Genomic DNA, 121896 nt, shown 5'->3' with positions numbered 1-121896 from the left:
TCCCCTCAGAGGGTGGTTGGAATCTGAGCGTGCTGCCTAAGGTGGTGGAGGAAGAGACTCTTACTACATTTAAGTTTGGGCACAGGTGTATGTTGACAGGAAGGAGTTTTAAAGGGGATCTGGGGGTAAAGTTTTTTTTAACACAGAGAGTGGCTGATGTCTGAAACTCTCTGCCAGAGGACGTGGTGGAATCACTATCTTTCAGAGACATTTAGATAGACACTTCCTTCTACCCTTGCCTCAGTGGTAGGATGAGAAGCAGGGACATTTGCTGATGACTGCACAATGTACAGCGCGCATCCAAATACAGCAAAACCTGGGCTGCATGTTTGGGAGGAGAAGCAGAGTTAACGCGGGTCAGAATAATGTCGCACACTTATTGGTCCTGGCTTCCTGTCAATCTTCTGAGCCGGCGGGCTTGCATCTGCCAGTCACCAAGCAGTCTCCATTCTGATTGGCTAGTATCCAGCGTCAACCCCGACCCTTGCCAAATAGGAGGCGGGGAAAGGGCGCAGCTGGCGTCATGACGCAAACACAGGGCGCAAGATTCGTAGGTTGACGCAGGCGCGGTAGTATTGCGATGTTGCCGGTGGGAAGGTATCAATGGTGAGGCGGCGGCGGGGCGGGGAGAAGATGGAAGCAACGCTGCGGGGCAGCCGGGCGGCGCTGGAGGTGAGAGGAGGGCAGGGGGAGGGGGTGCTTGCTGCAGCCAGTGGCACTCAGTGCCCTAACAGTGGAGTGCGAGCCCCCAGACGCTGTGCCCGCTGAGGGTGATGAGGCTTGACCAGCGACCCTTCCCAAGCCCAGCTGTCCTTGCCCTAACCCCCACCCACCCCGCCCCACGGAACGTGTTGCAGACATTCAGCAGGTCAAGACCTTCAACGGAGAAAGAAACTGAGTTAACGTTTCTCTTCATGAGAACTGAGACACACAGGGAACCCTCACAACAGCCCCCCTTTTTAATTTTATGACCCAAAGTGGCACCTGGTTAAACGGTGCTTTGATTTAAAAAATCTTTTATTGTTGGATTGCTGTGCGTCCTTGCCTTCACGTTCTCGGTAGCTCCTCCAAGCTCCTACATCTCTTCCTATCTCTGTAGCCTTCATCAGCCCCCATGTTCCGCCCCCAGTCTGTAGGGACCCCTCCCCACCCCTTGTGATTAACTGTAATGTCTTGCCCTTTCTCCTTGTCTCTTTAGCACTATTCCTCTCTAGTATCTTTGGAGATGTGGTCTCCTGACCACCACACCCTTCGCGACTCCTCGCTCCTCGAATTTTCTTACTCATCACCAATTTGCATTACAACTTTGTTCCTTCTGTATTTTTGACTGTTAGGATACTGACCTTTGGAGTTTGCTCCCTAATCTCTTCAATTTATGCTTCTCCCTTTTAGAATATATTTAAAAGGTTTGGCAACGTTTTTGTTCTACGTTTTTGTTATCTTGTTCACTGTCAAACGTTAACTGTTCAATATACCAGCAAAAAGCGTCTGGGATTTTGCAATATTTATTGCACCATTTAAGTGTAGTTCGTGGTTGTAATGACCACAGATAGTATCTCAGAAATTATTGTACTAAGTGGTTTAATATGGCTGTACTGAAGTGTAAGGTCCAGTTAACTTGCGGTTCACGTTGTAACTCGTGAGTGAAGCGTGTGGAATGAGACTATTGATTTTGCTGGTTCCCTTGTAAATGCGTGTGCTTTCTGATCTGTTTTCTCACTTCCTAACTTGTGAGGAAGGTTTTCTAATTGTACTGAACTATCATTTTCTCTGATATATGTCCCCGTGAAACACTTTGGGGAAATTTTACAGCATTAAAGGGGATTAATAAATGCATGGTGCTGTTAGTACAAGCACTGTTGAAACATTTAGAACATAGAACAGTACAGCACAGCGCACGATGTCTGTGCTGAACATGATGCCTAATTAAACTAATCCCTTCTACCTGCACATGATCCATATCCTTCCATTCCCTGCATTTCCTTATGTGCCTATCTAAAATCCTCTGAATTACTGCTATTGTATCTGCCTCCACCACCACCCCTGGCAGTACATTCCAGGCAGCTACCACACTGTGTGTATAATTAAAAAGAACTTGCTCCATACATCTCCTTTAAACTCCCCCCTCCCCCCTTCACATTAAACCTATGCCTTCTAGTATTTGACACTTCTACCCTGGGAATAAGATTCTGACCATCTACCCTATCTATGCCTCTCATAATTTTATGAACTTCTATTACATCTCCCCTCACTCTCCGATGCTCCAAAGAAAACAACCCAATTTGTTCAACCTCTCCTGTAGCTCATACCCTCTAATCTAGACAACATCTTTGAACCTCTTCTGCACTCTCTCCAAAGCCTCCACCTCCTCCTTGTAATTAAGCAACCAGAATTGCACACAATATGCCAAATGTGGCCTCACAGAAGTTTTATACAGCTACATCATGACTTCCTAACTCATATGCTCAATGCCCTGACTGATAAAGGCAAATTTGCTATATGCCACCTTAAATACTTGTGCTGGCACTTTCAGGGAGCTATGGATTGTACCCCAAGATCCCTCTGTACATCAATGTTGTTAAGGCACTTGCCATTAACTGTATACTTCCCCCTTACATTTGACCTCCTAAAGTGTAACACTTCACACTTGCCCAGATTAAACACCATCTGCCATTTCTTCGCCCATTGTCTGCAACTGATCCATATCCCACTGTATCCTTTGACAACTTTTGCTGGCCACAACTCCAATTTTTGTGACATCTGCAAACTTACTAATGAACCAATCTACATTTTTGTCCAAGTCATTTGTATATATTACAAACAACAGAGGTCCCAGTGCAGATCCCTGCAGAACACCACTGGTCACAGACCCCCAGCCAGAATAACACCTTTCCACCACTACCCTCTGTGTTCTATGGGCAAGCCAGTTCTGAATTAAAAGTACCAAGTCACGTGGATCCCATGAACCATAATTTTCTGGATCAGCCTATCATGAGAGACCTTGTCAAATGCCTTAATAAAATGCATGTAGACAACATCCACTGCCCTATCCTCATCAATCATCTTTGTCACCTCCTCAAAAAAACTCAGGTTTGTAAGATGACCTGCCCTGCACAAAGACATGCTGACTGTCCCTAATTAGCCCATGCTTTTCCAAATGCATGTAAATCCTATCCTTAAGAATCTTCTCCAATAGCTTCCCTACCATACCATTAATGTGGGGCTCACTGACCTATAATTCACTGGCTATCTCTATTTCCCTTCTTAAAGGAACCTGCCTAGTGGGCTGAATGGCAGTACTGAGGACATTCTACATTGTTGGACAGGCTGCCACAGTGTGGTGGCACTCCCCCTGCCAACAGCCCATTGCCCCACTCTCAGTAACTTGTAAGGAGCACTGCATTAAACTGATTGGGCATCAACCTAGAGATCAGGCTTTTTCACTGGGCATTACTGCCCCAAACTGATCCTATCAGTGGCTGCTCAGCAATGAGGCCAGGTTCCAGGGTTGCGTGAAGACAGGAACTTTGCTCATTGACACCTCTTGTGCTTATGACACAGTGTGATGCACAGGAGGTGGCCAAAACCTCCATAATCACCTGTTATGTAAAAACCCTAGGGTTAATTAATATTGTAGTCAGCTGACCATTCTGTCTGTGCCTTGAACTAAAATAATTACCGAGAGAAGGTGTTGTCTTTGGATGTGATGAGAATCAAGAGAATACAGGGGGAGTGTAAATGAGATTTAGCAGTGATGTAGGTACTTCTCTGTAACCTTGCATCTAAGTGAGAAAAGTTGATTGAAATCATGACCAGTTTATTTTTGTTCAGGTATCAAGTGTGGATCTCTTGAAGGAGCATCAGACCAACAAATGATGAAACTGTTTGGGTGTTGGAGGGAAGTAACCCAGGGGTGGCGCATTGCCAACTGTCCCTTAATCCAAACCTTTCATGTTTTGCACTCAACTATTCTGCCAAGCTTAGTGAGTCTCAGATTAAACGGACAGACTCCAACATCAATTAAAATGGATTGACCAAAATAACACGCATTAGCCAATTGCTTAATGGTGTTTTTGACACTGAGCCGCTATAAAATTGCTGAAGTCCTCCTCTGGTGCAGGTGTTGCATGCATTCAAATGCCTAATACTTATCTATTTGTGGAACATGATGAGGCCTTTTTATAGTTCAAACCAGTCATGTCTGACCAGTATCTCAGCTCCTATCACCTGCCTTGGTTCCACATCTATCAGCCTTTGAAGTGACCTGGAGGCTGTCTGACCCTTGCATCACATTGTGTTATCAAAGCACCCCCATCTCCCAGCTCCCCACTGACAAAGGTCACTTCTGAGCCTCTGTCACCAACTCCACCCTCCCCTGACCACCTACCAGTAAACCCCAGCTCACATGGATCCACCTATTGCTTGCCAGCTCTTGCCCCACCCCTCCCCCTCACCTCTTTATACTGGCCATCTCCCCTCTACTCTTTGTCCAAATGAAGGTTCTTGACCCGAAACCTCGACTATCCATTTCCCTCCACAGATACTGCTTGACCCACTGAGTTTCTCCCGCAGTTCATTTTTTTTCTCCACATCCCAGCATCTGTCATTTCTTGTGTCTCTGTATATTTCAGTGATGTTGTTTGAGGAATAATTATTGTCCCAGGATATTGGGAATAGTGGTAAGGGATCTTTAACATTCACCAATAGCATAGGAGCCTCAGTTTAATGGTACAGAAACAGGCTATTTGACCTAACATGTCCATGCTGACCAAGGTGCCTACCTGAGCTAGTCTTTGTCTGCGTTTGACCCATATCTCTCTAAACCTTTCCTATCCATGTACTTGTCTAGATGTCTTTCAAATGTTGTAATCTCAACCGGTTCCTCTGGCAGCTCGTTCCATATACTCACCACCCAGTGTGGAAAAACTTGCATCTGAGGTCTCCTCTCACCTTAAACCTGTGTCCTCTAGTTTTAGACTACCCTGAGGGAAAAAGACTGACCGTTCAACTTGTCTACGCCCCTCATGATTTTATAAACCTCTATAAAAATCACCCCTCAGCCTCCACAGGTAATAGCCCCAGCATGTTCACCTCTCATTATAACTTGGACTGTCCAGTCCCGGTAACATCCTTCTGAACCTTTTCTGCACCTTTCCAGCTTAATGACATCCTTCCTATATCTGCACACACTCCTAGTGTGGTTTCGCTAACATTTTGTACAGCTGTAACGTGATGTCCCAACTCTTGTACTCAGTGCCCTGACTGATGAAGATAAGTGTACCAGATGCCTTCTTCACCATTCTGTCTACCTGTGTTGCCACTTTCAAGGAATTATGTATTTGTATTCTGTTGTACAACACTCTCCAGGGCCCTGCCATATCTCATTCTCGTAGTATCTCATTCAAAAGGTGGTGGTTCTGACTGTTCAGTGCTCCTTTGGCACTGTTATGGGAATGTTAACCCATATTGTGGCTTCAGATTACTACAGTGGGCCCTGAACCACGATACTCTGATCCCCTGAGCCGTGACTAACAGCCAGTAATGCGTACACTGGAGATCTTGGTAGGATCCCTGATGTCCTCCCCCGCTGTTCATCGAGGACATTGACCAGTGTTTAAGTGTGGAGTGGTACCTTAACTGTGATCAAGCGAATGGCATCTGGAGCCTTGCTATTTTATATGTCTCAGAGAACAAGGTGTTTGAAGCAGCCCCGATGACATTTGTGGCAGCTTTTTGATGGTGTTCGTCTCTTCCGTCAGCTGCGTGGGAGTGGTGCCCCAGGAGTGCATGTTGTCATGGGAAACGAAGCTTGTGACCTGGACTCCATGGTCTCTGCCATTGCATTTGCCTACTTCCTAACCAAGGTCAGTACATGTGATATAGCCACAGGCACCATACTCACTTGGCAATCATTAAATGAACATGTTTCCTTTTTAATGATTTATAAACTTGTTGCTGATGTCATTCAAAACTGTTGCTCCCTAACCTGATCCACCCCAAGCCACATTCATCCATCACCCCTCTGCTTGTTAACCTTCTTAGACCCAGTGCCAGTAGTTCTAAAATTGTCATCTTCAGATCTTCCATGGTCCCACTCCCTACCTTGGAAAACCTCAGGAGAGAGCCTGCCTAACTTGGTATTGATTTATTATTGTCACTTGTACAGAGGTTCCTCTTCCACACCATGGCACAGTGTGTGCACCATCTACAAAATGCACTACGGTTACTTGCTTAGGATCCTGTGACAGCACCTCCCAAACCGTCAGCCTCCTGAAAAACAACAAGAGCAGCAGGTGCTGGGTAATGTGACGACCTGCAGGTTCCCCTCAAGATCATGCACCATCATGACTTGAAAATATAGCTTTAGTCGTTTGCTGTTGGTTCTAAATCTTGTAACTCCTTCTGCACCAGTACTGTGAAAGTACCTTCACCAGAAGGACTGAAGCAGTTCAAGAAGCCAACCCTCACTGCCATCTGAAGGCCATTTGGAACCAGGCAACAAATGCTCGCCTTGTCTGTGACACCCACGTACCATAACTGAATTAAAAGAACCTTGTCTGCACAGCATTCCGTGTCATCCCTTTTGACACAAAGCTTTTATTTGTTTGTAATTAAAACTGAATTCATATTTTCAAACTGCCAGGCCGGGTTGGGGGAGGCAAGAAGGAAGAATTTCAAATTGCATTGGAAACATAGACATTCCTCAGATTATTAGCCTCATACACATAAACCTGAAGTTAAAACAAATAATGCCGGGGAAAAACTCAACGGATCAGGCAGCATCTGTGGAAAGAGAAACAGTTAACATTTCCAACCCATTCACTGTTTCACTTTTCACACACGCTGCTTAACCTCTTCTATTTTTGTTTCAGAATTCCAGCATCTGCAGTTATTTTGTGATTTTCATACACATAAATCTCCCTGGTCATCATGTCTATAATCATAGAAAGGACATTGACTGAAATGTGAACTGCTCTCTCCACACATGCTGCTTGACCTGCTGTATATGTACAACAGTATTTTGTTTCAGATTTCTAATATCTGCAGTATTTTGTTTGGAGTTTATAACCGTCTGCTTGCTTTTGTACTGTTTATAAAGCACTTCTCTTATTTATAAGACTTTTTAGTTCATTCACGTGGCTTGGGGCATTATTGGCAAGCCCAGTATTTATTGCTTATCCCAAACTACCTTGAATTGAGTTGCTGGCTGGGCCATTTCAGAGGGCAGTTCTGAGTTATCCATGTTTCTGTGGCCTGGTGTCAGTCACAATCCCAGACCGAGTCATCACACGATCACCATTGTTGAGACGATGTTAAAGCTGGATTGCTTTAATGCATAAAATTTAAGTTCTCCCACTGTTGTGCTGGTATTTGAACTTGTGATTTTCAACAAAAAACTGAGGTGTCCAGATTACTTGTCTAGTAGCATAATCACATGCAAAAATCAAAATGCTGGAGAAACTCAGCCAGTCAGGCAGTATCTGTGGAGGGAAATGGACAGTCGACGTTTTGGGTTGAGACCCTTCGTCTGGTCCAGAAACGTCACTGTCTATTTCCCTCCACAGATGCTGCCTGACCCGTTGAGTTTCTCCAGCAGTTCGTTTTTTGCTCCAGATTCCAGCATCTGCAGTGTCTTGTATCAACGTAATCGTCATACTCCCGAGCCCATTCTTCTTTCCTCTTGCATGTTGGTGCCTGGCAGAATAGGACAGGGTAATTCCCAGAAGTAAAAAAGTATTCTTAATAACTCATTCCATAAATTCATCTTCCCTTTTGTATTTATTTATATGTAGACGTCATTGGAGCAAAAGACTGTCTTCGTGCCCATCTTAAATATCCCACGATCAGAGTTTCCTTTGCGTGGCGAGTGCACCTTCCTCCTCCGGGAAAATCAGTTTTCCGAAGACCTGCTGACATTTCGGGATGAGATCGATCTGCACAGCCTGCACAGGGAGGGTCGGCTGACATTGACACTGGTTGACCACAATGTCCTACCCAGGTACAGGAAGCAGGAAATAAGATGATTGACAAAAGAACTAGGTGAGGAGAGCAAATCTGTGTAGTGAGTTGTGATTTGAAACATACCGTATGAAATGTTGGTGGAATAAGAATTAAAGACTTGTGGCTCCTGGAACTCCACTGGGGGATCTCTCCTTCCATAAAGTAAGGATCTTTTATAGTCACCCAAATGAGAGACCATGACCTTGGATCAGCATCTCAAATAGAAGACAACTACCCCCTCAGTACAGCCTTGGGAATATCAGACTGAAAATTTCTGTTCCATCATCACCCGCTGACACAGGTGATCCCTGCGTTAAGGCTGTGTGGGTAATGGATATTTGCCCTTACAGAATTCACAAATCATTACCTAAAAAAAATGGAGATACAGAATAAAATTCACTCTCACCAAAGAAACACTCAAAGTTTGTTTCTTTTCAACTTGTGTTTCTTGATGTATGCACAGATGTCATGGCTTCATGTTACAGAAAATTAATCGTGATATGGACAGTTTTCTAGGAACGCAACCCCACCTCTGTAATGTGAGGGTCACCTGTATGTGACTCCAAGCAACTGTAGAAGTTGATTTAGTACTAACTTAAAACAAAACAAGAAGTTGAAAAGGGCTCTTGAGGATAGAGCAGAGGGAGTGGGACTGTTTGGAGGGCTCAGATATGCTGATAGATTGTCCACTGTGTAGTATGATTTTCTTTCTGAAAAAGAAATTTCTCTTTACTGAAGAGTGGGTGGATGCTGTAAATCAGCGATAGAAACAGAAAATGCAGGAAATACTCTGCAGATCAGGCAGGTCATTAACCTGAAAAATTAAATCTCTTCAGAACTGGGAATAGCTAGAGTATGGAAGCAGAGAACGGTAAGGTAGGAAAGGAAGGGACAAAGAGTTCTGCTGGAGTTAGTTATTGCAGACGCTTGAAAGCTTGGTGTTTTGAGCCATATTTAATCTGGGTACTGTCACAGTGTGGAAGAGTACACACTATGTCTCTGCTTCTGTTCCAACTCTCAGAGGTGATGCAGCCCTGGAGAATGTGGTGACACAAGTGATCGATCACCGCCCCCTGGAGCGACCTTTTACCCCTGGCTGTTTAGTAACCTCTGAGCCCGTGGGCTCCTGTGCAACCCTGGTGACCGAGTGGATCGTCCAAAGAGCGCCTGACATTCTGGATAAGCAGCTTGCTTTCTTACTGCGCAGTAAGAATTCCACTGGGATCTCTGATGTATTTGGGTGTGGTTTTATTTTCAAGGCAGGTGGATGAAGAGAGGTGGAGAGATGTTAGTAATGGAGGAATCTAACAATGGGTTCAATGTGTTTTTGTCTGTTGTAGAAGTTTTCATATGAAAGTTACTAACAGTTTTCTATTGGTTACCTAATTTCCTGACATACCATTACCTACTCTTCCCCTCAAACCTCTAGGTGGCTTTATTTAAGTTTTACTTGTTTTCCATGGAATGGTCCCTTTCAAGCTGAATACAAATTTCTATCATAATGTTATCACTTCCCCAGAAGACGCCTAGTTCTGTGATGACCAATTGTGCCATGCTCATGCTGAGGGGGGTGGGAAGGAATAAAGCAGGTAGGGAGATTGGTTCAAACGTAGAGGATAAATCAAGCAGTCCAGTGAGCAGACAGATGGTACAGGGAGCATTGGAGTGCTGGCAGGCTCAGCTACATTTACATGAAGTGTCAGTGGGGGATCACTTTGGAAATGGTGACTGTAATTCTGCAAGTTTGTAATTACTACTTCTGTAGTTAAGGAAGGGGGTAGGTTGGTCTTCAAATTAACAACCTAAATTGGGGGAAGGTTGATATCAATAGTATAAGAGAGGACCTGGCAAAAATAGATTGTGTATAGATGCTTGTGGGTAAAGCAACAAGTAAAGGAAGTTAGTGAGCATGTTCTGGTCAGTGTGAAAGACAAAGATAGCAGGGTTAGGGTTAGATGAAGGATGTTGAAGGTATAAACAGGAAACAAAATGGAAGCATATGACAGGTACAGGCAACTGGAATTGAGTGAGTCCCTTAAGAGAGAACTTCAGAAAGAAATTAGAGGAGGGCAAATGGGAACCATGAGATACCCTTAGTAGATAAGATTAAGGAGAATCCTAAGATTCTATTAGGGCAGGAGGGTAGCCAGAGAAAGAGTGGGTTTCCATAAAGGGGTAATCCCGTGTGTAGAGCCAGGCAATGTGTGCAAGGTCCTAAATTGATACTTCTCATCCATGTTCACCAAGGAGAAGGATGTGGAAGATGGTGAGTTCGGGGACAGGAATTTTGACAGTCTGGAGCACCTCAGTATTAAGAAGGTAGTGGTGTTAGATGCATAAGGATGAGTAAATCCTCAGGGCTGGATGAGATCAATCCCAGGATACTATGGACGAGAGGAGGTAGCTGGGGCCTTGTGGAGATCTCCATTAGCCACAGCTGAGATACTTGAAAGGGGAATTGCTAATGTTGTTCCTTTAGGAAGGGCAGCAGGGATAAGCCAGTAGCTATAGGCTGGTAAACCTTACATTTGTGGTATGGAATTATTGGAGAAAATTCTAAGGGATAGGATTTATGTACATTTGGAAAGGCAAGGGCTGATCTGGGTGGGAGTAGTGAGAGGAATTTCTTCATGCAGAGAGCAGAGTTCTCTGGAAGAGCTTGAGGTGAACAGCAGAGAGGTTTAAGGAGAAGTTAGATAAACATGAGGGAGAGAGCAATAGAGGAGACAGGTGGATGGAGGAAAAACAAGGAGGCTGATGTAGAGCTGAAACACTAACATGGAGTGGATAGGCTGAATGGCCTATTCCAGTGCAATATATTGTTTATTATGGCATTGCAGGGAAAGGCTGATTTCTTCATTGCTTGTATACTGCAGGTACCATTGTGTTGGACTGCATCAACATGGCTCCCGCAGCAGGGAAAGTCACACCAAAGGACTCTGAGTATGTTGCTCTTTTGGAATCCAGATTTCACGATCTCCCACCCAGAGCCACTGTCTTTGATGCACTGCAGGAAGCCAAGTTTGACATCAGTGGTAATTATCATTGCATTGGTGATTTCACAGAACAGTCCTGGGCATAGAGGTGGAGAGTAGAGAGGGGAAGAGGTCAGGAAATCTTCAAGGATCCCCCATCTAAGAAAAGTTTATCTTCTACTTCCAGTCAGGGCTCAGCAGGCAGCTGTCTGAGCCTTGTGCTTGCACTCTGGGCTGATGCTCCCAGTGTGGTACTGAGGGTGCAATGCTGTACTATAGGAAATGCAGCAGTCGATTTATGCACAGCAGAGTCCACAAGTATCAAGATGATAATGACCAGGTGTTCATTTTTAGATTGGTTGAGATATTGGTCAGTTTTATGGTATTCAAAAAAAGTGCCTCTGATCTTTTTGATATACAGAGGGGGATGACAAGGCATGGGTTTAAAGTCTCACCCAAAAGATGGCACCTCTGACCATGCGGCATTCCCTCTGCACCATCCCTCCCTGCTTCCTGCATTCTGTTCTCCCATTAGCTGCTCCACCCAACAGTGACTGCACCATGTTTTTTTTGTCATCTGCTCTTCCCCCAGAACTTTGTTTCCAAGTTGATTGTGAACCCAGGCAGGTGTGTAACTGTGTATTTTATTTTAACAGCTTCCACTATGGCTCTGATTGTAGTAAATGCAGGGTGCTCGTGACCTAAACTGATGTGGCTTGGATCCCACTGGTAATGGTCATGTGGATCTTTACATGTGACTCTCCACTGTCACTGAAAACCCACTGACTGGCTGACCAAACGTTACTATATCACTCTGTCACTACAATCCCACTGACAGTGGTTACATGGACGTTCATGCTTTTGTGGTTTGTTCGGACGCCTTTTGTCACAGAAGGACATTTACGTTTTGTATATAAAGTCAGTCGGCACAGAAATGGGCCCTCCATGTCCAAGCTAACCTTTCTGCCCATCCACACTAATCTCATGTGCCTGCATTAGGACTCAATCCTTTTATGCATTCCCTGTTTGTGTCTGTCTAAATGCCTCTTAAGTGAAGCATGGGAGACCATTCAGCTGGCACTGACTGTTGGGGAAAGCCCTCCAATCAATCCTGCTCTTCCTTACTCTTTCTCTATAGTTCTACAGCTTCACATTCATGTTCCCTTTTTAAAGTTGCTGCTGAATCTGTTTTGTGTTCCTGTCACAACAATTCAGTATATTTAAAAATAAATCCTGTCGTGCCTCTGGTTTTTGACGGTTATCTTGCCCCGTGTCTTTGAGTCAATTGTTTGGAATGAGACCTGGCCTAGAGCCTGTTGGCACGGAGGCAGGGACATTCCCTATTGATCCACAGTGGACACCTGGGTGAGAATAGATTGAAATAGTTATGAGTGTGATGGAGTAATACCGTCAGCTCCTCGGTTCTTTTGTTCCGCCAGGGTTGACCACTGAGCAGATGCTGAGGAAAGACTTGAAAGTTGTGTTTGGCGGAGACCTTCGACTGGCCATCAGTGCCATCTACTTGACGCTTGAGGTAAGAAAATTTTGCAGGACAGCAGAGCCATTTTCATCAAGCACAAGAACAGGTTGCCATTGAGGCCTGGAGAGTGTGGCAATGTGCACGAACCTCAGGACAGATTCCTAGGTGGTGCAGATTTTTACCAGGGCTTAAATTAGAGGATTAAACATAGAGAGCAATTTCAACATTAACACAGGGATGTCTAGAGGGTTATGAAGAGCAGACTGCAGTCTCCATATGTAGAAAATGAAGAAAGCTCTAATGAAGGTCACAGAGAGTCATATAGCACGGAAACAGGCCCTTCAGCCCAACTGGTCCATACCGACCATGATGTGCCATCCAAGCTAGTCCCAGGGACATTCCCTGGTGCCAGGGTCCGGGATATCTCAGATCGGGTTCAGGTTATTCTCAGGAGGGAGGGCGTGAACCCAGATGTTGTGATCCATGTAAGGACTAATGACGTGGGCAGGAAAAGAGAGGAGGTCCTGCATAAGGAGTTCAGGGAGTTAGGTGCTAAGTTGAGGGGCAGGACATCCAGGGTAACAATCTCAGGATTGCTACCTGTGCCACATGCGAGTGAGGAGAGGAATAGGAAGATTAGGCAGATTAATACGTGGCTGAGGGGATGGTGCGAGAGGGAGGGCTTCAGGTTTATGGATAATTGGGATTTGTTCCAGGGAAGATGGGATCTGTTCCAACAGGACGGTTTACACCTGAACTGGAGGGGTACTGACATTCTTGCAGGAAGGTTTGCTAATGCTGCTCGGGGGGGGGTTTAAACTAAATTTACAGGGGAAGGGGATCCAGAATGAGAGAGAGGATAGCGAGATGGAGGGTAGAGGACAGATAGGAACTACACAATTTCAGAACATTAATACGAATGGAGAGAGGAGAAATGGGTTAAAAATCCTATATCTGAATGCACGGAGTGTCAGGAATAAGGTAGGTGAGCTTGAAGCTCAGATACGAATGGGTAGGTATGATGTTGTCGGGGTAACGGAGACATGGCTGCAGGGAGATCAGACCTGGGAAATGAATTTTCAAGGGTATACATGCTATCGTAAGGACAGGAAGGTGGGCAGAGGGGGTGGGGTGGCCCTGTTGGTGAGGAATGAGATTCAGTCCCTTGCAAGGGGGGACATTGAATCAGGAGAAGTAGAGTCAGTGTGGATAGAACTGAGGAACTGTAAGGGCAAAAAGACCCTAATGGGTGTTATCCACAGGCCTCCGAACGGTGGCATGGATATTGGGTGCAAGCTGAATAGTGAGTTAATGTTGGCATGTGGCAAGGGTAATGTCACAGTAGTTATGGGGGATTTCAATATGCAAGTGGACTGGGAAAATCAGGCTGGTACTGGACCCCAGGAAAGGGAGTTTATAGAGTGCCTCCGGGATGCATTCTTGGAGCAGCTGGTACGAGAGCCGACCAGGGAGAGGGCTATTCTGGATTTAGTGCTGTGTAATGAGCAGGATTTGATAAGAGAACTCGAAGTAAAGGAGCCATTGGGAGGTAGTGACCATAACATGATAAGTTTTTATCTGCAATTGGAGAGGGAAAAGGGCAAATCAGAAGGGTCAATTTTGCAGTTGAACAAAGGAGACTGTGGAGCCATGAGGGAGGAGCTGGCTAAAGCTGACTGGGTGGGCATCTTAGCAGAATTGTCAGTGGAACAGCAATGGCAGGTATTCTTGGGAATAATGCACAAGGTGCAGGATCAGTTGATTCCCCAGAGAAGGAAAGACTCAAAGAGGGGAAAGGGGCCACCGTGGCTGACAAAGGAAGTCAGAGATAGCATTGTGTTAAAAAGGAAGAAGTATGGCAGAGCCAAGCTGAGTGGGAAGATAGAAGATTGGGAAATTTTTAAGGTGCAGCAGAATTTAACTAAAAAGGTAATTCGGGAAGAAAAAATGAGGTACGAAGGCAAGCTAGCCAGGAATATTAAGGAGGATAGCAAAAGCTTTTTTAGGTATGTGAAGGGAAAGAAGTTAGGAACAATGTTGGGCCCCCGAAGACCGAATCGGGTGAAATTATTATGGGAAACAGGGAGATGGCAGTCGAATTTAATAAGTACTTTGGATCTGTCTTCACGGGGGAAGACGTAAGAAATCTCCCAGAGGTAAGGATGGACAAAAGGCAGAGGGCGACAGAGGAACTGAAGTGGATTGACATTAGGAAAGAAATGGTGATGGGTAGACTAATGGGGCTGAAGACTGACAAATCCCCAGGTCCAGATGGTCTGCATCCCAGGGTACTAAAGGAGGTGGCTCTAGAAATTGTGGATGCATTGGTGATCATTTTCCGATGTTCCTTAGATTCGGGGTCAGTTCCTGAGGATTGGAGAATGGCTAAAGTTACCCCACTTTTTAAGAAAGGAGGGAGGGAGCAAATGGGGAACTATCATCCAGTTAGCCTAACATCTGTGGTGGGGAAGGTGCTAGAGTCCATTATTAAGGATGAAATAGCGGCATATTTGGATAGCAATGATAGGATTGGGTCGAGTCAGTGTGGATTTACCAAGGGCAAATCATGCTTGACTAATCTGCTGGAGTTTTTTGAGGATGTAACCAGGAAAATAGACGAGGGAGATTCAGTGGATGTTGTATACCTCGACTTTCAGAAGGCATTTGATAAAGTGCCGCACAGGAGATTGATGGGTAAAATTAGGGCTCATGGAATTGGGGGGCGGGTATTAACTTGGATAGAAAACTGGTTGGCGGATAGGAAACAAAGGGTAGGGGTGAATGGATGTTTCTCAGAATGGCAGGCCGTGACTAGTGGGGTGCCGCAGGGCTCGGTGCTGGGACCGCAGCTGTTTACGATCTATGTTGATGATTTAGATGAAGGCATTGTGAATAACATTAGCAAGTTTGCTGATGATGCAAAGTTGGGTAGCAGTGCGACATATGTAGAGGAAGTTAGGAGAATTCAAGGTGATTTGGATAGGTTGGGTAAGTGGGCAGATACTTGGCAGATGGAGTTTAATGTGGATAAGTGTGAGGTTATCCACTTTGGGAGCAGGAACAGGAAGGCGAATTATTATCTGAATGGTGTGGAGTTAGGTAAGGGGGAAATACAAAGGGATCTAGGAGTCCTTGTTCATCAGTCACTGAAAGTGAATGAGCAAGTGCAGCAGGCAGTGATGAAGGCTAATGGAATGTTGGCCTGTATTACAAGGGGAAATGAGAACAAAAGCAAAGAGATTCTTTTGCATTTGTACAGGGCCCTGGTGAGACCACTCACAGTGGTACAGTTTTGGTCTCCAGGGTTAAGGAAGGATATCCTGGCTATAGAGGGCGTGCAGCGTAGGTTTACGAGGTTAATTCCGGGGATGTCGGGACTGTCTTATGCTAAGAGGTTGGAGAGACTGGGATTGTACACGCTGGAATTGAGAAGATTGAGAGGGGATCTGATTGAAACATACAGGATTATTAAGGGATTGGACAAGATAGAGACAGGAAATATGTTCCAGATGTTGGGGAAGTCCAGGACCAGGGGGCATGATTTAAGAATAAGGGCTAAGCCATTTAGGACAGAGGTGAGGAAAAACTTCTCCCAGAGGATTGTGAATTTGTGAAATGCACTGCCTCAGAGGGCAGTGGAGGCCAATTCTCTGGGCACTTTCAAGAAGGATCTTGATAGGTTTCTTACAGATAGGGGAATCAAGGGATATGGGGACAAGGCAGGAACAGGATATTGATTGTTGAGGATCAGCCATGATCTCAAAATGGCAGTGCAGACTTGAAGGGCCGAATGGTCTACTTCTGCTCCTATTGTCTAGTGTCTATTTGCCAGTGTTTGGCCCATAACCTTCTAAAATTCCAATCCATGTACCTGTCCAACTGTCTTTTAAAAGTTGTTATTGTACCTGCCTCATCCACTTTCTCTGGCAGCTCATTCCACACGGATACCACCCTTTGTGTAAAAAAAAAGTTGCCCCTCATTTTCCTCTTAAATCTTTCCCCTCTCACCTTAAATCAATGCCCTCTAGTTCCTGATACCCCAACTCTGGGAGGAAAAGACTGAGTGCATTCGCCCTATCTATACCTCTCATGATTTTATACACCTCTATGAGATCACCTCTGTCTCCTACGCTCCAAGGAACAAAGTACTAGCCTATCCAACCTCTCCCTGTAACTCAGTCCCTCAAGTCCTGGCAACATCCTTGTAAGTCTTTTCTGCACTCTTTCCAGTTTAGTAACATCTTTCCTATAGCAGGGCGACCAAAACTGAACACAATATTCCAAGTGCAGCCACACCAGCATCCTATACAACCACACCATGACCTCCCAGCTTTTATATTCAATACCCTGACTTATGAAGGCCAGTGTGCCAAAAGCCTTCTTCACCATCCTGTCTACCTATAACTTCACTTTCAATGAACATTGTACTTGTACTCCAAGGTCCCTCTGTTCTACAACAAGGTCCTGATAGAAAGAAGGTTTTCCTCAGTTTGGGTGAGAGGAGGGGGAAGAGGAGTAGGTCAGAACATGAGTCATACTCATAGTCATATAACACAGAAACAGGCCATTTGCCTCACCACATCCACACCAACCAGTGGACACCTAACTGTATTAATCCTATCTGCCAGCACTTAGCCCATTGCCTTCTATGCCTAGGTGATTCAACACCCTTAAATGCTGTCATCGACTCTGCTTCCACCACTCTCTCAGTCAGTGTATTCCAGGTATCATCCTGGTACCTAAGGAAAACAAGGTAATGTGCCTTAATGACTACCAACTGGTGGCTCTGACATCCAGCATTATGAAGTGCTTTGAGAGGCTGGTCATGGCATGCATTAACTCCAGCCTTCCGGAAAACCTCGACCCACTGCAATTTGCCTACCGCCAAACAGGTCTACAGTGGACACCATCTCCCTGGCCCTACACTCATCTCTAGAGATGTGGACAGTAAAGACACCTACGTTAGACTATTGCTTATTCACTACAACTCTGTCTTCAATACTATAATTCCAAGCAAACTCATTACTAAACTCCAGGACCTGGACAACACCTCCCTCTGTAACTGGATCCTTGACTTTCTAACAACAGCAATCAGTGAGGATAGGCAGCAACACCTCCAGCACAATTATTCTCAACACTGGTGCCCCACAAGGCTGAGCCCTCAGCCCCCTACTCTACTCCCTACATACTCATGACTGCGTGGCCAGATTCTGCTCTAACCCCATCTACAAGTTTGCAGATGATACCGCCGTAGTGGGCTGTATCTCAGATAATGGAGTCGGAGTACAGGAAGGAGATAGAGAGCTTAGTGACATGGTGTCATGACGACAACTTTTCCTTCAATGTCAGCAAAACAAAAGAGCTGGTCATTGACTTCAAAAAGGGGGTGGTGTACATGCACCTGTCTACATCAATGGTGCTGGAGTCGAGAGGGTTGAGAGCTTCAAGTTCCTAGGAGTGAACATCACCAATAGCCTGTCCTGGTCCAACCACGTAGATGCTGCGGCCAAGAAAGCTGACCAGTGCCTCTGCTTCCTCAGGAGGCTAAAGAAATTTCGCATGTCCCCTTTGACACTCACCAACTTTTATTGATGCACCATAGAAAGCATCCTATCTGGATGCATCACAGCTTGGTATAGCAACTGCTCTTCCCGGGACCGGAAGAGACTGCAGAGAGTTGTGGACACAGCGCAGTACATCACAAAAACCAGCCTCCCCTCCGTCGACACTATTACAGCACCAGCGAATGGGGTTCAATTCCCATCGCTGTCTGTAAGGAATTTGTGCGTTCTCCCCATGTCTGCGTGGGTTTCTTCCGGGTGCTCTAGTTTCCTCCCACATTCCAAATACGTACAGGTAGGTTAACATGGGTTCAAATGGGCAGCACGGACTTGTTGAGCCAGAAGGGTCTGTTACCATGCTGTAAATTTCTTTAAAAAAGCTTCAAGTTTAAAAAGGAGCTGCTGCAGAGGGAAAGTCTTCAGGCTATTGGATCATAGGGCTCTCTTCCAGGGCATCACCGAGACTTGGTTGAGAGAAGGGCAGGACTGACAGCTCAACATTCCAGGATTCAAATGCGATAGAGATGGATGTAAAAGAGGTGGGTGAGTTGCATACTGATTAGGGAGACAGTCATAGCAGCGTGTAGACAGGACTCATCCAGTGAGGCAACATGGGTACAGCTCAGGAATAAGAAAGGTGCAGTCACTATGATGGGTTATACTATAGGCCTCCCAATAGCCAGCAGGAGATGGAAGAACAGATATACATAGAATAGTTGAGCACAGGATCAGGCCCTTCAGCCACAGTGTCTGTGACAAGCATGATGCCAAATTAAACTAGTCTGTTCTGCCTGAACATGATCCATATCCCTCCATTCCCTGCCTATTCATGAGCCCATCTAAAAGCCTTGTGAACACCACATCGCATCTGCTTCCACTACCACTGCAGGCACCCACCACTTTTTTTTTTAAAAAAAGCACTTGCCCCGCACATCCCCGTTAAACTTTCTCCCTCTCACCTTAAAGTTATGCCCTCTAATATTTGACTTTTCTACCCTGGGAAAAGATTCTGACAGTCTACCCTATCTATGCCTCTCATAATTTTATAAACCTCTATCAGGTCTCCCCTCAACCTCAATGCTCCAGAGAAAATAGTCCAAGTTTGTCCAACCTCTCCTTATAGCTCATGCCCTCTAATCCAGGCAGCCTTCTGATAAACTTCTTTTGCACCCTCGCTAAAGCCTCCATATCCTTCCTGTAATGGGGCAACCAGAACTGCAAACAATACTCCACAACTGCGGCCTAGCCAATGTTTTATACAACTGATGCACCTCTAAAATTCTGCCCCATTTGGGCCTTTTATGTCAAGGCAATCCCAGTTAATATTTGGGAAATTAAAATCCCCCAGCATAGTAATGCTGTCTCTATTACATCTTTCTGCTATTTGCCTGCTTATCTGCTGCTCTATCTCCTGTTGACAGTTAGGAAGTCTGTAATATGCTCCTAACAAAGTGAGAACACACTTTTTGTTCCTAATCTGCACTCATATGACCTCATTTGAGGAGCCTTCCAGAATTTCTTCCTCAATACTGAGGTAATGCATTCCTTGACTTACAGTACAATGCCACCTCTTCTTTTGCATCCCCTTTTGTCTCACCTGAAAATTCTATACCTTGGGATACTGACTTGCCAGTCCAGCCTGTTCTTGGTAAAACTTCATTGGTAGCGATGTCCTGGAAGAACTGCAGGTCTTTTCTCCACTCCCCACACCCCTCACCTCCCTGCCTTCCTCCGCCCCGACTCCCCATCTCCAAAATCTCTTGGGGCTAGAGATCAATTGGAATTGTCATTGCTGAGAGTGACAGTTTTGTATGGGGAGGGGAGATAGAATTAAGATACAGATCATACCATTGAACTGAAGAACAGGACATGCCCTATGGGATGACTGGCCGACTGGCCAACTGTCCCAAGAATGAATTGTTAAGATTGTGAATGAATGTTCAGGGAAGGTGGGATCTGCGTACCTTGGTTACACTGTCATGTTAGTCTATGGCAGTACAAGGGCTTCACTGTTTCCCTGCTCCATAACCCCCTTCTCCTGACACCCCCCCCTCCCCCCCCCCCCCCCCCCCCCCCCAACCCTTCCAATGCTCTGAAGTGTACAGGTTGGCTTGACCTGCTAAATGAAATTGACTGCACTTTGATTCTTCACCTTTTCCTGCAGGACTTTTTGGCCCGTCCCTGTGTGAAGAACGAATTGGAAGAATTCTGTCAGACGAGAGGCTATGACGTTCTGGTTACCATGACCATCTCCTTCAATGAGAAGAAGGAGCCTTCCCGCCAACTGGCTGTCTACAGCCCTTGCAGCCATTTGAGGGAATTGGTATGTGTTGAGCATTGTTAAGGTTCAGTGGCCTAAGGTCAGATTGTAGACACACAGAGACTGAGCTGACAGATAGAACCAGTGCAAAGTCTGCTTGGCAACACAGAATTGGCTTCAGCATCTTTGAGAGGGAGGAGGTGGAAGAAGCTGATCCTAAGCCGTTTTATGACTCCTGTTAGGTACTACGGGTGTGTGTAAATGAAGAGGTCAATACCCTTTCTCAGTGGGCTTCGGGGGGGATGCGTGGCCACAGGTAAAGGAAGGACAGTTGGTACTGACAGGATTAAGCCTTTTCTTTCAAGGTCTTGGCAGAGTTGTGGATCAGATTTAGTGGAATAGCAAAGGCTGGAGTTCTTCTGGGGGCACAGAGACTGGGAGATGAGGATAGTCAGCATAGCTTAGTTATGGTGAGATCCTGTCTGACTAATATGAGTGAATTTTTCAAAGAGGTGACTAAGTGTGTTAATAGGGGTGGTCTGACTTCAGTAAGGCTTTTTGACAATGTGCAACATGGAAGGCTCATCCATCCAACGGGTAAGAGTGTGTGGTATCCAAGGCCATTAGATAAGTTGGATTCTAAATTGGCTTGGTGATAGGAGGGTGGTGGTCAGGGATTGTATTTGGAAGACTGTAAACAGTGATGTGGTGCAGATACCTTTTATTTGTTATGTACATTAACAACCTGAATGTAAGAAGTATGATTAATAAGTTGGTGACAATAAGGAGAGTAGTCCAGATACAGTATGATGGTGATAAGTTAGTAAGATGGGCAGGGCAAAAAGTATGAGGTGATGCACTCTGAGAGGAGTATTAAGTCTAGGGTATACACAAGGAATGGTAAGTTTGCTGGGAAATGCTGAGGATCGAAGGTCCTTGATGTATATATGCAAGGACCCCTGAAGGCAGCACAGGTAGATAAGGTGGTAATGTACAACCATATAAAACATTGGTTAAGTCACAGCTGAAGTATTGTATGCAGTTTGGTTGCCACAGAAGAAGGATCCTGACACGAAATGTTGACCGCCTGATTTTCTCCAGGGATGCTGCCTGGCCTGCTGAGTTCCTCCAGCATCATCGTGTTTTTCATCTAGATTCCAGCATCTGCAGTCATTTGTTTCTCTCAAAATATCTGATACCAGAGGACATGCATTTAAGGTGAGAGGAGGAAAGTTAAAAGGATGTGTACAGGGCAGGTTTTTTAGACAGAGTGCTGGGTGCCTGGAATGCACTGCCAGGGGTGGTGGGGGCAGATACGACAGAGGTGTTTAGGAGTCCCTTAGATAGGCACATGAATATACAGAGAATTGAGGGACATGGACAACGTGCAGGGAGAAGGGAATAGGTGTCATTAGCTTAATTAATGCGGCACAACATTGTGGCCTGTTCCTGTGCTGTTCTGTTCTATGTGTCAGATGGTGAGAAACTGTTCCCCACAGCAGAGGGGAATATAACAAGAAGCATAGGTTAGATGAAATGGGATCTGAGAAAGAACTTTTTCACCCAGAGGGTGGTTGACATCTGGAATGTACTGCCTGAGGCAGTAGTGGCAGAGATTCTCAATGTTTAAGTATTTAGATGAGTATTTGAAATGTGGTATAGAAGGCTACAGGCCAAGTGGTGGAAAATGGTATAAATATAGAAGGTATCTGGTGACTGGCACAAATATGGTGGGCCTAAGGCTTGTTCCTGTGTTCTGTGACTCCAAGAGCTAATAGATTCAGAATTAATGGTAAAGTAGAAAGGGAGAAACTCTTCCTATTGGGAGAAGTATCAATAACAGAGGGTGCAGATAACAAGGTCATTGACAACTGTAGGGTGATGAATAGATTTATTTGCACAGTGATTTGTTTTATGGAACGCACTGTTCTGAAAGAGCAGAGCAAAATTTCATGGGAATCTTCAAGAGGAGAATTGATAAAGAGAAGGTTCCAGTAATGGGTGAAGTCTTAAATGGTCATCAATAAATGCAGTGGGGAATTTGGGAGAAATCCATTGAGGAACAGAGATTGAAGGGAAGCAGGATAAACTCATAGGCTGAATAGCCAGTGTTGTGTGGCAAATGCTCTCCCATCGGTCCTCTCCTGAGTGCCACTGGTAGACATTCTCCACTTATCTAAAAGGGTTGTTCTTCATGTGAGGAGGAACAGTGAGTGTTAGCAGAGGGTTTGACTAAATTAGGTATCACCATCGTTGGGTCAGATCCTCCTTGAAGGTCTCTGGGCAAATCCATAAATGTCTCAATGAATCGGATAAAATCCTGTAAAGGAATAACGTGCAAGGTTGTGGGGGGAAAAGCAGGAAAGGTGGACTAGCTAGAGAGATCTATCAAAGACCCGACACAGGCACAGAGAGCCAAATAGTCTCCTCCTATGTTGCAATATGATTAGAATGTAGACAATTAGGGTCATCAGTGCGCTGGTCCCACCAGCAATTCCCACATTGCTAAATGTGGAAAATGGAAGGATGTATGGATTGTGGAAAGTCTGAAGGGAAGCAGGAAATTAGTCTGGATTGCCACCAAACAGCCTTTCACTTGCTTGTAACCTTCAGATTCTGTGATTGCAGGTGAGCTGCGCATTGGAGAAGTCTGAGGCCCCGTCACTGCATCTGTTGCCAATGTATAGCCCCTCCTCTGAGATCAGTGCCTACTCCCAGGGCAACAGGTTGGCTTCTCGCAAGAAGGTCCTTCCCATCATTGAGGGTTTGCTAAAGGCCCGGGAGAAGGAGGGAGCAGCAGCCATGCACAGATGCCAAGGATGGAATGACTGCAGTGACTCAGCCCAGCTGTTGCCAGCCAGCTGCACAGACATCTGCCAGGACGAAGACTTGCAGCTGCCTCCAACACCCATGAACAGCCTGGTAGAGGGTTGCCCACTGGATGGTGGCTTGCCCAAGCTGACACCAGAGGCCATTCTGGAGAAGTTCAATCAAATACCCGCAGAGGGGCTGGCAGATACAGACTGCTCTGTCTGCCATTAGCCGGGGATTGGCCTGATTTGGCTGAGTTTCCCTTTGATTTTATTTTGAGACAGTAGGTAGGAGAAGCCATTTGAACCACTTGTTGTGACTGACCCTTACCGGGGCCTCAAGGCAGAAAGTCGTGGTGAGGAGGACAATGGGAATGTGGGCTTAGCCCAGCCACAAGCTGTGTCAGGGAGGTTCTTCCCATCCCAGCTGTTGACAATTGGACTTGCTGACATTGGGGCTAGGATCAATCTTTGCTCTTCCACATAATCCTACAGTTACCACATCTTAACAACATAGGAACAGAAGTAGCCCATTTAACTCTATGACTTGCTATTCAGTACAATTGGGGTGATCTGTGCCACAAACTCCATATTACCTCCCCCCTTTCACCAGTAAAAGTCTATCAATCTTAGATTTAAAATTAAAAACTATAAATTTCCATTAACAAGCAAATTCCAAATTTCTAGCATCCGTTGTGTGCAGAAACGTTGCTGAGTGTCACTTAAGTAGTTAGCAGTAATTTTTACAATATGCTCCCTATCCCGGACTCTCCAGCCAGCGAAGATGGTGTTTTCTACCCTGTCAGTTCCTCTTTTATATAATCTACAGTAATAAAATTACAACCTTTTGAATCACGCAATTATATCTTGAGTAACTTTTCCCTGCAGTCCAGGTATCATTCCGATAAACTGAGGCCTTGCACCTTCCAATACCAACATGTCTTTTGTGGGTAGGGTATTTCCCATGCATTGGTGGTTTGCAGGGATTCAGTTAAGACTCCTGTGTATCCTTCAGGAGAGGATGGTGAGGAAAGATGTATCCTTCATCTTTTGTCGATGTAAATCTTTTGGAGTTTGGGAAATTTGGGTGCATCCTTGAAAGGAGAGAATGGCCCTTCATTGGTTGCCATATATTATCAGGTTTGCAGTTAAACAAATATAGAACAGTACAGCACTGGACAGACCATAGCCCAAGATGTTGTGCTGATCTTGATGCCAATTTATACTAAATGTCCAGGTTAGCAAGTTCCTGGCTTTGCCTGGCTCTCTGGACAGTTATCCAGTGTCTTGCCTCTTTCCCCAGAGTCCCAGTAAAATAAATCTCCTTTTCCTCACTGGACTGTGAGACAAGGCAAGGGGTAATTTTGAATTATCTCCCAATGCAGCAACCACACCAAGTTGCACGATAGTTCTGAGGGAGACATAGACCATTACTCAATTAGAGAGTGAGCACTCACTGATCACAAGGGAGCATCTCCTGGTATATTCTGCATATCAGCAGATGCTGAGGTCCTGGGAATTCCATTCTGCATAAATCGCAGAAGCTGCATTTTATGAGTGGGGATATGTGCAGGACAAGTATCCGAACCCATAGGTATGATAGAAATCATAGTAACGTTAAAAACAGGAGGAGGCCCTTCTTTTCCATGCTGTAACAAATTTGCACAGGGAGCAGATGAAAATCTCAAGTCTTCCATTTCACTTCAGAATATCAAAGGTGCCTTTTTAAAGTGTGTGTCTTTTTAAAAAAAAATACATGGATCGAGGCAGGGAAAATTACAAGCATTCGCTGATCTGGAGAGACTCCCCCTCAACTCTGTCTCTTTCCTGCATTGTGAAGCTTGGGGGAATTCCCGTTTCAACCTCCCATCAACACCTGCACAGTATGGTTAAAAAGAAGCAGGCCAGGTTAAACCAGACATGAACCAGTGAACAGTGCTTGGAGGTTGCCTGGTAATAAATAGCATAACCTTTTGTTTCAAAATGAAGGATTTTTTTTTCTTGTTTTGTGCATGTCTTAATTAATAAGTGTACTATGGGTTTTTAATTCAGATTTAAATTTTAAGCTGACTAGCTGTGTGGTACGTGTGTTTTTGTGTCAGTGCTTGAGAGGGAAATTCAGGGTGAAGGGGGATTGAGTTTGTCCAAAAAAATTACAGGTGTAAGATTTGGGCATTTGTCTCAACATATTAAAATAGTGCCTACAGTTCTAAAGTACACTGTAGAGCATTTTGGGACATCCTAAAGGTGCAGTAGGATTCACCATTGGATTTGTTAGTCCCCGTCTTTTATGTAAGATCCTTAGTTCGACAGATAGGTGGTTACTGGGGTAACTGTGATCAGCAGTTTTTTAATGGAGAAATCTGAGAGCCCTACTGAACTGTTCAATGAGTGTTGACAAACTTAAAAGACAGCTTTTGTGAGGCTTGGAAACCTATTACAGACTGCTGCAAATGCTTGGCAGCATTTAAGGGCTCACATTTATAGAACACCTTCCACAGCCATGGAATGGCTGGTAAATTCAACTTTCTTTCTCTGTTATTTTATTGGAGGTACTTGGATCTTTAAATAAAAATTACACAGAAATAAAAACTACACAGAAATAACAAGCCAAAGAATCTTGTCATCTGATACTTGGTGTCTATGGTGGGAGATGCCCACAATGGGCTGGATCCTGCACATTGGTCAACAGAAAATTATATTCAATGGGGCATTCAGTGCCAATCACAAGGGTGGTGCCCTTTTAGCTGAGCTCCTTCCATCACAGACTGTTTAAAAAGTTGTCACTCATGCAAATGGCTGGGTGTCACCTGCATTTGCGGTACAGTGCTCAGTCCAGAGGTCGAAGCACTGTTGACCCTCAACTATTAACTCAGTGGTTAGTTCTTTCTCAGGACAGCACAAAGGACGGGCTGGTTGATCTGTTGAGCCAAGGCCCTGTCTACCCTGTTTTGTAGAGTGACAGAATCCCGTGTGCTTTTTTTTTAGCACAGCCAAACAACTCTGGAAGCTGCAGATGCTGGAGTGTGAAACAAAAGCAAAAATGCTGGAAGAATTCAGCCAGTCAAGCAATGCCTATGGAAAGAGAAATTCTTTAATGTTTCAGATCAGGGACCCTTCCTCAGAACAGAGTTCTGATCCAAATCTGAGGAAGGGCTCCTTACCCAAAACATTGACTGGCTTCTCTTTCCACAGATACTGCTTGACTGGCTGATTTCTTGCAGTATTTTCTATTTTTGTTAGCCAGACAACTCTGCTCATCCCACCCTGTGGTCAATACTTATCCCTTGCTAATCTGAAATAAATCTGGTCATTACCGTTTGAGGCACCAGTGCACAAGTTGCCTGCTGGTTCCCTACATTGTTGTACCTTTTGTAGGGAGCTGTGGGATGTGCTGAGGTTGTAAAATGCATTCCAGAAGTGGTGGTCCATGTTATGCCTGCCCTCCCCCCACTTTACCTTAGAATGCCCAATGATTGCCTAATGGATTAATCAGATGAAAAGCTGATGATTTATTCAATAAAGGAAAGTTTGAGAGATTCTCTTGTTAATTATTAATCACAACCAAGTTCCTGCAAAACATTTCCCTGTACTGAAAAATAATTCCCTGTTTACTATTTACAAGCAAATTCTGTGTGATTTATTATACAAATGGAACTATGCATGATAAAGGTTTTGAAGCACAAGATTTGATCTTGCTCCCTATTGGTTGTGTGTGTTTTTTCTCAAGTATAAATGTTATGAAGGCAGTGAACATATCTCAGTGAATTATTTTTCCTAATGCAGCAACCGATTGTATTTGAGGATAGGGAGTGGATGGCATCACCTCTTGCTGAGGTGGGCTTGCTTGTCCTGCTTGGAGCCAATGGATATGGGATGGTGAAGTGGGTGAGGAAGTTGGGGAGAGTCATTGTGTCCAAGTCTGGGTTGTACATCCTCTGGTAGCTGGTACAGACCTTATGGTGCAAGTAGACAGATGGGATTGGGGGAGAAGATGAACAAAAGAAAATGCAGTTATATTTAAATGGGAAGATAATGGGGCTGTTTAACAATTTCACATAACCAGTATTCCCATAATTCTGGGCAGCAGCTGCTAGGAGTTCTGCTCTTGCCACATAGGTCTCTGAACCATTTTTTTGTGTCTTGCCCTGTTACCATCTTTTTTGGGTTGCATTATCATCCCTCCTAGTTAAACACTGCTGTCACCTGTACTGCCACAAATCTTCCCCTGTCCCTGTACTTAAATTTTGTCCACATTAACAATATTCTTTAGTTCTGATCAAGGGACACAGGCCTGAAACATTAGTGCACTTTTCTTCTACAGATGCTCTCAGACCTCAGTATTTGCAGCTTTTATGAAACTCGAGCCCTTGACCAGCCGCTGAACCAAAGACTGCCCTTTTATGATATGGGACTATGGGAATGGCAGTTGAACATAATCCCTGGGACCTGTTTTGGACAGTTAATGGGACAGCAGTGTGACACAGCTATGTTCTAAGTTAAAGAATGATTTGCTGCACGAAGCTGTCAGATTATCGTGAAAAACACACTACTCTCGTAGTAGGGGAGGAAACCTGCAAACTTTATCCACTCTGGGCCAACGTGACTCTAGTCCTACAGTGGCATTGTTGTCTCTAATGGTGGCCATTTGATTCCAGCTTTTTGATCACCTCCCAGTTTCCATCATTCCTATGTTAGTGGCTAGGCCTTCAGCTGCCCTTGTCCAAGTCAGCAATACCCTCTCAAAACCTCTCATCCCCTTTAAGCTGTTTTTTTAAAACCTTCCTCGCTGACTGAACTTCTGTCCACCTGTCAATATTTCCTTATGTGTGCCAGGGTCAAGTTGTGTTTGGTAATGCTACTGTGAAGCACCTGGGGGAGTAATACAACATTGAATACAATTTTTGTTGAGTTGATCTTGCATGCCAGCCGAAACAAAGCTTCCACAACCACCCCACTCAGGCAAAAAATCCAAGGGACCACTGGGCTTTGTCCTGGCCCAGTTGACCTTGTGTAGATCACCTCATGTTGCCACCTAACACCTCCAATACACAGACTGCAGTGCCTCAAGGCACCTCACTTTCTTGAAGCTGACTAAGGGTGCTGGCCATGACCATTTATACTTTCTTGGAATGAATTTATAAACCTCACGAGGCGCTGGAGGAATTTAGCAGAGTTCCTCCAGCAACTCCTGTGTTGCTCCAGATTCCAGCATCTGCGGTCTCTTATGTCTCCAAATTTTTAAATCTAGTTGTCTCTTCATTAACAAACTTGGGCCTGACTACCAGAAGCAGCCAGCAGAGGGTAGAATGTTCCACACCACTGGTAAAACTAGGTTGGAATGTCTTCCTGAGTTGAGAGAGGTGGAGTTTGGCTGCAGACCAGCACAAAAAATGCAAAACAGGAAGAGCAGGACAGCAATGTGCCGAATTCAGGAAATTGCTGTTTGTGTGTCGCAAAACAAAACAGCGTGTGAAGAAACTGGCTTGGAGAAAAACTTCCTCTTCTACCACTGGGCCAAAGGTGGGGAAACCAAACACAGCTGGGGTTTTATTAGAGAGATCTACTGGCTGCAGCCCAAATGGCCATTCACTGTATTAAAAAATACAAGATAGGATGTTCAATTATTTGGACATCAAAACCTGCCTATGCTTTTCATCTGTGTCGGTGGCTGTCCTGAAGTGACAACATATTAAAGATTTAAGAAAGTCTCCCATTTCCCATTTCTATAGTACCTGCTACATCCTGATATCCCCAAGCACTTCACTGCCAAAGTAGCGCCTTTGATGAAGTATTTCAATCATGCTTCTGCACGTTAGAGATAGATTTTGGGTGAGATAATAAAAAGTGATCCTGTCTGCCATCTCAAATGAATGCAAACGATCACACCAGTAATATGAAGAAAAATACCAGCTGCTTTGGGTCGATAGTTAGCCTTCAACTAACATCACAAGAGAGAGATAATCTGGTCATTATCACTCTATGTTTGAGGAATATTGCTGTACATAAATAACTTGTTATGCTTCTTTCACTAAAACAGCAACTCATAATACTTCATGAGTTATATCTGAGGATAAGAAAATTACTTCACTGGCTGTTATATTGCTAGGGTGGTGGGGATGGAGTCTTCCTAAGGTAGTGAGTGGTGTGATATAAACACATAGAGACATACAGTGTGGAAACAGGCCATTCAGCCCATGATGATCAGTGGACACCTATCTGTATTAATCCCAGTTTCCCGCACTTGGCCTGTAGCCTTCTATGCCCAGGCAATTTAAGTGCTTGTCTAGACACTTCTTAACTGCTGCCAGTGACTCTGCTTCCACCACTCTCTCAGACAGTGCATTCCAGGTACTCACCACTTGCTAAGTGAAAAATGTCCCCCTCAGATCCCCGCCAAATCTCTTATCCCTTACCCTAAATCTAAGTCCTCTAGGTTTAGTCACCTCTAGAAAGGGGAAAGGTTTACTGCAGTCTACCCTATCTATACCCCTCATAATTTTATATACTTCAGTCACGTCCCCTCTTAACCTCCTCTACAGCAAGGAGAACAAACCTAGCCTCTCCCATCTCTCCTCATAACTGAAACACTCCGACCCAAGTGTACAAGTTTGCAGATGATACCACCGTTGTAGGCCGTATCTCAAACAATGATGAGTTGGAGTACAGGAAGGAGATTAGAGAGCTTAGTGACATGGTGTCATGACAACAACCTTTCCCTCAATGTCAAAACAAAAGAGCTGGTCATTGACTTCAGGAAAGGGGGCGGTGTACATGCACCTGTCTACATCAATGGTGCTGAGGTCGAAAGGATTGAGAGCTACAAGTTCCTGGGAGTGTCCAATAGCCTGTCCTGGTCAAATCACGTAGAGGCCACAGCCAGGAAAGCTCACCAGCGCCTCTACTTCCTCACGAGGCTGAAGAAATTAGGTATGTCCCCTTTGACACTCACCAACTTTTATCGATGCACCATAGAAAGCATCCTATCTGGATGCATCACGGCTTGGTATGGCAACTGCTCTGCCCAGGACCACAAGAAACTGCAGAAAGTTGTGGATACTGCCCAGTGCATCATGGAAACAAGCCTCCCCTCCTTGGACTCTGTCTTTACCTCTCGCTGCCTTGGTGAAGCAGCCAGCATAATCAAAGACCCACTCACCCAGGTCATTCTCTCTTCTCTCCTCTTCCATCAGGTAGAAGATATAGAAGCCTGAGGGCACGTACCACCAGGCTTAAGGACAGCTTCTATCCCACTGTGATAAGACTATTGACCTGTTCCCTTATATGAAGAGATGGACTCTGACCTCACGATCTACCTTGTTGTGACCTTGCACCTTATTGCACTGCACTTTCTCTATAGCTGTGACACTTTACTCCGTACTGTTATTGTTTTTACCTGTACTACATCAATGGACTCTGTACTAACTCAATGTAACTGCACTGTGTAATGCATTGACCTGTACGATCGGTATGCAAGACAAGTTTTTCATTGTAGTTCGGTACAAGTGACAATAATAAACCAATACCAATACCCAGGCAACATCCTGGTTCACTCTCGTCCTCTCTTATTTTTGAGATCAATTTGTTAATCATTGGTTAATACTTTATCAGCTCATCTTATTCAGCCCCATTTTAGAGAATCATAGACTGATAGACAAAAACCCTTGTGTTTTGCTGGTTTCTGGCAGGGCTATTGAATTAGTCCCATTCTTTGCATTTTTTTTCTTTAGTTTCATTCTGAAAGTCTCAGGCTGCATGTTCCCAATTACAATACAGTGTGTATGGTCCTTTGGATTGCCTTAAATTTTTGTCCTCTGGTTCCTGACTCTTCTGTCATTGGAAACAGTTTCTCCTTATCACTGTCGCGACTGCTAACAATCCAATTGCTTCTATACCCATGCACACCATGTGCACCTGTCCCATGGATTCAAACTCAACTATAGAAACTGGGAAATTTATTACAGTTAATTAAATAAAACAAATGTAATAGCAATAGTGACTATGAAAATAACAAATTGTCATAAACTTCCAAGGAAATCTGCTTTTATTAGCCAGTTTAGGCTTCTTGTAACTCCAAAACATACAGTAATGTGGTTGAACTGGTTGAGCAAGATGTTCAGGTGTAATTAGGGATGGACAATAAATGTTCACCTTTGTAGTGACACCCAAATGCCCATTTGGGCAAGACCGTGGATTAAAGAATTATAGACATTTGTGACACAGAATGGGGCCTTCTTGTCCACTGTGTCTTTGATGGCCAGATGTGAGTCATTTCACTTAATCCCACTTCCCAACTCTCACCCTATAGCCATGGAGGTTACAGGTCTTCAAGTGGTCACTCAGGCAGTTATTAAGAGAAGGTCCCTCGCACCCTTTCAGGGAGTGAGTTCCAAATCCTCTTTGGGTGAAAACATTTTCCTTAATTCTCCTTTGTTTCCATCTTAAATCTGGTCATGGTGGCATCCCTTTAGATCTCATCTGCACTACTACTAATATCAGATCCTTTTCCTAGTGTGCTGTGTAGAACTGTGCACACAACTGGAATCTAATTAGTGTTTCATGTAATGACAGCATTCACCTTTCTATTATTGTATTCTGTTCCATGCCTAATATGGTAAGTATGCTGTGTTCTTTTTCTTTTTCTACCTTCATGATCTTCGGACATAATTCCAAGATGCCTCTGTTACTTTACATTTTTTAAAATCTGTCATACATCCTTCATTTCCTTCCCTTCTTTGCCTTCTCCAAATGCATTAACTCATACATCTTCTTACTGAATTCCATTTGCTACTTGTGTCTGTTGTCATCTCCCTGAAGTTTACAAACACCTTCTTCATTGTGGACCTGAACTCTGGGGGCAGAGATCGGTGCACCTGACCAAGTGACGACAGTACTGGAAATTAAGGATGGAGACTTCCAGTCACAGGGTGCAGAAAGGGAGCAGGGAGAGGAGTCAAATGCATAAAAGAAAAGCAGAAAAAGATTGCGTAGATTTCTTTGCAATCACATCACCCCACACACCCTATACCACAGTTGAAAACAAGAACATTAACACAACAGTGTCAGTCGCAATGAGTGTCTGGTTACTAGGATAGCACTAATGAGGGACTTCAATCACATGCAGACTGGAGAAATTGGGATTTTTCTCTTTAACATTAAATTGAAGACAAAGGAGGCGTTAAAATTATTGACTGTGTGTACAAGGGGAACTGTTTCCACTGGCACAGGATCAGTGACTGGAGGATATGGATCTAAGATATTTGACAAAAGATCTTACTTTTTTAAAAAACAGTGACTAGTTTTGACATGGATTGCAATGTTTGTGTTGGAGGTGGAACCAGATTCAATGGAAACTTTTGGACATTTTACTTTAAAATTAAAACTTGCAGCACAGAGTGGAAAGAGGGGTGAGGGAGTAATTAGATTGCTCCTGCAAGGTCGACACAGGCACAACGGGTTGAATGGCTTCCTGTGCTACCAATTCTACAATTATATTATTGTTAACACAAAGGACAGCTTGTTTCCTCTAAATTTACTTGGCCGCTGGTAGGGATGTGCCGCCAGTCCAAATGAACCTGAATTGCAGCCTGTGGTTTTAACTTACTAGCTTATTGAAGGGAGAACCAGTCAGCGTTCCAGCTCCTCTTCATTACAAACTCAAAAGCCGTGTGATATGTGTGAATGTCACTTGAGGAAATAGGCAAACACAGTCGCGACGCCTACTGTAGTCAAACAGCTGGTCCACACATGAAAATTGGTCATTGCAATGAAAGCAGCAAACATGCAGCAATTTTGAGAGAAGGGAACTGATCTACAACATTGAACTGGTTCCATATTCCAGAAACTGCATTGTATCTCTATTGAACTTTGATGCCTGGTTTTAAACAACCTTCGAATGCATTGGCAAACTCAACATTGTTACAATCTCGCACGACTTTTTATACGAATCACCAAGCTCAATAATCTCGTGCTAATAATGGAATTCTTTTTTTCAAATGACACCAATGCAAATTTAGATAGGGATGTCCGGCAACATACAAATATTACGGCGACATCACTGAACGGGTTCCCCTTGTCCGGATCAAACTCGACGGCGTTAGGACCCAGTAACGCTGCTTTGATAAACGCGTTGCTCAACGAGGTGACGGAGTAAAAAGGGTGTCTGCTGACAATCTGGTTTCTCATTCTGATCCCTCGTCACTGGGGGAGGGCAAGAGGAAGAGGTGGAGTGGGGGGGGGCAGTGAGAAATAGGGCTGGCAAAAATAAAGGGAATCAGATTAACCAGGCTGGCCCGAAGCACGAACAATCCAAAGTTTGTCTCAAATAAGTTTTGTAACAAATGTCATGAATTCGCCACTAGTGGGAAATAATTCTGAGGAGAAAGAGGACAAGGTACATAAAGGGAAAGGAGACACGGCGGAGCAGAATGGGAGGTGAGTACGAAAGGAGGGCAGGGGAAATTGACTACTTTTCTCCGTTTACATGGGCAAGTTTCGAGCTAAAATTGACACGTCAGGTGGAGTTTGTGGTTCAATAACTACCCCCCCCCCAAGTTTTTATTGGCCAGACAGCTCGACTCCCTATACTGATTACTAGATATTTATCCATGTCTTTAAATTATTATGTCGTTAGATAATTTACTTGATGTTTCTTGATATTTAGTAGTTTTCTTAAAAGTCCAAATTGTGCTCAGTTTTTTCACTGTTTGGACAGTTGGTGGCAGTTTCCTTGCAAGGCTTGTTTCCGCGGAGTGAGTGCCGCCTGGGCCGCTTCAAGTTCCAGGGAAGGCCATGGCCTGTCTGAGACGTGCTCCATCCCCGCCACTGAGAATGGAGCCGTCATCTGCCTCAGTGGGTGACTGCAGCTCCCCAGGTGTGGATAGGGAGACACGCTTGCATTTCTATGGCGTTTTTCGCCAGCTGTGGATCGCTCAAAGGCTTTCACAGCCAGTGAGGTTCTCTTGCAAAGTGGTCATTTTTGCAACGTAGGAAGCATGCCAGCTAATTTGTACACAGAAAACTCCCATACAACAATCAGATAAACTCTTTCACTTAATGCTGTTAAGGAGTAGATATTGGCCCAGAACCTTGTGGAGAACACCCGTGTTCTTTATTCCCTCCCCAACTGTTATCAGACTTCTGAACCAATCACCTCTTTCACGTCCCCTTCCTGGTGGTGGTGTCAAGTTCTCAGAGCTTTAACTCTACCTCTCCTGGTTATTCTGCTATTGTCACTTCAGCATTTCTTTTTGCACTACTTCAGATTGCACTACAACCTTTGCACCATTCTGTTGCGTTGTGCTCATCGCTGTATTTATTGTTGTTATTAGCTTGCTCCCAGTCCTGTTTACCCACCTAAGTGTGGATTGATCCTCATTGGCTCCCAATTCAGGAATGCCACGGGTTTAAATCTCTTGCTTCTGTTTATGGATTTGTGCTCTTCCCCACTTCCATAATCTTCTTTACCCCTTCATTTCTGTTCTCCATGCACCCCAAGGCCCCAAGCTCTTTCTCTGAACCTCTGCTTTATACAGTGCCCCTTAAAATCTTATTTAAGTGGTTCCTGTGATGCAAGTTATAAACTCCTGGTTAAAATCAGAAATAATTGGCATTTCTTTTCAATTATATTCTTTTCTATTTTCTATGGGATTTGAATGTCACTGGCAAGCCATCATTTGTTGCCCATGCTTAATTCCCCTTGGACTGAGGAAACTTGTATTGTTATTCTAGAGTATCAACTTTGTTGCAATGGGTCGAAAGCCATATTTAGGCCAAACCAGCTGAAATCTGCAGATTTCCATCCTGAAAGGACAGGTAAACTTACATTGGAGATAAAATTCTGGAAATCTTCAGAAATGGCCATTTCTCAATGAAAGTAGAAAGGCTGGTTATCTAAAACTGTTAAGTTCCTAAGGGCTGTTACATGCCTGGTAGGAAGATGAGATGTTGTTCCTCGAGCCTGTTGGGCTTCATTGGAATAGAATCAGAATCAGGTTTATTATCACTGACATATGTCGTGAAATGTGTTGTTTTGCAGCAGCAGTACAATGCAAGACATAAAAATTACTATGTTACAAAAATAAAAAGTGCAAAAGAGGAATAACAAAGTTGTGTTCATGGGTTCAATAACCGTTTAGAAATCTGATGGCAGAGGGGAAGAAGCTGTTCCTAAAACATTGAGTGTGGGTCTTCAGGCTCCTGTACCTCCTCCCCAATGGTAGTAACACAATGTGGGCCCTTACTGATGGAATAGTGTAAGGACCCTATGTTAGAAAGGTCAGTGGGGGTGGGTTGAGAATTAAAAGGACAGGGAACTGGAAGCTCAGGACCATCCCTGCACACTGAACTGGTGTTCTGAAAGTCATTACTCAATCTGTGTTTGGTTTCCCAATGTAGAAGGGACCACATTGTGAGCATGAAGTACAGTACACTAAACTAGAATAAGTACGTGAATTGCTACTTCACCTAGAAGCAGTGAACATAATAACATGAGAAAGAGGAGCAAGAGCAGGCTAATAGACTCCCACCCACTCACCAAGCCTACTTTACCATTCAATAAGATCATAGCTTATCCAATCTTAGCCTCAGCACCACTTTTTCACCCCTTCCCCATACACTCGTAAACTCCCTTTGTAGCTTCAATGTCTCTTAATCTCTGCCTTGCATATATTCAATAATTCCATTTCCACAGTCCTTTGGGGTAGGAAATTCCAGTGATTCATCACCTTTTGAGAGAAGAGCTTCTTTATCCTAATGGGCAGCCTCTTATTCTGAAACTATGTCACATTTCTGGATCCACACCCTACCCTACCCCTCCCCCCACTAGGGTAAATGTCCTCTCACCATCCACTCTGTCTATACCCCTCAGAATCTTACATGTCTTAGTTAAATCTCCTCTCATCCTACTGCACTCCAATGCATATTGGCTCAATCTTTCTTAATAGATCAAACCTTTCATTCTCCAATGCAAGCACATCCTTAAAGGTGGAAATCAAAACAGTACACCATACTCCAGTTGTGTGGTCTCACCAAAAACCTATAATATTTGATTAAGATGTTCCTAGTTTTACCCTTTTCAATAAAGTCCAACATTCCATTAACCTTCCTAATTATTTCCTATTCTGGTAGGGATACAGCAGTTAAATTAAAAGACTAGTAGTTCAGACAGCTAGACTAATAATCCAGAGATTCAAACAAAAAAGGAATAAAACTGCACAGACTACCTGCTATTTATTGAACAAGTCACCAGATTCGGACCATGCTAAGCAGAATTTACATGCTGATGCCCGGTGTAGGTTTTTCCACAAACATACAGCCCAGACTTTATCACAGCCTTAGTCCAAACATAGACCAAGGAACTGAATGCCAGAAGTGAGGTGAGAGTGGCTGTCCTTGATACTAAGGCAGCATTTGACCAAATGAGGCATCAAAACACCCAAGTAAAATCACATTCAATGTGCATTGAAAGGAAAACATTCCTGTATCATACCTTAGATGATGGGTTAACCATCCCAGATTCAAGACATTACTGCAGAGGTTCCTCAAGGCAATGTCCATCCATACCTGCTGCCTCAATGATCTTGCTTCTACAATGAGGTCAGAAGTAGGGATGTTTGTGGGTGATTGCACAATTTTAAATTCCATTTCCAACTCTTCAGCAAATGAAGTAGACCATGACTGCATGCAGCAGAATCTAGACAATGTTCAGGCATAGGTTGATGTGGCAAGTACTTCATGCCATGAAAGTCCTCAGTAATGACCATCTTCAATGATAGAGTCTAACCACCTACTCTTGACATTCAATGACATTACCAGCACCAAATCCCCCACCATTCATATTCTGGGGGTCACCGTTGACCAGGAACTCATCTGAATCAGCCACACAGTACTATGGCTAAAAGAGCTGATTGGAGGCTGGGTGTCCTGCAGCAAGAGCAGCGCAGCGACTCAGCTGGTAGACCTGCTGTCTTGCAGCTCCAGTGGCTCGGGTTCATTACTGACCTCTTGTGCTGTCTGTGTGGAGTTTGCATGTCCTCCCTGTGACTGCATGGGTTTCCCCTGGATACAGTTTCGTCCCACATCCCAAAATCATGCAGGTTGGCCGGTTAATTGGCTACTGTATATTGCCCCCAGTAAGTAGGTGAGCAACAGAATCTAGGGGGTGTAGTTGATGGGAATGTAGTGAAATAAAATGGGACTGGAAATAAATGGGTGGGCAACACAGTCGGTATGGACGAGTTGGGCTGAAGGGCCTGTTTCCATGCTGTATGACTCTATGACCCTATCTGCTAATTTCTCGCCTACTCACATATTTATATCCTTCTGCAATTTCTTTGTGTCCTCATCACAACTTGCTGACTCATCTATCATTGCAACATCAGCACATTTGGTTGCAGCACACTAGATCACTTTATCCATTGTTATTATAGATTGTAAATTGTTGAGGTCCAGCACTGATCCCTGAGGCACCTCTCTAGTTAGTGACTCTCAATCCAGAAATGACCCATTTCTCCTGACTCTACAGATATTCAGCCATTCCCCTATCCGAACCAATATATTATCCCTAATGAAGGAATTTTTTAGAACCAAGAACAGTACAGTACAGTATGAGTCCTTTGGCCCACAACGTTGTGCCGACCTATATAAACCTACTCCATGATCAATCTAACCATTCCCTCTTAAACATCCCATAATCCTCTATTTTTTCTTGCAACCATGTGCCTATCTAAGAGTCTTTTAAATATTCCAATTGTATCAGCCTCTTATCACCACCCCCACCAGTGCATTCCAGGCACCCACCACTCTCAATGTTAAAAAAAAACTCTTGACATCTCCCCTAAGCTTTCCTTCTCTCACCTTAAATAGATGTCCTCTGGTATTGGCCATTGCTGCCTTGGGAAAAAGATGCTGGCTGCCTATTCTAATTATGCCCCTCATAATCTTATAAACCTCTATCAAATCACCTCTCATCCTGCTTTGCTCCAAAGAGAGAAGCCCCAGCTCGCTCAACCTTTCCTCATAAGACATGTTTTCTAATCCAGGCAGCATCCTGGCAAATCTCCTTTGCACCCTCTCTAAAGCTTCCACATCCTTCCTATAATAAGTGACCAGAACTGAACACAATACTCTAAGTGTGATCTAATCAGAGTTTTATAGAGCTGCAACATTACCTCACGGCTCTTGAACTCAGTCCTTTGACTAATGAAGGCCAGCACACCATATGCTTTCTTAACCACCCTATCAGCTTGCGCAACAATTTTGAGGGATCTATGGACTTGAACCCCAAGATCCCTCTGCTCCTCCACACTGTTAGGAATCCTGCCATTAACCTTGTACTCCGCCTTCAAGTTTGATTTTCCAAAGTGTATCACTTCACACTTTTCCGGATTGACCTCCATCTGCCATTTGTCTGCCCAGTTCTGCATCCTGTCTATATCCCATATGACAACCTTCTACACTATCCACAACACCTCCAACCTTCGTGTCATTTGCAAACTTACTAACCCACCTCTCCGCTTCCTCATCCAAGACATTTATAACAATCACAAAGAGCAGGGATCCCAAAACAGATCCCTACAGAACACCACTAGTCACCATCCTCTAGGCAGAATTCTTCCCATCTACTACCACCCTCTGCCTTCTGTGGGCAAGCCAATTCCAAATCAACACAGCCAAGTTTCCATAGATCTTATGCCTCACGACTTTCTGGATGAGCCTACCATGGGGAACCTTGTCAAATGCCTTACTAAAGTCCACATACACCACATCCACCACTCTACCTTTACCAATTTGTTTTGTCACCTCCTCGAAAAACTCAATTAGGCTCGTGAGGCACAACCTGCCCCTCACAAAGCCATGCTGACTATCCCTAATAAGAGTATGCTTCTCCAAATGCTCATAAATCCTGTCACTAAGAATTCTCTCCGATAGTTTGCCCACCCCTGACATAAGACTCACTGGTCTATAATTCCCAGGATTACCACTATTACCTTTCTTGAACAATGGAACGACATTTACCATCCTCCAATCCTCTGGTACCACTCCTGTGACAGGGAAGGACGCAAAGATCATTGTCAACGCCCCAATAATCTCTTCCCTTAATAACCTGGGATATATCCCATCTTGCCCTGCCTCAGGGATTTGTCTACCTTAATGTTTTTCAGAAGTTCCAACACTACCTCTTTCTTGACCTTGACATGCTCCAACACATCAGCCTGTTCTACGATGACCTCACATTCGTCAAAGTCCCTCTTCCTGGTGAATAATGAAGCAAGGTATTCATTAAGAACCTCACCTACCTCCTCTGCTTCCAGGCACATGTTTCCCCCTTTATCCCTGAGTAGTTCTACCCTTTAGAGCAAGTCATCCTCCCATTCATCACATACGTGTAGAATGCCTTGGGGTTTTCCTTAGTCCTACTCGCCAAGGCCTTCTCACGTCCCCTTCTAGCTCTCCTAAGTCCCTTCTTAAGCTCCTTCCTGGCTACCTTATATTTCTCAAGAGCCCTGTCTGATCTTTGCTTCGTAAACCTTAAGTATGCTTCCTTCTTCCTCCTGACTAAATGTTCTACTTCTCTTGTCAACCATGGTTCCTTCAGCCTACCATCGTTTCCCTGTCTCAGCGGGATAAACCTATGCAGAACCCCATGCAAGTGGTCCCTAAACAACCTCCACATTTCTGCTGTGCATTTCCTTGAGAACATCTGTTCCCAATTTGCCTTTCCAAGTTCCTGCTAAAACCCATTGTAATTAGCCCTCCCCCATTAAAAATTTTCCCATATAGTCTGCTCCTAATCTTGTCCATGGCTATGTTAAAGGTCAGAGAGTTGTGGTCACTCTCTCTGAAATGCTCGCCCACCTAGAGGTCTGTCACCTCACCAGGTTCATTGCCTAGTACTAGATCTAGTATGGACTCTCCTCTAGTCTGCCTGTCCACTTACTGTGTCAGGAATCCTAACAAATTCTGCCCCATCTAAACCTTTTGCACTAAGGAGGTGCCAATCAATACTATATTAGGGAAGATGCAAGATCGCGCCAGAGCATGGCGACTCGTTGCAAGCTGCTCTCTACAGATCTACTCATTACTATAATCGTTCTAACTCAATGTAACTGCACTGTGTAATGAATTGACCTGTACGATCGGTATGCAAGACAAGTTTTTCACTGTACCTCGGTACACGTGACCATAATAAACCAATACCAAGTTGAAGTCACCTATGACAACAACCCTGTTATTTTTGCATCTTCCCAAAAATCTGCCTACTCAGCTGCCCCTCAGTGTCCTAATGGCTATTGGGGGGCCTATAGAATACTCCCAATAGAGTGATTGCTCCCTTCCTGTTTCTGACTTCCACCCACAGGCTCTGTAGACGATCCCTCCACTAAGTCCTCCCTTTCTGCAGCTGTGATACTATCCCTGATTAGCAATGCCACTCCCACCCCCCCCCCACCTTGTTTTTGTATTTCCTCCCTACCCCTTTTGAAACATCTAAACCCTGGAGCATCAAGTAGCCAATCCTGCCCTTGCGACAGCCAAGTCTCTGTCATGGCCACAACATCGTAATTCAATGTGCTGATCCATGCTCTAAGTTTATCACCCTTATTCCTAATATTTTTCACATTAGAGTAAACATATTTCAACCCATCCAACTAACTTCATTTATGCCCTTTTCACTACCGATCCTTCCCCACAGTCTCTGTGCACATCACATCTACCTTTATACCAACTGGTCCATCATCTGACCTAACGTTCTGCTTCCCATCCCCCTACCAACCTAATTTAAACCCTTCCCAATAGTTCTAGCAAACCTGCCCACTCAGGAACAGGCCATTCAGCGCATGATATCTGTGCTGACCATGATGGCAATTTAAACTGCACAACTGCCTGCACATGGTCGATATCCCTCCTTTCCCTGCCTGTTCATATGTCTGTCCAAATGCCCCTTAAACATTGCTCTCGTATTTGTTTTCACCATCTCCCCTGGCAGTGTGCTCTGGGCACCTACCAATCTCTGTGTAAAAAAAAAACTTGCCACATAAATCTCTTTTAAACTTTTCCCCTTTCACCTTAAAGCAATGTCCTCTAGTATTTGACATTTCCATCCTGGGAAAAAGACACTGATTATCTACCCTGTCTATGCTTATCATTTTTTTTATATACTAATATACTATATTAGATAGGCCCTGGGCCTCCAGGGAAAACAAGTCAAGTTAGTCCAACTTCTCCTTATAGCTAGAATAGAGAGGGTGGGAGCAAAATTTGTGTAAAATGTAACATGCATAGTTGAAACCTTGGTTAAGCAGAAAAGAAGCACTGGTGTAGATATCATCAGCAGAAAATATATAATGCAGCTATGAAAACTTGTGGGGGTGTGGCTTGTAACAGATATTGGTCACCAATCTATCCCATGGGAAGGAAATAGGGAAGAAAGGGAAGGGAAGAATCAGAGATGGAGTATGATGGACCAAGTGAGACTGGGGTGGAGATTGGCAGTAAAGTTGATTTAAACGTTTGAGTTCTGTATGAGAGAGCAGTAGCATTAATAAAGCCATCAGTGTACTGGAAAGAGCTGATGTGAAGTGAACTGAGTAGGATTGAGATAGCACTGTTCCATGTATCTCACAAAGAGGCAAGCATAGCTTGGACCTGTGTGGGTTCTCATAGCGATATCTTTGAGCAGAATTCATGTTGATGGCTTTGCATCAGAATTCACAGTGTAGTTCTTATCTTAGAATTCTAACAGCATTGATAGTGACCATTCAGCCCACTGGGTCCATGCAGCTCCCAAGAGCAATTGCATTAGTGCCATTCCCTTCATTATTTCCAACATTCACTCTCAGACATGCCCATTAACCCTTTTATTCTTTTTGCCATTAGTCTAGACTAAAGGGGTTAACTTCAGCCTATTAATGTGCCAGTGTGTCTTTGGGATATAGGAGGAAATCAAAGAAAACCTATGTGGTCGTAGGGAAAACATGGAAACTCCACACAGACAGCACTCGGTCTGGATCTGACCTGCTGCACCACCATGCCACTCACAGTTCCTAGGAAGAAGGTGATGTCTTGTTAGGAAAGGAAACACAGGTAGGGGGTTTCCTTTTGGAGTTTATAAGAATAAGACATAAGATTGAAGGTTTGACAGGGTAGAAGCTCATAGGGGAATCTAGCCCTAACCTTACCTCGGCAATGGAACACTACAGACCACCTCCTGCACTACATGGACTAGTCTTTGAGTGTGTCTTTGTTTTTTTATTGCACTTAAGGTCTTGTTTTTGCACAGTCCTTTTTCAATGTATGGTATGATTTTATGTGCAATTTATACCTACGTGCCCGTGATACTGTTGCGAGCAAGTTTTTCTTTGTACTATACCTCACCGTACTTGTGCACACAACAGTAAACTTGACTTGATCTCGGAGCATATGGAACATTACAGCATAGTACAGGCCCTTCAGCCCATGATGTTGTGACAACATTTTATCCTACTCTAAGATCTATCTAACCCTTCCCTCCCACATAGCCCTCCATTTCTCTATCATTCATCTGACTACCTAAGAGTCCCTTAAATGTCCCTAATGTATCTGCCCCCACAACCTCTGCCGGTAGTGCGTTCCATGGACCCATCACTCTCTATGTGGAAAAAAAAACTTACATCTAACATCCTCCTTATATCTTCCTCCAATCACCTTAAAATTATTCCCCCTCGTGTTAGCCATTTTTGCCCTGGGGAAAAAGTCTCTGACTGTCCACTTGATCTATGCCTCCTATCATCTTGAAGACCCCTATCAAGTCACCTCTCATCCTCCTTCTCTCCAAAGAGAAAAGCCCTAGCTCACTCATCTTATCCTCAAAAGACATGCTCTCCAATCCAGGCAGCATAGTTTTAAAGGGTTGCCTTTTTAAGATGGAGATGAAGTGGGACTTCTTCTCTGGGGATCCTTAAATCTTTTGAATTCACTGCCCTAGAAGGTATATTAAAGGCTGAGATAGGTGTTTGGACTATAGGGGAATTGTGAGTTATGGGGAACAGACAGGAAGGTGGAGCTGAGTCAGATCAGCCATAATCTTATTGAATGGCGGTCAGGCTTGATGAACCATATGACCAATTCCTGCTCCTATTATTAAGAATGGATGAAAATGACAGTCGGTAGTTTCATGATCACCATTTCTGAGGCTAGCTTTTTTGTTTAATAAACTGAATTGAATTCAACTTCACCACCTGCCATGTATCTAAGTCATGATTTTAAGTGACAATTTTAAGTAGCAACTCATTTGGTCAGGCAGCACCTGTGGAGGGAAATGGACAGCTGATGTTTCGGGTCATCATTTTGCTTGTGGCTCCAGATTCCAGCACCTGCAGTCTCTTGTGTCTCCATTACTTAAATCCTTTAGGTTACTTGTCCATTAACTTAACAATTATGCCACTGTAACTGCCCAGGAGCCAAATGGGCAGCCCAATCTCTTGGAACAGGGAGGTGTAGACTGGGAAAGGTGGACAAGTTGCTGTGTTGGAATACAGTGGCCTCTGCTTCTGTTGCAACTCTGAACAAATCTTTGGCAAGTTGATTAGGGAGTGCCTCTGATTCATGCTTTGTTGTTTTATTTAAATTTCCTGTCCTATTGTTTGCATGAGTTGGTAAGTCGTTGCTAAAGATGATCCGCCCTTTTTAATATAGCTGCAAATTCCAAATGGGATTCCTGTGTGCATTGGGGTAGGAGGGGTGTGGAGGTTGGAAATATTTAACATTTGCTTCATGTCTGGACATTTACCAATCATGCCATGGGACACAGTGTGGTGGAACAGTGCACCTTGCTTTGGTGTAATTGGCAGCCAGCTATCGATTGGGGCCTGGAGTTGCATGAACACTGTGACTATAATGGCTAGAGTAGTTATGAACTGCTCCTATGCAGTTAGTAAATTGGGGGGGATTAGAAGCCTTCTACTTTGAATTTTCAAATTTTAGGTCCAAATGGTATGAACATTGAATTTTCTAATTTTAGGTAATGCTCCCCCTCCCAGTTCCATCCACCTACCACTCATACAGTTCATCCACAGCCCCACCTTCCCCATGGGTTCTGGTTCCATCTGCCACCTCTCCCCTAATGGTTCACATTATCACTTTCCTTACTTAACAAATTCCAGTATGGTAGGCTTTGTGTTCCTGCTTATCACCCTCCCAGGTGTCTCCACCATCCCCCACCCCTTCCCCCACCTGGTTCCATCTGCCTCTTTTTATATGCTTACCTCCATCTATCATTCCTCTGTCTCCCAACTCTGCCCCTCCCCTACCCGGCTCAATCTGCCCGTCATCCTTCACCCCTCTTCAGTTCACCAACCACTGGTTCCTGTTCACCTCTCCCCCCTTCTCTTTATATTGGCTCTCTCCCCTCTCAATTCTCAGTGCTGATGCAGTTTTGACCTGACATGTTGACAATTCCTTTCCCACCCCCTGCCCCCCGCAGATGCTGCCTGACCCACTGAGTTGTTTGTTGCTCCAGATTCCATCTTTTGCAGTCTCTTGTGTCACCTTATACTTCCTGCTGTGAATATTGAAAGTTTAGACTCTGTAATAAAAAGGGGGAAGGGCAGGAAGAGCAATCTAAACATGAGCCTATTTGTGTAAAGATACTAATGACTCTGATTTGATTGCAGTAGCATTTTCACAAATTCCTGAAAATTCCAGGGTGATCTTGAAAGACTGGCAACTCTGTTGTGGCTGGGGTTGGTACTTAGTGTTGCACAGTGGGCATCTCTGTGCCTGCTAGAAAATAGCATAATAGTGCCTTCCCTTCACCTGGACAGAGCTAAAAGGAGAGAAAAACAAAGTGGGTGCAGACAGGCCTTGTGGAGATGCAGAGGCAGGGAGATCTTACAGAGATAAGGAGAGTGAGACCACTGGGATTTGAATTTTAAAACTGAGGTGGTGGTGTACTGGGAGCCAGTGTAGTTCAATGAGCACAGGGGTGACAGGCAAGTGGGAGTTAGGTTGCTGGGGTGGTAGACAACAGTTCAGAGTGCTCCTTGGATTATGGATAGTGTGAGGAAGGTCAACCTGGAAACTATTGGGATAATTGAGTGTGGAGGCATATTGCAGAAGGCTACGGAGAGAGGCTATTTGGCCCTGTGAGTCTGCTAAGCTCTTTTGAAGAGCAATTAGTTAGATAGTAGTTAGCTACTTTTTCCACATGCATTTTAAATTTGTGTCTTCTGCTTATTGATCAATATTTTATATACTTTGTCTAAACTTTCTTCATGTTAAATGCCTGCCTCAAATCTGCTCTTAGTCTTTTCTGTTCAAAGGAGAACTGCAGCTGTTATGTTGATAATTATTCCATCAAATCACTTCTGCACAGTTCTGCAGATCAATTAATTGTAAATTATAGTACATAAGATGCCAGGCATTGGATGTGAGATTCCTGCAGCTGAGAGATATTCAAAAGTTCCATAGCAAGTTGCTACCAAATGAATTCATCCATACTGAAAGAGAGAATTTAAATTACATTTGGACAGGTACATGGAGAGGAAAGTTTTAGAGGGATATGAGCCAAACGCAGGCAAGTGGGACTAGCTCAGTTAGGCAACTTGGTCGGCATGGAGGAATTCAGCCCGTTTTCCATACTGTGTAACTCTACAACTCTGATCACAGTTAACAGTTTTAATAAGAATATCAGCAACATGCAGTTGAGTGAGAATATTGTTAGTGGCTTCATTTGTCTTCCTTCTGGCTAATTTGCTGCTCCTGCTCCCCATCCTCCACATTCATCTGTTACTCCTCCCCTCTCCCACTCACCTCCCCTGTTACCCCTGACTGTGATGTTGGCTTCATGCTGCTGGTGGTCCTCTTGCTGTCTTTTGTGGCCAGAGTGTGTCACCAGCCAAGGGTAAAGTAACATAGCACTTAAGTTACTGGACTACCAGCCAGAGTTTTGATCCAGTAAAATGAGTTCCAATCCCACCACCTGGGTAATTTAAAGGCAAGTCATTAAATAAATCTGTAATTATTAAAAAAGCTAGTGACAATAATTATGTTGATACCCGATTGTTGTAAAATTACTGTTCACTGATGCCCTTCAGGGAAGGAAATCAGTTGTCCTGAACTGAATGTGACTCCTTACTTACCAACCTTGTTGACTCTTAGTTGCCTTCTCAATTTTCAGGGCATTTGGGGATGGACAATATCAGCTGGCACTGCTAGCTGTGTCTAAAAAATCATGAAACTAATACATTTTCTAAAATTGTGTCTCTAAGTCTTATTTTGATGGTAAATGAATGAGATATTTTATTTGATGCTTAGGAATGGGAGTGAGGATGAGGTATGTGGGCACCCAAGGGAGAAAAGTCTTGGATATCAGAAGAGTATTGAAGTTCATGGGTGCATGTGCACACGTGTGTGTGTGTGTGTGTGTGTGTGTGTGTTTGCACTTGCATGTCTCTTCATGTCCATGTGTTAACGAATGTGTGCCCACACACCTATGTGTTTGTGCATGTATGTGTTTCTGTCAGTATGTCTTGTCTGTCTGTGTGTGACTCCTTGTATCTGTGTTCTTGTTGGGTTTGAGCTGTGCTCAGCAGTTTGATAAAGTAACCTTAAAGCTTCTACTTGCTGGGGAGACGAGAACCAATAATAAATACAAGGTAGTTGATGGGGAACCTCGGAGAAAACTTTACCCCTAGGGCAGTGAGAATGTGGAAGTCACTTCCACAGAGTGGTTGAGGCAATTGGCACAGATGAATTTCAGGGAAAGCTGGATAAACAAAAGAGGGGAAAAGGAATTTAAACTTGATTATCTAAGTGAAGCTGGCAGGACAGCTTCCATGACAGCTTCCATGACTGCTCATTGTCCTGCCATTACATGTATCACTACATAATATACAATGCCTTCCTGCTTTCATGCCGAGACTGATACAAGGGTGGACTTGTGGCTCAGAAGTGAGTTAACATTCTCCACTCTGACTAGACCACACAAACAGAAAGGAATGTGACATGCAGAACCTTGCTGAACCAGATAACCAGCAGACTGAGGAACACCTGTCCAATGAGATCACCGTTGATTTGACATAGAGCTTTGCTTACAGCTATGAGTTTTCTAACCGACTTCTTTCATTGCTCTTATTTTGATATCCTACTGCCTTTCTCGAGGAATAAACAAGATTCTAATCTATACAATCTGAGATGTCAGGATGAAATTTAACAGATTAGGGGGAAAGAAAAGAGAGACTTTAGTCTCTCATTTCCCAAAAATCACAGGGTGCTACTAAACCACCACTGTACAGTTTCCTCTATGTGTGAAAAGTGAAGACCAGGACTGAGGTCCATGACCACTGAAAATGGAGAAGGAGAAATTGGAATGATATTGAGAATCTCGAGGTCATGCATTGGGGGCACATAAAAGCCATGCACAAGCAGCATAAGGAGTGCACCACCTCTCAAACTATCCACCCATCTGTCCTCATCAGCCATCTCCAAACCCACAAAACTGGAGAGGAAGAAGTCATCCTTAATCTCGAGGGACTGCCTAAGAAGAAGAGAATGATACAATCTGAAGTGTGCACATATGCAAAATGTCTAAGTGGACGCTAAATAAGTTTGTGACGAGGATGGCGAGCCACTTTTGCCTTGTAAATATAGAATGCACATGCTTATGGGTTTATGGTAGATGCCTGTACAAGGTTTCATTTGAGAACTTAGATCCCTCCAGTCTTCAAACAGTTAAACAGCAGAGAAACGCCCTATGTGGAACTGAGTAAAGTACAGGAGGCAGCCTTGTTTACAATCTGCAATTGAGAGAAACAATTCTATTTTAAGTTTCCAGACGTGTTTGTTTTATGGAGCGGCCATCCCATTTAACCTTTATTGTACTGTGACAGCCACTCCTGCATTCCTCTTGTTCCTACTATCTTGTTGTACTGTCCATTGGTTTCCTCTCCATTATGAAACTCAGTTTTGCTTTCTTTTGGTCTCTTTCAGTTCCTCATATCCACCCCTCCACCTTTCCTCCTCCTTCCTTCCCTTGTATGTGATTTTTTTTTCCCCTCAACCTGTGCATTCCGTCCTCCTTCTCAACACCTCCTCCCCTTTAACTCCATCTCACTTTCCATGTGGCTCCTCCCTCTTCTTCTCATTCCCTTGTGTCACCCTCTTTCATTTAACTCTCTTCATTCCCCTCTACACATTTGAAGTTCCTCCTTTCACTTTGTTCAGGTTTGCTTCTTTCCTTGGCTTTATTAGCTAATGAGGTGACCATGCAAGACGGCTGCGTGGTGCAAGGGATGTATTCAGCACTTTGAGAACTTCGCTAAATGTGGTCACATGGTATTGTAACAGGTCACAAGATCTTTCTCTTTTAACCGGTTGCTTGTAGACAGTGAAGTCCTGACAAGGGTCTTTCCTTCTGAATTATCGTCTTGCCTCATCAGCATCATAGTAATGTCTGGTGTAAGCGAGACCAGTAATGCAACCATTAATTTTTATTGATACGTTCACTGGTAATGCTGGCACTGATTGTCCATCCCTAACTGAACCGAGGGCATTATACATCAAGCAGATTGGGGCAGGAGTCACATGTAGGCCAGACCATTTACAGATGGCAGATCTCCTTCCCTGAAACGCATTAGTGACTAGGTGGGTTTTTCTGATAACCTGGTAATTTCTTGGTCACCATTACACTTTATTCCAGATTTATTTAATGTCTTGAAACATTCCCAAGTTATCACTGTGGGATTCAAATTTGTATGTCTGCATTAATGGTAAAGGCCTCTGGAAACCACTTGAAGGATGTGGATGGAAAAATGAAGGAGGAGAAGACATTGGGAAAAATAAGCCGACCGCTTTTGTTTTTGTAGAACCATCCCTTCTGTCACTACCCCTCAGTCTGCCTTTCCTTGCATATTTATAACTTATTACTTTGGATTTGAAACCATCACCTTGGATGGCATGCATTTCCTCAATTATTTTTATCAACTCCCATTAATGCAATCTTGTAAAATATCTCAGTATTCCCTCTTCTGTGGATAAAACAAGCCCAACATCTTAAATCAGAATTAGGTTTATTATCACTGACAATATCATGAAATTTGTTGTTTTGTAGCAGCAGTACGCTGCAAGACATAAAGACATAAAAATTACGATAAGTTACAAAAATAAATAAATAGTGCAAAAAAGGAATAATGAGTAGTGTTCAGGGATTCATGGACTGTTCAGAAATCTGATGGCGGAGGGGAAGAAGCTGTTCCTGAAATGTTTGGTGTGGGTCTTCAGGCTCCTGTACCTCCTCCCTGATGGTAGTAACAAGAAGAGGGCATGTCCCAGGTGGTGAGGGTCCTAAATGATGGATGCCGCCTTCTTGAGGCACCACCTCTTGACGATGTCCTCGATGGCAGGGAGGATTGTGTCTGTGATGGAAGGGGATGAGTCTACGACTCTCTGCGGCCTCTTTCGATCCTGCTCAGTGAAACCTCCATACCAGGTAGTGATGCAACCAGTCAGAATGCTCTCCACCAAAACTCTTTGGTGACATACCAAATCTCCTCAAACTCCTAATGAAGTAGAGCTGCTAGTGTGCCTTCTTCGTGATCACATCAATGTGTCGGGCCCAAGATAGATCCTCTGAGATGTTGACGCCCAGGAACTTGAAGCTCTTCACCCTTTCCACCGCTGACCCCTCAATGAAGACTGGTGTGTGTTCTCCTGACATCTCCTTCCTTAAGTCCACAATCAATTCCTTGGTCTTGCTGACATTGAGTACAAGGTTGTTGTTGTGACACCACTCAACCAGCCGATATATCTCACTCCTGTACACCTCCTCATCGCCATCTGAGATTCTGCCAACAACAGTGGTGTCATCAGTGAATTTATAGATGGCATTTGAGCTGTGTCTGGCCACACAGTTGTGAGTGTAGGGAGAGTAGAGCAGTGGGCTAAGCACACATCCTTGAGGTGCGCCTGTGTTGATTATCAGCGAGGAGGAGATGTTGCTACTAATCTGCACTGACTGTGGTCTCCTGATGAGGAAGTCAAGGATCCAGTTGCAGAGGGAGGTATAGAGGCCCGGGGTTGGAAGCTTGTTGATTAGTACAGTGTTGAATGCCAAACTGTAATTGATAAACAGCAGCCTGACATATGTCTTGCTGTTGTCTAGGTGCTACAAAGCCGAGTGAAAAGCCATTGAGATTGCGTCCAGTGTAGACCTGTTGTGGCAGTACTTCAGATACTTGATCACCATGGTTATTTGTCTTAATAGCTTCTTGGATCAATAATATTCCTTTCAATAATCAAGCCTCATACAGCAGCAATATAATGTTCTCATTTGGTAATCTGTCGCACTCTGTCAGTACAATTGGTGTGGATAAGAAATGGGATGACTGCTTTATAGATTGATCCAATTTAATCCTTGTATTCAATGTACTGATCTAAATACTGGGCCCCCAATGATTTGTACAACTGTCATTTAAACAGTGGCATTAGCCTAGTGAAAAGTTCCAAGGCACTTCCCAGGATCAATGAAGGACAATTTAACTTCAACCCACTGAAGGAGATATTAGGATATTTGACCAAAAGCTGTGACAAGAGGTAAATTTTAAGGTGCGTTAAAGGAGATGACAGAGAGGGAAGGTTTCGGGAGGGAACTTCTCTGTTTATATCCGGGAAACTGAAAGTACATCAGCATGATGAGGCAATTAAAATAGGGGCTGTTGGAGGTTTGGAGGAGTTTTTGGAAATCTTGGAGGAATATTGGACAGCATATTGGAGTGTAGAGCTGGATGAGTGTACAAAGATTGGGAGGAGGTAATTACAGAGATAGCTTTGAATTTAATTGAGACATTGTAATGGCACAGAGGCACAGCTGGTAGAGCCACTGCCTCACAGCGCCAGAGACCTTGGTTCAATCTTCACTTCGGGTGTTGTCTGTGTGGAGTTTACAGGTTCTCCCTGTGACTGGGTGGGTTTCTTTTGGGTGCTCTGGTTTTCTCCCACATCCCAAAGGCATGAAGATTGGTAGGTTAATTGGCACTGTGAATTGTGCCTAGTAAGTAGGTGAATGGTGAAGTCTGGGGAAGTTGATAAGAATCTGGGGAGAATAAAAACTGGATTAATGTAAGATTAATGTAAACGGGTGGATGCTGTATCTCTGTGTGACTTTATTATGATTGCCCAATGGGATGTTAATGTATATGTAAGCACAGGGGTGATGGCAAAAAGGCACTTGGTAAGAACTAAATATAGTTGTGTTTGGAACAACTTGCTAGACTTGCAGTCCAATGCTCCTGAAGCAGTACTTTGGCACTTAATGGTCCTTTGTGATCACAGGTTAACATTGATTGGAACTCTGCACCACCCATTCCTTGAGGAACACTCTTGGTGGGGGAACACCCATTAACTACCCCCTGGAGTTGATCTACCTTATTAGTTGGCGAAAGTGCCCCAGAGGTTGTGTCAATGGCAAATGACAGTGTGCTACTGACAGGTGACAAATGTACCTGCTTCTCCCTATGCATTCACTGACTGGAAAAAAAGACATTGACACTCTCCCTTTCCAATTCATATTTCCCATGATCCAGCAACTATGAAACTGGGTATGTTTGCCTTACAATCCACCAGCTTTAAAATCAAACAAACTTGCAATTATAGAATGATAGAAATTAATGTCGCAAAAGGAGGCCTTTTTGGTTTATTGTATCCGTACAGCCAAAAAAAAAGACATCACACTAATCAATAGCATTGAGAGTTAAATGTTGCTTTTAAACTTGTTTTGGGTTTCTACCCTCCACTACTTTGTGAGGCACTGTTGTGTGTGTGTGTGTGTGTATGTGGGTGGGTGGGTGGGGTGGGGTGTTCTAATTCCTCTAACCCTAACAATTAATTACTTTAAATTTATTCTCACAATACAAAGGGAAATAGGATCTACCTATCCACTCTATATGGGCCTTTCTAATTTTCCTGGAATCTTTGAAAATTATGGTGGTAAAAGAAAGTAATTTGGCCCATTTATAATCTAGCTAAAAAAGGAACTGTATAGGTTCACAGCACTTCTCAGCTCGCACTTCAGTGTCTTCAAGTGGTCACCATAGGTACATAATGTGATGAAGGATTCTGCCTTCTTCAGACAGTGAGTTCTAGACCACGCCACTTTGCGTAAAATGACATTTCTCAGCTCTTCTCTAAACCATTTCCCAATTACCTTAAAACTATGTTGCCTAGTTACTAACCACCCTACCAACAGAAATAGTTCCTTCTTGTTTGCTCTGCTGAGACTCCACGTAATTTTATACATTTCAATTCCCCCAAAAATTGCCTTTGCATCCTCCCAAGTACAATCACGGCTTCCCAGAATGTGACAACCTTGCAAAGCATCTTTCACAATCTCTTGAAAACCAGAAGGTCTTAGAATCATATAGCACAGAAAAAGGCCCTAACAGTCATTCTAACAGCAAAAATAAAGCCTCATCTTCTCTTTGATCCCTCTGCTAATCGTTTTTGTCTTTTCTGGTTATAGATTTTATTACACAAGAAATAGTTTCTCTTTACCTACTCTATCAGAATCCTTAAAATTTTGACCACTTCTAATCAATCTCTCTTTAATCTTCTCCACTCCGAGGAGATAAATAGCATGTTTTTAACCTTTCCTCATCACTGTTAAAACTCCGCTGCAACCTGTCAAGGCCAGGATTGGGACCAGCTGTTTCCTTGTTGCATGGGTGACAGCATCTGGCAGCTGTGGAATGTGGCAAAGGCAACAGCTGCAGGAGGGTATTGGCTAGAAGAAGCTGAGGCAGGGCAGCTAAAGGCTGCAGTGTATACGAGAGTAAGCCATGCAATTCCTGAAGCCTGTTCTGGCATTCAATGAGATCTCCATAAGATTATGATTGATCTGAATTCCCTCAGGAACTCTTAGATTTTTGCCTGGCAAATTTGCTTCTGTTCTCTTTATTGAGATTTACAATCGCAGCCTCTACAGCTTTTTGGGCTGGAGAGGCTTCCAAAATTTCTACAGTATTTTGAGTGAAGAAATGCTTCCAGACATCACCCTGAAGTATCTAATTTTAAGGTCCTGCCCCTGTGTTCTATTTTACCCCACCCTCTCCTCACCAAAGAAAGTAGCTTCCCTTTATTCGCCCTATCAAATCCTTATCAGTGTTGACGCCAGAAAAGAGAGGTTGCCTCTTTTGGCCTTACATTCTATGTCATCAGTAAGGGAGAATTGCGTGTTGCGTTGCCAGGTAACTGAGGTTGATGGGTGTGACTGTGGAGTGTATGCATAGGTCCCAGGTGAACTGCGATGATGTAAACAGTCTGCAGTCTATTCTGTACTATAGAGCGAGGTTGCCTTTATGTTCATGAGGAGAGAGTAAGCACTCTGTATATTTTGTACTCCATTAAGCCTGCTGATCAGACAATCAGGTAATCGAAGCTAAACCTGGTAAGTGCCATATAAAATTACAAAGCTGTGTTTGGGTGTATGACAACTTTTAGTTTTGACAGACCAGTTTTTTTTGGAGGAGTCATCAGGGTGTTGTAATCTAGGCATCAAGTTACATTTTTTTCATGGTGAAGTTAGAACATTTAAAAGCTAATGCAGTTTTTGGTTGTTGCTTTTTGCCTGCTACTTCCCTCATTTATTTAACATTTCCTCCTCCAGATATTTCCCTTCCCACTCCTGCAGTTCATTGCTCATGTTGTTGGGACAAGTCCAGTACATGTTTCATTGTAGACATTCCCCGAGTTCCTGAGCTCCTTCTGCAAGAGCATACTGACGAACGGTAACATGCAAAGACATGTTCCGCAGAGAGCGAGAGACCTCCCTGTCTTCTGCAGAGAATCCCTACTCTGTCAATGAATCACATCAGAAACAAAATCTTGAGTTTAAATCTCTTTCAGTCTATATATTTGGACAGTGAGCTGTTTGTAATTAGAATGTTTAAGGAAATTTTGGAACTTTTATTCAGTCAAGGCTCAGTGGGTAATGCTCTCACCTGTCAGACAGAAGTCTGTAAATTTGTCTGACTCCAGACACTTGAGTATGTAATCCCAGCCTGCACTCTATGCTATTATGAGAGAGAGTACTGCATTGTTTGGATGCCTTCTATTACATGATAAGTCCAACTGAGCTTATCTGCTCTCTCTCAGGTGGATGTAAAAGATCCCACAGCCACTATTTAAACAAAAGAAATTCTTTCAGGCTCAATATTTATCCCAATTAATTCCAATTAAAAAACAGATGACCTTGTCATTATTACATTCCTGCTTGAGGGAACTTCGTGTGTGTAAATTGGCTACTGCCTTCCTTGTGATACAATGGCAATGACCTCAGAAGCACTTCATTGACTTTGCTATCCCGAAGTCATGGAAGATGCTATATAAATGCAAGCCTCTATAATGAGATATAGTAGACATTTTGCTATAGACATCTTGCTAATAAAGATATCTTAACGTCTACTTTGCAATGTGCAATTTGTTTCTTTATAATATCAGGTGTAGGACCCTGGAGTATGACCCTGGAATGGAGGTCAATGCTGGATGCTATTTAGAAAAACAGCTTTTGGGATTGAGGTGGCTTTGAAATTTTAAGTGTGTGTTACCAGTGGCAGAATCTTTTATATTGTTTTGTGCTTGTGGTGGGATCAACATTTAACACTGCTTGGTAATTGATATGAAAGTTGCTGCCAAGGCTTGCATTTTATTGCCCATTTCCTGATTGCCCCTTGAACTGAGGTGCTAGCTGTCATTTTAGAGGGCAGTTAAGAGTCAATTCTGGTGGAATTTAAACCTGTGTCTCCAGAGGTTAGTCCAGGCTCCATTTATCAATCAAGTTGCTAGTAAGAAAGGACATGGACACAGTCTTATGCTGATGCCTGTGCATTGTTTATGCAAAGCAGTCTATTTGGAGAAATGGTCCTTTAAGTTTATTGTAGTGGGGTTATTCAGGAGTACTCATATGATTTGGGAAGCTTGACCTTCATTCTTGCTGGTTATGTGAGCAGCAGAGTAATGATATGTTAAACTGACCTGTTTTATCTAAATTGTGAAAGGATAAATCCCAGTCAAGCTCTTTAATACCTTATCTTGCTTATCAAGTAATTGTAAGGCAGAAAGATTAAGTATAATATTGGGAGGTGTGAGATTATCCACTTTAGTAGGAAAAACAAAGATATCATAACATCATCTCTCATCATGCACCTATCTAAACTTCTCTTAAATGTTACAATCCACCACTTCCACTGGCAGCTCGTTCCACACTCGCACCACCCTCTGAATTAAGTAGATTCCCCCTCAGATTTCCCTTAAATATTTCGCCTTTCACCCTAAACCTATGACCTCTGATTCTAGTCTCACCTAAGCTGAGGGGAAAAAGCCTGCATGCATTCACCCTATCTATACCTCTCATAATTTTGTATGTCTCTGTAAGATCTCCCCTCATTCTCCTGCGCTCCAGGGAATAAAGTCCTAACCTATTCAACCTATAACTCAAGTCCACAAGTCCCAGCAACATATGTGTAAATATTTTCTGCACTCTTTCAAGCTTATTAATATCTTTCCTGTAGGTAGGTAAGTTTGGCCTCACCAACGTATTGGTTTATTATTGTCACTTGTACCAAGGTACAGTGAAGAACTTGTCTTGCATGCCGTTCGTACAGATCAGTTCATTACACACTGCATTTGAGGTAGTACAGGGTAAAAACAATAACAGAATACAGAGTAAAGTGTCACAGCTACAGGGAACTGCATTTCAGGTAGACAATAAAGTGCAAGGTCATACAAGGTAGATTGTGACGTCGAGTCCATCTCATCATATAAGGGAGCCGTTCAATAGTCTTATACCGTGGGATAGAAGCTGTCCTTGAGTCTTCAAGTGGTATGTGCCCTCAGGCTCCTGTATCTTCAGTCTGATGGGAGAGGAGAGAAGAGGGAATGACCTGGGTGCCTTCACCAAGGCAGCGAGAGGTATAGACACAGTCCATGGAGGGGAGGCTGGTTTCCGTGACACACTGGGCTGTGTCCACTACTCTCTGCAGTATCTTGCAGTCCTGGGCAGAACAGTTACCATACCAAGCGTGATGCATCCAGATAGGATGCTTTCTATGGTTCATCGATATAAGTTGGTAAGTGTCAAAGTGGACATGCCAAATTTCGTTAGCCTCCTGAGGAAGTAGAGGTGCTGGTGAGCTCTCTTGGCCGTGGCGTCTACGCAACCAGGACAAGCTATTGGTGATGTTCACTCCTAGGAACCTGAAGCTCTTAACCCTCTCGACCTTAGCACCATTGATGTAGACAGGTGCATATGCACCGCCCCCCCCTTCTTGAAGTCAATGACCAGCTCTTTTGTTTTGCTGATATTGAGGGAAAGGTTGTTGTCATGATACCATGTCACTAAGCTCTCTATCTCCTTCCTGTACTCCGACTCATCATTATCTGAGATACAGCCTACTACGGTGGTATCATCTACAAACTTGTAGATGGAGTTAGAGCAGAATCTGGCCACGCAGTCATGAGTATATAGGGAGTAGGGTAGAGGGCCGAGGACGCAGCCATGTGGGGCACCAGTGTTGAGAATAATCGTGCTGGAGGTGTTGCTGCCTATCCTCACTGATTGCAGTCTGTTGATCAGAAAGTCAACAATCCAGTTGCAGAGGGAGGTGTTGAGTCCCAGGTCTCTGAGTTTGGTGATGAGTTTGCTTGGAGTTATAGTATTGAAGGCAGAGCTGTAGTCAATAAACAATAGTCTAACGTGGGTGGCTTTACTGTCCAGATGCTCCAGGGATGAGTGTAGGGCCAGGGAGATGGAGTCCACTGTAGACCTGTTTCGGCGGTAGGCGAATTGCAGTGGGTCGAGGTTGTCTGAGAGGCTGGAGTTAATGCGTGCCATGACCGGCCTCTTGAAGCACTTCATGATGGTGGATGTCAGAGCCACTGGTCAGTTGTCATTAAGACATGTTACCTTGTTTTTCTTACGTGCCGGGACGATAGTGGTCTTCTTAAAACAGGTGGGAACCTCAGATTGAAGCAGGGAGAAGTTAATTATGTCTGCAACTACCCCCGCCAGCTGATCAGCACAAAATCTGAGCGCACGGCTAGGGACACCATCCGGGCCAGATGCTTTCCTCGGGTTCACTCTCCTGAAGACTGATCTTACATCCTCGACGGTGACCACGGGTTCAGTTGCATTGGAGGCTGTCCGGGTGGGTGGTGACAATCCACTCCCCTTCTGTTCAAAACACGCATAGAATGTGTTAAGCTCATCAGGAAGGGATGCGCTGTTGTTAACTATGTTGCCCGACTTCATCTTGTAGCCCATTATAGCCTGTAAGCCCTGCCACATTTGATGGCTGGATCTGGGACTCTATTTTGAACCAGTATTATCTCTTGGCATTCTTGATAGCTTTCCAGAGGTTGTATCTTGATTTGTTGTAAAGATCAGGGTCACCTGATTTGAATGCAGCAGTCCTCAACTTCAGTAAGGAGCGGATCTCTCGGTTCATCCATGGTTTCCGGTTTGGGAACACCCGTATTGTCCTCTTATACAACTTCAACAGAACATCCCAACTCCTGTACTCAGTGCCCTGAATTATGAAAGCCAATGTGCCAAAAGCTCTCTTTAGGACCCTATCTACCTGTGATGCCACTGTCAAGGAATTATGGATCTGTATTCCTAGGTCCCTTTATTCCACTGCACACCTCAGTGCCCTAATGTTCACTATGCAAATCTTACCCTAGTTTCTCCTCCCAATGTGCATCACCTCACACTTGTCTGCATTAAATTCCATCTGCCATTTTTCAGCTCATTTTCCCAGCTGGTACAGATCACTTTGCAAGCTTTGATAGCCTTCCTCGCTGTCCACTATGCCCCCAATCTTGGTGTCATCCGCAAATTTGCTGATCCAGTTTACCACATTATCATCTAAATCATTAATATAGATGATCCCTGTGGTGTATCACTAGTCACAGGCCTCCAGTCAGAGAGAGAACCATCTACTATCACTCTCTGGATTCTCCCGCTTAGCCAATGTTGAATCCAGTTGACTACATGCTGAATGCCAAGTGACTTAACCTTATGGACCAGCCTCCCATGCAGGACTTTGTCAAAGGCCTTGCTAAAGTCCACGTAGTCAACGTCCACCACCTTCCCTTGATCAACCTTCCTGGTAATCTCCTTGAAAAGTTCTATATACGATTGGTTAGACATAACCTGCCACGCACAAAGCCACATTGATTGTCCCTAATCAGGCCCTGTCTATCCAAATATCTATATATCCTATACCTCAGAATACCTTCCAATAATTTACCCACGACTGACGTCAGGCTCACTGGCCTATAATTTAATTGCTTATTCTTAGAGCCTTTCTTAAACAACAGAACAACATTAGCTATCCTGCAGTCCTCTGGCACCTCACCCATGGCTAAGGATGTTCTAAATTTCTCTACCAGGGCCCCTGCAATTTCTGTACTAACCTCCCACACAGTCCGAAGGGACATCTAATCTGGCCCTGGGGATTTATCCACCCTAATTTGCCTCCTCTTCCATGACCTCACTACTCCTTTTCCTCAGTTCTATAGACTCTGTGTCTGTCTCTCGAGTAAATACAGATGAAGAAAATTCATTTAAGTTCTCCCTCATCTCTTTCGGCTCCGCGCATAAGATAACCACGCTGATCTTCAAGAGGACCAATTTTGTCCCTTACTATCCTTTTGCTCTTAATATAGCTATAGAAACCTTGGGATTCTCTTTCACCTTATCTGCCAGAGCAACCTCAGGTCTTTTTTTAGCCCTCCTGATTTCTCTCTTAAGTGTTCTCTTGCATTTCTTACACTCCTCAAGCTCCTTATTTGATCCTAACTGCCTATACCTGATATGCGCCGCCACCTTTTTCTTTACCAGGGCCTCGATATCCCTCGATAACCAAAGTTCCCTAAACCTGTTAGCCTTGCCTTTTATTCTAACAGGAACATACCGATTTTGTACTCTCAATATTTCACTTTTGAAGGCCTTCCACTTAACAAGCATCTCTTTGCCAGGAAACAACCTATCCCAATGCATACCTGCTAGATCCCTTCTGATGCCCTCAGAATTGGCCTTCCTCCAGTTTAGAATTTTAACCCTAGGACCAGTCCTGTCCTTCTCCAAAATTATCTTGAAACTAATGGAATTATGATTACCAGATCCGAAGTGTTCCTCCGCACTCATTTTAGTTACCTGCCCTGTCTCATTCCCTGAGGAGATCCAGTATCGTGCTCTCTCTTGTTGGGACCTCTACATATTGATTAACGAAACTTCCCTGAATACATTTGACGAACTCTATCCTGTCCTTTTACAGTATGGGAGCCCCAGTCAATATGTGGAAAGTTAAAATCACCTACTATCACAACTTTATATTTCTTACAACTGTCTGCTATCTGTCTATAAATTTGCTCCTCTAAATCCCACTGACTATTGGGAGGTCTGTAATATAGTCCCATTGATGTGATCATCCCTTTCTATTCCTCAGTTTCGCCCAAATTGCCTCAGTAGTTGAGTCCTCCAATATGTCGTTTCTGAGCATTGCCGTGACATTTTCCCTGATGAGTAATGCCACCCCTCCCCCTTTAACACCTCCCCCCTATCATGTCTAAAACAATGGAACTCCGGAACACTGAGCAGCCAGCCCTGCCCCTCCTGCAACCAAATCTCAATAACGGCTACAACATCATAATTCCATGTATGGATCCATGCTCTAAGTTCATCTGCCTTACCTACAATACTCCTTGCATTGAAATAGATGCAACTCAGAATATTTGTCCTACCATGTTCAATCTTTCGGTTTCCATCTTTGCTTGTAGTTTTAACATGTACTTTCCCCACAGCCTCTCCACTTGCTGCCCTACCACTCTAGTTCTCACCCACCCCACCCCACCCCACTGCAACTCTAATTTCAATCTCCCTGAGCAGCACTAGCAAACCTCCCTGCAAGGATATTGGTCTCTCTCCAGTTCAGGTGCAAACCATCCCGTTCGTAGAGATACCACCTGCCCTGGAACAGAGCCCAATGATCTAAAAATCTGAACCCCTCCCTCCTGCACCATCTGCTTAGCCACATGTTAAACTCCACCATCCTCCTATTTCTCACCTCACTAGCATATGTGGCACGAGTAGCAATCCTGAGATTACCACCCAGGAGGTCCTGTCTTTTAACTTATCACTTAAATCCCTGAACTCACTTTGTAGGACCTCATCACTTTTTCTGCCTATGTCATTGGTACAAAATGACTCAATGATTTTTTTTTGGGTCACCTGCAGCAATACCATGGAGTGACTAGGTACAATGCTGGAGCATTTGTATACATCAACAGCATTCTACAGAGACCGAAAACTCTAAATGGCTTAAGGTTTACACCAACACATGGAGAATTGTGTAGCCATTCCATTGTCTTTCCCTATTTTGGAAAAGATTTAATACATTCATCAATCTGAGCAATAAATACAAAGCCTAGAACATCTGGACAGGACAGCAGCAGTTGTTCTGTTAATTCATCTTTAGGAAGTTGAATTCATTTGTATTTGTTTTCTTCACTATGCTTATGCTTTGAAAACAAACTTGGTCATTTGAAGATACTTCTGTACTAAGGTAAAAATAATAAATAAATGATTTGAATTAAGGATTGGTACGAAGAATGAAGGTGTTGACTATTTTCTAAATGGGGAGAGAATTCAGAAATCAGAGGTGCAAAGGGTCTTGGGAGTCCTAGTTCAGGATTCCCTTAAGGTTAACTTGCAGGTTGAGTCGGTGGCAAGGAAGGTAAATGCAATGTTAGCCATTTTGAGAGGATTAGAATATAAAATCAAGAATATACTGCTGGGGTCGTATAAGGCGTTGGTCAGACCACATTTGGAATATTACGAGCAATGTGGGCCCTTTAATCTAAGGAAAGATGTGCTGGCCCTGGAGAACGTCCAGATGAGGTTCACAAGAATAATCCCAGAAATGAAATGCTTAATGTATGAGAAGCATTTGATGACTCTGGGCCCGTACTCAGTGGAGTTCAGAAGGGTGAGGGAGGATCTCATTGAAACCTACCGAATACTGAAAGGCCTGGATAGAGTGGACATGGAGAAGATGTTTCCATTAGTAGAAAGTTCTAGGATCTGAGGGCATAACCTCAGAATAAAGGAACTTTCCTTTAGAACTGAGATGAGGAGAAGTTTCTTCAGCTAGAGGGTAGTGAATCTGTGGAAATCATTGCCACCAAGGGCTGTGGAGGTTAATTAATTGGATGCATTTAAGGAAGAGATTGATAGGTTTGTGATTGATAAGGAGGGTAAGGGTTCTCAAGGGGTTGAGAAGAATTTTTAAAAATCAGCAGTGACTGAATGGAAGAATAGTCTCGATGGGCGGAATGGCCTAATTCTGCTCCTATATCTTATGATCAGCAACAAGAACTTGGATCTTGTAAGCCTTTTATCATTGCACAGTACGAGCATAGGTTGGAAGGAGAGAAGTGTGGATAATGAACGCTGAGTCAAAGAACAGAGGTGATGAAAACATTTTTTTAAATGAGGGACCATAGTGGGGGATCTCGGTGTACTTGTAGATGAAACAGAAAATTATCATGTAGGTGCAGCAAGTAATTGTGCGAATAGAATGTTGATTTTATTGCGAAGGAATGGAGTATAAAAGTAGGGATTTCTTGCTAAACTGTACAGGGTGCAAATGAGACTACATCTGGAATACAGTGAAGTGTTTGGGTTTTCTTATTTAAATTAAGGATATACTTGTGTTAGAGACACAAGAGACTGCAGATGCTGGAATCTGGAACAACAAACAATCTGCTGGAGTCCTGCTCCAGGGTTTTGACCCAAAATGTCGACAATTTCTTTCCTCCCCCAGGTGCTGCTGAGTTCTCCCAGCAGATTGTTTGTTACTTGTGTTGGAGGCAGTTCAGAGAAGGTACATTGAATTGATTCCTGGACTAAAGGATCTTTCCAAACAAGTCGATACTGGTATTTCGGAGACTTAAAGGTGTTCTTATTGAAACAAAAGATTCTGGGGACTTGATGTTGAGGTAGATGCCGAGTTGATGTTTCTGCTTGTGATGAAATCTAGAATCGGGAGCGTAGTTTCAAAATAAGAAGATGTGAAGGACTTCCTTCCCTGAGGATTGTGAATCTGGAATTGTGTATCCCAGAAAGCTATTCAAGGCTGAGATGGGCAGATGTTTTTTTTAAGGGGAAAAAATGGATTAATGGGAACAAGCAGGAAAGCTGAGCTAAGGCCAAAATCAGATCAGCTGGCAGTGGATGGCAGAGCAGGCTAGGAGAGAGTGGTGTGGCCAATTCCTGTTCTTATTTGTTTCATTCTTTTGGTTTAAAGCTTCTATTTGATCAGAGCATATAATCTAAATTTTTGCTTCAAGAGAATTTTCTCCATTGCCCTGGCCAACATTATCCCTCAATCAGCATGTGAAACAGATCATCTGGTCATTTATTTTGCTTTGTATTGGATACTGCACTTGCCTACACAGCAATGGTGTTTGGTCGCTCAATTCCTCTCTAACCATTCCACTGCCTAGAACTGTATTTGTATAATGCTGATCTTTCTTCCCCATAGTGTTATGCAATTGAAAAACAAACTATTTTTTCCAGAGTGAAACATGATTAAAATCAGGAAACAACCAGGAAATGATACTCTGGAAATCTGACTAGGTATTTCATGGCCCAAATTGATGTGATTTCTGTGTCAGCTGCACAGGAGATGAAATTATTTCTGGTGTATTGGGGGCAGGGAAGTGACTGAATTATCACGGGGACAGCAATCACTGAGCACTCCCAGGATAACTTTACATCACAATGCTATACTGGCACTCCTGTTAATCTCAAACTTGCCTTTTATCCTGGAAACACAAGAGTGCTGGAATCTGGAAAAAAAACAAACTGCTGGAGGAACTCAGTGGGTCGAGCAGCATCCATGTAGGGAAAGGGACAGTCAACATTTCAGGTCGGGACCCTGCATCAGGACTCGACCCGAAACGTCAACTATCCCTTTCCCTCCGCAGATGGTGCTCGACCTGCTGAGTTCCTCCAACAGTTTGTTTTATGTCTTTTATCCTTCCAGCTTCCTCACTCCTCCTCTCATTTCCCTGCCACTACACAGCTGTGGGCATTTGTATCTGCTTTGCAGTAAAGATAGTCTGATATGGATCAGCTGTAACTAGAAGGTGTACACGTTCACGGCTGGGTGTTTAGTTCAGGGAAACAGTCTTTAGGAAGGGAATGAAACTTTGGGGAGGCTGTGGTAAAGGTTTACTAAAATGGTTCTAGGGAAAGGAATTACAGTCGATGGACTGGAGAACCAGGATTTTTCTCTTCTCTCAGAGTAGACTGATATTTGATAGAGATTTAAAGTGCAGAAGGGTTTAGAAAACATAAAATGTGACGGAGTGGTTAGTGCTGCCAACTCACTGCTCTGGCAACCCAGCTTCAATGTTGATCTCCAGTGCCATCAGTGTGGAGTTTACACGTTCTTCTTGTGACTGCATGGGATACCCTGAGGTGCAGTTTATTTTAGATTTTCATTCCCAGTTTCACATTCTTCTCAATCTCAAGGGGGGGTCGGGGGGAATCTTTTCCTGAAATCTGTCTCAAGTTGATTGATGACTGCCTTATATCGATAGTTGTTTATATCCTTCCCAAATGGAAACCCACATCTTCCCTATTGAAACCCTTTATTATTGTAAGGACCTGTGTTGGCTCAACCGCTGAGTCCTCTCTTTTCTGAAGCTAGTGAAGCCTTTTCTGATAGTTATACCTTGTACTCAGGCTAAAGCCAATTTGAGTAGTTACTTATATATTATATAGAGTTGTCACCTCTGCCAGTGCTCACACTTCTCTCTCATGTTACATAGAGTACAATGTTACTTGTGGACCCAACCCTATTAGCAAAGACAGAATCTACTGCTTGGATAAATATAAGCTAGGTCACTCTGGTTACCAACCTTGTTCTTCTTTAAAATAACAAGAAGAAATAGAGGCAGGATTAGCCAAGCTGAAGCCAGCCCTGTCATTCAATAAGATCATAGCTATGCTTCAGTTCCACTTTCCTGCCTGATTCCCATATCCCTAGATTCCCAAAAGTCTATAGCTTATAACATACTTGGTGAATGACTATTCCGAGCCCTCCGAAGTAGAGGATTCCAAAGATTCAGAGCCATTTGGGTGAAAATATTTCTCATTATCCCTGTCCCAAACAGCTGACCACTCATCCTGGCTCCAGCCTCTCCAGCTAGAGAAAAGGTCTCTCAGCATCTGTCCTGTCAATCTTCCTCAAAATCTGCCTCATGGAGACAAATAGTGTCCATGAGATCCATAACATCCTCTGCTGCAGGGCTCTCTCTGTGTGTGTGTCAACTTGGCTTTTGCACTGTCTCGCAAGTGGGTTTAGGGGCAAGAGCCATTATTAATTGACAGATGTATTATATTGAGATCAATTTATTACAAAGCTATGTGGCAGTTTGGACTATGAAGAGGATGTTTGGAGGTTTCAGGTGAAATATAGACAGGTTAAAATAATGGGCAAGTACATGCTGGATGGAATATAATGTGGAAAAATGTGCAGTCATTGGCTTTGGTAGAAAAAAATAGGAAAGTGGAGTCCCCTTAATAGCACTGAGGTACAGAGGGTTCTTGGGGTCCAGGTCCATAGTTCACTGAAAGTGGCTACACAAATGGATAAGGTGGTAAAGAAGGCATATGGCATGCTTGCTTTCATTGGTGGGGGTGTTAATATAAGAGTAATGAAGTCGCGCTGCAGTATGTAAAACTATAGTCAGATCGCACTTGTATATAATAATACACTATAATATACACATTCACCAAGTATATTATAAGCTATTGTGTGCAGTTCTGGTCGCCCCATTAGAGGAAGGATGTGGAGACTGTGGAGAAGATCCAGAAGAGGTTTACCAGGATGCTGCCTGGATTAGAGGGTATCAGCTATAAGGAAAGGTTGGGCAAACCTGGGTTGTTCTCCCTAGAGCGTCGGAGGCTGAGGGGAGACTTGATAGAGGGTTTTAAAATTGAGAGGCAGGTGGGGTAGACAGATATTTTCCCCAAAGTAGATAGGTCAAACACCAGAGGATATGCTTTTAAGGTTAGAGGGGGGAAGTTTAAAAGTGACATGAGGGTCAAGTTTTTTATGCAGAGAGTGGTAGGTGTCTGGAATAGGTTACCAGGGGTAGTAGTGGAAGCAGGCAGTTTGGTGGAGTTTAAGAGGCTTTTAGATAGACACATGAATATGAAGGGAATAGGGGGATATGAATGATACACAGGAGGAGGACATTTAGTATAAATTGGCATCAAGATTCACACAACATCATGGGCCAAATGGCCTGTCCAGTGCTGTACTGTTCTATGTTCAATGAGTATATTTTAAATGTGAAGAGGTTGAAAGGTGTTGCTGTTCAAAATGACCTGGGTTTCCTTGTACATTAACCACTGAAAGTTAACATGTACTTTCAGCTAGCAACTATGAAGATGAGTGGTGTGTTGGCCTTTATTGCAAGATGATTTAGGCAGGGAGATTGTACTCAAAACTGTGTACAGACCTGGTAAGTTGGCTGACACAGTGGTGCAGCTGGTAGAGCCACTGCCATACAGTACCAGACCTCTGGTGCTGTCTGTGTGGAGTTTGCACATCCTCCCTGTGACTACGTGGGTTTTCCTCTGAGTGCTTTGGCTTGCACCCCTCCCTGCCCCCCCACCACCCACCCACCCCCACACCCACCCACCCCCACACCCACACACACACCCCCACACACACACCCCCCCCCACACACACACACACCTCAAAGTAGTGTGTGTTGATAGATTAACTGGCCACTGTAAATTGCTCCCAGTGTGTAGTTGAGGGGTGGAATCTTTGGGGAGTTGATGAGAATGTGGGAAGTATAAAAGATTGGATAGTGTAATTGGATGGTTGATGGCTAGCATGGTAGGTGAGGAACCTGTTTCTGTGCTGTATCTCTCTATGACTCAAAAGTAGAGATGACTTGTTCCGATTATATAGGACCTTGTTGAGACTGTGTCTGGAATAAGTCCGTATAGGTCTGGTCTCCCTACCAAGAAAGGATATACTTGCAACAGAAGACTAGCGAAGGTTCACTAGACTGATTCCTGGGATGGAGGATTTGTCATCTGGTTAGTTTCAGCAGATTAGACCAGTAACGTCTTGAGCTTAAATGAACAAAGAGTGATTTTAATGAAATATACAGAATTCTGTACAATTACAGGGCTCAATAGGGTCAATACAAAGTTGCTATTTCTCTTGGCTGAGGTATCTAGAATCAGTCCCAAAATTAGAAGAAATGTCTACCCAGAGGATTTCGAATTTTTGGAACTTTCTACCTAGGGGGGGCTGTGGAGGCTCATTCATGGAGTAAATTCAAGCTGGAGAATGATAGAATTTTGAATACTAAGTGAATCGAGGGATAAGGGGTTTGAGCAGGAAACTGGCACTGAGGTAAAAGCATAATCTTATTAAGTGGTGGAGTGGACATTAGTGTACTGAATGTTTAATTTGTTGTGTTCTTACCAGCTTGGAAGTGCATTGTGCAGTTCATAGTTGATGGAACAAAGGGAAAGGTTAGTGTGATAATGGAAAAACTTAGGCTTTCACTCAGAAAATGGGAAATGCAACAAATCTCAGTGAGAATACAGTCGGTAACACAAGTCGCTTAGGAGTCCAGCCAAAAGAGATCCAATTTAGTCCTCTCCCTTCCGTTGATTTATGGGTTAGCAAACTACTGTTTCACTGTAACCTTTACTTTCCTAGTCTACAGAAGGAACAGTTGGAGTCCCCAAACTCTGCAGAAGTACGAATTGAGGACATGGAACTCCGGGAAGAGTGGCAGGACGAAGAGTTTCCAAAGTAAGATGCTGCCTTCGAGATATTTCTATTCTGTGGGAGCCTTCAAGATGAGGTTTTTTAAAATTCAGATTTGCCGGATATTTTTACAGTGTAATTTATACATATTGAATGAGCTTCTATAATTTAAAGGGGTTAAATAAATTGGAAAGGTTGCTTGGACTGAAATTATCCTCAGTATAGAAGGTTAAGCGTGTTAACTAATCAAGATATTTATGATGATCAAACTATTTGATGTGATAGGTAGTTTGATGTGATAGATGGAGGGAAACTATTGGAGTAAGTCCATTTGGAAGGGGAATAACCTTAAGGTTAGAACCAGTTATTTAAGGGTTAATGGAGGGAAGCAGTTTTTGACACAAAGGCTGGGGGACATGTGGAGCTCTGACCCCAAAAAGGTGGTTGAGGCTTGATCTCATTTTGTGTGTTTGAGAAGTTGAGTGGTCCCTTCCTGTGTGTGCTGACCTAGTAAAGACCAATAAACTGTAGATTGTAGAACAGCTCTTTGGTTTCAAGCAGCCAACTTTGGATTCCCTGGTGCCTTTTATTTTGAAATTAGCCAGAGATTATAGCTGAAAGTTTTAGCTAAGAGGAAGGACTGGATAAACTAGACTTATTTTCTTTGGAACAGAGGACTGAGTGGAGGCTGATGTATAAAATACAAAGGACCCATTTCACCTAACAAGAGTTCTCAAAAAAACAGCGGGCAAAAACTTACATCATTGGTAGAGGAATAGAGAGAAGGTGAGAATTTTTTGTCCCACTCCGATGCCATCAGGCATCTGGAACTCATTGCCTAAATAGATGCTAGAGGCAGAAAGCCTCAACACATTTAAACAGTACTTTAGATGTGTAGTTAAAGTGGGATTAGAAGCGGGATTAGAAACAGGATTAGACCATTCAGTCTCATGAACCTGTCCTGCCATTCAGTGAGACGATGGCTAATCCTTTAACTCAGTGCCTCTTTCCTGCACTGTGCCATGAATATCCGAAGATCGATTGGTCTCTATCCTGAGTGTCCACAGCCTGACATGTAGGGAACCCCAAAGACTTATTGTCCTCTGGGTGACAAAATTTCTTCTCAACTTTTTCTGGAATGGCCAAATTCTTATTTTGAGACTGTGACATTAGTGCTTAAGATCCCAGCCAGGGGATACATCAACTCTGTATTTATCCAGTGAAACCGTGAAGAAATTTTGTACTTCTCATTTTTCTAAACTCGAGAGTATAGGCCCAGTCTGTTTAGCCTGTTTAATCTTTTTTCATACAACTAACCTGCTATCAAAAGGAGTCGAGCTAGTGAACCATCATTGGTCTCCTTACCTACAAGGATATTCCTCTTGAATATAGAGACCAGAACTGTACATGGTATTCCAGATGCAGTCTCATCAGAGCCTCACATAGCGCCTTACTTGTGTATTCAATTCTCTTGCAGTAAAGGTCAAGGCAACTGCATTTTAGTTTTCAGTGATTCGTGTACTAGACATCCAGATCGCTCTAAACACCAACACCTTTCAGACTCTCGCCATTCAAAAGATACTTCACCTTTCTGTTTTCTTTCCACCAAAGCAGGTGACCTCATGTTTCCACATTATTTCTATCTGCCATGTCCTTGCCCATTCACTCAACCTGTCTATATCCCCTGGAAATCTCCCTCCATCTCCATGTAGTCTACACTGACACCTAACTTTGTTACATCAGCAAACTTGAAAATATTTTATTTAGTCTCTTCAACCAATTAATTGATTTAGATTGTGAACATTTGGGGTCCAATATCAATTCCCAGGGCAACCCATTGGTCACAGCACCCCAACCTAAGAGTCATCTACTCATTCCTACCTTCTGTTTATGATCCATTAATCAATCTTCAGTTCACACCAATATATTACCCCCAGTACATGTGCTCTAATTTTGTTTAATAAATCCTTGTGTGGCACCTTCTAAAAGGTCTGTGAAAGCCTGAATACATCATATCAACTGGTCCTTCTCATCAACTGGCCCTTCTCATCTAATGGTTACAAGCTCTTAAAATTTCAACTAATTTGTGATCCTTGACTTCCCTTGCATAAATCTACATCGGCTCTATCAACTTCAATTATTGTTTTCCAAATACCCTGTTTCCACTTCCTTTTGAACCAGAGGTCACTGTTTAAAAAAAAAATAAGGTGTTGCCCATTTGAGATGGATATCAAGCAATTTTTTTTTTCTCTGAGGAACGTGCGTCTTTGGAACTCTCTTCCTTTAAGAATGGGGTAAAACCAGTCTTTAAATATTTTTTGAAGAAGAGGTAGATAAGAAAGAGATAGATAGAAGATAAATAAAAGATTTTTTTAAAAAATGAGAGATTACTGACATTGTGTCATGACGCCATGATAATTTCCCTCATTATCAGCAAAACAAAAGAGCTTAAGGAAGTTGGAGGGGGTGGGGGGCGCGGGTGCGGTGCACAGGCACCTGTCTACATCAACAGTGCTGAGGTTGAGAGGGTTGAGATCTTCAAGGTCCTAGGAGTGAACATCACCAATAACCTGTCCTGGTCCAACCACGTAGATGCCATGGTCAAGAAAGTCCACCAGTGCCGCTACTTCCTCAGGAGGCTAAAGAAATTTGGTATGTCCCCTTTGACACTCACCAACTTCTACCGATGCACCATAGAAAGCATCCTATCTGGATGCATCACAAGCTTGGTATGGCAACTGCTCTGCCCAGCACCGCAAGAAACTGCAGAGAGTGGTGGACACAACTCAGCACATTATGGAAACCAGCCTCCCCTCCATGGATTCTGTCTATACTTCTCGTTGCCTCAGTAAAGCAGCCAGCATAATCAAAGACCCCAGCAATCCGGAACATTCTCTCTTCTCCCCACTCCCATCAGGCAGAAGATACAAAATCCTGAAAACACGTACCACCAGGCTCAAGGACAGCTTCTATCCCGCTGTTATAAGACTATTGAATGATTCCCTAGTATGATAAGATGGGCTCTTGACCTCACAATCTACCTCATTATGACCTTGCACCTTATTGTCTGCCTGCACTGCACTTTCTCTGTATCTGTGACACTTTACTCTGCATTATGTATTGTTTTACCTTGTACTACCTCAATGCACTGTGTAATGAATTGATCTGTATGAACGGTATATAAGACAAGCTTTTCACTGTACTTCGGTACAAGTGACAATAATAAGCCAATTCAATTCAGGTGGATACTCAATAAGCAAGTGGGTGAAAGGATTACCATAGGTGGATGGGAATGTGGAGAAGAGGTTACACAGATCAGCCAAGATCTTGTTAAATGGCACAGTGGGCTTCAGAGGCAGAGTGGCTGACTCCTGCTGCTAATTTTAATGTTTCTTAAATTTCAGCATTTTTTTCCATCTGCTGATTTCAGGCTAACTGTTCTCCACTTCCCTCTTTTTCCTATCTTAAACATTGGGGTTACAATTGCTACCTTCTAACATGACAGAAGTTCTAGAATTGAATTTTAAAAGATAATTCTGATGCATTCATTATCTCCATAGCTTCCACCTTCAACCCCTAGGATGCTTGTCATTAGGCCCAGGGAATTATCATCTTTCAGTCCCACTAATTTCATCAATATGAGTTTTTTTTTTAAGTAATGCTAATTTCTTCAAGCTCCTCATTTACTATTTTTCCATGATGTTTTCTGTATCCTCTTCCATAAAGAAAGTAACTAAATATTTATTTTAATTTCTCTGTCCTTTCCTCATTTCCCAATATAATTCCTTAATGTAATACTTTGACAGGCGCAGCAGTCTAACCAAATTTGTCTCAACACTGTAATTCTTAGGATTCCTCTGTGCTTCTACATCTCTCACTATACCACCTATTATTGTGTTTTTCCTCATCTTGTTTGCCATTCCCAAGTCTATTACTTCTTACTTCCCCGGAATGATTTCCACATCCCACTTTTGTGCCCCTCTTACCACACCATTGATATCTTCTTGCAGTCTGCAACTTTCTTCCTCAGTCTTAATTGCAATGTGATTTTTTGTAGAATGATGGGTTAAACAGCCATACTCTGCGTGTTACATTTAAATGATTCCTTCCACATACTTGGCACTGTTTTTATTTTTATATTTACAGACCGCTTCCCGAAGACAACGATGCCGTGATGGAGGATGACCTAAATGCCAATGCAGATGTCAACAGACCTGGTAATTCCATTGGCAATGGGAAATCCTAAAGTTAGAATTTTCAATAAAGGGAATTACCAGTTAAAAGAGAGTGACCAGTAGGCCACTACTCCCACTGTGACTTTAGGACAATTGGATGTGTTGCCTACAGTCCTGATCTCATTCCATCTCTCCAGCCCTACTCTCATCTGAAAGAACTGTAGTTCTGGCTTTGTCCTGTGCTGGAATACAACTGCAGAAATATTATAGAAAGATGTAAAATGGCAATTAATCACTTTAATGCTTATTCTATTCTTCTGATGGTGTTGCAAGTAATTGGTTTATTATTATGAAAAGCTTTTGTTTACATGCCACCCAGATCATTCCATATACATTTGAGGAAGTAAAAAAGGAAAAAAAAACCCACAGAATACAGAATATAGTGTTACATTTACAGAGAAAGTGCAGTGCAGAAAGACAAATAAAGTGCAAGGGCCATGATGAGGTAGACTGAGAGATCAAGAGTTCATCTTTGACTTATGAGAGGACTATTCAAGAGTCTTCTAACAGCAGGATAGAAGCTGTCCTTAAGCCTGGTGGTATATGTTCTCAAGCTTTGGTATCTTCTACCTGATAGGAGGGGGGAGAAGAGAGAATGACCAGGGTAGGAGGGGTCCTTGATTATGTTGGCTAATTAAATAATTGGGAAGTTTACTAAGAAGGTCTCTGAGAACTACAGCAAACAGTACTCATGATTAAAACTACAACAAAGGCTTCCCAAAAAAAGTAGTATTGATTCTTCGGTAAATGCAATGAGTGGAGGGTAGGCTCATAATTTATGGGTTTTAAAAAAAAATTGACATGCAGTAAAGCAGGTTCCAATATGTTTGATCCAAAAATTGATCATTCTAATCAGAACTTTATGCAGCCTGTTTGGATCATTGTCGGGGGGAAGAAATACTCAATTGGAAATATCGGAGAAAAGCCCTCTTGAATCTCTTAATTTTATGAGCTGGTCAAGCGGAAGATGTGATTCACTTCAACAACTCCACCACCCCATCCTTCACTATACTTGACCTGAGACTGCTTGATATTGATAGGTTTCTGCAAGCATGTTCCACTTCCTAATAAAGACTCCCTTAGGATCATGATAAAACAGTATTGCTCAGGAGGCCAACTTTTGAGGAAAAGTCTAATTAGATTTCTCATATAGTCATACAGCATGAAACAGGCCATTCAAACCACCATGTCCACACTGACCAGTGGGCACCCATCTGTATTAATCCCATTGACTAGCACTTGGCCTGTAGCCTTCAAATTCTAGGCAATTCAAATGCTCATCCAGAGACCTCTTAAAAGCTGATAGTGACTCTGCTTCCACCTCTCTCTCTGGCAGTGCATTCCAGGTACTTACCACTCTCTAGGTGAAAATGGTCCCTGCTCCCCCCCATAACCCCCTCTAAACCTCTACCTTTTACCCTGAGTTACCTTTGCACTTTCCACTTTATGCCTTTTCTGAAACTTTATTTCCTAACTCTTTCTTGTTCTGATGAAAGGTCATTGGCTGGAAATATTAAGTACGTTTTCCTCTCCACAGATGCTACTTTACCTGCTGACTATTTCTAATATTTTCTGTTTTTAGTTAAAATCCTAAACACTCATTGCATAATTAAGCTTTTCATTGGTTTGCATCTAGTCATCTGCCAACCGCTATCAATCTATGCTCCTGGTTAATGGTCCTTCACTGGAAATGGTTCTTCATAATACCCTAGTGTTGAAGAGAGCTCTTAAACCTTCTCTTGTCTGTCTCTGTTCTAAGGGGAAAAACCTCAACCTCCTCTTAAAATAATGTTTAAAAACATTCCGGGGTGGAAATATCAAATATTAGAGGATATAGCTTGGTGAGAGGGGGGAAATGGTTCTCGGAGATTTACGAGCCAAGTTTGTTTACACAGAGAGTGGTATGTGCCAGGGAATGGCTGTCAGGGAAAGTGGTGGAAGCAGATATGATAGCAATGTTTAGACAGGCACATGAACCGGCAGGGATTGGAGGGATATAGTCTATGTGCAGGCAGAAGGGATTAATTTGGGTTGGCATTATGGTCAGCACAGATATCGTGGGCTGAAGGGCCTGTTCCTGTGCTGTACTGTTCTATGTTCTGTTTTCGAAAACCCTTTGCTCAGACTCGCCTCATTTTATCCCCTCTTCAGTGCCACCAAACTCTCTACAACTTTGTGGGAACAAGCACAAGAAACGGCTCCTTGCACCAGCAATCAGTTTGAACCTGGAAAGTAATGAGGAAGTGACACGCTCTGAGGAGAGGACACCGGATGAGTTGGAGGGGGATTCCTGTGATATAAATGTAGATGACTTAGAAACTCCTTCAGATAGTGAATCCTTTGAATTGCCGGAGAATGGTAATGAATTTGAATGGGAAGGTAAACAAACCAATCAACACCTGATCAATTCTCATCATCGTGATCTCTGTACGATTTTCTGCTTTCACCTATATCTTTTTCCCACACTAATGTTAGTTAAGCTTATTTAGGTGGGGTAGTAGGCATAGTGGGCAAAGGTAAATTTCCAGCTTGCATCTGGGAACAGCCCTTGACAGGTGAGCTTTGGTTGCTGGATGATGGAGCACATTTCATCAGGAGTACTCTTCCCTAAATTAATTCCTGTAAGGTTTCTGTTTGCAAAAAGCAAACTGCTGGAGGAACTCAGTGGGTCAGGCAGCATCTGTGGAGGAAAATGGATATTTGATGTTTAGGGTCAAGACCCTTCTTGTGGACTGAAACAGTAGAGGGGAGATAGCCAATATAAAGAGATGAGGGGAAGGGGTGGGCAAGAGTTTGCATGTGATAGGTGGATTGTGAGGAAGGGTGATAGGCAGATAGAGGAGGAAAGGGAGGAAATAGTGACAGTTGCAGGGAGGTGATAGGTGGAGGAAAGGGCTGCAGATGATAGAATCTGATAGGAGAGGAAGGTGGAGCAAGGAACCAAATAACGGAGGTGGGGTGGGGAGGGGGGAAGGCAACTCAGTGCGAGGAGTGTGTGGATGATAGGTAGGTAGAGGAGAGAAAAGATAGGGGGCTGGGAGCTGGGTGTGTGTAGGAGGAACTGGATAGACCAGGAGGACAGAGAAAGGGATAGAGGAAGAGCAGGTTTCCTGAAATTGAAGAAATCAGTGTTCGTGCCATCGGGTTGTAGGCTTCTGTTTGGCTAGTCATTGACTAGATTGATGATGAGCAATCTTGTACAGCCTCTCTACACCATGACTGGTGTGGGTGGGCTTTAAAACTAGCTAAACCGGTCCATCAGTTTGAAACTTTGAATGCAAACACAGCATGAGGTGTGAAAGGGGAATTGGTAACAATTATTATGATTCTCTCGATCAGATCTTGTGGTGACTTCATTGTGATTTCAGTGCTTCACATAACACATGAAGCTATAAAACAGGTGGTTTGTGGTCAGCGCAGACTTGGTAGGCCAAATGGTCGCTTTCCATGCTGTATAACACTAAATGAGAGAACTGCTGAATAGCTGATTATTCAGCCCTTGAGTTTGTTCTGCCGTTATTCATTTAAGTTATGATACAGATTACCTATGATCTAATATAATGGCAGAACAAGCTCTGTTCACATACCGTTTTATTATATAATCCAAAGGGAATGTAAATAGTTGGTTCACTCTCAACTTTAGCCACTGCAGTTTGAGACCAGGAGCTGTGCACTTCATAGTAATATGTACAAGCACTAATTTGTTGCGATGCAGTTAGTTCCTTATTCTCCTAGGTCCCTTTGGATATGGCAGAGTGCTTCTTGAAAATAGAAACCTATAGATGTGAGTTTCTATAGACTGTATCAAATGTTCATTGCCCAGCTAAAGCAGAGCCAGATTACCAACGCTGCCTTTATGTTTGAGTTGTGACATTACTTTGTAACAAAATCTAAGTCAACTAAAATAATGTCTCAGTTAGGATGTTCCATAAACCAATTTGCAAAAAGGAAAACCAGTTTTTGTTGTTAGCACATTTACAGGTCAGGAGGTTTATACCATTGACGGAATAAGTCTGGGGTATTAGGCATCAGTTACGCAGCAGACCTACATCAATGTTACATGCAGCAAATGACCCAAGCACAGTTTGCCTTCTTGGTCTTTCCCATCTTCGGGTTGCTGGCTATGGGCTGAGTGTATAAGCAACTTGATGTGTTATCTGTGTAGTCTTTCAGGTGGACATAAAAGATTGCCGAGCATTATTGTGTAAAAGAGTAAGGAAAGCTCACCTTGGTGCCTGTGGCTAATATGTCTCCCTCAATATACCTCACTAAAATATTACCTGGTCATTATGACATTTGTGGGCGCTTGTTGCTTGTGCTGTGTGCACGTTGGTTGCCTTCTTTACAACATTAGATCAGTGACCACCGCAAAGATTTTCACTGGAATGTTCTGAGGTGGTGAAAGGAACTACCCAAAATCTAAATACATGCGTTCTTCCTTTTTCAACCAGCCCATCCCTAGTGTAACTTTACATGAATTAAACCAGTCTACCAGTTAGTGAAGTTTCTGTGATTCACTGCCTTCACTTTGTAAGCTATGGTTCTATTCATAACAACGTTCTTCTAAGTAGAGCCAGGATTATGAGGGTCAGTAAGCTTTTCAACCTTGGGCTACCAGAGCTGAAGATGAACCTGACCTCACTGGATACACACTTTTGTCATTGCATTTGACCTATGGGGTCCTGCCTATCCTTCTCCCTGAAGCTAATTGTATCAACCAGACCTGTCAGCTGAGATCATGTACCCCAACTGGATTGAAACCTGGATTACCTTTGGAATTCTTTACCCAAGAGAATGAATGCCCAGTTGCAAAGAATATTCAAGACGAGTTACTGGGCACCAAGGGAATCAAAGGATCTGGACATCAGGCAGGAAATGGAACTAAGAAAGAAAATGCCATAATTAAGAATAGTGGAGCAGGCTCCAGCGACCACAGGACTTATTCCTCCTATTATTCCTAATGTAATCCAGTAGTGGGCTGGGTAGTGCATTTACCTATGACCAACTGGGACTGACTGGAGATAATTATTGCAGCTTTGTATGAATTCCCAGTTAACCAAGCAATGAGAATCATGAATAAGCATAGAACATTTGAAGGTTTTTACTTAACATTGTCATAGATTGTGACTCAATCTCCATCAAGAGAGCTCCCATGAAAACAACTGTCATCGTTTTAACTGGAGCTCAGCCAACATTTATCCCCTAAATGAACATTACCAAAATGAGTTGTTTCATTTGCTCTGTACAGTTTGTGGGATATTGCTGTGTACAGGTTGTCTGCCGCATTTTCTATACTTCTCTTAATAGTTAATTGCCCGTAAAGCATTTTGGGACATCCTGAAGACATTAAGGGTGCTAAATACAGAAGCTAGTTCTTTCTTTCTTAGTAGTACGGCGGATAATATGATCCAAGTGGTTTCTAACTAGCATCGCCCAACTGAAGTTTGATATTAAAGTAAAGTAGGGCGAGAAGTGGAGATTATACAGGAGTGGTGTTTGGGGATAAAAAACGGTGAGGTGCATGTATAAGCCTCCCAGATCTGATGTATTCTGTCAAATACTAATTTAAGAATGGATAAAGCTACTGTGCCAGCTTAATACCTATTCAGATTTGTTGATTATGAACTGATTTGTTGTTTCAAATGTGTCAACGTTGATTTCTTGCATGCACTACCAATCAAATGCACTCATGCGTTTATGAAACATGCACTGACCAATCAATAATATTCATGTGCATCCCACTGACTTAGAAATGCTGTTTGTGATGTCTGATTATTTCTTGCTGTGTCCAGCTGATGTTAGTTAAACCTGAAATTTATCTTGATTCTTTCCTTATCCGAATAGTCACTCTATGAATTTAAAATAACTTTGTGCAAGTTAAAAAAAAAACTTTTTTTCCTTTGAGAGTAGTTGGTCTAGTAACAGAAAAGTTAAAATGTGTATGCTGAACATCTGAAATAAAAAATGCTGGAAACACCTAACAGGTGAGGCATCACTGGTGGAGGGAGAAACAGTTAACATTTCAGGTCAGTATCAGAATTGGAAACATTAAGACAGCAGGTTTAATTGAAGCATTTGTGTCTGATTTCCAAGCTAACAAACCATCTCACAGTTGAAAGAATGCTCCTGTTTCTCTTTCTTCTGATCTCTACCTTTCTTCTGATGTATCTGTATTTTCTGTTTTTATTCCAGATTTTCAATACCTGTACTATTTTGCCTTGTGAAATATAGAGTGTCTTTTAGCTTTTACATCCTAACCACTGTTATGCCTTTTCTATAAAGTAGCTGTTAATGAATGATTGTGCTGTTCCCATTTACATTTCCTCTAGATCCATCTTTACATGTACCATTAGGATCTGCATTTTTCCTTACACCATCTCTTCAGTCATTTAATTTCTCCCACCATCAATCACACACATTTTTGTTCTTTTCCCCACTGTCAAGGACATCTTCAAGAGGCAGTGCCTTAAGAAGGCAGCATCCATCATTAAGGACCCTCACCATCCAGGACATGCCCTCTTCTCATTACTACCAACAGGGGAGATACAGGAGCCTGAAGACCCACATTCAACAATTCAGGAACAGCTTCTTCCCCTCCACCATCAGATTTCTGAATGATTGATGAACCCATGAACAATACATCATTATTCTTTTCTCTTGCACTATATTTATTTCTGTAATTTATATATTTTTATGTCTTTGCACTGTACTTCTGCCATAAAACAACAAATTTCATGTCATACGTCAGTGATAATAAATCTGATTCTGATTCTCCCCTCTCCATTTAACTGACTGGGGTTGTTGTTTAAAACTTGTTTGAGATTAACTTTCTTGGGGTCTGATAATAGGTCAACACCTTGTGAAATTCATTCTGTTTCTCTCTCCATTAATACTCTTTGATCTACTGAAAATGACATTCTTTATTTTGATCTTACAATGGCTGATTTCCCCCTCATTTCCACCACTTCTATTTTTAGAAAGGGATTTTTATCTTCATTAACAGTGCCTTCATTTCATCTGGGTTTTTTCTGGGAGTCAGGTGTGTGTTTGGAAAATCAGCAGATAGTCAAAGAGCTCTGTCAACAGAGCAGTGGAACGTAGCCCAGAAGTAACTCCAAGGAGACAGAAAAATATCCCTGGCTGCGTCAGCATTGAAATGGTAATATACAAGAAGGAAAAAAAGTAGTTTTAATTTGCTCAAGTTGTTAAAAATTGTGGTTGGTCTTGTAAAATTTTGGGTTGAGCAAGACCTGACAGCATGTTGCCACACATGACATTGATGGCATTTGTGTGCTGGCAAGGACTGCAAATATCTAAAACCTGAATCCCTTTGGGTTCAACATTGCTGTTTCCTCTCTGACCAGATGATTTGCCACGGGTGTATCGCTCATTATCTGACACGGAGAGCTTCCAGGGCCACGTGACAGATGAAGAGACGGAAGATGGCAAGTTGTGGAGGGTCTTCCATATTGGGGAGCAGGAGTATCGAGTGGATATGGCTGTCGTGGATCCATACAAGGCAGTCATTTCTCATGGAGGTGAGGCTCTTGCTTTGAATGTGGGCTGATTTTTTTTTAATATTTTATAAGTATTTTAAACTTCTGTTGAAGGCTGCCTTAAGGAATTATGTGCAGAAAACACAAAAAGAAAATAAACCACTGTGTTTAATTCCATTTTTTCATACGCAAGTGATATGAGATCGGGCAGGAAGGTGGGGTTGAGGTTGTGGATCAGTCATGACCTTGAATAGGGGAACCAGGTTCTGAGGATGTTATGTCCTGCCTCTGCTCCTATTTCAAACATTTTCCTTATCCTATTTATTCTGTCATTGTATTTCTCTAGTTATCGGCTGTTTCATCATGAGACTCCGGACATTTTGGGTATTGACTGATTGTTGAGTGCTACAGCAAAAGATTGATTTGTTCTCCCCCTCCCTCTGCATGTTTGCATTTTCTAGCAAAATTTTTTAACTAACACTTAGGATCTTTTTACACTTATTTTGCATTTATAGCAAATGGTTACTGACCCTGGCCAGAGTCCATCAACAGCTTTTGGCATCCTGAAGCCATCTCATAACCCTCACCATTGCAAGGAAGAGCCCTAACTTTTCCAACACCTCTGTGACTAAGATCCTTATCCATGGTAACATCCCAAGCCAGAAACTGTATAAATGTAAATTAACTGTGGTCAATTTTACTGGAAATACTATTACCATACTACTGTATTGAAGCATATCATGATCATGTCTATAAGTTGTAAAAAAAATTACTGCATTCAGGCTCGTTGTCATAGGAGTTGTGCTGTGAATGGTGGTATGGTAGGTCAAGGCAAGGTTGCTGCAGTCAGTCCATGCATGTTGGCTGTGATTTCTGTCCTCAATTCATTTCATATCCAAACCTACCATCCACAGTAATCCCCAATTCCACCACCACCACCCCCCCACCCCACACCCCCCCCCCCCCCCCCACAACATTGGTTTCCCACCTTCCTTGATCCTGGTTTCCTCTGCTCTCCAATCCTTCATTTTCTCCACCTCTGATCCCCTTCACCATTCTCTTCATTTTCCTCTTTCTCTATCTCCCAACTCCTCCAATCTCTTCATATTCCCTTTCCCTCTACTTCTCCTGAGCTGATCTTTCTTCCTCCAACTCATGGCCTGTCTTTTGGACAACTGAAAGCTGATCAAACACTAGCTAGCAGTGGGTCTTCCTAGAACTGTGCACCTCCGCAGATTTATGCTTTTCGTTTGGGCAATCATTATGCTGTCAGCACACTGGTAGATTTGGTCAGCTGATGAATCTGGGAACACAATATCTTATCCAGGGACTATATCTGAAAGACGTCCTACTTTAATCTTTCCTAAAGTGTAGTGTTCAGAACTCCCTGCTATATTCCAACTGATGCCCAGCCAGAGGTTTATAGTTCCATCAAAATTGGAGGCGAAGGGAAAAGTGAAGAATGTATCCAAACAGTTAAAGCTTTTCTTTCTTCCAGGTTGCTTTGGCGAGAACCTAACAGCAATCATTGTGTTTTCCTCCTGCTATCTGCCTGAAAGTAGTCGACCTGACTATGAGAATGTAATGGAAAATCTCTTTAGGTAAGGACCAGAATCTAATATCCTGATCTTTAAAATCTTATTTTCTTCTTCTGTTTTGATTCCTTACCTGTGGAGTGCTGCAAAATTACATGGCTTAATGCATTGGAAATTGGGTAGATGGTGATAATGGACACAAGAACAGGAGGGGGCTTTCAGCTCCTAAGCCTGCTTCACTATTGTGAGATCATGGCTAACCTTTGAGTTAACTTCATACACCTACTTTTTTCCTGTATCCATTAGTACCTTCAGTTAACAAAAATCTGTAATCGCAGATTTAAAGCTAACTATTGGCTCAGCATCAGTTGCCATTTGTGGAGGATTTCTAATATCCTCCAAGCATGTAAGTGTTTCCTAATTTGTCCCCAACTCCTATCCTCTCCAACCAGATGAAATGATCTTATGGTGGACGAATTAGTCATGGGTGATGGTTGCCTATTAAGGCTACCAAAAGGCTATAATTCACTGGTTAAATTTTAAAAAAACAAAACTTGTAGTTACATAGTGCATTGCACAACCTCAGGAAGCCATTCTTTAGGCAATGAAACATTTTTGAAGTGTGGTACTGTGTCACCAACAGGGGTCACAGACCCGAAACGTTTAATGTTTCTCTCGGTCTACCTTGTTGCGGTCCTTGCACTTTATTTGTCCACCTGCACTTTCACTGTAACTGTAACACTATATTCTCTATTCTGTTTCTTCTCACATCATGTGAGGAGCTTTTTTTAACAAATCATTTAAAAGGCAGCATCTCTTACAGTGCAGCACTTTCTTTGGAATGTTGACCTGAATTTCTGAACTCCAGTCTCTGGAGTCGGACTTGACCCTACAGTCTTCTGTCCTGGAGACATGAGTGCTAATACTCTAGTGAAAATGATTGCAGGCAGAGCTGTTCTCAGCAAATATCCTCATGTACCCCCGAGGGATATTGAAGTAACTATATAAGATTTTGTGATTATCTTATTTGTGTGAGGGGCTTTGCTAACTCTATCATTCCGAAGGCCTTGATCATTGTGGTTGATAAATGTTTCAATTCAGTGCTCAAACCAATGAATCATCACTACAAAGGCTGAGACATGCAAAATAGAAATAGTGTTCTGATTAAGTGAAAGGCGTGCAGAAATAAATTTAGTTTCAATCCATTTGTCTGTGAGATCACACCAACAATACAAAAGCATTATAATTCAACTATTTTTTCTTGTTACCTTCCACTACTGCCCCACCCCCCACTTCCCATCCCTCCACTCCTCCTGCTAATGTGTAATTATGGAAATTGGAACATAGAAATCGGAGACCTAGAGCCTATCAGGCCTTTCAAAGAGACCTTGACTGAGCTTCACGAGCACACTAACCCAAAAAAAACTATCAGCTCCCAAGTGTTGAAACTTCCAAATGATCCTCAGCCTTAACAACTTTTTAGTATTGGTTTATTGTTGTCACTTGTACCGAGGTACAGTGAAAAGCTTGTCTTACAAACCGATTGTACAGGTCAATTCATTACACAGTGCAGTTACATTGAGTTAGTACAGACTGCATTGATTAGTACAAGTAAAAACAATAACAGTACAAAGTGTCACAGCTACAGAGAAAGTGCAGTGCAATGAGGTGCAAGGTCACAACACGGTAGATCGTGAGGTCATAGACCACCTCATTGTATAAGGGAAATGTTCAATAGTCTTATCACAGTGGGGTAGAAGCTGTCCTTAAGTCTGGTGGTACATGCCCTCAGGCTCCTGTATCTTCTACCCGATGGAAGAGGAGAGAAGAGAGAATGGATGCAACTTGTGATTTTCACCTCCCTTTGTGTGAAGAAGTGCTTTCTGACATTAACCCTGAAAATTAAATTTAGAACTGCAAGTGCTGGAAATCAGAAATAAAAATAGAAAATACTGGAAACACTCTAAGTCAGGCAGCATCTGTGCAAAGAAAAACAGAACTAACATTTTAGGTTGAAGATACTTCATCAGAAGGGGCTTCGACCTGAAATGTTAATTATGTATTTCGCTTAGCCTGTAAAACCTGCTTCTAACTTAATTATTTTGTTCCCTTGACCTGAACTACCCTCCCCTCACTAGAGGAAATAGTTTCTCTCCATCTACTCAATATCAAAAATATTTCAATCCATTAAAACACATAAGCCTCCATGTTTGGAGAACACTACCTAGTTTAAGCAACATTTCCTCTTTAATTTATCCTTCTGATTTTACAAGCAAGAAATGTTTGCTTTATGAATCAATTACGTTAGAGATCTGGATCACACTGAATCAGTGACTCCCCTGCAAAATTAGTGAATGCATTGTGGTCTTTTTGTTTCATTCTAACATGGAACTAACACACTGTGGTCATTAGTGCATATGTACCAACTCTGGAACCTCAGATGAGGTTAAGGACGTCTTCTGCTCCAACCTTGGAAAAAAATTCTACACTGTATCCCAGAAGGAGACAAACTAATTCTCTTGGCGACTTCAACACCATAGTGAGGAAGGATGCAATCCCTTGTCAAGGCATGACAGGCAAGAAAAGAGTAGGGAAGGGTACCTCCAATGCAGTCCTTCTCTTGACAAAATGTTTGGAGCAGGCTTTCTCATAACAAACATGCTGACTTGTCAGATAGATGTCATGGTAACCCTCCCATTCCAAGCACTCACACCGTTGGGTAATATCATCATCTAAGTGAAGGACTGTAATGATGTCCACGTCACTCTTGCCAATGAACTACTAGACCTAATCCATTCTATTATCTCCATCAACATAGCTGCAAACATCAATGTCAATAAAAATGTGGGTTCTAAGATGGCTAATGAGGACAATGTGGAAACCACAGACTCTTCCACAGATGGGGAAAGAAGTGCCTGACAAGGTGGAAGAATATATGTGATTTGCAAGGAAAGGAGTATTTGAAGATCAAGAACTCAGCCTAGGCACAAAACTCATGGTCTACCAGGCAACCGTGATCCCTGCCCTGCTTCTGAGACTTGGACTACATACAGTAGATACATCAAGATGTTGGAAAAATACCACCAACTCTGTCTTCACAAAAAATGCTAAGGATGTGAACCTTAGGCTAACATCCCCAGCACCTGGGCCTTGGTTAACTCAGCCAGCCACATTAGTTAGGACATATTATTTGCACGCCTGGCATTCGACTTCCTGAACACTCTCTTCTGAACTCAGTGATGGGAAGAAATTACCAGATCTACAGAAGAGAAGTTTCAAGGATGTGTCCAAAGTGGAGAATGAGCATTTGGGATGTCAAATCCATGCATTGAATGCACCCAAAAGTCCTACATAGGTGTTGGAAGGAGCACGTCACCTCACACATTACCGATCTGTCCTCCCCATCTGTGGAAGCATCTGTAGTTAGCCAGCTTGGAGCCCAAAAAACCAGAGTGGAAGCAAGTCACCCTTGATGCCAAGATGCTGCATACAAAGAAGGACCATACATGATAAATAAGATTAATATCTAGAAGGCATTATCCTACTTAGGAAAATCATCATCCTGCATATTTTTTGGAGCTCTGTGTTCCATATCCATGCTCCTGGAAAGTTCAGACACTCCCTATTGTTCCTTGAGGGCTGGAAGAGCAAACATTACAGTGTGGCAATGATTTATCAGCTTGGGCTTCCCAATAGATCAGCGGGAGGAGTATATCAGAATTGTAAGTTGGATCTTCTATGGCAGGACTTGTAAATGATTTCTATTACCAACAGGAGTTCCACAAGGCTTTGCTTCACTTCCTTAAATTCCCCATATCATTTGGGCCTTTCAGTGAGATCTTGACTGATCTTCTCTGCTGTGTTCAGGACTTCATTATGAGAAAACATTCAATTCTTTTCATCACAAACAACTCACTTAAACCTCCCTTCCATTCTTGATACCCTTCATATCTAGTGCAGAAGAAACTACAGAAGCGAGTAGAGGGACTTTATTTTCCTTTTAAATTGATTGATCTATAAACATCGTGTTAGATGTTACAAATGGGAAACAATTTCTAGCAATTGGCATCCTTTATTTGTTCAGTATAAAGACTCACTGAGGAGGTGACTCCAGTGTTCTATCTCCACAGGTATGTTATTGGAACTCTGGAATTGTTGGTGGCCGAAAATTATATTATTGTGTATCTAAATGGTGCCACAACACGTAACAGGGTGCCATCAATCAGCTGGCTGAAGCAGTGTTACCAGACTATTGACAGGAGGTAAGCTTTATGGAGCAAACCAATTAAGAAAACCAGTTTTAAAAAAAAATACCAAAAGGTTGTTTGAGAAACAGGATCACCACCATATTCCTGGAGGCAGAAGATGGGTAAATGCTAGCATTGCTAGTGATTGTCTGCATCCTGTGATTGAATACAAAAAACTAAAATCATGGTAATAAACCTGGTCAAAGGCTTTGGTAAACTAGGCTAGAGACATTAGTCAATGACACAAAGAAGATATGATCTCAGCATTATGTCATTTTGATTTTATTGATTAGTTTGTGGAATTAGGGTTAGCACTTACTAATATAAGACCTCATCCTGGACTTGTAAATCAGGAAGAGGTTGATGTAAGTGATGAGCTTTAAAAGATTGAAGATGAAATGGAAGCCTTTGGGAATGACTTAAATTTAAATATAGATCTTACGAATGTGTGTTAGATATTTTTATTGACTTGTTCCATAATTATTACTTTTCCCAAAAGGTTACGCAAGAACCTGAAATCTCTCATTGTTGTCCATCCATCCTGGTTCATTAAGGTGATATTAGCTATTACCCGGCCTTTTATAAGGTAAGGCCTTACTTTTATTTTTTTACAGTAATGATATTGTGTTTATTTTGCAATAACAAAAAAGTCCAGAGGACGAAATGATAATTTGTCGTCATCAACATCACATTGACAAGAAGCACAACTGAACCAGTCACATAACCACCATGGCTACAAGAACAGGCCAGAGACTGGGTATCCTCTGGCAAGTGATTCACTTCCTCACACCTCAAGGTCATTCCACCATCTACAAAGCACAATTCAGGAATACAATGGAATACTCTCCACTTTTCCTGAGTGGGTGAATGTAGTGCTGACAACTCTCAAGAAGCTTGACACACCATCCAGGACAATGTAGTTTGCTTGATTGACACCCAATCAACCAAGCTAACCATGCATTCCCTCCATCACTGGCACACCGTGACAGCAGTGTTCACCATCTGCAAAATGCACTGCAGTTACTTGCCCAGCCTAATCCCAGCACCTCCCACACCCACAACCTTCACTACCAAGAAGGATAAAGGTAGCCAGTGCAAAAGAACACAACCACCTTCATGTTCCCTCCTAAGTCATGCATCATCCCAACTTGGAAACATTTTGCTGATCATCATCATGGCTGGGTCCAAATCAAATGCCCTACCCAACTTCACGGAGGGAATACCTTCACCAGAAAGACTCTGCTGGTTCAGAAAGATGGCTTACCACCATTTTCTCAGGGGTAATTGGAGATTGATCCTGGGAATGAATAGGGAAAAAAATCTGAATGATGGTACTTCAACAGTGCAGTTCTTCCTGCCACTTCAAAAGCACAAAACTTCCTCAGTGACACTTTTTGCATAAGAAAATCAAGGTCATGTTTGCCCCCCAGGGTAGAAACATAGAAAACCTACAGCACAATTCAGGCCCTTCGGCCCACAAAACTGTGCCGAACATGTCCCTACCTTAGAAATTACTAGGCTTACCCATAGCCTTCTATTTTTTCTCAGCTCCATGTACCTATCCAAAAGTCTCTTAAAAGACCCTATCGTATCCACCTCCACCACCATTGCTGGTAGCCTATTCCAGGCACTCACCACTCTCTGAGTAAAAAAAACTTACCCCTGACATCTCCTCTATACCTACTCCCCAGCACCTTAAACCTATGTCCTCTTGCGGCAACCACTTCAGCCCTGGGAAAAAGTCTCTAACTATCTACCCGGTCAATGCCTCTCATCATCGTATATACCTCTATCAGATTACCCCTCGTCCTCCATTGCTCCAAGGAGAAAAGGCTGAGTTCCCTCAACCTGCTTTCACGCTCCGTATTCCAGGCAGCATCCTTTTAAATCTCCTCTGCGCCCTTTCTATGGCTTCCACATCCTTCCTGTAGTGAGGTGACCAGAACTGAGCACAGTACTCCAAGTGGGGTCTGACCAGGGTCCTATATAAGCTGCAACAATACCTCTTGGCTCCTAAATTCAATTCCACGATTGATGAAGGACGATACACCATATGCCTTCTTAACCACAGAGTCAACCTGTGCAGCTGCTTTGAGCGTCCTATGGACTCGGACCCCAAGATCCCTCTGATCTTCCACACCGCCAAGAGTCCTATCATTAATACTATACTCTGCCATCATATTTGACCTACCAAAATGAACCACTTCACACTTATCTGGGTTGAACTCTGTAGGTGTGAAAGATCTCGTGGCACTACTTGAAGAAGGGCATGGAAGTTCTTCCCAGCACTCTGGTTGCACCTTTCTCCAGAATCAATAACTAAAAGCATCTGGTTATTTTCACATTGCTGTTCATGGAAGCATGCCTTCTCCAACTTGGTAGCTGCATTTACTTAGGTTTCAGAGAAATTTCAGTGGTTGTAAGGCTCTTTGGGAAGTAGATGCTCATGAAAGTCAGAATCTAAATAAAAGTTCTTTTTCTTTCATTTAACAGAAATCAGGAGATGATTTCATTGGTCCAGCATTAAGTAGTGAAAGGTGTTGATTTTGTACACCAGAGTTTCTGTTGTTTACCTGGTTAATGCCGAGTTAATGCCATTGGAATTCTCAACCCTAGTGAGCCGAGGAGACAGTAGTTAAATATATTCAAGACAGGTTTTTTGGTAAATGGGGATCAAGGATAATAGGCATCAGACAGGAAGTTGAAGTTAAGATCAAAGGTCAGATCAGCCATCGTCTGAGTGTGAGGTGTTGCATTTTGGAAGGACAAATCAAGGGAGGACATACACAGTAAATGGTAGGGCACTGAGGAGTGCGGAGGAACAAAGGGATCTGGGAGTTCAGATACATAATTCCTTTAAAGTAGAGTCGCAGGTGGACAGGGTTGTAAAAAAGGCTTTTGGCATCCTGGCATTTATAAATCAAAGTATTGAGTATAGGAGTTGGAATGTTTTGGTGAGGTTGTATAAGTCATTGGTGAGAGCAAATTTAGAATATTGTGTGCAGTTCTGGTCGCCGAATTATAGGAAGGATGTCAGTAAAATTGAAAGTGCGCAGAGGAGATTTACAAGAATGTTGCCGGGTCTTCAGGAGTTGAGTTACAAGGAAAGATTGAGCATGTTAGGACTTTATTCCTCGGAGCGGAGAAGAATGAGGGGAGATATGATAGAGGTTTACAAAATGATGAGGGGCATAGACAGGGTTAATGCAAGTAGGCTCTTTCCACCTAGATTAGGAGAGATAAGTACGAGAGGACATGGCTTTAGGGTGAAAGGGGAAAGGTTTAGGGGGAACATTAGAGGGAACTTCTTCACTCAAAGAGTGGTGGGATGTGGAATGGGCTGCCATCTGATGTGGTAAATGCGGGCTCGCTCTAACTTTTAAGAGTAAATTGGATAGATACATGGACGAGAGAGGTCTGGAGGGGTATGGGCTGGGGGCAGGTAAATGGGACTAGCCGAATAATGTTTCGGCACAGACTAGAAGGGCCAAATGGCCTGTTTTCTGTGCTGTAGTTTTTCTATGGTTCTTATTGAATGGTAGAGCATATCAGAAGCCTTATGGCCTACTGCTTCTATTGTGTCCTAACACACTGTTACTTCTCTTTCTTGTGCAGTACAAAGTTTAGTAGAAAAGTTCGGTTTGTCAGTAGCCTACAGGAACTTTCAAAGTTAATTCCCATGGAACATGTACATATCCCAGAATGCATTAAAGAGTAAGTACAACTGATATTACATTACTATTTCATTTTCAGAATTATGTTCATAGTTAAATTTTATACTGAAACTATTAGGAATTATTATTAAACAAAGAATAATAGGATTAATGTTGCACCTACCTAACTTTTCCCCTTCACTGCACAATACAAAACCAGAAATTTCCAAACATTCAATCTGTTGTTTACATGCCAGGCTGTGGGAAGAAATCAAATGTGGGACTAATTGAAATGGAAATGACCAAATTTAAAGGATCACATGCAGGATGGAAAGCCATGTTGCTGCTCAAAATGGCTATGTGGTTTTCAAGAAGAAAACATTTAACTTGTCAATAACCCAAAGTAGCTAAATTGGAAAGAATAAAGTTCAGAGCAACAAAACTGACATGAAGTATAAGTGGCTTTAAGTTTTACCAGTGTGGTTCCTGGTCTGACAGTTTTAAAGCTGTCATCCTTGGCCTAGCGCCTTGCCCCACCCTATCTTGTCTTAAAGAAACCTGAAGTCTCTGCTTCTTCAATTCCAGCCTCTTGAGCATTCCTGATTTTTATCACTGTTATTGATGATCATGCCTCGAACTGCCAACCCCCTAAGCTCTGAAACTCACTCCCCGAACCCTTCTGGCTCTCTTTCTCTCTCATACTCCTCCTTTGCGATGCTCCTTAAAATCTGTTGCTTTGACTAAGCTTTTGGCAATGTACTAATATTGGTGTTAAGTTTTGTTTCTTTACATTTCTGTGATGCCCCCTTGGGATGTTTTAATGTATTGGTTTATTATTGTCACTTGTACCGAAGTACAGTGAAAAACTTGTCTTGCAAACCGATCGTACAGGTCAATTCATTACACAGGGCAGTTACATTGAGTTAGTACAGAGTGCATTGATGTAGTACAGGTAAAAACAATAACAGTACAGAGTAAATTGATAAATTTGAGTTACTTTTATATTAATGCAAACTATATTCAAAGTATATCATGGAGGTAAAAAACAGTACTCAACCAATGATTAATGGAATAATATTTAGTTAAAAGGATTTTTTTTAAAAAAATAGGTGAGCTACTGTAATTGAAGGCATTAGGGAAATTTAACAATTATATTAGGAAAATAAGGTGGGTGCAGGAAATATGTTAATACTGAGGATGTTGGAAATGTCAGCAGGTCAGGTGACGTAATGGAAACGGACATTGGGTGAACATTTCAGGTCAGTGACCTATAATCAGGACTGGAGAGATTTAGAGATATAAACCTGTTTTAATGTGCAGAGATGGAGCAGGGGAGGAAAGAACAAATTGGAACAAGGTGAACAGCAGTAGAAATTAAATGACGAGAGGGATTTTGGTCCAAGGCAAAAGTGAATGGTAATAGGACAAGTAAAGAAACAAAAGATTTGCCTGGGGGTGTAAATGGTAACAGCAGAATCAGGATATGAAGTTCTTTGATCTGTTGTTGAGTCCAGAAAGCTGTAATGCCCTTAGTTATAAGATGACGTGCTTTTGCTTGAGCTTACTTTGAATTGAAGTGGTATAGGAAGTTGAGGTCAAAGTATCAGTAGGTGATGGAATTAAGGTAAAAAGTAACTGGAAGTTGAAGGTCATACTTATCTGGCTATTTCAATCCTTTCTTTAATACTCTCTTTTATATGTTTAACCTAATTAATAATTCACCATCTTCTTTCTTAACCACAACATCGACATTGATCCCCTCTTTCATGAAGACAGTCACAAAGTATTTATTGAGAACCTTTCTTGCATCCTCTGCCTTCACATGTTGTCTTTCCATGTCCGTCATAAGCCCCATCTTCCTTTAATCTTGCTCTTTATAAATTCCTTTGGATGCAATTTGATTTTATTTGCCAGTTCCTTTTCATGCTATCTCTTTACTTTCCTAATTTCCCTTTTAATTTCACCAATACACTTTCTATACCCTTCTAGATTGTCTGCAGTATTAAGCTCTGAGTATCTTGCATAAGCTTCCCTTTCTTTTTACTTTATCTTACCTACTATGCACCTTGTTATCCTGGAAGTCTAGTTTTGGAGGACCCATTACCGTCCTCTCTTTAATGTATTTATGGAAGGTTTCAGGGTTTTCCTTGATTTTACCTGACAATATTTTGTCTTGTTCCCTGGAATGCACTGCATTATGAGCTGTGGACATAGTGGACTAATTTCAAAGAAGTATTTAGACTCATAGAGTTACATAGCACAAAAAACATGCCCTTCAGCCCAACTCATCCATACAGACAAAAATGTCGATCTGAGTTGGTCCCAATGTCTGCGTTTGGTCCTTATATCTCAAGGCCATCTACCTATGTAGTTATTCAAATGCCTTTTAAACATTGTAATTGTACCTCCTCTGCAGGTTTCTCTGACAGCTCATTCCATATACCCACCATCATCTGTTTAATAAGTTGCCATTCAGGTCCCTTTTAAATCTTTCCCCTCTCACCTTAAATCTATGCCCTCTAGTTTTAGCCTCCCCTACCCTGGGAAAAAGACTGTGACCATCCTCCTTATCTACACCTGTTATTATTTTATATACCTCTATAAGAACACCCCTCCTACACTCCAGGGAAAAAAGTCCCAGCCTATCCAACTTATCCATATAAGCCTTCAAGTCCCGGTAACATCCTCATGAATATTTTCTGCACTTTTTCCAGCTTAATGACATCCTTCCCATAGCTCAGCAACTAGAACTGTACACAATACTCCAAGTGTGATCTCACCAACAACGTGTACAGTTGTGTCATGACATCCCAACTCCTGTACTCAGTGCCCTGACTGATGAAGGCAAACATGCCAAATGTAATAAATGCTGTTTCACTTGGAATGTTTAACATCATGAATGGTGGGAAGGAAGGAGTTAAGAGAAGGCGTGGCCTTTCTTATGTCTGCACAGGGATGGAGAAGAATTGTTGAGGGTGTTGTAGATGGCATTATCACTTTGATATACTGAAAAGGGAGCTGGGGGAAGAGGTGTTTTATGGTGATATCACCATGGAGCTGTTGGAAATGATAGATGATCCTCCAATGAGTACGAAAGCTGGTGAAGTGGAAGGTGAAGACGAGGAAAGCCATATCATAGTTCTGACAGGGAGACAAATAGTCAGAGCAAATGTGCAGGAAATGCAACATGTATGGTGAGAATCCCAGGTATCAGGGAGTCTTCAGTTGAGAAGAAAGGAACTTGCATCAGAAGCACAGGTTTTGGGGGTACCATGATTAAACCAAAAAGGATGGATAAAATGTAATGGAATCTTTACAGGGTGAAATAAATGTACTGAACATTACTGCGGGGGTTGCTGGGTATGATGGATATTGGTCAATTTAATTTGGCAGAGATAGAGCAATTGATAGTAAAGTTCAGTAAGCCAAATGGCCTTAAACTTTTCTTATTTATAACCTTTCTTTTCTTAACAGGCTGGATGAAGAGTTAAATGGAAATTCAGAAACCTAGAGAATCTGTCTTTGTTGTGGAAATCCACTGGATTCATTTATATCTAATGTGGAAAAGACATTTTTAAAATAATAAGCACATGTAAACACAATGTAAAAAAAAATCAAGAATAGTGTTGGAGAATCTATACTGCTTTAAAGTAAATTTCTTTCCAGCACACTCTTAACAGTACTCTATAACCATCGGAAAAACCGTCATAGGTGGTGGGTTCATTTTCTAATACCTGCTGTGCTAGCTGATTTCAGCAAAGGCATTATCATCAGACTTGGCACCTCTGGGTTAGGGAAGAAATAAATTGACTTGGGTTCCTATTCTGCACCACCAACCAACAATTCCCTGCTGGAAAATGCTCATTTGTGGAAAGTGGGTGAAGACAGGATTAAACTCTTATGAAGAACCTGAGAATCAGTGTGTAAAATTGGGCATGAAAAATGGTGAATTGAGTGTAAGAAGCAGACATTGCCCATGGGTGTGTCAATATCAAGAGCCTCTGCTATTTTCAATGAATAACAGTCAAGGTCAAATATATACAAACGACATCAGGGTCAACACACAGAGTGTGCCTTATAAAATATTTGGGATAGTTCGTTCCTGTATGAACTCAAATCAATTGAATACCCTTCTTCTATGTCTCTTTTGTGAATAGCTTATTGAGTGGAGGGTTAACAGAACCTATCTAATTCTGATTAAAGCCAAAAGACGTGTTAACCTGCTTTATGGTAACATATTAAAGATGGAAATAGAATCTACTCACGACCCAAGGGGTGGGTTTCACATTTTTTTTTAAATGAATCACAAATTAAATTAAATTGATACCTGGAACCTAAGCTTTTCAGTCAATGCCAAAATGTAGGTATCTCCCTTTCTTTTGGGGGTTGAACCACTAACAATTATATTTGTAACGAGAAATTCCAGTTTTGAGAATGGAAGAGATGAGTGGTTTGTTGACTGAAATGTAACACATTAACTTCCAGAAGAGCCCCTGGGTCAGAGGGTTGAACCCAAGTTATCTGTTAGCTTACAGTAAAAAATAATATTTTTCAAGTAAGTCAAAAATACCTTGTATCTTTGTATGTTGTTCCAAGACAAACATGTTCTTGACAGTAGTGTTGGAGGAGTTGAGCCTTGTATCAATCTGCTAGCCTATTGTTGAAAAAGTCCATATTTTAATAATAAACCTCAGGAAGGAGAGACTCATTTATATATAGTTATTGTATGGAAATGTGTAAGGGAATGCTTTTTAATCTTAATACATCGGTTTTCTTTTAAGCACCAATATGATTTTTAAAAAATTGATTTTTTTTGAAAATGCCTTGCCTTTTGAACAAGAAAAAAAATGGCAGTGAGGCAAAAACCCATACAAGTAAGAGTAGGGTTGATGCAAGAAAATGGAAAAATCCCCTCTAACTTCCTTGGACAATCAGAGAAATAGAAACAGGAGGCTGCAACTCAGCGCCTCCGATTTAATATACCATTCAGTATAGTTGCGGCTGATCTAAAGCTGGCCCAGGATACTGCTCCAGTTCTTTGTTGCATTTCTCCTCTTGGTTTCTCTAATGATCTGTGGGCAGGAACCCCTTGAAATCCACTTCCTAAAACTCCCAAAATCCAGGAAGTTAAGATAGATTGGCAAAAAGAAGACAGCAGGGGAGTGTTAAGAATATGAGATTCTCTCCTTCCTTTCCAGACTTCTAAGTACTTAGCAATGGGAACATGCATACATTTCCAGGGTTATTGTTTGGATAATTCTTTCACTATTACCAGCTGATAGATTTAAAGTAAGTTGCAATTTTAAAACAAGCATTTTGTTATTGAAGCATTTTTCACTTAAACACTGCACTGAGTCAGAAGGAACTGTATGTCAGTATGAAATCGTTATAATGTATTGGTGATGGAGATTCTCATATATTGACAGAATTAAGGATTCTTAAATTTGGAGTGTTAAACTTTAAATTGTTAATCCTCTTGTGTGAATGTTACCACTGTGTTCCCACAAGTCTTATTTAATTTGTTGGTGCCAATGTATTATAAGATACAAGACAAACTGTACTTAAGCCAATATGCTTTAGTCTTCTTTTGAAATATTTTCTTGTTTGTGTTCTGAATTTTTCAAACTATCACAATCTTCAATCAGCAGTATTTCATTTCAAAGTCATACGACTCAAAGCATGGTCTCCCCATATAATCTGAAACTGAGGCTGTGTCCTGTTGGATTTGGCTTGGGTGAGCAGCTGAGAAATAGTTGAGCACTGTGCCTGGTGCACATATCTTTCTGCAATGCAGAGGCAGTAGTAGGATGGCTTTAATGTTGATAGTGCTGAGTAGCAGAAACCACCTTGGAGCTGGTTACATATTGGAATAAGTTGCTTACTAGACTTGCCAAATAATTCAAGGCACATTATTGCATGACAGGTATACTTTTGCACAGGAATCCTTTGTGTGTTTTAACTGCTCCATTTTCTTCCAGTCATTGGAGGTTTGTATTTGGCACCATAACTACAGATGTTCATATTTATATCAAATATAAAAGTATTAAAATACAATGATATAAATGGCAATCAAGTTCAAAGTATATGTATCAGTTTTGCAAATGTTGTCTTTTCTTGCATGTCTACCTATTTGCTATGGTAGATATGATAAATGGAAACTTATGAAAGCAGTACTTCAGAATTGTATCATTGTCTGTTACCACCACCATTCAATTCCCTGCCATCATCTGACACCATAATGTAATCTGTGGAAAACCTTTCTTCAGTTTTATCAAGGTGTCTTCTTGGAGTTGTATAAAGCATAGCTAGAGTACTATGTACAATCCCAGCACCAAATTACACGAGAATGTAAGTATAAAAGAGATCTACAAGGATGTTATCAGGACTGCATAAGGTTAGTTATGGGGAGTTTGGAAAATCAAAACAAAACTGCAGATGTGCTGAAAATCTGAAATAAAAACAGAAAATGCTGGAAATACTGAGCAGGTCAGGCAACATTTTTGGAAATAGGAACAGAGTTAATATTTCAGATCCAAGACCCTTCATTAGAAATAGGAAAGAGAGAAAATAATTTAGTTTCAGGCTCAGAGAAGATGGAGAGCGATCAGTGGCACAAAAGAAAATCCCTTGTCCTATCTGCTGCCAACCAAATGGGTTAGTGTGGTGTTTAGAGGCAGATTATGCTGCTTTGTCTGTGTTACATGCTGACAATATCAGGGCTATAGGACATACCCCGGACATTAGACTGTACAAATGGGGAAAAAAAACTCAGCCAAAATCACTGTGGATGACTAGCAGAAATAACCAGTTCTGATACAGATAGAAAGATCAAGTTACCTAAAGTTGAAGAATCTGATAGTGACTTCAAAAGAAGTTGAACATACCTGTGATCCTTGTTGAGTGGAATTTGAGATCAAATTCATGTGGGATGAGTTAGAAGCAGAGGTATTTGCTTAGGAAAGAGATGTGACTGTGAAAGTGAGTGTTGGTGAGCATCTTATTGAAGACTGCAAGCCTTCTGGACTCGATGGTCGAGTTTTCCAACTTTAAGTAACTTGCTCTTTTCTCTGTATGAGAACTGGCCATTTCTGCCAGCCATCCGTCTGTGCATTTGGCTCAGTTTTTCTCTCCATTAGTACAGTCTGACTTGCTGGGCATGTCCCAAACTTTACAATACATACACAGAAGAAGCATAACCTGCCTCTAATGGCAACATTAACCCATTTGGTCTCACTTTATCAGAGAAATTCCCTTTGTCCTATCCATCCCCCCTCTTTCTCTGCAATGTGTTTTCTCTTTCCCATTGTCTCAAAACTGAAACATTAACTCTTATTTCTCTTTCCACAGCTGCTGCCTGAGATACTGAGTTTTTCCAGTATCTTCTGGTTTTATTCTGGATTAAATTGAAATATATAAATAAATAGATTGAAAGATTGAATCCTTATTTCTCATGGCACAGATGGGACACAGGTTTAAGCTAACTGGTAGAAGGATTAGAGGGACGTGAAGAAATTAGTTTTACTCAGAGGTTGATTAGAATCCAGGTCTTATTGCTTGTGATGAAGGCAGAAACTCTGAATATCATTAAAACTACCTGGATGAGCATGTTGTCATAATGGCCTGAATGTATCCTAAATTTAGGGCCCTCCTGTGCCTTAAATTTCTGTAATTCGGGAGCTATTTGTTGTATAGTACTGTACAGGCCCTTTGGCCCACAATGTTGTGTCGACATTATATCCTGCTCTAAGATCTATCTAACCCTTCCCTCCCACATAATCTCCTATTTTTCTATCATTCATGTGTCTACCTAAGAGCCTCTTAAATGTCCATAATGTATCTGCCCCCACAACCTCTGCCGGCAGTGCGTTCCACGCACCCACCACTCTCTGTGTAAAAAAAAAACAACTTACCCCGACATCCCCCTTATACCTTCCTCCAATCACCTGAAAATTATGTCCCCTCGTGTTAGCATTGTCGCACTGGGAAAAAGTCTCTGACTGTCCACTCGATCTATGCCTCTTATCATTTTGTACACCTCTATCAAGTCACCTCTCATCCGCCTTCTCTCCAAAGAGAAAAGCCCTAGCTCACTCAACCTATCCTCATAAGACATCCTGGTATATCTCCTCTGCAACCTCTCTAAAACTTCCACATCCTTCCTATAATGAGGTGACCAGAACTGAACACAATACTCCAAGTGTGGTTTGACCAGAGTTCTATAGAGCTGCAACATCACCTCACGGCTCTTGAACTCAATACCCCGACTAATGAAGGCTGACACTCCATACGCCTTCTTAACAACCCTATCAACCTGCGTGGCAACCTTGAGGGATCTATGGACCTGAACCCCAAGATCCCTCTGTTCCTCCACACTGCTAAAAATCCTGCCATTAACCTTGTATTCTGCTTTCAAATTCAATCTCCCAAAGTGTATCACTTCACACTTATCCAGGTTAAACTCCATCTGCCACTTCTCAGCCCAGATCTTCATTCTATCAATGTCCTGTTATAATCTACAGCAACCTTCTACACTATCCACAACACCACCAACCTTTGTATCATCAGCAAACCCTTCCACATCCTCATCCAAGTCATTTATAAAAATCACAAAGAGCAGGGGTCCCAGAACAGATCCCTGCAGAACACCACTGGTCAACGACCTCCAGGCAGAATATGCTCCATTTACCACCACCCTCTGATCTCTATGGGCGAGCCAATTCTGAATTCACACAGCCAAGTTTGCCTTAATCCTATGCCTCCTGACTTTCTGAATAAGCCTTCCATGAGGAATATCAAATGCCTCACTAAAATCCATGTACACCACATCCACTGCTCTACCTTCATCAATGTGCTTTGTCACATCTTCAAAGAATTCAATCAGGCTCATGAGGCACGACCTGCCCCTCAGAATGCCATGCTGATTGTCCCTAATCAGCCTATGCTTCTCTAAATGTCTCTAAGAATCTTCTCCAGTAATTTGCCCACCACTGAAGTAAGACTCACTGGTCTGTAATTCTCAGGGTTAACCCTAATCCCTTTCTTAAACAAAGGAACAACATTTGCCACCCTCCAATCAACAGGCACTACTCCTGCGTCCAATGAGGACACAAAGATCGTTGCCAAAGGTGCAGCAATCTCTTCCCTCGCTTCCCGTAATAACCTTGGATATATCCCATCCGGCCCCAGTGACTATCCTAAAATTTTTCAATAGTTCCTGCACATCCTCTTTCCTCACGTTCACATGCCCTGGTATATTAGTCTGTCGTACACCATCCTCGCAAATGTCAAGGTCTCTCTCTATGGTGAATACTGAAGCAAAGCATTCATTAAGGACATCCCCCATCTCTTCCAACTCCAGGCATGTTTCCTCTTTTATCCCTGATCTGTCCTACCCTCACTCTAGTCATCCTCTTATTCTTCACATATGTGTAGAACACCTTGGGTTTTCCTTGATCCTAATCACCAAGGACTTCTTATTGCCCCCTTCTAGCTTCCTAAGTCCAGCCTTAAGCTCCCTCCTGACTACCTTGTAACCCTCCAGAGCCCTGTCTGATCTGTGCTTTCTAAACCTCAGGTAAGCTTATTTCCTCCTCTTGACAAGATATTCTACATCTTGTGTCAACCACAGTTCCTTCACTCTATCATCCTTACCCTGCCTCAGTGGGACAAACCCCATACAAGTGTTCCTTAAACAACCTCTGCATTTCCACTGTGCACTTCCCCAAGAACATCTGTTCCCAATTTATGCTCCTAAATTCCTGCCTAATTGCATCATAATTCCCCCTCCCTCGGTTAAATACTTTCCCATATCGTCTGCTCCTATCCCTTTCCAAGAAGTGGAAAGGATTTGAACTTTTGAAGGACAAACTTTGCAAATTGTAGAAGGTAGAAATAGGTTGGACAAGTTCAATTAGTTCTAATATCAATTCATGTTAAATAAATAGGCACTGTAGCATTGTTCTGGACCACTAATCCAGAGCTCCTGAAGTCTGAATCACACCAGTGCAGCTAGTGAGTTTAAGTTCAAGTAATTAAATAAATCTAGAAGTAAAACTAGTAACAGTAAGCATGCATCTACTGGACTGATATAAAAAGACATCAATGTACAGCCATTCACTGATGTCCTTGAGGAAAGGAAATTGGATGTCCTTAACCCATCTGGCCTGTTTGTTACTCCAGACCTAATGGTGGGATTGACTCTTAAACTGCCTGCTAAATTAGGGATGGCAATATCCACACCCTAAATTGGAAAAGAAAGAAACTGGGTTTTTAATATACCTCAGAATGGTACAGTACTGGAGGAGGCAACTCAATTACCATGCCTGTGCCAGCCTTTTGAAAGAGATAACCAATGAACCCACTCTCTGCTTCTACATGTAATTTACATATCCAATTTCCCTTTAGAAGGTTGAATCAGTGATCAATGACTTTTCAGGCAGTGCACTCCAGATCAATGTTTCACAAGAAAATCCTTCTCCTACACCCTCCTGACCTTTCTTTTGAAGTCTTTCTTTTGACCTTTCTAACCTGTATCCTCTGCTAATAAACTTTACTGCCAGTGGAAAAAGTTACCTGAGCCAGATGTTTGAAGGAAGATCACTAAGTTTGCCCTGGCTGTTCCTATCATTTGGATGATGCTCCCTCTGTTGTCCCTGCTTTTGGAAGCAGGTGATGCCTGATCCATCTTCAAGCCCACCCTCCTTGGAAAAGCCAACCCTGTGCTGTTCCTACTGCCTGGCAGTTCCTTACTTGGAGGTGGTGGCCCTGGCTTCATGATTCCCTGCAGTCTTCATGCATAACCGTTGAGAAGGCATCTGAGGAAACACAATCTCCCTGACAGTCTGGTGTGGGGCCATTTTAGTCCATGTTTTCACCCCACGGTATCTGTAAGCCGAAGATTCCCATTATTCAACAGGGCGAGAATTCGTCTTAAATGTGTCATTATCAACGAAAGGAGCACACCTGGTCTGAAATAATGTTCAAAAGCATCAGTAGCCGTGGCAACTTGACTTTGGGACCCAAGATCCAACACAGTTCTTGCGGTGTCCATATTTCGCACTGTTGTACTTTCCTTTTTCTCTCCCCTTTCAGACTAACGTTTACTGGTAGGACGGAAGATCAAATACAGCCAACGATGTTTTTTAAACGTGTGCAGGCAGTAATTATTGAAAAGCGTATCGGCCTTATCATTTGAGAGTGGTTCTCCAGTTTGATCGCCACGGTTAGCCACCACCTGGTTCTCCCGCAGAGGGGGCAACCCATGAAGACAAGTCGCGTATTGGCGGGAAGTCACCCGATTGGTCAGGATATACGTACGTGGCGGGGCCCCGCGCTTGGCCCGTGACGTCGGCGCGCGGCGGCAGAAGGGCGCCCTTGGATACGGGTGCGCCCTCCGGCCGCCCAGAATTTGAATATCCGCGCGCTGCCGCCGACCGTTTCCCCTCTTCTGCCGCCGCTAATGGCCGCAATGATGGTTGGTGGATCTGGCGTCTTACTGCCTGAGGAGAGAAGCGGCAGCCATGCGCCTTGCGACCTTAGCCTTCCTGCTTGCCCAGCCGGCACTGTTCGGGGCCACGCCGGCTGCCGTGCAGGAGGAGTCGGTGCTGAAGCTGGTTGAAGGGGAGAAGGCCCCGGGTGGCAGTGGGGCCCTGGCGTTGATCACCTCGCCGTGCCCTGCAACCACCAGCTCCCAGCCCAGCAGCTCCCAGCCCAGTGTCCCCACGACTATTATGTCTACCATCCAGTCCAGTGACCAGTCAACAGTGATGTCCACGGTCCTAAGCAGCAGCAGTGAGTCTTCCAGTACCCAGTCAACCAGCACCCAGACCACAACTATTAAGCTGCAGGCCTTGGCCCACATAGTCCTCTCCAGCTCCACCCACATCGCAGCGGGAAGCCCAGATGCCGCAGTGGCCCGCGACACTGATGCCCCGGTGTCAGTGGACAATGGTGCTGAGATTGTGGTCATCAATTCGAATGGGACGGAAACAGAGAGCACAGTCCCTATTGTGCTAAGAGTGGGCGACGAGATCATCATTGCCAGCTCTGATACGGGGGCCAATGATACGTTGATGCCCATCTTGCTGGGCGGTGATGGTGATGGGGCTGAGATTATCATCACCAACTCAGAAGAGTCTGGAAACTCCAGTTTAACCCCCATTGTATTAAATAAGGGTGATGAAATCATTGTTGCTACCTCAAATGGAACCAAAACTGAGTCTGCTTCATCTCTCGTACTCGGCAATGGGTCTGAGATTAAGATTACTGGCTCTGAAAATGGTAACAACTCTGTCATTTTAGCTAATGGCACAGAGGTAATAACCAATCATTATTCAGACACTGATGCATTAGATGACCAGGTGGTCACTACTGAGAGTGCAAATGCTGAGAATATGATGGTTACGACCCTGAATGAAATTGCTGAAAACGTTGTCACCAATGAGAAGGAGGATAAGGACTCTGGCATTGTGGCTGAGGAGCATGGGACCCAAGTGGCAGTGGAAAATAAGGTAGAAGTCACTGAAACATCTGAGCCACAAACTATTGTGATCTCACTGGACAGCTCTTCCTACAGCTGGGCTAGATGGAGTGCTTGGTACTGCAACTGCCTTAATAGCAGTATGTCCCGTATTCGCGGCATCATGGACAAAAAAACTGGCATCACTTTGCACTCCAGTGACTACCAGCCCAGCAACTTCCAAAGAAAACCATGCAATTACAAGGTGTGTGACTGCAGCAGACAGGACAAACAGTGCCATCTCACTAATGTCACCTGCTTGGAAGCAAACCCTTACACCTGTGTGCTGAATGACATTGCCTATCAGGAGGTTCTAGACTCCAAAGATTACTGGAGAAAGTTGAAGAAAGGGGTCCAGGCTCTCTACCACAAAATCAAGACTTTCCTACAGAGAATCACAAAGGAAGAGACTTAAGTCGGAGGTAAGGCACTTGCAGAGTGAAAAGTGAAATGAGCATTCTGTGTTTCTATGTTGAGTTTAGTGTGGAGGTTTCCTATGTGTTTTGTTCATTACAACTTGGAGATTTACAACCCCTGCAATTTTCAGTTGAATGACATTTCTTCCAAACCATAAGCACCCTTACAGCCATTGTCAAAAACACTGTGAAAGATGTGGCAACTGCTTACCCAGGCTCAGACTCTGGGAATAACCAGGATGTCATTTGAGATTTTCTGTATACCTGATTAGTGATTTGTTAAAAATGTATTTTGAGCCATTGCATTGTGAAAACATTCCTATCAGTAAATCCTTGCTTTACTGAAGATGATAATTGAAAGAGAAGGCTGGAAACATTCAGTAGGCCACCAAATGACTAAAAGAACACTTCAATGTGATTCTTCCATCACATGAAAAATCATTAGTCTGAAACAAAACTACTGTTTTTTTTGTTCTCTACCAATGCTGATTGACCGCTGAGTGCTTCCACCATCAGAGTCGTAGATGGTCAGACATCACAGAAACAGGCCCTTCGGCCCACTGAGTCCTCAGTGACGTCCAAGCATCCATTTATACCAATCCCATTTTATTTTCTCTGTATTCCTCTCATCTTCCCCCAGATTGAATCACTTACTTACTAATTAGGGGCAATTTATAGCAGCCAGTTAACCCACAATGTAGGTTTATGGGATGTGGGAGGAAACCAGACCATACAGAGGAAACCCATGTGTTCACAGAGAGCAAGTGAAAACTCTACACAGACAACACCGGAAGTCAGGATTGAACCTAGTCTCTAAAGTTGTGAGGTATTTGTTATTTCTGTTCTTCAGCAACTGCAAGACTTTTGTTTTATGATGAATAAAACAACTTTCAACAAGTATACTGATTTCCCTTATAGTGGTTCTTAAAATTATGAAGATTCCTCATAGGATAAACACAGAGAACGTTAGTTGCAACTCAAGTTTGTAGCATTATTGTTGCAAAATCAGTTGGTAACAGGTTAAGTTTGATTTCAGAGACTCAAATGCAGAAGACAAACATATGTTTAAGGAGTCAGTCAGCTCCTTGAACCTGCTCCTCCATTTAATAAAACCATGGCTAACATGATTTTAACTACAACTCCTATTTCCAATATTTCATCCCCTTACTTATCAAGAATCAATCTATCTCTGCCTTAATTTCTATCTTCAGTGGGAAATCCCTTACATTTAAACAGCAAATCCCCAAGTTCCAACTTCTTGTACAAGAAGGAACATTCCTTCCACTCCCACCCAGTTAAAACCCCTCCGACTCATAGGCAGGACAGGGAGCAAGGAAGGTCTGATAAGTTAAACTACATTTTTTTTAAATACAAGAAGCCTGACAGGTAAGGCAGATGAACTTGGGGCATGGACTGGTGCACGGGATTGGAAATATGGTTGAGGGATGAGCAGGACTGGCAGCTCAATGTTGCGGGGTACAGATGCCTCTGGCATGGTAGAGATGGAGGTAAAAGAGGTTAGGGAGTTGCATTGTTAATTAGGGAGAACATTATAACAATGCTTAGAGAAGATATTCCGGGGAGCTCCAGCGATGCCATGTGTGTAGAACTTAGAAATAAGGAAGGGGTGATCACTTTATGGATTATACTATAGGACCACCACCGCCCCCCCCCCCCCCCCCCCCCGCCAGTAGTCAGCAGAAATTAGAGGAGCAAATATAGAGCATAGAACGTGGAACAGTACAGCACAGTATGGGCACTTCGGCCCACGATGTTGTGTCGGCTGATATAAACCTACCCCACGATTAATCTAACCCTTCCCTCCTACACAGCTCATAATCCTTCATTTTTCTTACATCCACGTGCCTATCCAAGAGTCTCTTAAATGCTCCTATTGTATCAGCCTCTACCACAACCCCCGGCAGTGCATTGCAGCCACCCACCACTCTCTGTGTGGGGGGAGAAAAACCTACCTTTGACATCTCCCCTAGCCTTTCCTCCACGTGCCTTAAACGGATGTCCTCTGGTATTAGCCATTGCCGCCTTGGGAAAAAGGTGGTGGCTGTCCACTCTATCCCTCTCATAGTCTTATACACAGCTATCAAGTTGCCTCTCATCCTCCATCACTCAAGAGAAAAGCCCTAGCTCGCTCAACCTTTCCTCATAGGACATGTTCTCTAATCCAGGCAGATCTTGGTAAATCTCATCTGCACCCTCTCTAAACCTTTTACATTCTTCCTGCAATGAGTCAACCAAAACTGAACACAGTACTATAAATGTGATCTAACCAGAGTTTTATAGAGTTGCAATGTTACCTCACGGCTCTTGAATTCAATCCCCTGACTAATGAAGGCCAGCACATCATACGTCTCCTTAACCACTCCATCAACTTGCATGGCAACTTTGAGGGATCTATGGACTTCGACCCCAAGATCTCTCTGTTCCTCCACACTGCTAAGAATCCTGCCATTAACCTTGTACTCCACCTTCAAATTTAATCTAACAAAGTGTATCACATTACACTTTTCCAGATTGAATTCCATCTGTCACTTCTCCACCCAACTCTGCATCCTGCCTATATCCTGTTGTAACCTATGACAACCTTCTACACTATCCAGAACACCTCCAACCTTCATGTCATCTGCAAACTTACTAACCCACCCTTCCACTTTCTCATCCATCATTTATAAAAATCACGAACAGCAGGGGTCCCAGAACAGGTCCCTGTGGAACACCACTAGTCACCAACCTCCAGGTAGAATACTCTCCATATACTACTACCCTCTGCCTTCTGTGGGCAAGCCAATTCTGAATCCACACAGCCAAGTCTCCATGGATCCTATGCCTCATGACTTTCTGGAATGAGTCTACCTTGGGGAACGTTGTCAGACGCCTTACTAAAATCCATTTGCACCATGTCCACCACTCTACCTTTATCAATTTGTTTTGTCACCTCCTCGAAAACTCATTTAGGCTTGTGAGGCACGACCTGCCCCTCACAAAGCCATGTTAACTCTCCCCAATAAGACTATGCTTCTGCAAATGCTCATAAATCCTGTCACTAAGAATCCTCTCCGATAGTTTACCCACCACTGATGCAACACTCACTGGTCTATAATTCCCAAGATTATCCCTATTGCCTTTCTTGAACAACATTTGCCATCCTTCAATCCCCTGGTAGCATTCTGGGGACAGGGAAGATGCGAAGATCATCGTCAGCAGCCCAGCAACTCTCCCTCGATTCCCAGAGTAACCTGGGGTATATCCTATCCGGCCCTGGGGACTTGTCTATCCTAATATTTTTCAGAAGCTCCATCACTAACTCTTTCTTAACATCGACATGCTCCAGCTCATTCACATGTTCTATGCTGACCTCACACTTGTCAAATTCCCTCTTCCTGGTGAACGCTGAAGCAAAGTATTCATTAAGGACCTCCCCTACCTCCTCTGCCTCCAGATACATGTTTTCCCCTTTATCCCTGAGCGGTCCGACCCTCACTCTATTCATCCTCCTGGTCTTCACGTATATGTAGAATGCCTTGGGGTTTTCCTTAACCCTACTCGCCAAGGACTTCTCATGTCCGTTCTTAAGCTCCTTCCCGACTACCTTATAATTCTCAAGAGCCCTGTCTGATTTTTGCTTCCTAAACCTTAATTATGCGTTCTTCTTCCTCTTGACTAAATGTTCTACTTCTCTCTTATCAACCATGGTTCCTTCACCTGGATACCATCCTTTCCCTGTCTCGGTGGGACAAACCTATCCAGAATCCCATGCAAGTAGTCCCCAAACAACCTTCACATTTCTGCTGTGAATTTCCCTGAGAACATCTGTTCCCAATTTACACTTTCAAGTTCCTGCCTAATACCATCATGATTAGCTCTCCCCCAATTAAGTTTTTTCCCATATCGTCTACTACTATCCTTGTCCATGGCTATGCTAAAGGTCAGAGAGTTGTGGTCACTATCTTAAAAATGCTCGCTCTCTGAGAGGTCTGTCACCTGACCAGGTTCATTGCCTGGTACTGGAGGGAATACGTAGGGAAATATGTAGGGAAATTATAAATAGCTATAGGAATAATAGGTTGTAACTATAGATGTTTTCAGCTTCCCTAACATTGACTGGGACTGCCATAGTGCTGAGGGATTAGATAGGGCAGAATTTGTTAATTGTGTCCAGTAAAGTTTTCTGAAGCAATACACAGATGGCACTGTCAGAGAAGAGGCTACCCATGACATTCTTTCAGGAAATGAGGCTGGGCAACTGGTTGACATGTCAGTGAGGGAGTACTTTGGGAAGAGTGACCGTAATTCTATTAGTTTTAAGACTGTTGTGAAAAATAATAGGACTAGTCCACAAGTTAAATTCCTAAATTTGATGGCATTAGACAAGAACTTGCAAAGGTTCATTGGTAGAGTCTGTTAGCAGGAAAAGGAACATCTGGTAAGAGGGAGACTTTTAAAATAGGGTTCAAGGCCATCCTGTTCCAGTTAGATTGAAGGGCAAGGCTGGCAGGATTAGGGAACCCTTGTTGATGAGGGATATTGAGGCTCTCGATAGGAAAGAGAAGGAGGCATATGTCGAGTATAGGTAGCTGGGATCAAATGAGTCCCTTGAGGAGTGTAAGGGGTGTAGGGGTACACTTAAGAAAGAAATCAGGAGGGCAAAATCGGACATGACATATTCCTGGCAGATAAAGTAAAAGAGAATCCTGAAAGAGTCTATAAGTATATTAAGAGAAGAAAGATAACTAGAGAGTATATCCCCTTAAGGTAATCTATGTGTTCAGCCACAGGAAATGGGTACAGTCTTAAGTGAATACTCCTTGTCTGTATTTACCATGGAGAAGGATATGGAAGCTGGTGAGTTCAGGGAAGAAAACAGTAATCCCTTGAAGAATATCAGCATTAGGAAGGAAGGGGTGTTGACAGTCTTGAAGCACATAGAGATGGATGAATCCCTGGGGCCTGACTGGGTGTATTCTAGGATGATATGGGATGTAGAAGAGGAGATTACTGGGGCCTTGGCAGAGATTTTTGTATCTTTGTTTAACCACGGTAATGGACCAGAAGACTGGAGGATACCTAATGCTGTGCAAGGACAATCCGGGGAACTGCAGGCTGGTGAGCCTAACATCAATGGTGAGAAAATTACTGGAAGGGATTCTGAGGGACAGGACTTATTTGCATTTGGAATGGCAAGGACTAATTAGGGACAGCCAGCATGGCTTTGTTTGTGAGCGATCATGGCTTATAAATTTGATTAATGTTTTTTGAGGAATTGACCAAGAGGATTGATGAGGGCAGGGTGATGGACATTGTCTTCATGGACTTTAGCAAGGCATTTGACAAGGTCCTGCATAGTAGGCTAGTCTGAACACATGGGATCCAAGGGTGAGCTAACAAATTGGATACAAAATGGCTTGGTGGTAGGAGGCGGAGGGTGGTAGTAGGTTTTTTCATATTGGAGGCCTGTGGCTAATGGTGTGCACAGGGATTGGCGCTGGGTCCTGTTATTTGTCATATATATTATTGATTTGGATGAGAAGGTAAGGTGGCATGATTAAGAAGTTTGCAAATGACACCAAAATTGGTCGTATAGTGGACAGTGAAGAGACTTGTCTAAGGTTATAGCAGGATCTGGATCAACTGGGAAAATGAGCAAGGGAATGGCTGATGGAATTTAACTTGGACAAGAGTGAAGTGAATCATTTTGGGAAGTTAAACCAGGGTTGGACATCCACGGTGAATGGCAGGGCCCTGGAGAGTGTTATTGAACAGAGACCTTGGGGTACAAGTACATAGTTCTCTGAAAACAGGAACACAGCTAGACCAGGTGATGAGGAAAGCATATGGCATGCTTGCTTTCATTGGCTGAGGCATTAATTATAAGAGTTGTGATGTCATGTACAAAAATTGGTTAGAGCACACTTGGAGTATTGTGTGCCGTTCTGGTTGCCACACTATGGGAAAGATGTGATTAAGCAAGAGAGGGTGCAAAAAAGATTCATACAGTTGTTGCCTGGTTTGGAGGGCTTGAGTTATCAGGAGAGAATGGATAGGCTAGATCTGTTTTCCCTGGAGTGAAGGAGGCTGAAAGGTGACATGATGTGTAAAATTCTGAGCTGAATGTTAGAGTAAATTTCCAGTGTCTGTTTCCCATGGTAGAGGTATCTAAAACTAGAGGGCTTAGGTGAGAGGGAGGTTTAAAGGGGATCTGAGGGGTAAAATTTTCACAAAGAGTAGTTGGTATCTGGAATGACCTGCAGATGAGATTATGGAGACTGAAACAGTAACAAGAGTTAAGAAGCACCTGGACAGGTACTTGAATAAGTAGGCCACAGAAGGATATGGAATTAATACAGGCAAGTGGGATTTGTAAAGATAGGCATGGTGGTCGGCATGGACATGGGCTGAAGGAACGGCCTGCTTCTGTGCTGTGCAGCCACGTGACTTTACGGCTTACTTGCCATAAAACCACTGCCGCTGTCTTAAGTCCTGTTCACCCATTACCCTTATGCTCATTGACTTACATTGGCTTCCAGTTTTAAAATTCTCATTCGTTTTATTAAATCTTTCCCATAGCCTTGTTTGCTCCTCTTCTGTAATTTCTTCCAGCCTTACACCCTCCAGTATACATCTCTGCTTGTCCAATTCTATTGTCTTGTTCATTACCTGTTCCTAAACCTGTCCATGTCACTACCTTTTGTTTCTCATTTAAGATAGTCTTTAACATCTACAAGCTTTTGACTGTCTACCATAATATCTTATTATTTGACTTGGTGTCAGATTTGTTTGTTAATGCTCTTGTGAAGCAGCTTCAGGCATTTTGCTATACCAATTGCATTAAGTGTGTATTGTTTAGTACAATCATTCAGGGATATTGCTTGCATCTCACTTTTTTTAAAGGGCAGGAGGACAAGTGATGTACAACCAACTGTGATGTTGGGTATCTGGCGTTAGTTTTAATGGGGAGGAGAAGATGCTTTGCAGTAAGTAAGACGTGTGCTTGGGTGGGATCCAAATTTAGTTATGAGGAGACAGGCATACTCAGGTGAGAAAAACTAAAGGAAAGGGCTTCAAGACTCCCTTGTTTCCTTACTCACACAAGTAAGAATTAGAAATAAAAATAATAAAATGGTAGAAGTGGTCAGCAGGTCAATTATTGTCTGAGGAGAGAGACATTTCTGCTTGACCTTTCATCAGAATTGGAAATGCAGAGCCAGGGGATTAGGGAGGCAAAGGACAAATTGAAATCTGTGAAAGAGTGAAGGGCATAGTTAAATACCAAAATAATGTGGTGTATCTCAAAATAAGATGATACTGAAACGGCAAAGCATAAAAAATGGGTTTGGAGATGAAAGACATAGTTAAATACCAAAATAAATATGGTGGCACGCCAAAATTAGATGATAATGAAGTGGTAAAGAAACAAAACTGGGTGTGCAGGAGATGTAAGTGATTATCGTAGAATAAGAGAAGGGGTTGGGAAATCTGGCAGGAGCTCGCACCTTCTTCACTTCCAGACAGACACCATGAGCATTTGTCCCAGAGAGAATAGGAACAGTATCTCATGTGGCCCATTGAGTTTGCTCCAGCATACAGTCTGATCGTAGCTGAAATTTGTACATGAACTCTAGAGAGAGGAAAAAATGGAAAGGAAAAACCTTGAAAAGAAATGGCAGTTGATATGTAGGCATGTAAACAGAAATTTGATAAAGGAAGGATGTATCCATTAAGGGGCAGAAAACCTAACTGAGATATAAAATGAGCACTTTGTTTTGATCTCAACCAATGAAGAGAATGCTGCTAAGATCTCACTAGAAATGGCAGGGAGTAGAGATGATGGGATGGCATGAAAAGCGATGCCTGGAACAACATCATTATCCTTAACCAATTAAACCCCTACTCTAACAATCTGCTGACTATTTAAATGCCTAGTGAAAATTTTTGATTCCCTTTTGCATCAACTGCCATTCTCCTCTCGGTCTCTCACTTATCATCTTATTTTCCATTCACTTTCCCTATTCAGCTTACTGTATACATATAATTTCTCTTTGGAGTTAATTACTTGACACATGTCATACAGTATCCTTTTCTCTTTTATCCTGTTCTCTAGTTCCTTTGTCTTCCAGGAGTCTCTGGGTATGATTTTCTTACCTTTTCCAGCCTTTATCTGACACATTGTTTTCTGAATAGGTAATCCATTGTGCTATTTTAACCTACTGACATTTGCCCTGTTGGTACTAACCAGATTCCTCCTCATCCCAATGAAATTAATCTCCATCAGTAGTCTAAACCATATGAGCCAATGATCAGTGCTTTCTCAATTGTTGTCATACTTACAATGATCACCATTCTATTGTTCTTGCATTTTCTATACTGATGAATAGTGAATTAGATGCAGGAGTAGGCCGTTCAAGACTGTTTGCTCCGTTACTTTAATAAGATCTCGGCTGATTTGATTGTAATCTCAACTCTTGATGGCACTCTACTGGCAGCAAACTTTCACTCCCTTGATTATCAAGAATCTATCCACTTTTGTCATAACAATATTTAAAGGCTTTGCTTTCACCACTTTTTTCATTCATGACAATCTCAAAGAAGAAGCAATGCCTCGTCTATGTCTTAAATGGGCAGTCATTTTTAAACAGCATTATATTTTTATTTCCATACCACTTTGTTTCTTTCCCTTCCTTACCTTTTCTGAGCACCTTTTTATCCTTGAATATTAAGTGCCCACTCCTGTCCTTTTTGAGCCATAATTATGTTATTGCCACTATGCCATCATGATCCTACACAGCTATTTTACATATATGCTTTCTAAATCTGTTTATGGTTCCTCAGTCTCTTAGTCTGTTCCCATTTATGTTCTGGTGCCTGTTTGTCTGCCAATTTAAATCCTTCCAACCACACTAGTGAACATCCCAACTAGGACTTTGGTCCCAGTCTGGTTAAAAGTGCAATCCATCCATCTTGAATAGGCCCCTGATATCCTATTAGCTATTTTGTCCTTTGTCCCGTGATGAATTGCACTCCTGCAAGAAACCACCACTTCCATGGGTCTCTAATGCTAAATATCCATTTGAGAGAGAGAAAAGGAGAGACATTCTGAAGATTCCTGTGTTTCTTGTTTCTTCCTGCCTCTATGAGGCTGCAGATGGCCATCCACCCCTGAAAAATATGATCCAGGAAACTCCTAGATTCCCTTTAAGCACAGCAGTGACACCAGCAACCATTATCTTCATAAATTTTGACTTTGAATTCAACCAGTTAGAGGCATTTCCTACATACACAGTGTTCAGAAAAGATGAAGTGTTCTGAAGTTATGTATTAGATGCCCATTCTTAATGAAGAAACTATTTAGAAATGCTACCTTGATTGATTTCCCGTGTTTTCCCCCTTGCCGCTTTGACTAAATACAGTAAAACTCCAATAACCTGGATTTGATTTTCCATAACATGAACATTTTCTCCCATTGAATCCCATGTTATATGGAGATGAATTCCTGCAGGAAGTTTTTCCCTTTAACTGTAATGTTCCTGCAGAATGCATGGTCTCTATAGGCAAGGGAATTCTGGTTGTATTGTAGGCAGAAGAGAAAATCTTGTTGTTTTAATTAACTAGAAATGGATGTTACATTGTTTGATAAAGTATCATTGTAAAAGTATCAATAGAAGAGATTGCATTGTCAGTTTCCAAAGCAAATCCCTTAAATAGCCTCCCGCTGTGAACTACTAGCCTGCGATCCTTGTCCTTGGTAAACAAATTCTGTTCTCTGTAAACACGTTGTATCCAATTATTTATATATTTGTTTATACATAAATTTTGTGAGTGAATTTTTATTCTGTATCTCAAATTTTTTGGTGGTAATTTGTGAATTCAGTAAGGGTGAATTTCAGTTACCTGAAATGCCGTAACGTTGGGGTACACTGTACTTTGGATTTTGGTGATGCCAAACTAGCAGGTTTTCCCAACTACTAGATGTTATTTCTGTTTATACCAGAACACATTTTTAATTATTTTTTTTAAATGTTAGACAACATTGAGTCAACTTGGGAAATTTATTGTAACGGGAACATAGAAAACAGGACCCTGATTACTTTAAAGACATCATGGGAAATGGGGCCCTGCTGAGTAGGAAGGGAGTGTGGGAATGGGATCTAGGGAAGTGGAGGGGAGTGTGGGAACTGGAGACCTGGCAAGTCAGAATAGCATGTGGGCCCTGGTGAATAGCTAAAGAGCCCGGGGACCGGGGTGCAGGTGGGTGGCAAGAGAGCAGGAATCAGAGTGCTGGCGAGTAGCAAGGAAATGTAGGAACTGGGGCCCCAGTGAGTCAGAAGGGAGCATGGGAACCAGGGCCCCAGTGACTGGAATGGAGCGCAGGAACCAGGGCTCTGGCCTGTGAAAAGTGAGTGCAGGAACCAGGGCTCTGGCGTAAGTATTACCTTGTTAGCTAGAAGCCAAAACATTGGGATTTCCAAATAGCTAGATTGTGGATTATCGGAGTTTGATGTATCTGAGTCAAGCACAATTCAGATCGACACTGTTATTAATGCTTTAGTCTACCAAGCAGCACTGCTTTCTCCTCTTCACTGAAATCCCATGTTTACCTAAGTCTGACGCCAGCCTGTATTAAAACATTACAGCAGTGACATTTCATAAGCACTTCATTGGCCTATTTCTGTGTATGGGTCTCTTTAGGTGTGAGATATTTACTTTGTTGTTTCGACACCTTCATTGATAGATCTGTGCCTAAAGCTAGATGATGAGAAGAGGCCTGTGGGGAATAGAAACACAAACAGACATGTAAGGTCAAATGACCTGTTTCTATGCTGTACATGTCACTGAAAGTAACTGAAAATCAGCAGCTTTACCGTTTAATTAACGTGTTTTATTCTGTTCCTGGTAACAGGTTTTTATGAATGCAGAAAGCCATTTGAAATTGCATATTGCCATTGGGTACCATTCATTAAGGTCACTTAGTTGCCAGAGACCGATGGCTGTTACTTCATCATAACCTGAGTTTTCTTAATAAGAACATTGCTGTGAAACTGATTTCTTACTGTGGGGAAAAATGCAGCAGAGAAAAAGCTGAGAGAAAATACATAATGTGTAACAACAAGGCAGTATGCCCTCTACTGTCAAATAAGTTGCAACATTCAATGTTGAAGCTCAGACACATTGAAGATGGCAAATTGGGGGCAGCAATAGAGGGATGAAAGTGAGTATTAGAGGAATAAAAGGATATTATGTGACGCTGTTGTTCTAACACTTTGACTTCACACAGCATGGGTAAAAATGTAAACATTTTGCATTCTTATTCTAGTCATGTTGGTTAATATGATGCTGTGTAAACTGAGTTGACTATCCCCAGTTTAAATGCTCCCTGAACCATTGCATTATTTTCCTTATCTCAATTTTCCCAACAGGAGCAGTGGGCAACTGACCTCAACGTCAATAACAGGAGAATGCATTGGGCTGCCACAAATATTCTGCAGAATTTTACTGCTGTGTATCACAGAGTGATTCTCTGCACTTTGCTATATAAACACGAATGATTTAACTTTGTGTTTGTGATCGTTATTCTGGTAACCATTTATAAAATTAAACCTTTATGGCATGGAACTGATGGTTTATTAGTGATGTTGGTTTCTGTTCCTTTTCAGCACCAATTTCTCTTCTCCCTCTTCATGTTACGATATATCTTCTTGTTCTGAGGTAGATGGATGACCTGGAAACATGGATTTGAACGTGGGCCAACATTTAATTCTAGCTCAAAGGTAACTGCAGCCGACACAGCACGAACGGGAAAGGTGGGGGGGGGGGGGGGGGGGTGGGGGGGGCGAGGGTGGGGGGGGAGGGGGGGGGGGGGGGGGGGGGGGGGGGGGGGGGGAGGGGGGGGGGGGGAGGGGGGGTGGGGGGGGGGGAGGAGGAAAGAATGGGGAGAAAGAGAAAGTCAGTGGAATAAAGGGGCAGATGGGGAATAAGTGTGAGGGAGGATAGAAGGGCTGGGGAATGGTGCGTCAGGTAAAGTGACAAGGAAGTGGTAGGAAAGAAAGGGGGGAGGAAATAATGGGGGTGTTGGGAAAAAAACATGAGAAGAGGACTGGACTGAGAGCATGGGGAGGGTAGACCAACAGGATGCTAATTATATCAATATTAATAGTAAAGAGTAAAAGAATAGAATTGTCATTAACCTGATTGGTTCATAGACCGAAGGTTACAACTGACTTCTGTAAAATATTCTTGAAAATTATTCATTTTTCCTTAAATAAGATTTCTATTTATGTTTATTGTTGTACATCAGCACCACAGTTACTTCAAGAATGCAGCAAAACAAAACCCAAAACCATAAAGCTGATGGAGAATGAATAACAGAATCTGTAACATACTGTCATCTAATGGAATTATTTATCCCATGGCCATTGTGCAGTAGCTACATGGCAATGGTTTGAGGAGTCTCTGAGAAGGAAGAGTGTCAGTTTAGAATACATTAGATGGATTAGATCTGAGGTTTGGTGCCTCAGTGAGTTATTGCACATTGCAAACAAAGGGGGTGGCAAGGAAGGAATCAGTTTTACTATTTTGCAAATCCTGAATCTCAGCTGTGACTTTGGGGATAAACAGAAAAGCAATAGAGAAAAATGAGGCAAGTAATACAATTTGTTGCTGAAGCAAGACTAGCATATTATGAGTTGTAACCCTCACCCTCAACTGTTTCCATACTTGAACCATTTGCTCTTGTTGCTTCATCCAATTCTTCAGTGGTTGCTCGTCATTTCAGAGCAACCGTGTGAACAATGAGATGATGTGGAGTGGAAGTTTCCTGTGAAGGCCACACAACCACTTGTCTGGATTCACTAAGCTGCTGTTACCCAAAGCAGCAGCGAGGACACTGCAATTGGATTCAGCATTAAGAAATCACTGCTTAAGAAATCAGCCATTGTTCTTGAATTGGTAACGTATCCCGCCTGAATACCAAAGGAGGACAAGGCTGAGCTTCTGAGCTGAAAATTGCTCTAAGACAGTGCATTAATATTAATCAAACAAAAGGCTATACCATCAGGCAAGGATTTGATAAAAATCATAATCATTTCATTTCATAGAACGCTGTTAATATGTTCTAATCATGTGGTCCATTAGTGCGTATCAGGATATGGCTTGTGCTCCATAAAACAGAGGCAATATTTATAAAAGCTACTCCACCAAAGCTTATTCATTAGAACAAGAAAGATTGTGATAGTTAGAGCTAAATAAGAAAGATTAATATTGCAATGTGTGTAACACAGCAAGTCAAGTTGTAAGTTCAGGAACAAAATAATCAACATTTATTTCAAGTGCCAGAAATTTTCTACATTTTTATCTCAAAGATTCAGTAATTAATCCATTATTCGGTTACACACCAGCTACTTCGACAAACCAGCCTACATTTCTAAGGCAGTGGTTCAATCAAATTTGCTTGCTGTCTTTGTATCCTCAGTATAGAATTCAATTCCTTTGGTAGCCCAGACTAGAACTACAAGAGACCTTTGAAATCAGGGCATTACCACATTATATATATAAAAAAATGTGATTGTATCATTGACTATTTGGGCCAGGGAGTTATTATACTAGAGACACAGACAAGAAATAGCCCAGCTATCTGTCGGTGGACATTGTAAAAAAAGGATTTTGCTATATGGGTTTTAATTTGGACAGCCCAGCTGCCAACAACACACATGCACATAAGATGTGAAATAATTGTTTTAGTTGGTCAAAATGGTAAAACAGTATTATTAGAAGATAGTTCAAACTATCCCTCCTCCCATCAATTAGGATTAGGTAGCTTCCATAGTTGTTTCCGTCTCATAGTTTGAAAATATGAACGAGGTGACCAACATAAGTATCTACCACTGTTTCCCAGCATAGGAAAGTGCATAGACTTCAGGTTTTCCTTTAAAATAATGGGCAGACAGCTTTTCCATAGTGACTTACTGGGGAAAAATAGCCCGTAACTGACCCAGATTACATTTCCAAGTTGTGTTAAGTCAGCTAGGGATGGGTGCAGGAGAGCTGTTTTTGGCACATCTTGAAGGAAAATCAAAAGCAATTCAAATCACTGTTCATTATCCAATGATTCCTGGTGAAGCAATGGCTGAGAAATAGGATTAGGTTTAGATAATCCCACCCACACAATATTAAGACTAAGCACATGCCTGGATGCTCAAAAGATCAGGAAGTGGGAGAAGACTCGTGAAACAAGATTCTAGAATGTACGTTTTTCTAAAAAAAACACAAATGGCATACCTTCTCCACGTTCCCCAGTGTAAAGACATTAGAGACAAAGCCAGTACTCAACTTTGCTAAGTTGCACAGATACCATCTTGCGCTATCAGCAAAGGCCAAGTCTATCCAAAGAATTTCAGGCTTTTATTACCAACAGTAGGATTCCTGGGAGTTAATATACTAAACATGCAGTGGGAGATGGAGACTTCAAGGCACCAACCTCACATCAACACAATAGTAGAGGTTGGCAGCTCAATCTCATCTACACATGACTAGCATTTGTTTCTACTTTAACTCCAGTTAGGTGGCAAGTGGTTGGGATTGTGATAATGGCATCATTAGTGATCCAATATGCTTTCCTATAAGTGTATAGAATGGTTTTCTCCATTAGCAGGAAAATATCCTGAATGAATATAAGGGACTGTTGGATTCTGCAATAGATCAAGACAGGTTGAATGGCTTCCAGACCTTTCAATTTGTGATCCTGTCCAAATTCTGTGACATATCACACAATCTCTTTCAACAGTAAAAGTTGGGTTCTTAATATGAATTGTATGAGGAAATGTTGAGTGCAGATTTAGTATCACTCTTGTACACAGCATTACTTATGTGTTGCATTACATATGTGTTGCATTACATCTCAAGTGGATTTAGCAGGATTATAATATGGGAAATTCAGGCAGAACGTGGAAGGTTGAAATAAAATGGTTGATTTTAGTATTCTCAATATCAAATTGCAATCTTCATTAAAATTTTGTAGTTTAAGAGAAATTGAATTGCAAACTTGCATGAAAAGTTAGTGATATTGTTTGGAATGATACTTCTGGAGACCTCAAATTGTCCTTGATAACAAAAGGGGACAAAACCACAGTATGGTATTAGCAGGATAACAACATCTGTTTTTATGATAGGAATGGCAGAGCAGCTGAGCAGCCATCAATCATGCAACCAATTTTCAAAGTGCCACCCTGGTCATTAACTGTGGTGATAGCTCATTTGTGTACCGCTTAGCTCTAACAAAGATCAAGCACAGACATAATAGACTGAATAGCCTCATACAATACTATAATTTTACATCAGCTTTTAGAGCTAATAAATTCAGGATACGAATACCTGGAGTCTGACATTCACCTGGAAACAAGTCAAGTCTATTTCTCGATACCTTGGCACATGTGAGGAAGACAGCAAGAGTACAATTCAGATACAGAACATATCCATCATTCACTCCTACAGTGCTAGGGTTAAAATGGCTCTTCTAGGCAGCTGTCCTGTGGAATGGCAAATTTAGCTATTACTTCAGCTGTATAAGTTATACTCCAACTTGTATCACATGAATTGAGAAGGTGATATAGCGACTTGTCTAGAGACACGAGACAAGACCATTAGTTGAGGGTTCCCTCCCTTTCTTAAGTGCAATCCAATGACTACTGTAGTCACAATGTCCTGTGGGAGGAAACAGCCTACACAAACTTGATATTGAGAGACAAAAAGGTGAATTGAGGTGAGGCAGGATTGGGGATAACCATTCCTCAGCAGAGTCTGTGAAATGTTAAATAATAGTAGCTAGCTTTGGGCAGTCATTATGCAGAGAATTCAGTTATTTCTATATGAACAAATACTTGACTTCAAAGCATGATATATTTTCCAAATTATTTATATAGAAATAAATTGTCACGATGAAAAATGAATTTGTTAAAGATTGAGACTTAACAAACTGAACTAGATTTAGAACCAGAATTTGTTCTGAACTACTTGACTTCGGGTTGAGATAGTACCAGCACCTAAATCGTTCATACTTCATATGACATAGAAGGAGGCCATTCATCCCATAAAGTCTATGCAGGCTCTCAGACCAATCCCCTCGATCTCGTTCACCCACTTATTTCCCTACAATCCATTTTCTAGAATAGTTATCGGATGATGCTGTTCATGTTTGAATAAGGCTTGTGGACAGGATACGAATCCAAGTCAAACTGGAGCCTGTATCTTCAAAAAAGGCAGTTAAGAAACACAGGGCTGCCTAGAACCCTGTGTTTACAAGTTATTATAATGAGATGAAGCAGTTGCAATAGAACATTGAGATGTATAAACATTCTGGTAAATGATTTGAGGGCAGTAGCAAAGAAAGTTGAGTCCAGAGTTCAGTGAAGGATTGAACCAGAAATGACGGTTCTGCACACAGTCTTGGAACCATTTTGGAAACATTCTGAACAGACAGTTCTTTGGTTCCTGAAAGAATGAAACATCCCAATTTGTGGTTCAGCAATCATATGTATTTTAACAAGTTTCATCAATAAATTGAATGCTGAAATTGTTTGCTGCCACATTGGGTTTGAAATGTAGGACTTTTCTAACCAAATCGGCCATTCAGAATAACTAAAACAGGCCTTGATATTTCATTTGGAAAGATGAAACTGGAGAATAACATTGTTCCCCAGTACAAAGAGGTGATGGTGGAGTAGGAGGGATGAGAGTTGATACTTCTCTCAAACAAGTTGAAGAGTTCAGAGCCTTATTTTGCAATTGGCATGTGCAAACCGCTTTCATTAAAAAAAATGATAGAAGGAATTGTAAACAGAATAAAATGAATTAGGGTGGGAAAGAAGCTCACGTGGATTACAAAGACCCAGATAGACTAATTGGACTGCATAGCTTGCTGCAAATCCTATTTATTAAATCTATTTTTCCCATTTTCTGCAATCCCATTGGACTATAAGGCACAAATGAATGAGTTTGTCAATCATCCTATAAACAGGAATCAAGAACTCCGATTGATTAGTACTTGCACTGAAACCAAAGGAAACAAAGGGAGTTCTTTTGAGGATTACAAATGAAACTATTTAATGCAAAATATCGCTTTTAAAAATCATCCGCACCCCTAGCTAAAATGGCGGTTACTAGCTCCAGAATATCAATTGGAAGGTTCCAATGAGGGTAGACAAACATGGTCCATATACCAATAGAGAATGACATGTTGTAGTTAACCATGTATGAGAGCAATGAATAATGAACATGCCTTCAGAAAGTGCCAAGGTTTGACCAATAGTTTTTGGCCTAAGCCAGAATTGCAACAATACAACCCACAGCTGTGTACTACATTAGAGAGAAGGGAGAAAAGTTGGTCATGTTGCAAAAAAACTATTGCTGGATATGCACAAGACATTATTGTGCAAAAATATGCAAGTCACACTTGCCAAGGCAGTCAGCCATATGTGGAAGGTTGTCTGTTGCCTTGCGGCAATTAATTGACTGAGCATCCTCCCACATTCTATTTGTGGATTTTATTCAATTATCATCTTACATGGTAAGACCATGCAGCAGCTGTTGTTTCAGGAAATTCACAATTCAAGATAGTTATTAGATAAACAGTTCTTAATTCTCCCCCTTGAATAGCAATCATGACTGGGTTTCCTCCTCCCTCATGGATCATGAGGCAAAGTGTCTCAAGCCCAGCTATTGAGCTGAGTGGAACCTGGACCACATGTGCTTCTATTTTCCCGTGGCAGTGCATTTTAAACCACTGGGAGACTATGCCCTTGCATCGAGACTGATCTTCTTTGTTCTGTAATAGATACAAACTTCATGAAACCAACTAGAAATGGGATCAACAGTACACTTCACACACCACCAGAAAAGTGCCAGGATGAATGCTGGAGATCTGGCTATTTTTCCTCCCTCCATCTACCTCAGCTTCCATGCCACTAAGCGCTTACATGCGGAAGCACGGTAGATGTTCTCTTGGAAAGTGGAAAAATACAGAAAATACTTTTGTTTGGTCAGGAACTTATTACAGATGCTGGAGTCATAACTCACAAGGCCAAACAGCTTTCTTGTGGATGAATTACAGCTTGTGTGTCCCTTCAGTTTAGTTTCATGGGATTTGCATCTGAGCATCTAGGATGTCACGGAGAGCCATTTGTTTTGCAATGGGGAATTTTCCAGAAGTTTCCAAATGTCAAGAAGTCTTCAATTATTCAATCTAAAAGTATCAAGCTTCTTGTTCAATCCCCTTCTAATGTACCCACTCAGCCTCCACTAACACCTTCCTAATTTAGTTGGCGTTTATTGAAAGCAGCAGAAGCTCTCTCCATCCTCAGGCAAAAGTTATCCCACAAGCACTAATCTGTGTTTCACACTTCCAGTACGTTGCACATTTAGCAACATGACCTGAAGTCTGAATAGAATTGTAAAGGAACAGATTTAGAAAACTTCTGAAAAGCATTCCAAGAGATTCAGCAGCCCAGCATCCCTTCCTTGTTTAGGAGATCGTAGAGTTTAAGTTCATGAGGACAAACAAAGAATCATCAGTGCAGATTTCTTGAGCAGGATGAAACACAGAAGGCCCAAGTATTAATTAGCCCAAACCATCAGGAGGTGGTTTCTTGTAAGGAGCAGACCTATTTTGGCAGACAAGGAAGTTCATCTCGATCCATTAGCAGGCCATCACCTGGAAAACAAACCATTGGAAAAAGGCAGTTGGACATGTCAACATGAAGTTCAGACCCAGATCAGTATGTACTAACTCCACTATTGGAGAAATCTTCCATCAATAAATTTAATAAACTAACAAATTCTATTGGAAATTCTGAGGACAGTTCTTTCCTCAGAGAGCAGTAAAATGTGGAGGTTGTCTCACAAGAAGATGAGGTGAATACATTTCAAAATACATAAGGGGAAGCTGGATAGACACGAGTGGGAAAAAGAGTACAAGGACAGCCAGTCGGAATGGGAGGAGATTCATGTTAAAGGGAGCTAACAATCCAAAATAAGATTTGTTGAGCACGAGTTATCCTTCCCTTCTGCATTACCTCATTCACATGAGCATTTATCAACATGGAAATAGCCAATATTAGCAGCTAAATCTGTCCACATCTGATATCCAAACATGTACATTCTCCCATATGAGTCATTGGTGAACAAACAGAAATAGGAACCCTGAATATTCAAGGGGCGTTGATGCTAAACTTACTGCAGACCAGGGGACAAACCAAGATCTTCTTGGCCTGTATTTTCAGTATTGCACTGATCAAGCTCTTAATCATTCAAGACTAAGAAAAAATTTAAATTTTAAGTAGCTGTCAAAAATTACAGCTTAAGTTTCTATTTAGAATTACATGTTATAACAGTAAGTAAGTTCCCTGTGAAAGCCAGAAATGGAACACACTGCCCACAAGGTAGTGTAGATACACTTACATTTAAAAGGAACTAGACAAGCATTTGAATGGCCAAGGCATAGAACGCTAAGGGGCAAATGCAGGTAAATGGGACTAGTATAGATAAGTATAATGGTCATCATGGACATGGTTTCTGTGCTGTACGAGTCTAGGACATTATTAGAAATTGCCTAATTGAAGCTTAGATCTCAAGTACCCATCCCTCAATGAATTCTGTTCCTTCCAATATTCTAGTTCGCCCACCCATGTTCATCAGTCTAGTATCTGGTTTTATATGTTGGTAATCATTGGTCCATTTGGTGCCCGGAGGGTGCTTACCACCCTTAAATATGGAGAAATTCCTTGTGTATTCCAAATTGTTTTCAGGTTATCTTTATGACTGCTTGTTCTACTACTATACTACCCTATCTAAAAGTTTTAATATTGTTCATATTTCATCAAGGCTGCCCCATTGTGAGAGAAAAAAATACATCTCCACAGTGCCCTTCAAGACTTTCCGAAGTAATTTGCAGCAAATTATAGTGACTATTGTGAAAAACAGTTTGTCTCAAACCTCTGGATCCCAAGTACAGGACTTACTTGCTGCAATGATATCTTGGACTTTGCTACAGTCGTTTTGTGTCTGTAGTAGAATTTGTGACTAATCCACTTTTAGACTTCATCCGTTCTTGAACAGACCCCGACTATTGAGAGAAAAAGAAAAAAAATTACCCCACATCACAGGACCAAGAAAGAATCAAAGCCAAAAAAAACTCTCATTTATATGGCACCTTTCAGATCTGCAGAACTGTTTCAAAACATTTCACAAACAAGGGAAGTGCAGTTACTCCTCACGGGGATGAGCCGCAGCCAAATTGGATACAGAAAAATTCCACGAACTGAAAATTAGATAACTAGATAACACTTTGACAATGTTAGGTGATCTCAGACAGAGCTGTTTCTGTGGACAGGAAATGGATTGTTGTTTCCTGCCTCTCTCTTGGAAGTTTGTTTCAAGTCATCATCTCAAGAGGAAAAAGATCTTTCACTAATTCCCAGCCTTCCTTTAGAGTCAGAGAGATACAGGGTGGAAACAGGCCCTTCCGCCCATCAAGTCCTCACCGACCATGAACCACCCATTTACACTAATCCTAGATTAATCCCATTTTAAAAAATTTTCCCCACATTCCCATCAACGACCCTAAGATTCTACCTCACCTACACACCAGGGTCAATTTACAGAGGCCATTAAATCTACTAACTTGCATGCGTTTGGAATGCGAGAGGAAACTGGAACACCCAGGGGAAACTATGCAGAGAATGCATAAATTCCAACAGATAGGACTGGGGGTCAGGATTGAATTTGGGACACTGGGACTGTTTTGGATTTTCTTTGGACAGTGAGAAAGGCAGCAACTCTACTAGCTGCATCACTGTGCACTTTGCAACCT

General features: G+C 42.5%; 3 protein-coding genes across 7 annotated transcripts; all 3 read left to right on the top strand.

The window, feature by feature from the left end:
* The first annotated feature begins 536 nt into the window (after positions 1-536).
* prune (prune exopolyphosphatase) lies at positions 537-26787 on the top strand. Of its 2 annotated transcripts, none has more exons than XM_052045752.1 (8): positions 537-672; positions 5760-5864; positions 7794-7999; positions 9023-9207; positions 10878-11036; positions 12416-12510; positions 20182-20340; positions 22906-26787. In XM_052045752.1, the coding sequence occupies exons 1-8, from the start codon at positions 604-606 to the stop codon at positions 23317-23319; spliced, it is 1392 nt and encodes a 463-aa protein (XP_051901712.1). In that variant the 5' UTR covers positions 537-603; the 3' UTR covers positions 23320-26787. The 2 variants fall into 2 exon arrangements, with proteins under 2 accessions (XP_051901712.1, XP_051901713.1); XM_052045753.1 differs by having other exon boundaries at positions 622-672; positions 5688-5864; positions 22906-26753.
* Positions 26788-33267: 6480 nt separating this feature from the next.
* On the top strand, positions 33268-94163 carry bnipl (BCL2 interacting protein like). 4 transcript variants are annotated; one of them, XM_052045773.1, is made up of 10 exons: positions 33268-33521; positions 66878-66973; positions 71075-71145; positions 73315-73542; positions 78528-78701; positions 80158-80260; positions 84325-84456; positions 84941-85027; positions 88057-88155; positions 91569-94163. In XM_052045773.1, exons 1-10 carry the CDS (start codon positions 33433-33435, stop codon positions 91603-91605), a joined length of 1116 nt encoding a protein of 371 aa, XP_051901733.1. In that variant the 5' UTR covers positions 33268-33432; the 3' UTR covers positions 91606-94163. The 4 variants fall into 4 exon arrangements, with proteins under 4 accessions (XP_051901733.1, XP_051901734.1, XP_051901735.1 ...); XM_052045774.1 differs by having other exon boundaries at positions 33291-33521; positions 73315-73521; XM_052045775.1 differs by lacking the exon at positions 33268-33521 and adding an exon at positions 39264-39361.
* Positions 94164-99434: 5271 nt separating this feature from the next.
* Positions 99435-112699, top strand: LOC127587467 (uncharacterized). Its single transcript, XM_052045804.1, has 2 exons — positions 99435-101033; positions 112457-112699. Exon 1 carries the CDS (start codon positions 99614-99616, stop codon positions 101024-101026), a length of 1413 nt encoding a protein of 470 aa, XP_051901764.1. The 5' UTR covers positions 99435-99613; the 3' UTR covers positions 101027-101033; positions 112457-112699.
* The last annotated feature ends 9197 nt before the right edge of the window (positions 112700-121896 follow it).

The sequence above is a fragment of the Pristis pectinata genome, chromosome 40 (assembly GCF_009764475.1).
Source record: "Pristis pectinata isolate sPriPec2 chromosome 40, sPriPec2.1.pri, whole genome shotgun sequence".
NCBI lineage: Eukaryota > Metazoa > Chordata > Chondrichthyes > Rhinopristiformes > Pristidae > Pristis > Pristis pectinata.
The sequence above is the reverse complement of the archived record's forward strand: the minus strand, read 5'-3'. Positions and strand labels throughout refer to the sequence as shown.

Coding starts and splice junctions, on each gene's coding strand:
- prune (XM_052045752.1), top strand. CDS start 604: ATGGTGAGGCGGCGGCGGGGCGGGGAGAAGATGGAAGCAACGCTGCGG. Junction 9,208..10,877: donor GCTTGCTTTCTTACTGCGCA/GTAAGAATTCCA, acceptor TGTATACTGCAG/GTACCATTGTGTTGGACTGC. Junction 12,511..20,181: donor CCATCTACTTGACGCTTGAG/GTAAGAAAATTT, acceptor CTTTTCCTGCAG/GACTTTTTGGCCCGTCCCTG.
- bnipl (XM_052045773.1), top strand. CDS start 33,433: ATGAATTCGCCACTAGTGGGAAATAATTCTGAGGAGAAAGAGGACAAG. Junction 33,522..66,877: donor ACGGCGGAGCAGAATGGGAG/GTGAGTACGAAA, acceptor TTACTTTCCTAG/TCTACAGAAGGAACAGTTGG. Junction 66,974..71,074: donor CAGGACGAAGAGTTTCCAAA/GTAAGATGCTGC, acceptor TTATATTTACAG/ACCGCTTCCCGAAGACAACG.
- LOC127587467 (XM_052045804.1), top strand. CDS start 99,614: ATGCGCCTTGCGACCTTAGCCTTCCTGCTTGCCCAGCCGGCACTGTTC.